We start from the raw sequence: 143,409 nt of genomic DNA on the forward strand, positions 1-143,409 counted from the left end.
GGCTGTGTGGTAGGGCATTATTTTCTAAATGAATATTATGGCTATGAATATTAAAATTGCCACTGTTTCTCCTTTTTTTAATGAGTGGAGAAGTTCACTCAAACCCTTAGTCTAATACTGAGATTGCTGCAGTCGTGTTATTGCATTGTCTGACTCTGGCCCTGCAGGCTGTGCCTGACAGGCTGTGGTAATTCCCCCAGTATTATTTTCCAGTCATAATGCTCAAAACGTGCAAATCACCAGAAGCCATTTCTGGATCTAAATTTAGCACTACTATGGATGAACACTAACCTGAACAAATTATATGCTCAGTCTTTCTTAAATAAGAAAAAAAAAATGTATCGCATTACAATGGACCTTGTTCCACTCAACAGCAAAACCCTCAGAGTAATGTATAAACTAGACAGAGTTCTCTGAGAACTTATCAGTCCCAGCCCTCAGCTGCCTTCTTTTGCATAAACACTGACATTAGTTTACAAAAGTTCTAAAAATAGAGCTGAAATTTGTCAACTGGACCAGCTGGGACTGTGTGTCTACATACAGAGTTGTCATTGTGTGGATATGTGTGTCTTTGTTTTAGTGATGCTGTGAAAAGAATATGAGTTTAGGCGTTGAGCCTAAGTTGTGATTCCCTCTCTGCCCCTGGACATTTGGAAATATTGGTTTTGAAGGAGATACTGAACAGCAGCAGGCAGGAATTGGAACAGCAGGTTCCCTGGGAAGCAGGGGTGGCTGTCCTGGTCGTGTCAGATCTGCTTTATCTCTTCTGCAAAAAAAGCTCAAAGGAGACCTGTTAACATACTCTGCATTCTAAAAGGATAGGACATTCTCAAATTCCTTATGCCTTTTGTCAATACAGAAAGCAAACAGCTTAAGAAGAAGCAGCATATTTTTAAAAGTGAGTTTTCTTAGGAGATACAAGCTGTGCTACGCCATCTCAGGTGAAGAGAGATGATTAATCTTGTTTGAGGTCAGCCAGGTGATGCAGAACACTGGCTCTGTGTTATGTTCCATTTGCAGCCTATTTTACCCCCCCCCTCCCCAAAGACTGTATTTGTTAACCTGGGTGTGCAGAGGGACATTAAACAATCAGATATGTTTGTTAAATCTGGATGTGGGCACCATCTTTATCATATTATCTGCGTGTACCACAGTTGGTACACAGCCCTTTTGATTCTTTAATGCATGCTAATGAAAGTCTCTGCAAATACCTGAATGGTGTTAGTCAGACATTGATTCAGAAAGTCTCTGTGGCTTAGAGAATCACTCCCTTTTACAACTCTCATGGGTAAACACCGTCAGGAGCACAACTGCAAGAAAGCTAGAGATCAGAGTTTAGGAGTACAACAATTTGTTCACCACCTCAAAAGTTCAAATTAAAATAAGCATTGAAAATAAAAAGTAAAAACAAGTACTTTTTTTGAAATTAGATAAAATTTCTTTCTTATTTATTTGGGTTTATTCCTATTATTATTTTTTCGAAAAACTTCAAAAGCACCCACTTCTTGGGACACCCCGATTTTCATGCTGGGTACAACTAGCAGAGGTTCAACTACACTTCTTTTAGCTGAAAACAAAAACAGCAGCAAAATACCAAAATTGTCAGGGGAAATTTTTTATTTCTTTAAAGTTATTTTAGGGTGATATTTTCTTTTTTATCACTTTCAGTGTTGCAGCTTAGGCTTTTGGTGAAGAGTAGAAAGGTAATGAATGCATTTGAGATGTGATAAAGGCTGGCTTCCCATCTTCTTCTCGCATCTGACTCCCACTCATCTGCCTGCTGTGCATTTGGGAGGTGAAAGGAGAAGGAGAAGTGATTTGTTAAAATATATGGATATTGATCTAATACCGATATCCAACTCTGACGGACAAAGACTCTCTAACAGTTTGAAGTTAGAAAGTGTATGTTTATTACGATGCCAGGCAGCGTGTGGGATAGCTCCCAAATACACACACGCAATTTATAGATGATCACAGGGTCTTTTTATGTACAGGAGTATTCAATACCCAAAACACAAATGCATATTCATAACTCTGGTCCATCCCATTCCCCGCTTCGTATGGTAATTAGCCAAAAAGCAATTAAGCATGCGTAGTTTGTTCTTTGAAATGGGTCGGTGGTCCTTCTTATGGGGTGGGGTCTCAAAATGATGAAGTAAGATGGGTCTTGCTCGCTTTGACTTTTTAACCTTTTAGTGTTGGTGACACCTGGATCCTGTTTTCTCAAGACTATCTGATTTATGATCACATTGTGTTCTTGGAGTCTATTGATTAAGTTGACAGGTCTTCTGATTTATCAGTTCCTTAAATCCGGCTTATGTTAAAAAAAGGGAAGTTTACCTCAACAATGTCTAGTTAGTAAAGGGAAGTCTATGTCAGCAATACCTAGTTTAACTAAAGTCCTTTATTCTTCAAAATGTAAAGGGAAGTCTACATATCTAGTTTAACTAAATCCTTAATTCTTCAAAATTAATATCTCACCAGGACAGCCAGGATTCCCATTTGTGGCAGCTTGGATCTGGGAGAAATCCTGATCTGTCTCAAACTGTAGCCGGCAGAAGGCTGTATCCAATACCATGTGCCTGGGACCGAAGAGTGGCCTTTTTCCTTGGGAAACTGAACATCAGGTTCGTGATGTCATTTTGCAGGAGACCTCTGGCACTCGCAGGGCAGCCAGGATTCCCATTTGTGGCGGCTTGGATCCAGGAGAAATCCTGATCCGTCTCAAATTGTAGCCGTCAGAAGGTGGGTTCCAGGCACAGGGCCTTAGATACGACCTTTGGCCCTCCTCCGTGGGAAATTCAACATAGCGCCACGGGCTCCAGCTGCAGTGCCGCTCTGTGCCCACACGGGGGCAGCACTGCCTTGAGCGCAGCCCGGGGCTCCAGCTGCAGTACCGCTCTGTGCCCACACGGTGGCAGCACTGCTTTGAGCGCAGCCGGGGCTGCCAGGGGCTAGAGCTGCAGTACCGCTCTGTGCCCACACGGGGGCAGCACTGCCGCACAGCCCGGGGCTTCAGCTGCAGTACCGCTCTGTGCCCACACGGGGGCAGCACTGCCTTGAGCGCAGCCCGGGGCTCCAGCTGCAGTACCGCTCTGTGCCCACACGGTGGCAGCACTGCCTTGAGCGCAGCCCGGGGCTCCAGCTGCAGTACCGCTCTGTGCCCACACGGGGGCAGCACTGCCGCACAGCCCGGGGCTCCAGCTGCAGTACCGCTCTGTGCCCACACGGGGGCAGCACTGCCTTGAGCGCAGCCCGGGGCTCCAGCTGCAGTACCGCTCTGTGCCCACACGGTGGCAGCACTGCCTTGAGCGCAGCCCGGGGCTCCAGCTGCAGTACCGCTCTGTGCCCACACGGGGGCAGCACTGCCGCACAGCCCGGGGCTCCAGCTGCAGTACCGCTCTGTGCCCACACGGGGGCAGCACTGCCTTGAGCGCAGCCCGGGGCTCCAGCTGCAGTACCGCTCTGTGCCCACACGGTGGCAGCACTGCCTTGAGCGCAGCCCGGGGCTCCAGCTGCAGTACCGCTCTGTGCCCACACGGTGGCAGCACTGCGTTGAGCGCAGCCCGGGGCTCCAGCTGCAGTACCGCTGTCTGCCCACACGGGGGCAGCACCGCCGCACAGCCCGGCCCGGGGCTCCTGTACTCCCCGGGCAGCATCGCACGGCGCCAGGGAAAAAAGCAGGGGCCCAAAATGCCATTCCAACATCCTCTCGAATAAATGGCCCAAAAGACACCCCCCACCACAACTGCAAAACCCGGCCATCAACCAAACAAGCCTTTAGTTTGGGCGATATTTCAATATTTTTTTATTTATAATTTTCCTATTTTATCATTTCCGTCTATCTTTCGTATTCCTATGTGTATCATCTATCATGCATTATAATACACTTCACTTGTAATATGTATTATGTTTACTTATATTATTAATATACTTTTGTATTTTGTATTTCTCTTTGTTTTTGTTACTTATATTTTTCTATCTTTTTACTTATTTTTTAAATTAGTGTTTAAAATATGAAGAAATAATCAATATTTTAAACTTGATGAATTCATGAATCTAACACATCAGAACCACATTAAATTAGAACTAAATGAGCTTGAGTTTTTAAGGGGTCAAGATGTTATTTTTATTTAAATAGTATTGACATACATTATAAATAATTTACATATATTATCAATTGATATATTTTTAAATAATCTCGATTCTATCCAGGCGTCCAGTGGAGGTGCAGGTCAGTTTTCAACTTCTTACTTGCCAAGAACCAAACTTCCATGTCACTAACCAAATTAAAACCAAAAGAGCCTTTATTTTTAGCTATATTTCAATATTTACTTTTTATCACTATCATTTATTTTATATTCATACCTATGTATAATATATATAATACATTACAATATCACTATCATTTATTTTATATTCATACCTATGTATATTATATATAATACATTACAATATATTATAATTACATATGTAACATTTAATATTATATATTTATTTATATTCTTGAAATTATATTTTTACTATTTTATATTTCTTTTGTCTTATATATTTTTAAATTTTTGATTCATTTTTAAATTTGTGTTTGTTTATATTTAAATGAGATTTTAAACTACATGAATTCATTAACCTAACATACCAGAACAACAATTGATTAGAATTAAATTAACCTGATTTTCTCAGAGGTAAACTCCTCCCTTGATCCCAACAGCAGCTCTCCACTCCAAATGCCGCTTGTCACAGACACAAACAAAGCAGAAAACTACTACAAATGTTTGCTTTTAAAGTAAAACTTTTATTACATCTGGCTGTACAACTAGAATAAATACATGTATTGATGGTCACCAGAGGAAATCTTTTCAGAGGAAAGCATACTCATTTTGGTAGCAGAGATCCCATTTTGACAAGACTGCATTCTTTTGGGGTTAGGAATCCTACCTGTATAAGAGGTCTGAAAATTGGTATTTTGCAGTTTGATGTTTTGAAATGGGGACATTCTGATAGTTTGGAACTTGATATTCTGGTATTTTGAAATGGAAGTATTGTGGTGCTTTGGAAGTTGGTATTCTAGTGTTTTGAAGCTGTGTCATTTTGGTATTTCTGAATTTGATGTTCTAGTATTTTGAAACCAGGTTATTTTGATATTTTGCAACTTGAGTTAGGCTAAAATTCCGGTATTTTGAATCTGTGATTTTGAAACCTGTTTTCCTTTGGTATTTTGAATTTTTTTTTTTTTAATTATCTTGAAACTAGGTTATTCTGGTATTTGGAACCCAGCTTTTTGCAGGCTGAGTTTTTGGTATTTTTGTAGGCTGGGTTTGGTATTTTTGTACCTGAGCTTTTTGTATCCTGGGGGTTTGTTACTTGGTAACCTGCGATAGGCAGGGGCTCATCACAGCTGAGTGTCCTGGCTTCATCTGCCTTCTTCCACCACACTCAACCTGGCATGGGAACTGTTAAACTGCGGACTATACAGTGAGACACTTTCTGAAACAGAAATAAATTCCAGCTGCAGCAACAAAACCAAGAAAAGACCATATACAGGAGGTAATTCCATTTTAATAGTTTCCAAATCTCCAACATGTGAAAGGAAAAATAATAGAGTAAGCGTGGTAGTATTATAGCCATTACCAATAGAAGCAGTGTTAGTCAGCTTCTCAACATTGCTTTTTAGTATTTTATGGGAAAAACATTCGGACTAAAACTTCTTATCTGTAAATTGCTGGGGATTATAAGAGATGGAACTTGACACTTAGTAAATTGCATGAGAATCACAGCTTAAAGTTACTCAATGTCTTCTGGCCTCACAGGATGAGGAAGAGGTATAACTGATTTCTTCTCTGTATCTCTGGAAAGAGCTTTTCTCATATCTACAGCAAAGAGAAAAAATGTTATAATACTAATGCAGTCATTGTACAAAGTCATATTAAGTGAATTCTCTACTAAAATAAGGTAATTTTTTACTCAGAAAAATTTCTTAGAATCATACTACTACATCAAGTTGGAAGGGACCCATAAGGATGCAACTCCCTGTTCCACACAGTACCACCTAAAATTATACTGTATGATTAGGAGCATTGTGCTGATATTCCTTGAACTCTGATTGGCTTGGTGTCATGACCTGTTCCCTGGAGAGATTATTGCAGTTACTAACCACCCTCTCCGTGAAGAGCCTTCTAACGTCCAGTCTCAACATCCCGACACAGCTTTTCTCTATCTCCTCGTGTCCTGTCACTGGACACAGGAGATCAACACCCTCCTCTGCTGCCCTGGTTGAGGAAGATACAGACTGTGACGAGGGCATGCCTCAGCTTTCTCTTCTCCAAGTGGAACAAACTCATGGACATCAGCTACTCCTCCTAGATCTTGAACTCGAAACTGTTCATCTTGGTCGCTCTCCTCAGGACACAGAAACATCCTTTAATATTGCTCAATGGCAATGACATCAACTGATATAAAACACTGCATGAAACTCAGCTGAATGGAGAGGAAATTACAGGCTAAAGGGACAAATGTATGATTTAAGTTACATGCAGGAATGGTAGGTGTCTATCCTAGCCCTTGTATTTCACAATACTACATATCAAATAGTGCAAGAACAGAAACAATATACAGCCTGGCCATGTAATCCTTTGAGAGGATAATTAATAAAAGGACCTAGAAAGAGGAAGCACAGGGTAGTTCACTTTTGCTAACATAATTAACATGCTTGAATTTCCATGTTTCTTCCCTTTTAGACTGAAAATGTCACCCAATTCTCTGCCACTGCTGAACACTGACAACAGTTAATTTAGAAGGAGGCATATGAGAAAAACAAAGTTTCAAGTCCCTGTTGTGGGATGAAAGGAAGAAAGCACTGACATTCCTTCTTGTTTATTCCTGTTCTGCGGTTGATTTTGCCGGAGATGCCACAAAATGTGTAAATGGCAAAATTAAGTTTTGTAACTGATATAATCTTAAGTAGGAGAAGTGATCTGAAGGAGCATACAAAAATCCCATTAATCAGCAACTATCTGAAATTGTTTCATATACCCCCCAAAAAAATAGTCTTACAAACAAGCCCAGGAACCCTCAACATAAGAATTGTTCAATTCAATTTGAGACCGAACAAGAACTTACCATAAGCATCTTCATCTGGCTCCCCACTGCTAGCAGAGTAGTACTCTAAGACTGTCCGGTACACACTGTAGCCTAGTTGCTTATACATATTTACAGCAACCTGATTTGATACTCTCACAAAGAGGTCGACAAAAAATCCACCCTTTCTTTAGCAGGGGAGGAAAACAAACAAACAAACAAAACCACATTAAGGAGGAGTAGGTAAATGTATTTCTAAGCAACAATGCATACATTGTAATGAAACCAAAGCAGGTCTGATGTAGTATGCTAATCAAACATCTTTCACAACGTTATAGTAGATACACTCCTTTACCAAGGGAAAATTCAGATATAGACACGGATTTAATTTTATTTTTGTTGCATGGCCCTTCTATACCAGTCAGTGGGTCCAGAAATCTAAACAGAACGGACAAGCTCAACATCCCCATATGTCCAAATCCACATGATATGATTAAAAAAAAAATCCACATTTTATATTGCTTGGATTAGGAGGAGTGGAATAAGTTACAAAATTCAGCTGCCTAACAGAAAATGACAGACCCTTAGTTTCACAAGGCAAATTTTTCAAAACATAGTTCTGTTTTCCAATTTTACCAACCATAGCGGAGTTGCCCTACCAGAATCAGTTAAGGACGTTTCCTGGTAGGTTCCTCTGACACTAGATTAAATTTTGTCAGTAACCAAGCACGGAATGGCAAGTAAGCTAAGATACCCTCTGCAGTACAAAATTTGTTGGGATTGTGCCTGAGGGCATTGTACAAAGCCCACAGTTACTGAACGAGTATGGTACATTGGAGGCCCTACAGGAAAGAGTGCTGACATTTCACAAAGCTCTTCTCCTGTCAAGAAAAGTTCTTTTACAGAGTGTCTCTATTGGAATTCAGGCTATGTCCTCCTCACTCTGGCAAGTTAGCTTTCAGAGAAACCCTGAGATTTTAAACTGCTAAGCAACTGTCATAACTCTTTTTCTCCAACTATGAAGAATTTCAGAAAATCACAACACCATGTAAAGCAAAATTGTGCCATGTACACCAGGGACAGATGGCTGTAGAAATAATTCTTTAAAATATTACTTTAGAACATAAATTTAAAGATAACATACAACTCACTTTTCTGAAATTTCTTCCAGGAGCTCCATCAATTTAGCAGCCAAACCCAGCCGTCGAAATTCTGGTGCAACAGAGAGAGCAGTAACATGTCCATGCCATTCTTCCCTAGCCACAGAGCCTTCGGCTTTGCCCATGACTGTGAACATACAGAGCATCAGTGCAGCAGCACCTCTGGAGTAACGCACTGCCTGCAGCCAGAGAACTTCACAAGAGGAATAAGCCATGGACAAACGTACACTACAACAGTTGTGGTAAAGGCTAAAACAGGAATGTCTACCCTTTTCACTCTATGATTCAGCAGCCATTAAAAATGTCATTTTGCTCAAATATTACAGCAATTTCTTGACTAGTGTAAAAACACACCAAACAAATTTGCAAATTCCTTGCTTGAAGTGACTTCTAAACGCAAATTTTATGTAATTCTCACAAATCTTTCATTGAACCAAAATTTAAGATCTGCCTAAAAATAAAGGAGAAGCAGAGGGCTAGAAGCCCCAAATTACCATCCCAGCAACTATTTGAGACTTTTGGACATTATGGGGGAATAAAGCTTGGGAAGCTTTGCCAGTCTGGCAATAGAAAGCTAAGGCCCTGCAAAAACAATGTGTAAGGGGGGGGGGGGGGGAAAACAAACCAAAAAACCCCACCCCAAACTAAAACAAACAAACAAACAACAACAACAACAACAAAGTGGGGTGGGGATGGTGTTTTGAGGGGGTTTTGTCTATTTCTCTCCTTTTTACACTGGGCCAATCCAATGTTATTTATTAACGAACATTCACACTTCCACCCTGTGGTTTTATAGATATCACAGTCACTGCTGATAAGCAACAAGTGTGGTGGATACAGAGAAATGTTCTCTACAGCAGACATATTTTCAGCTTTAATATGCCAGATACTTTTAATTCCTGGGTCCCTGCAAAAACCATTACTCTGCCTCACCCCACCTCCTGGCAGTTCTCTTTGGCATGATTTCTGAAAAACACAAATATTCCACAGCAAATTACATCCAGGCCAAGAACTTTCCCTTACAGGGCAATGCAAAACGCAAGCCCAGCACTTTTGTTGGCTGTGTGTAGGGAGCGTAGGGGCTTAATTTCATATTACAGAAATACTCATTCACCAAATACGGGCGGATGTTACCGCGGACAAGGGTCCTCGCTGCGCTAGGAACATCCAACTAGAAGCTACGGCCAGAGTCCTACATAATACCTTAAGACATTTAAAAAACGGGAAGATGCAACACAACCTTCCTCTTCTATGTTGGATATTGGGTAAACGCGAAGAGTAAGAAAAGCTCCCGCGTTATAGTCCCCGAAATAGGCAACGAAGGGACACGTTACCGCCGGAACACCCGGCACTCACTGTAACCCATCAGCTCTCCGCCGGGCGCCTCGGCGACGATGAAATACTCGGGCCAGTGGGCGAGGTACTGCAAGTAAAAGGGAATCCCGTACTAGGCGCTCGGTTAAGGAGCAACTGCGGCCCTCACGGCAGCACCGCCCGCGCCCGACCCCGCGCCCCGGTCCCGACAGGAAGGATACGGTCTCGGTCAGCGGGTCCAGATTGCTGTGAGGGAAGAGAGAGCGGCGCTCACCACAGGCCCGGGCCCGCCCGGCCGGCGGAGCGCCCCGAGAGCCCCGCGGGGTGGGGAAGCGTGCAGGGGCTTGGGGGCAGGGAGAGGGGACAGCCGGCGCTCACATGTTGTTGAATCGGAAGAGGTCGTCGCAAGTGAAGGCACGGAGCGTTGTCATGATGATGGTGATCACGACGACGACGACGAGGGCGACGGGGGATGACGCGCCCGAGGGCCACTTCCGCCACGGAAAGGCGGCAGACACGGCGCTCCCGCCCCGCAGCCCCGCAGCCCCGCCCCGCAGAGCGGCTCCGCCCCGGCCCGCGCCTGAGCTCCGCGGCAGCGGGCGGGGCCGTGAGCGGGCGGCGCGGGACCCCGCACCGGGAGCGGCGAGAGGCGGCTGGCCCGGCTGAGCCGGCCCCTAGTGCACTCAGGGGCAGTGGGGCGGGGCCCAGCCGAGCAGCGGGAGCAGCAGTGCTCTGAGCTTGTGCAGCTCCACCACAAGCGCACACAGGTTACGCATAACCACGACGTGATCGTAATATGCAAAGACTACCGTATGCAGAAAAAACAACTCTGCATCTAGAAAGATGCCGCCGGACTAGGCCGGACACAGGCGGGAACTGCCGTGCCCAGCACATGCTCGCCTTGTGGAATGAATCCCACGCCTTCTCTCAGCACCAAAACGTGACTGAACATCCCTCACCACTGCACTGATTTAAGCACCTCGCCCGTCCCACTAGGCAGTCTCTCCACTTTACCCCCTCAGACCACTGGTCCTTCAACTTTGCTTTCAGAGAGCTGTGCGTAACAATCAATCCTTAAGAAGGTCAAGGTCGATTTAACTGGGATGCTGCTGCCATCAGCAGGTAGGTCCCTCTTTCATCATTTACAAAAACACAGGGCTGGAGGTCATAGCAGCCAACACTGACCTCTCCCACAAAAATACTGTCCTCGGTAGCGGACAATACTCCACTCACCTGTTGCACAGCATCTGCTGTGGCACCCAAAAAAACCAAAGGAGATAAGATGTGCACTACACCCATAAGCATTGACCTGCTCCCCAGAGCCTGCTATGCCATTCCTCTCACCTCCATCAGCATAATTCAAATGCTCAGGTATTTCTGAAAAAAGCTACCCCGCAAGGGACCCCAATCACACTAGTTATACTGAAGGAAGGCTTGCGCAGAAGTCTCAGGTCATACCGTGGGATTGATTTTTGTCTTTGAAAATTCTGCACGAGATGCAGTGAATGGAGTCTGGGTACTCGTTTTGGGACAATGAAAGATGCCTTTCTTGACCTGGAATTTGGAACTGGGAGATGACAGCGAGGCTACAACACGCAGAGCGTAGCCTGTTGGAGTTGAGATCCGTCAGATTTCTGATAATCTAAGGGTCAACGTTTTGGCAGGAGAAAGTTGATTCAAGATCTGTAGTTGTGGTGCAACAGTGATTTGCAGAGCCCCTTCAGAGTTCCAGAAGCAGGAAGAGGCTACGCTTGTCAGGATCGTGGTGGAAGGTGTGAGGGAGGATAAAAAACCTGGTAGAGGAATAGACCTTTTTAAGGCTGGTTCTTGGCCCTTTGAGGTTTCAGGAAATGCATAGCTTTGTAGCCCTCTCCTGCTTGAGGCATTCTTTTCCTGCAAAACTACAAAAACGATATAATGACACACCCTTAAGAAGAGAAAAAGCAACTGTTCCTGCCATGACTAAGGCACTCTCTCCAGCCAAACTGGACTTCGGGCTGTTTTGCAGTACTCAAGATAAAGCCTTTACTTCTGAAGTGCTAAAAGGCACTTTTGTTACTGTGACTGAAGTTGGTTCAAAAGCTGTTACTGGCTAGAGTAGTCTTTACTATTATCAAATTAATTTCCAATAGTGTAGCCTAAACTAGTATTTTCTATTCAATGAGCTTGAGTTTTTATTTTAAATGACTACACATCAATATATAGTTCTGCTAGTATGAAAACTGTGCAGGCCAAATCTTGGGTGGCTATCTCTGCTGAGTGGAGTACAGGTGAAACAACTTTAGGCCTTACTGAAGCATAAGTACAGAGATTCTCAGACTTTCTCTCCTTCATAATTACCTTTTCCTTGTGTATTACAAGTGGAATATCATTCAGTCTCAGCTAGGACGTGTGGAATGTAAAATAAGAGGCAATTTTAGCACTTCTATGAAGAGAAATAGGATTTCACCCTTCAGAGAACAAGTACTGTCCACACTAGTTTTATTTTCAATTACACCATAATCGAGTGTTGACAATTCATGTCTCAAAAGCTACAAAAGCAGGATTTCAACTCAGCAACAAATTTAGAATCAACTCTATGTTAATTTTAAGTCACTGACAGAGACTTTCTCTAGAATATTTAATGTTAGCAAGTTTCACTATACATACTCAAGGTATGCTGTATTTCAAGTATCAAGTATGATGTCTAAGAGACTCATCAATAATTGAAGACTTTTATATATTTATAAGAACCATAATTACAGTTTTACTGGTATGAATTACTGTGAGAAGAAGCATCTGTTTCTCAGTGTAGAAAAGTGATGGCAAATGTGATCAGGAAGAATTAAATACGTAAGTGTGCGGGTATTAAGTGCATGGCTTAGGCAGAATTTTATTGGGAGATTTTTGGGTGTTTGTTTTGGTTTTTTTAAAGTGCTTTGCATGATCCACCAGCAGAAAAGGCCTGTAGGAAGACCAGTACTAGCTGGTTGATATTACAGGAATAGAAAAGGTAAGCATTCATGTAGTCAAGCTTTGATTAGAATATTGAAAAAAAAAAAAGAAAAAAGCCAAGGACCATACATTTAAAAACAGAACTGAAATGTTTCTACACATCTTAGAATACAACCAAAAGAACATGTTACACTCAGATTATGAGAACTAGCCTGTTCTGACACAATTTATAAAGTGACAAAGTCCACAGCAAAGCTATTGCTTTACTTCCATAATGTAAACACATCTGAAAGAAATATATGCTGACAGTTTCACAGATCGGATAAGTAAAACCAAAGCAATTGGTCATATAAACCTTTTGTCCCTCCAAGGCTTAGCTTACAAGCTCAGGCTGTACATTTATTCTTCGAAGGACATCTTCTGGCATACAAAAGACAGGATTGACAGCCTTAATTTGTTCTTCTCCTAATAAAGACAGTCCAGCAATACCAAATAAGGTGTGAAATGGATCCACCTGGAAGAAAAAAGAAAGTATGTATCTGTTTACAAAAGTCAATCAGTTTTTCACTTGTATGGAATAAAATTTTTGTTTGCCAGCAAGAGAACTGAACATCTCCATGGCTGGGCTAAACAGTACAACTGAAAAAACTTTCATTTGTGCTGACATGTGTTGACAGGCAAGACAATTTCCATAGCAGGCATTTAGAATACTATGATTTACTCAGGAATGCTTGCCAACTATCTGCTCTTAAGACAATTTTCAACTCTTGAGTTAGACAAAAAGCACTCACATTTGTCTATTAGCATGCAATATCATAGGGTGGTAGGAGCAAAGATAATTAACATTTTAAAAGTAAACTAAATCATCTACGTGTACCACTTCCATGAACGCCCCATTTGTTCTTCAGAAACATCATAACGCTCTTTAATGGTCCCCAAATGCAGAGCTGTGCTGTAAAGCTTCGGGAGGCAAACAGCAACCTATTCTGCTAGAAAACCTCTCAGAACTATAAATAACCCCTCCTTCCAAACCTATACTCCTAAAACCACACAACCACCACCCCCTCTCCCCCCACAAAACAAACAAATGAAAAAACAACCCAAACGCAAAATCCACCTAAAAGACAAGGTCCGTTAGGAATGAGTTTCTGCAGGAACAAAGCAAAAACCTGGGTGCCAACATTTCTACAGGAATGGAAATTTCTGCACTTCAGCAATCAAAGACAGGTAAAAATAATATGAAATGACTGCTAATATAACATAGAAAAATTCTCCCAAAGGTGCTCTCTTTAGATATAGAGAAAAGGTTCTGCAGGGCTGCTCTTCCAAGAAGACACAAATGTTTCAGTACTCAAAGGCAGAAAAACATTTAGACTTCAAGTTCAGAGCTTTTCTTGGAGAATTCTGAAAAGGAAAAAGGTCTTCCTGTAAGTCCCTTAGAAATACAAAAGTCTTCCTATTTTAAGAACACAAAAACACTTCCCAAATGACAGATCGAAGTAACTAGATTTTTTCCCCCAGCTGGGAATAAAGTAGCTAGTTGCAAAAAATCAAAAGGTTACTTTATTTTTTAATGCATTTGTGGAGAAGGAAGCAGACATGGGCAGCTGCAATAAAACAGCTAATACCTTTCTAGACCATTAACAGATAAGCCAACTGTTCGACAGGAACTCCAATGAATTCTCACAAAACTTTTTACTTTATCTGTTCCAGCACTCTTGAAAGATACAAACTTTATTTGCTATTTCACTGGGACAATATCAATTACTTCCACTTGAAACCAGAGAGAACAGACCGGCTAAATCATAACTGCTCTCTCAACAAGCAAAAAATGCATACCACCAGCTTCTTGACAATGTTATCATGAAAGCTTCTTCCTCCCGCAGCTAGATGAATGCCAGCTACAAGATTTATTCAGTGGCTGGGCTAGCAAAGAATGAAAGTTAGCATATAGGGATTCTTAATAAAAAACTCATTATTTATTCAGATCAGACAACACCACCAAGAGAGCTGAAGACTACTTAACCTACAGCAGGCTTTAGCTTGCAGGTCATTTCACAAAACAGTAATAAACCCAAAAAACTCACATGCCCACTAGAAAACCCATCACCAAACTGTTTTTACACAGATCTTCCGAATGGTCTCGTGAAAAATGGTTTGTGTTGGATGTGTTACGAGAACCAAACCAGATTTTGTAAGGCATAGTGACTGACTTCATTGGGGGTTACAAGTGCATTATAAAGAATGCTCCCCAAGTACACCCTCAATGGGAATTCTACCCTCTTCTTTCTTCAGAGTAAACTCCAGCCTCTGCAAAACCCACCTGGACCATGGAGTTGAGATACACTCAAGCAGAAGTGGACATTTTCATGTGTCTTTTATTTAGAAAAAATATTTACTGACCATATCTCCTGGTCTGTCAGCAAATCCTCCGGTCTCCTCATCCTGGCAAGCCAAAATAAAACAGCGCAGTTTCTCTCTGTCAATCCACTGTATCCTACCAATCATCTTCAAAGAAGCAAGCACCCACCACGAATAACATACGTCAGGTAACTGGCAAACAGAGAAGCAGATTAGTATTTGATTTGGTTTTAAACATAATGTTGCAAATTTAACTGGTAATTCTGCACATTACCAGGTGTGCTGTCATAATACTCCTGCAGAGACACAACACTTGAGAGTATCTTTGGAGCAAGAGTTTCTTGACAGAAACTCTTTTCAGCAGGCTTCTGTTTTCAGGAAGGGAAAATAGCTTTTTCAAACTTCAAGAAACAAGACCACAAGAATGTCATTTTTTAAGACTTCACATTCCATGAAAGAGACTGAAAAACCACAGCACTTTTTTCAAGAGGAAATACAAAGAAGTTCATATCAACTATTTGTATTTTGGGAGCAAGGGGGGAAGCAGAGGAACCTGTTGGTTGACTACCTATTTGCCAGAGATTACTCTAGGTTACACAAATTTCTAGTGTGATGTGGAACACTATGACACTCAGGATTTACATCCAGTAACACTGTAATTTTTATACAAATTCTATAGAAAAGATTATTCCCAAAGTCAGAAAGTATTAAAAACCCAGTTCAACAGGATAATGGTTCAAGTGGTCAGCAAGGTATCTTTCAGTATGGGTACCTTTCTATCCTGAGGACTGCATGACAAGTGCTAGTGACAAAAGAATCAGGATGAACGCCTGACTTCTTTGAAAGTTTACTAAATGTTCTGTAGAACTCATGACATTTTGCGGAAGTAGTTCAGCTTCAAAAAAAAAATCTCTACTGAGGTTTGAACAAAGAAAAGAAGCCACACAATACCTTCTCTGGTCGTCCATTGAGACCTCCAGAAGGTAACTGACGTTCGCAAAGCCACCAACCCAGCAAGTCAACATTTACTTGATGCAACTGGTCTGTTATAGCCAGAAATCCTATGCAACAATAGATCTAAAATTACAGACATAAATCTTTTGTGTATTAAAAAACTAAGCATAGTTTAGCAGACTAAATGCAGGAAGATCTCAAAGCAGCGATACAGTCATGTAAATCATGCAAAATAAGCTTGCACGCGTTCCAGCGTTAAGTTTTAACAACTCTTCCTTCAGAAAAGTATGCTATTGTTACAGCTGCTTTTGTAAAAAAGTACCAGTAGCACAATTTAATTACACAGCTGTAGTATTTTACTAATATAAGACACTAATGCAAGGTTTAGAAAATGATCCTAGGAGATGTGAGAGAGCCACGTAATTTTATTTTAAAAACAGATTCTCTAGCCAGAGTGGTCAAACTGACTTCTGCAGGCAAAATTTTTATCAGAACTTTGCATCCAGTCTATAGTTTGCTCTTGTACCTGCCTTTTACCCTAATGCTTGCAGAGAGTAAATGAAAGACCAAATGAATTCCCTAGCAGAAACAGGCAAATCTGGATCATTAACTGCCTTGACAATTTGCTGGATGTTCAGTCATGTCACACTTACTTTCAAAGTGCCATGTACTTATCTGCCTTGATTAATCTCCCTTGAATAATTAATTTAAAAATTAATAACTTTTTTCCTGGGAGATAACATTTATAGTGCAACAGCATACTTTAGTCACATTTCATGTGGTCACTAAGAAAGCAGCAAAGCAAAAAAAGCCAAGAATCATAAAACCATTAAGGCTGGAAAAGACATCTAAAATCAAGTTCAACCTTTAACCTAATACCATCAAATAACACTAAACCATATTACAAAGTGCCACATCTACTCATGTTTTGAACACTTCCAGGGATGGAGACTCCACCACTTTCCTAGGGAGTCTGTTCAAATGCTTAACCACTCCTTTGGTGAAGAAATTCTTCCAAATATCCAACCTGATCCCCCTGCAGTGCAACTTGAGGCCATTTTCCCTTGTCCTGTTATGAAGTGACTGGGAGAAGAGGCCTTGCCACAACCTCCTTTCAGGTAGTTGTAGAACAGTAAAGTCTCTCCTGAACCTTCTTTGCTCAGGACTAAACACTCCAGTACCCCCAGCTGCTCCTCACAGGCCTTATGTTCCAGCCCCTTCCCCAGCTCCATGACCCTTCTCTAGACATGTTCCAGCACCATAATGTCCTTTTGGAAGTGACAGGCCCAAAAGTGCCCTCAGGACTGGAGGTGTCCCAGCTCTGCCAGCACAGGGGACAGCAACGGCCCTGCTTCAGTGATCGATCACGCTGGGACTGGTACAGCCCAGATGCCAACAGCCTTCTTGCCCACCTGTGCACATCTGGGCTGATGTTCAGCTCCTGTCCACCAGCACCCCCGGGTCCCTTCCTGCTGGGCAGCTTTCCAGCCACTCTTCCCCAAACCTGGAGCATTCAACTGGGTTGTTGTGACACAAGTGCAGGACCTGGCACTTGGCCTTGCTGGACATCACGCAGTTAGTTGGCTTTGGCCCAGGGATCCCACCTGTCCAGACCCCTTTGTAGAGCCTTCTGCCATCACATGAATCAAAACTCCCACACAAACTGGTCCTTCCTGTGACCTTACTGAGGATGCACTCGATGCCTTTGTCCAGACCCCTGATGAGGATATCAAGCAGGACTGGCCCCAAAACTGAACCCTGGAGAATCCCATTTGTGACTCTTCGCCAACTGGATTTAACATCATTCCCCACTACTCTCTGGGTCTGGCCACACAGCCTGTTTTTCTCACCCAGCCAAGACTGCACCTGTCCAAGCCATGGGCTGCAGCATCTCCACGAGAATGCTGTAGGAAAGCGTGTCAAAAGCTTTACTCAAGTCTGGGTAGACACAGCCACTGCCTTTCTCTCATCTGCTAGGCAGGTCACCAGGTCATAAAAGGAGATCAGTTTTGGCAACATTCCCAGAAAGTGACTGGACTTCCATGGAGGTGAAAGAGAGAGTTTTTTAAGGAGTATGTGAATAAGTACAACAGATCTAATCCTCACAGGAAATGCCAGCTGCAAACAGAGTGGATTCAGTTTTGAACACTAGAACACAGTCTAACCTTTCACATTATAAGGGTGATGCTACTGTACATGAAACTATAAGGTAAATACATGTAACAGATTTAACTTTTTTTCCTGATTTTAAACAAAGAAGGAGCAGGAAACCCAGCACTTGACAACAAAATGCCTCCAGTATTTTCAATAAGGTGAATCCTGGCTATGGCATTACACACCATAATTATGCAAAATAAACAGGTAACTGCAACAGCATTAAAAGTTGATTTTTTTCACACATTCAGGTTAAGTGCACTAAACTCTTCTATGAAAAGAAATAAAAATATGAAAGACAAATTTAAATTTATTTAAATTATATAAATTTCCTGTTGAAAGAAGTTATTAGATTGTCTTCCTCAGGAGATTCCTTAATTTGTTCTAATTATACCACTTTTTTCTTCTCAAATAGATTTTATTTTACTGAGCTTTTTTCAGAATTCACTGTCACCAGTAACAGTGCGTAACACTAGTGATTCTAGCAGATAAATATTCCTATTACTAAGTTTGGTAAGCCATCTTAAAACTGACTTTCCTCAAAAAATTAAGTCATGCCTGACAGGATTTGTGTCTCATTTTTCTTCAGGTGCATTGGCTGATAAATCTCAAACGTACTGTGTGATTAACCTTTATGTCTCATTATGATCTGTGTCAGAAACAGTTATAAATCTTGTTGACCATCTCCACTGATAGCCATTTCAAATTCTCTAAAAATCCTGATGCTAGCAATTTCAAAATCACTATGCCAAGACTGAAATACAGTCCTAAAAGCTGTTTCATTATGATATTTTTTTCTACCTAGACTAAACTCTCGAGTCTCGACTCACCTTTTCAGACTAGTTTACTTATCTGCTCATTTATTTTAACTAACATACTAGAATCAGGCATTTGGGCAACAAGAGGTACACCAGTTATCATTGATACATGTTGTAAAGAAACATTTATAGGCAATATGTGATGCTTGCTAATTTAAAATATTTCCATATAAAGAGAAACTCACCTGTCCTGCATGTGATTCGGAACCCGGTCTACAACCAAATCCTCCATCAAAGTTCATACAGGACAAAACGAATTCCACTGCTTTTTCCACATCAATAGCATCCAGCTTTCCCTGCAAGTCAGAAAACAACTAATGCACTTGCTATTCTACCAAGCTGATCTTCTGCATAAACTTCAGCAGTACCAAAGAGCAGTACCAATCAATTCTCTACTTGTGCAAGTGATGGTTAAGGACTCACCAGGAGTGCAAGAGTTGCTGCAGCACAGAAAGAGAACCTTGTATCTATTTCTCCTATAATGTGAGGGGTAAGGAATGAAATAAGATTATTTTTTCAACAAACATACATTTAAATCACTACTGAAAATATGCAAGAAAATGTTAAAATTCTATGTTTCATATCAAAAAACAAAAATCAGCTAAAAAAATCCCCCCATAAAATTTAATTTTCCAGCTTATCAATTATTTCCCCAGAATTTAAGTGATCTGTATGTTTTACTATGCACATAAAGTCAACAACTCATTTAGAGCTGGACAGCTATATATCCAAATCAATTCAGTTAGCAGTAATTTACAAACAACTGTTTAATTTTAGAATTCATCTGTAGTGCTCTACAGATAATTGTGGAGCAATGGAAATAATGCAAAAATGATCTGACAACTCTTGCTCTGCCTTAAGTCCAGCCGGAAGCAGAAGCCTTTTCTTGTTTTAGGGGAAATCTAATTAAAGTTACAAGGTTTCTTTTGCATATTTGTACCTAAAGAAAAATCAAAGCCCCTACACCTAGAACAGAAGAAGTGCCTGTCAAGTCCAATATAACTATTGTAGCACAAACTCCAGGCAATTAACACTTGAAGTCACAATTTAAAATTGAACTCAGCTGCAAACACTCAGTTTCTTGGTTGAACTTTTGCAAGACTTCTCTTCATAAGAAACTCACAAGCTGAAACACATAAACCAAACAAACATCTGCTGCTCCGTCCTACATCAGGAATCACACTCCTTCAGCTGAGCCTCTTGGAAATAATCTCAATCCATTGTGCAATTGGTACATTTGTGACAATACTTCAACAAAAAGGATGCAGCAAACTATGAACCAGATTAGTACACAGAATATCATCTACCTTTACAGTAGCCTACATATACTGCTAAGATCTCAGCTGCTGAATTTTACCTGAACAAGAGTGATATGCAATAGATTTTCTTAAATTTAGGCCTTCAATGGTGATAAATACTTTTAGAGTGACTAAATATTTATGCCACAGCTTAAAAATGACATGTTTGTTCATAAAGAATTTATATGCAGGAACAAAATCACTATTAACAGAAGTTCATGAGTATAAACCCTGTTTTTCTCACTCCCACATAGTGAAAAATCATTTCACAGTTGACATGGATATAGATCATTACTAACTACCATCAAACATCAAATAGCAAGTATAAAACATTCGTTATGAAACAGTGTATCTAGTATATCAATGTACTGTTAAAGTTAAAAATGTCCAGAAGTTTTCTTTTCTAAGAACTGGACACTTTATTCTTAATACAAGAATGGAACTGAAGTTGAGAATATTTATTAAAGGAATGAAATATAATTCTGCCCTTCAGAAGCCTTTTTTTTTTAATGACTCAGAAAATAAAAGTGTTCATGTGTAATACATATGCAAAAAGACCATTGAAGGAAATTTAAGTTTACAGACTTACCCAAGTCAACCTAGACACTACATTTAAAAGATCTAAAAATTACCCCATTCATCTCCAGCAAACGATCCATCTTCTTTCTGCAAGCTCTGTATATATTCAACAATTTTATTTACATCAACTATATGGAGACTATCATATAAGATAAGAATCTAGAGGGAAAAAAAAAGACACAGTAACAATCAAAGAGAAGCAAAAATTTAAAAAACTCATTTCTCAGTAACAAAAACAAAAACAACATGGATGTATAAAAGATTTGGTTTAATTAACTCTGAATACTATTTGGTAAGGTATTGGTATTTGGTAAGGTTTATTAAAGTAAACTTTTTTTCCCACTTTAGTAGTTGTGGTGCTATTTAGGAGTGGAGCTGGAGCCTAGATCCCAAAAAGCCTCTCCAGTGGAAAGGCCGCTTGGCGAAACTCAGGCGAAGCATTCAAGCTCAGACATCCACACACGCCACGTGGCTCGCTCAGCCAGGACAGGCAGAAGGCCATGACACCAGATCAGTTCTGGCAGTTTATTTCCAGGAACCGAAGGGAAACCCAGAGTCAAGAGGTCAGGTCCATCTGCTTATCCCTGCTTAAGAATGGGGTTCAACAGCCAGTGACCTTGGGAAAACAACAATACTGTTTCTGAGCCTCATCTGACTTCACGTTTTTACTCATAACTTGTATATCAGGTAAAGAGAATAATTAAGAATTTATTATATATAACAAAATGGAAAAAAAAAACAACCAGCTGAAATTAAGCAATATTATAATACCAATCCTGAAAAACACTGGACACTCTGACTTTAAACCTAGTTAGCTGGTATCTTTCAACTGTTAGATAAAATCTAAGTCTTATGGAAAATTAAAAAAAAAAAAAAAAAAAAAAAAAAAAATGTACAATTCCAACAGGAAATATGTAACTACAGCATGCACCCTAAATGCAAATCTGAACAAATTACTATTAACTGTGATCACAAGAAGATATGGCGTGACCCTTTAAACATCCTGGATACATAGATAGGACCAAACAGTGTTTGTTTGCTGAGACCATGCATACTCATTAAGATGTGCTGGTTAAGTTTACCACAAAAACTTTACATTCGCCTTTGTGAACACTTTTTCAGTTTGCACAGCCACAGCTCAATTTAGTTAACATGAAGATATCTCCTAGTAATATCAAGTCTATATTTAAGAACTAACATCTCTAATATGTAAGGTAACAACCCCAAATTGTATCCCCCCTTATACTGAATGGGAATTTGTGAAATGAGCTGGATTGGACAGCTTGGAAAAGCTCAGGCTGAAGAAATTTAAATGTCCTGGTTCTCACAGTATTCAGAGTAATTCTAGTGCTAAAGTGGTAATAAACATCAACCTTAGAGCATCCTGTCCTACCTAAGGGGTTCAAACCCAGTACCTTAAATACCTTAAACTATGCTGCTTAAATGCAGCATAGTTTCTGCCTAGCAAAGCATGCTGTATTTTTTGTAATGCCATTAAAATACTTCATCCATAGACTGAATGAGATGCACGCTGCAAGCAATCAAGCTAATCATTCAGAAGTGTTTTAGCCTTTTCAGTACTTTTTCACACAATGGTTTGCATGAGCAGAACAAACCAAAACAAAACCAGAACAAAACAAAAGACACAAGCAATAGTGAGAAAGTAAGTCTATAATGGAGATAGTCACAGTGAAAAAATAAGATCGAGAGTTAATTCTTATCAGGGGGAGCATATGCACCAAATAAATAAATTAAGTGCTCAACAGACTAGTACAATTTTTCAATTACATGCCCACAAAAAACTCTTATAAAAATAAAAATTTTACTTTTTCCAGTTATATGTATCTGTTACCTCAGAGTACACAAAGAATAATTTATAAAATCAAAAATTATCTATAAAATGCTTCAGTAAAACCTATAGCTAAGGAGTATTTTAAGATAACTTACACAGTAATTTAATTACTTGACCATTAAAAGTAAAACATTCCCAAATATGACAACGTTGAGAAAGTGTGTTGGGGGTTAGGTTTTGTTCCTTTTTACTCTAAAGAATTTTTTTTCCCATAACTTACCAAGGAGACTAAATGTCGTACTTAATAATATTTAACAAAACAAAGGGATGGTCGAAGCTCGGAGGGGGGTGGGGTTTGGGGGCAGAGAAAAGGACAGAGCTTCAGGTAGCCAGGCTGTCTGGTTTTCGGCGTTCGGGTGCCCTTGCTGGACGATTTCACTGCAGCCCAGTCTTGGGAAATCTATCATCATCTGCTCACCCTGGAATTCTGAGCTCCTCTGCCGCACTGCGAGAGCTGGGCCAGCCCTGCCCTGCCGGGGTAGTTCCATCAGCACTGCTCGTCTGCTACAGCATGACCCTGCACTCCCCTGCCTGCCGGGACATCTCTGCCACTCTGCAGTTACCAGCCCGAGACTCTTTTATCCACTGTTCCCAGCTTGGTGCTCTGAGGATCCTGCGGGGGCACCGAGAGCAAACTGCCCTGGGTTTTTTGTGAAGCAAAGTCCTCGAAGTTCTTGGTACTGTTTTTTGTTATCAATGCTGTAGGTTGTGTTTGTTTGTTTGGTTTGTTATATATTAGTAAAGAACTGCTATTTCTATTTCCAAAATCTTTTGCCTAAAAGCTTTTAACGGAAAAAATTATAATTGGGAAGAAGGGTGGTGGTAGTTTACATTCTCCATACCAAGGGAAGCTCCAGCTTTCCCTGGCAGATACCTGTCTTCCTAAACCAAGACAAAGTGATACAGTTAAATCCTATGATTTTGTCGATCAGGTATTTTTTCCCAATATATAAGATACTGAAATAATTTTTGCAGTGGGCTTCCAACAGTAACTGGTTCATAAATCTGCAGTCATCAAAATCTTAATCACAAACAATTTTTTCTAAAATTACCCTGCTACACTTACCTGGACAGCACTGAGGGTATACAGAAGATGAGGATCATGACCTGTGCTGGCACTTATTCCACCACATTCATGTTGACACGATTTGATGAACGACAGAATTTCTTCTTTGTTCATTCGGTGCAGCTGCCCCATGAGATCCATTGCTGTCAGCCCCCAGTACACACCACTCATCCTCAAATATTCCGACATACAGTATTCCTAAACAGTGCATTATTTTAGGTCTTGATCAGACAGGCACATCATGAATATAGCACAATGAAAATACATTAGTTAACTTTCACAAATAGCTTCTAGTTAGTCAACCATCTTCCATCCATTTAACAACTGCACATCAGCCACTCACAGGTATTCTGTACATCATGCACGTGTATATATACACACTCACACATACTGAAAAATGCATATGTAAATACCAACACATACTACACTCCCTTCCTCCCGATATTTTTCTAGTTCAACGCATCAAGCTCAATATCAAATCAGGCACAAATAGCTGCGTGCCAATTCCGTTCAGATTACTTATCCTGGCATTCAAAGAAGTCCTCAAACTGCCGTCCCATCTAGTTTCAAAAAATAACAAGTCTATTATTTCCAAGTGCCAAAACTTGCACAATTTGAAGTTGCAATAGGAAGTGAAATTTTATACTGACTTCTCTTACATTGATTACATCACCTACACTACATAAATATTTTTACATGCAGTACAATTGAAAGCAATAGTGCTTGGAGTGCTTTTGTGAACAGTAAAGGGAAGTGCAACTTTTCTTCACATAAGCAGTTATTGACAATTTTCACCTGCTGGAAGGGGAATCCCACTTATGACTATAAAACTGATGTAAGTTGTCCCATCAAAAGAGTAATACGCAAATGCAACTCTACTTCATCCATTCTAGTGGATAAGGGTGCTAGTAGCTTATTTCTCAGGTCTCAGAGTGATTACAGAGCTAAAATAATAATCTTCAAATTGACAGTCAGATAATACATGCCAAAACTCATCACAGACCTAGAGAAATTTAAAAAGGCACCTTTTATTAATACTCTGGATTGCGGGGTAAAAACAATTAGCTGGTCAACATGCATCTAACCTTTAACTCTGAGCGAACAAAAAAAGGTAATTACTGCTAACAAAACCACGGTTGTACTGTAACAAACTGATACCTACGTAATCATCTTTCTTTGTTCCATATGAAGCTATATAGTCCGCATGTTTTTCTGAAAGTAACGTGCTTGGGGCATCGGGTTTTATTACAACATCCTTTTGCGGCGTCCCCTGTAAAAAGCGCCAATAAGTCAGTTGCAATGTCAGGTCAGCAACTTGGTATAATATAGCCAACACCGGTGACTGCGACTCTGGGAAAAAAACCATCTCTCTAGCTACGCTGAGCCTAGGTCAGGTTGCGTATCTCACGCCATCACTGTTTAGCCTGGCTAAACCCTTCCCCGGGAAAAGCTGAGAACCAAACCTTGCAATAAAGCTAAAAACTAACACCAGCTCGCCAAGAATAACCCGCAGCGCCGGACGCAGGAGCCCTTCCCCAGCCAGGCCCGGCCGTGCCGCCCCGCGCCCGCCCCCGCGGGGCCCGGCCCAGCCCGCGCGCTCCCGGCGCCGCTCTACAGCCGGAGGAGCGAGCGCCAACCCCCGTCCCCCCGAGCGGACCCAGCGCGACTCGCGTTCCCCCAAGGCCGAGACAGCCGCGCGCCAAAAAACAACGCGTTCCCGCAGGCGAGACGAGCCGCAACTCGAGCCCCGCGACCCACCATGTTCTCCGCACGCCCAGGAAGAAGCGAGGCGGAAGGCGGCGGCCGGTGAGGCCTCTCTGTGCCCGCCCGGGCCCCGCCCGGGCCCCGCCCGCCGGCGCCTGCGCAGAAGCAGGCGGCGCTGCCCCCCGCGGGTCTGCGGCTGTGCCCTGCGCGCTTGGGGGCGGCGGGAGCGGCGGCGGCCTTCTGAGGCCCGCGGGTAGGCTCTTCTGAAACACGTAGTAAATTTAAAGGACGCTAAGTCCAGCTGCTCACTTTCCTGAATCACAGCAAACAGGTCAGCGTTTAGAAATAACTTCGGTTTCCCTTCCTCAGGTCTATGGCAAAGCAAATCCAAGAATTTAGTCACAGGTGAAACGGTTAAAGATAACTGTCCTTTCGCTCAAAACTGTCTCTCTTGCTTCCTAATTTAAACCATCTTGGGTGATTATGTTCGTGATTACCAGCTTTTGATGCTGGTACTGCTCCCCCTGACCTATAGCAGGCAGGATCATCAAACAGGAAGCATTATGTATAATGCTGGGTTGCATAGGACAGTCAAAAATAAGGTCTATTTCTTAAATACGTCAAATATTTACCGAAGGTGTTGCAGTATGAGTCTTGCTGGAGGAAAGTCAGTAATTTATAGAGACTAAACACTTTCTTAAAGAACTGACTTCCCAGATAGCTTACCGAAGCGGTTAAGGGTTGCAGAGCTTATACCTGATGACAGTAATCGTACCATCCTGCACTAAATTCAGATGAGACACAAAAGAGACCAGACAGAGGCAAGGACATTTTGGAGGGAAATTGGAAATGAATTAATAGAATTATTGAGGTTTGAAGATACCTCCTGAAATTATGGAGCATATCCCACCTACACCAAGCAGGCTTAGCTAGAACAGGTTGAGTGACTGAAGTACCTGTTGAGTTTTGAGTGTTAGATAGAGACTCCACCACCTCTGCCAGCATATGACATCCCTCACAATGAAAGAATAAGTTGTCTTCCAGTGGAGTCTCATGTATTTTAATTTGTCCCCATTGCCTCTTGTCCTGTCAGTAGGTACTACCGAGGCTGGCTCCCTCCTCCTAAGTGCATCCCATCAGGTATCTATGCACATAGATGAAATTACCCAAGCTTTCTCTTGTCCAGCTAAAAGGTACCTTCTTCTCATGTGACAGATGCTTCAGGCCCTTAATAATTTAGTGGCCATGTGTTGACTCCCTCTTTTAAGTCCCCATCTTTCTTATACAGGGGAGCCTAGAACTAGATTCAGTGCAGCCTCATGTATACAGTAATTTGTTCCAAGAACTCCAGGGAATGTCCATTCTGCCAGCATTGCCAAGAATGGTCTATCCAAGGTTAAAAAAAAATCTGATTCCTTCTTCTTGGCTGTTCTTGCTGCAAACATACACTTTGCTTGCTGTAAAAAGCACATACATTGATGGAAAGGAATAATAGGTTTATATACAAGAAAGACATTAAGCTATTAGAGAGGCTACTAAGGAGGGCAATGAAGATGGTGAAGGGCCTTGTGGGGAAGCTGTATGAGGAGTGGCAGAGGTCACTTGGTCTGTTCAGCCTGAGAAGTCTGAGGGAAGACTCATCACAGTCTACAACTTCTTTGTGAGGGGAAGAGGGGCAGACACTGATCTCGTCTCTCTGGTGCTATGAGAGAACCTGAAGGAATGGCTGGAGCTGAGTTGGGAGGTTTAGGTTTGATATTATGGGAAGAACCTTCCCCCAGAGGGTGGTCAGGCACTGAACAGGATCCCCAGGGCAGTGCTCATGGCCTCAATGCTGCCAGAGCTCAAGCAGGACTTGGACCATGCTCTCGGGCACAGGGTGGGATTTTTGTGCCGGGCGAGGGGGTTGCACTTGATGGTCCTTGTTGGTCTCTCCCAACTCGGCATACTCTGTGATTCTGTGTTTAAATATACTGCAATTTAAATAAAAACCATACTGTGAGTCATTGTTAAGGGAAAACTACGCATTTTCACTTGAAGCCATTCATCCTCATTTAATATGTACCTGCTTCAGGGTGTAAAGGCCAGATTCTCTCAAGCTGATACTGATACAGCTGGATAGTATATATATCCTCAGCACAGACATATGCAGACAATAGCAATGAAGGCCTTCCTGCTGCTCAACTGGAACAGCTGTTCAGCTGCCTGAGGCAAGAGCACAGAGAAACTGAAATATGGCTATTAACATACTTCAGAAATTGTATTTTGGGTTAGTTTTCCAGTGTAAGTGATATGACAAGCAAAATGAATACAAACCAACCACACTTCTTTTAAAAATATTTTATTAAAATGCAGCATTGACTGTCAAAAATTACATTCTGATTATCTTAGAGTGAGAAGAGAATCAGTGCATAATAATGACAGAATAAAAATATTTTGAAGGCATTTTTTGCTTCATCCCTTTTTAATTCTATTAAGAAACACACTAACATCTTTTTCCATAAGAACACTACAAGGACCACCAGACGCACTTTGGACATTTTTTAAGCCTTAAATTTGCCAACATGTTCACGAGCTATGATCATCCTTTGAATCTGAGCAGTTCCCTCATAAATCTGAAAAGAAGAATTGCAATAATGTTACTGGGTGATTTTTAAAATGTTTAAATAGGTGTACATTTGTAAACATCCATGGCACTAAACCAGAGTGGATTAGGATGCGCAGGAAGACAGAAAAAACAGAAAATTCCAGTGTGACAGAGTAATAACAAGTGGGCTAAATGAAATGTAACTCATACAAGATACTGAGGAAGTCCTGTTCTCTGAGGTGCTCTTATCTAAAATCAGTATGGCTCTCATGAAAACAGACAGGTGACAACATTCCTCTTATTTGAGGAAGAAAATACATTATTTAGATTTCTCAAAGTAGGATCTGAAATCATGGGGAGAAGGGAAGAGATGGCTTGTCTTAAAGATGTTTTCTTTGACTGGCCTTTCAAGGTCATACCATATGTTGTCTCTGACCCATTTGTTTCCATTGCTTCTTGTTAAACTAGAACTCCCTCCCATACAGTGTTGTTTGTTCTTTTCTTTATTCTTGCATTTTCTTCTATAAACAGCCCACATCATCGCTCTGTTCTGTTTCTTTGCTGACAGCAAAGTCAATAATAGACAAAAAAGCACCTATGACGTTCTAATGCCAAAGGAGGACATATGCTCCACAGGCATACTGCACTGTAATGCAAGGGCTGAGGCAACATAGTTTAGAGCTCTTAATGCTGCAGCTCCCAGTTCTGCCAGAACTTGCTTTGGCAAATTGCTGAAAATCATGCACGTTCACTTATTGGAATAATCTTTCCAGGAACCTTAAAGAGCATTTTAAAAATGAGAATGCCTGTGTTCACATTAGTGTTAACCTGTGTTCACATTAGTGTTCTGGTTCAAAACAAGTTGTTGATTCCCAAGGTGAATTCTCTGCTGCTGCTTTTACCCCATGTTGATCTAGTCCACAGAGCAGACGGTGTTTTGTGAATAGTAGGTGCTTTCTGAAACCAATTGAAATGGAAGCTCTGCTTTCTCTCTATACTAAAGATTCACCAATCCCTAGGAAAGCCATAATGGTCCAAGCCTGCACCTGGACGCTAACAATTGGATGCCTATCAGGGACATACATTCCAAGGGACCAAACAGGCTTACTACAACTCAGCCTGCTCAAACTGCTTAGAGCATAGCTGTCAGGGTCTCAGCAGCTGTTCCTGCAATCTACCAAGCCACTCCTATTGCACTCGATTTGCACTTGCTGATGAAGACAGCCATGGAATTCAAGTGTAAAGACGTCACAACTCACAATCATCTTAAGAAATTGCGGGAAAGGTTTTGGTTTATAAGGGGATGGAAATAGTTTCAAGATTCCTTGACAATTAAAGAAGTGGAATTAAAGTGTGGAAGTCATCCAAATTTAAGAGTTTCCAAACCTAAGAGTTTCTACCAAAGTAGCCTAGATTTGTAGCCAGACAAAACTAGGACACAGTAAGGACATGTAAAAATGTTATCAGTAAACACAATAAAAGGATCATGTAATACTAAAAAAGATCACACATACAAAAGACAAGTCGAAAAATCACGTTTTTCTGCATGCAATGTATGGCCAAAAGTATATATCATCTGGAATTGAGGAGTAATACAGCAAAGCACAGTGAGGTGCAAGATATAGTCAAGAGACATGGACAAAATAGTTGCAAGACAAAATCCTTTCCTGAATTCTTTAGGGGATGAAATGGAACTGACAGTCATCAAAAACTTAATACTAAATCTGATTAATTACAAAAACAAGCCTACTTAGCCATGCATTTGGATCACTGTAATGAAAAAAACTAAGCAATTATGGGATTCTGTCAAATCAATCTCAATCAATCTGAGTTTCAACCCTCGCACCATCATTCTCTAAAAAGGCATGCAGTCTGACAGGAAAAAAAATCCCAATCATAAAGTTCAATTAGTTATTCATTTCCTCACTCACAGAAGTAAAGTTTATTATAGGGACCTTTAAATTCCAGCATAGCAGTTGTCTTTCCTTAAACTGAGAAAAATGAGATCTTGGCTGGTGGCAATAATAGTTTGCATTTTGAAATCAGCTGTAAGACAAATATTATCTACCTAGTGTCTTGGGAATGACAGCTGTTTTAGCTAACAATAGGTTATGGTCTGTGTACATTTCTTGATACCATCTATTTTGATATGTCTTATCCAGGCACTGTTAGTGTTAGATGTCAATAAAGATTACTGGTTTTGCTGAATGCAATTAAAATATTCTTGCTGAATGATGAACTGCAGCATAGCATATGCCAATATACTAATTACAACATGACATGGAGTAATTTCTAGATGGTAACACTGCACTAAAAAACCTGGGGATTACAGCAAACTATGGGCTAAACATGAGTACAAAAGGGTCTTGCTGTTAAACAAAATGGATAATCACTCTAGGTTGTGTCAGACTTCTGTTGATACAACACATGCAAGGTAATCATTTTACATGTCATGGTGTCAGCTAGGATTAATATTATATATGATAGGGTTAATATTTTTCCTAGTAGCTGGTCCAGTGCTGTGTTTTGTGAGAATACTGTCGGTAACAAGTTCATGTTTCAGTTCTCGATCTGTAATGCTTATTTCAAATCCAGGACTTTTCAGTTTCCTGTGATCTGCCAGTGAGAAGGTGCACAAAGGGCTGTGAAGGTGCATGGCCAGGAGTGCTGACCTGGAATGGCCAGAGGAGTATTTCATGCCATAGAGAGTCATGCCCAGTATATAAACTTAGGGGGAGTTGACCAGGAGGGTGCTGATTGCTGCAGGTGGATGGGGTGGGCATTGGTCAGCAGGAGGTGAACAACTTTATTATGCATCACTTGTTCTTCTTATGTTCTATTCCTATCTGTCTCTCCCTTTTATTATCATTTGCTTTATTTCTATTATTAAACTGTTCTTATTCTCAACACATGAGCTTTACCTTTTTTTTCAATTCTCTCCACCATCCCTCCAGAGCAGGGAGAAGAACTGAGTGAGCAGCTCTGTAGCAACTTAGTTGCCAACTGGAGTTAAACTACAACATCACAATACTACAGCCACAGCATTCTATGCAGCTTATAATACCAAAGTTTCAAAGAAAGTTTAACAGAAAAGAAAAAAAACAAAAAACAACCAAATAAAAAACATTTCTTCCCTCGTAGATCATTGGGATAAGAAACTGCTTTAGTGTTCAGGCTAAGAAGACAGCTAAACTATAAGCAGACATCAATCCAGGATACAGATAGATGGCCAGAAGATTTGCATCTCTGAAAGTTTTGAAGAATGGCATGACACATAAACCACCTCTACTTACAGAACACCAAAGCAAGCAAAATACCTGGTATTTTCATCAGGATATTTTTCCTAAGAGTTCAAAAACTTCCAAATTGGGAATCCAAGAATTGTAACAAGTTACCACATTAGGGGGGAAAAACCCCCAAATCACACAACGTAACTTATTTCTCTTATGTGGTTTCAGTTTTCATCAAATGCAATGACTTTTGTATGGAAGTAATTTCCTGATTTGAATGACTTTCTTTAAATGGAAGGATTACTGCTTTCATTCTAAAATTATTTTTTTAATATATGTACATATGTACACAAGTATATAGCCATTAGTTTATTCTATATAAAATCTATGCATTATCACATTTTCTTTTACTTACCTGGTAGATTTTAGCATCTCTCATTAGCTTTTCTACAGGATATTCAGTATTAAATCCATTTCCTCCAAAAATCTGTACTGCATCTGCAGCTACTTGGTTTGCAATGTCACCAGCAAATGCCTTTGCAATGGAAGCATAGTAGGTATTCCTGCGACCGGCATCAACTTCCCATGCAGCTCTCTGGTAAGCCATCCTAGCGAGTTCAACTTTCATTGCCATTTCAGCAAGCAAGAAAGACACTGCTTGGTGCTATGACAAAAGAAACTAGGTTAATATTGCCTGTTACAATTCTGTGACATCCAAGAAAGATGTAATCTCCTTAATACAGTGGGGTTTTTTTCAAAAAGCTCAGTAAGTTGTACATGAGAAGTTCTACAGAATATGCATCACATTCTCATATATGTATGTTGAATTATACTCTTAAGTTTTCAATTTCCAAATCCAAATTTAGTCATAGGGATTAAATACTGATTAAACAACAGTTGTTCTTTCCTATTTATGAGATTGGTATTTACCTTGCTGTTTATTCATATTTTTTCAAAGCTGGTAAGCAGCATGGTGGGCAATGTATTCTACTGGCACTAACACTATATGCCTTGTTTCACGTATCTCCGATGTTTTTTTCTTCCCTGAAAATTCCTCCATTAGCACTGAAGAACTTAAATATGCCTTGCTGGTATGCAGTTCTGAGCTTCTGGGAAGAGTTTTCTCTCTGCTTTTACTACTATCATTGATAAATTACAAAAATTCCTGAAATTACCACATAGCCAAGTTTACTTATGGTGCAACCTATACACTTGGAAACCACAAAATGGCAGAGGTATAATATAAAAATTAAGGAAATATAAATATCAAGGAATAACCTTGAAAAATCAGTAGCAGTATATCTGGCATGAAAACACAAGCTTTTATTATATTCTGTCGGCCCCCACACTTACTTCAACAATTGGTTTCCCAAAGGTTTTTCTCTCCAAAGCGTATCTAGTAGCTTCATCAAGGGCTCTTTTTGCTAATCCAACAGCACCAGCTGCTACCTAAATTGAATACAGGCCAGAATAAAAAATCAAAAATTCCTGCTATATTTTATAACCATTCTTTTCTGATACTTACGGGTGGTCTAGTCTTATCAAAAGCTCCCATTGCAATTTTAAAGCCAGCTCCTTCAGCTATCAATACATTTTCTTTTGGGACTCTCACATCTTCAAAGACAATGCCTCTTGTATCTGAGCAGCGTTGACCCATATTCATTTCCTGAAGTGGGAAATTTACAGATGTGCTACTAAATTGGATTATTCAAAGGTACAATATTTTTTCATTCTTTTGTTGACTCAAAGCATATAGTTTTTCTTCCCCAAAACACTTAATCTAAAAATTACCCCATACAAGACAAATACTAATTTTGTACTGGCAGACCAGCACGCCCTTAACTTGTCAAAGCTAGGCAGTTTACTTTCTCCTTGTATGAAATTAGTTTTCTGTCACAGTAATCAGTCCTCTTGTCTTCTTCTAGTTCAGCTATCTTTGAGATGCAAGTGGAAAAAGAAAAGAATCAAATATGCAGGAAGTACAGGTGTACTACAAATGAATAAATAAATGAGCTTTTCAAGTTTTCAGATTTCTTGCCTAATGTTCAACATTCAGTTTTACCTGCTATTAAAAAGAGTACATTTTGTAAAGAGAGAACAAGCATCAGTATCTCTAAGGCCTCTTCTTTGACCACCATGAGCTAAAATTAAAACTTGCTATGTGTGTGTATTAATGGTCAAAATTGTCCAACTTGCTTCTTACTCTTTCAAGGCATACTACTTCTTATATATTGGCACCTGCCAATACAGTAGTTCTCAAAGACTCTTTTGCAGCTGTTCAAAGTAGTTTTCTTACTTTAGACCATTCTGAATAATTCCTTTTATGAATTAATAGCTTTAAAATTATGTTTTATGAATAGTTCCTCTATGCTGTGAAAATGAAAAGATGGTTGTACATAAGCATATGAAATTGTTCAGTTGTGCAAATAGTCTTTTTTCTTTAGTGGTACATTTGTTTCATTATTGGTTTAGAACTGAGCAATAATTCCTGGCTTGTTGAACAAGAAATACAGTCTTCACCTTTCTTCCAATTTGGATCCCTGGGCTATCTGCTTCCACAATGAATCCAGTAAAGGCTTTGCTTGCAGGAGCTTTTGGATCTGGATTGGTACGTGCTAGCAAAAAATACCTAGTGTAAAACAAAGCAGATGGATGCAGTTTATCCTCACAATTAACAAAATATATTTATCTAGCACTTTAAATATTTTATGTGCATTTCTACCATATAATGAATTCTATCTGTTTCTTTCTTGCCCATCTTGATGGAAAATGTCTTCTTCTCAGAAAATTAAAAGTAACACTACAATCTAACAGCATTTCTAGCTTCACTAGGAGTAAGAGGTGTCTCTAGTAGAACCACATTTAATTTTGATAGCCACAAGATTCTTGAGTGTGGAGTCATAATATCACTCATTTTCCTTTTTAGGCTTTGCATAGCACTCGAGACTGCATTTGCATAAACTGGGCAGAGATTAAAATGTAATCTGCTGAAACACAGAGAACATTCAGATTTTTTTCTGAAGGATAGGTCTTTAAAGGATAGGTCTTTAAAGAATTTAACTGAGGTTGGAGGAGTGGGGTAAAGCCACTACATAACAGCACAGAACTGGGACACCAGTTAACATACCAGTTCGCTTTCCCCCCATTTGTGATCCACATCTTCTGGCCGTTAATAACATATTCATCTCCTTTCTTCTCAGCCTTTGTTTTTATACCAGCCACATCAGAGCCTGCTCCAGGCTCTGTTACACAGTAAGCCTAAAATAAATTAAGACGTGAAATCTTGGGGAATAAAAGTTCTATCTTTAGTCAACTGCAAATTAATGCAGATTATGTACATCAAAGTAGTTGTTAAAGGTTTAAGTGAACTGCATGGTAAAATCCAAACACCAAACAAAACCCCCAATCAACCCAACACACAGACCCTTTCCCTCTGGAGAGAACTGTCCAAGTAAGGGTTAATTTTCTTTATAAATACATAATAATACATAAAATTGGCTTTTAATCAAACAGAAACATTCTGTAACCTTTAAGTTATTACTTCCTCAGGCTTCAAAAATTCTGATGTGAAAGCTGAGGATCTTTAAAATCTGAAAACAAGAGCACTGAGTAATGTTTTATGTTTCAGTTCAGGAGGCTTAGTTGTAGATTTAGATACTTTGCACACAAATCTTTGCTTCTTTCTATGCAACAAGTACTATTTTACATAATATTTAAGATCACAAATAGAGTTTCATTCCCATCCAAGTTAAGGGTCTTCTTACATAAACCTTCTATTTTTCTTAAATGTCTACAACTTTTCTTGAAAGGGAAATAAAAATTATTAATTTTGGTAAGTGACTTAGGATGGGGATAATTTTCCAAACAGTATCTTCCATTTACTTACCGGATGTATCTCATTAGGTATTCACTAACTTTCAGTAAATGTCACTGTTTACATACAAATCAAAAAGGGCTAAGTTGTGAGTACATGTAAATGTTCAGGGAGAAAAAAATCACAAAAAAATAGGAAAAAAAAAAAAAAAAGAGTAATACTGTTAATATGGTTTAGAAACATTTTGCAGTATAGCAGTTATACTTACACACATCATTGGTTCCTCTGTCATTCTTCCTAGGTATTTTTTCTGCTGATGCTCATTTCCTGCAATGATAACTGGCATTTGCTGAAAGAAAATATTTAGACCTTAATCTGTCTCTTTTGAGTGCAGAGATTGCAGTTGAAGGGATGTAAGGAAACACGGAACTTACCCCTAGGGAGTTTGCTTCAATGGCAGTTTGAACCCCTGTACATCCATAAGCTAACTCTTCTGTAATAAGGCACGCTTCAAAACTGCCAAGGCCAAGGCCACCTATGGTTGAAGTATTTAAGTTACTCAAGGGGATTTAAATTATAACATATTAATATTAGTGATTTACACAGCATAATTAACAAAAATGTATTTTTCCACACACATGTAATTGTGTACTGCCTAATTAGAATTAGGCATTCTAATGCAAGCATTCTAACTAAATCTTTGTCAGAAGAGTAACAGGTGATTTGAAAATTAGGCATCATGTGTCCAGAGTTACTGTTTGATTAATGTGGGACAACTTGCACAAAGTGGCAAGAATGTACCACTCACATTTTTTTACTACTGTACATTCCAGAATTAAGAGTTCATAGGAAAGACAGAAAGGGCTCCTGAGCCAAAAGCATTTGGGAGCAAAACAGTCTCCAGTATTAGTAGACAACCAGTGCAGTAATCTGTTCCTGACAGAAGCCAACACTGGGGGAAACTGGACAACACAACATACAAATAGAGTAACAGCTACCTCAAAAATATTTTCCTGAATTTTCAAGTGACTTCCTCGGTCAAATAAATAGTTCTCTTTGGTATCTTTGTTATGCCAACCCCTGACAGACACCTGCTACGTGAATTTGTCCAGTCTCTTTTTGAATCTATGTAAAATTTTAGCACCTATATCCTACAGGGCAATAAGTTACAAATTAACTCCACACTGCATGCAGAACCATCTCCTTTCACTTGTTTTGAATCTACCATTTGCTGACAATAATTTGATGCCTTCTTAGTTACATTGAAAGGGACAGTGAACCATCAATCCCTTTTCACACTCTCCCATGACACTGACATTTTTGTAATTTCTCCTACAGAATTTACATCTCACACAGAAGATAAAACTTCTATAATCTTTGTCATCCTCTTAGAAACCTTCTCCATTTCCCTAATACTCTCTTGGGATGGAAGGATCTGACTATATAATTAGTTAAAGAGGCAAATGCAATTTGGTTTCAGGAGGCAGCATAATTAAGCTTTCTGCTTTTGTCTTCATTCCCTTAAGGGTCCCTTGTGACCTTAGATTTTACAGTTTTGACCACTTCTGAGCATTATGCTCATGTTCACAGGACCCAAAGATGTCTTTTCTGAGAGTATCTAGTGCACCGTATACCTTTTCCCTGTGAAGTTCAGATTGCTTCTTTCCCTTCACATGTGCAACACTTTTTCTTTTTGGAATCACATTGGCATTTTAACTTCCACTCTGTTTCATTAACTTTTACTGCAGCTCTTTGAACCAGATCATCTTTTCTATGGTGAATAACTTATTATTATCAGCAAATTCTATGACCTTTGCATTTACGCCCTTTTCCAGTTTGTTTATACACATTCCAAATAAGACCTAGCAAGGCTGTGCTGCTAATTTTGCCAGTATCAAACCTGATGATTTTTAAAACTTATTTTAGAAGTTCAGGCATTCTCGATCAACCAGCAATCCTTTGTTCACACATTTATTAGCTACACCAGAGAACACTAATGATTTTATGAGGTATGAGTTCCTTTCACTAAAACCCTTCTCTAGCATATCATGTTTGTCATGATATCACTCATACATCATATGAACCAGGACTCTGCTGTACTGCACTTAATCTATACTGGAAAATTCTCCTCTTGGGATATACTCCTGAATTGTTCCAGCCTGTATCAGTGACTGGAACAAAAGATGACCTTCTAATTTCTCTGCCTAATCAGCTGACAGTGCACCAGGGGAACATTAAGCAGCTGTAATCACCATAGAAAAATCTGGTCATAAATTACTAAACCATAATCTGTCTAATTTGTCTCCTGATTACATCCCATACCTAGTAACACACTTGTATGTGTCAACTTGCCTACTGATTAAATTTAGATTATTCAAGTATGTGACTATTTATTCCGTACAGAATCCATAATTACACACAGGAATCTCATCTAATGTCTTTTCATTGTTTCATTTTACAGATTAAAAAGAATGTTTACTTACCACAGCTTTCTGGTATGTGTGAATTCATAAGACCAAGCTCCCAAGCCCGCTTTATAAGTGGAACAGGATACTGAAACAGACATGGAAAAATCACCTTCTGATTCACCACAACCAAAACTTCTAATTTTATGCAAGTTAAGATAAAAAATCTGGTTTTTCCAACTTTTCCCTTACACTATGCTAGATTTACCTCTCCAGTTTTGTCATATTGTGCAGCAACAGGAATAATTTCCTCCAGAGCAAATTTACGAGCAGTAGCTTGAAACTCCTTCTGTTCATCAGTAAGTTCTATTTTAAAACAGGAAGAGAAAAAGAACATAAATCCTCTGCTGTCTTTTCTTTTGCCAATTGTCAAGACTACAACAAAAAAGAAAAATGAGCATCTGTCCAGGACAACCCAAACCACCACTATTTGGGGCTCTCCAGGAAGCAAAAAGGCTCAGGTTCCTTTTGCTCCTGGGAGAAAGCCTCCATTGTTCCCTGATCAACCCCTACATGCACTTACTTCCATCTGATAAAATTATCCACAAAATATTGAAAACGAAGTAGAGAGGACTGTGTAAAATAAAATGTATTACCAAAAGAAACAAGAAGAATGCTGTTTTAATTTAATGCATAAAAAGACAGAGGTTGCCCAAAGATCCTGACTCTTCAATTCCAAACATCTAACTCTAATCCTCTAAATTTATTTGTATATATATAATATGCCAAGATGAAGATGAATTTTTTTACATTTCTTGATAACCAAGTCCAACTATAACTACCTTTAGGTTAGTTAAGTACTGTAACATTGAAAACAGCAATATGAGGTAAGTATTCAAAGCTAAGACACTTCGGCAATAAAAGAACCTTTAAGACAGATGTGAGTTGCAAAAAAGAAGAAAGTCTTAAGAACACTACACACATATCTGTCTTGCCTCAGCTGAGGATAAAGTTACTCTGTTTTTCAAACTATTTTTTAAATAGGAACATATTTAGAAGAAACACTTTCATTTTAAAATCGTGGTGAACTTCAATACAGGGTATTATTTCTTTTTAACTAACTTTTTAACCTGCAATTTGCCTGTTATTGTTCTATTTCTTTCAAAAACTGTACTACTCACCAAAGCTAAACCCAGCTCCAGGTTTGCCTACATGTAAGTCTTGTGCAGGTTTACTGGAATAGGACCTCCATCCACGCCCTGCGATGGTTTGAAGAATTTGCTAAAGAAGAAAAGAACATGAGGTATAAAATCTTTACAGCTCAAGCCTTCTAAAGCTAGAAACCTATCTGCAGCACAACTTTAAATGTAGCCTCCCTCTCTAGAAACGGGATCACATCAAGTATAATACAATTACTACAGTGATCAAATAATTACTGGCTATGCTGCATTTTCCTCCTGTGGCACGCAGCACCTACACGAACAGACACCTCTACTAGAAATCTCAGGCTTGAACACGACCAAGGGCAAGTGAACTGCTGTATGCACTTTTAAGTATTGTGCAATTGGGTATTTAAAAATCATTAAGCAGAATTAAAATTTATGTTCACAGAGACACAGCAATATATATTTCTTTCATTTATACACACACTCATCAAACTTCATTTTCTGGCCCTCTAGTGAATATCCTATTAATCAATGTTCACCTACGTGCAGATTTAGCAAGATTTTAAAAACAACCTATTTATTAGCCAATATATCAGAATATTTTCATAACATCCTAGACTAATTTCTGCTTTCTTTTAATAAGCTGCCGCCACTGACACTTGGTGATTATTATTATTATAATTATTATTCTCCAAATAGGAAAGAACACCACAAACCATCTGAAGTTTATTTTTCCTCCTAATACTTATCACAAATTTATTCATTTTCATTGTAAATACTTTCTGTGCTTTTTTTAATTTAGAGCCCCAAATATTGTTGCTACAGCTATTTTCAGAATGTCATAATACTGTGCAAAAACATGTCTGAATTTGTTTTAAGAGGATGGTTTACTCTCTTCAGGAGCTATTAATCTCTGAAATGTTTGGAAATTAGTGAAAAATACGTAATTGGATAACTTTTTAGGATGACTCAAATCAATATTGCAAAAACAAATTTGCCTAAACACTAAGGAAAGGCTTCTTCTTGATCTTCTTCTGTGAAAATGTAAATTGTGATCAGAGCAGTCACTTATTTCCTAGCATTAAAATAACTGAATTATTGATAGTAATGCAAAAAAAGATCACATAAATTTTACTTGGAACTCTAGAAGACAAGGACATTCCAGAAAGTTACATATCTGGGGAGGAAACAAGTATCTTCAAAAATGTTACAGTAGATAAACTGTGCTCTTAAAAATAATAATACTATATGATCGATGGTTATAACATAGCACAAGCATGAAGAATACTGCCAATAATAGGTATCAATACAGTGAAAAAATTCCAGAGGATACTGAAAACATCTATATAATTCAAAGGTGAAGAAATGCAGAAGGACCACTGCTAGAAACAGAAGGGGGATAGGCTATGACATATTTGCATATTGTGCTGGTAATGTCAATTTATTAACTGTTCAGGATTGCATTGTGCAGTAGGTAATGCATTATTAATTTCAAGTTTTTAGAAACAATAGACATTGCAAAACAGTATCTTGCTAAGTTTTCATCTCATATTAAACACTAAAACAATACAACAAAAATCTAGAAAGACCTTGATGCCTCAGAATTATTTACACCTTATTTTATCTGGGAAAAAAGACAAGATGAGGTTGGAAAAAAGACAAGATGAGGCTGGAAAAAAGTCAGATGATTGTAACTTTTTGTTTCTTTTTTTTAAGGATAGACTAATACGTAGCTTTGCCACCAAAAGATTTTACCTACACTTGGAAAAGTACTGGATTCAAACTAATCTTGTAAGTGATACCCTGTATGAAAGAAACTATAAAATTAAAACCAGTGAACTTGTCTATTGTGGTATAGTATGCACACTGAGGGTTACTCTGGAAAAGCTCATAAACATGAATAAATATGGAAAGATGGGATTCACATCTGGAAGCTGCATGACTTATCAGGTGACAAAGGATGAGGGTTTGCTACATGTAGGAGTTTGGACGACAATCTGCCTACTTGTCAACTTTCCTGTTCCTTGACTCTGAGGAACAGTTAGATTCAGTGATCAACTACTGCTAGTGAAGTTCAGATGCAACTCCTACTGCATTTCCTTGCACTACTGTATAAACTCTGTCGCAATTATAAATATGATCATCAGTGCAGCGAGACTAACACTGGAAGAATGTGCTGTCAGGAAAAGGGTATAACAAGGCTACTCACAAAAGGGATGCAATCTCTTTACTACCTTGATGTCAAAAGAACCTGTTCAAAAAAAAGCACATCACAGAAAATGGACAACAATATGCTAAGGGTCACTAACCTTGATTCTCCCTCATGTATCTCAGGGCAAAAATGAATTACCAAGAGCAGTTTGCTGCTGGGGTAGCATGTCAGGAGGCTGAACTTGATATAATAATTTCCTCCCTATGGGCTTCCTTTGCTTCAAGTATTACTTTTGATCCATAAAATACCAGCTTCAGATGGAGACTTCTTCCCTCACTGATTTCCCCCAATCTCACAACACTTAGGACCTGTGGCCAAGCTGCATCAATTTGTGGCAAACCAACACTGTTCCCAGGAGGCTGTGAAGGCCCTTTCAAGTAATTCAGACTCATGACTGCCTCTGGGTATGGGGAATCCAAAAAAAGGCATGTGTAAATGCTAAATGTGTTTTGAATAGTTTTTATTTTCTAGTTTGAAGCTGTGAGGTTATTGGCGGTTCAATACAGTAGAAAGTTTGCACTTCATAAAATCAACTATTATATTTCGCTCGTATTTTTTAAAAATTTAACATAGGTAATACAGCTAAGTATGCTAAAGGAAATGCACTGGCTAAAATACCCTGAACTCTTAACTCCTGTGTTTTGAAGCCGTCCAGCCGTCTCCACCGCTAAATGGGAGGTGCCAGACACAGCCCGACGCGCCCTTTGCCACATAAGGAGCCCCAGGGCTGTGCAGTAAACTCCACTGAAGAACATCAGATGGCAATACCCGTTCGAACCGTTATGATTATGGCCACAAACTCGGGTAACACTGCGAGGCAGGAAAAGCAACACAGCGGGCGGAGTCCAGCCCGGCCAGCTCTCCGCACCAGGGCAGCCCCTACGCCTGCAGCTGTCCGGACCGTCACGGCGGGCGGAAGCTGGGCTGGCCCTGCCTCTTCCGCCCTTCGCCCTCTGCGATCCCACGGCCCTTCCCCACCACCCGGCCTCCCCCGGCCGCCAGCACCGGCAGCGTCTCGGTTCGGTTCGGCTCGGTCCCGTCCCGTCCGGTCCCGTCCCGTCCCGTGCCGTGCCGTGCCGTGCCGTGCCGTGCCGTGCCGTGCCCCTCCCCAGGTCTTGTGTCCTCCGAGCGTTCGCCCGGCCCTGCCGCTCACCCGCGTCGCCCTCAGCGCAGCCATGTCGGCGGGAGTGCCCGGCAGCCGCAGCGGGGCGGTGCTGTGGCGGCCGGGGCGGTGCCACGGCGGCCGCCCCCGGAGCCGAGCGCCGGGGAAAGCCGCGGCTCCGCCTGGCTCTGTGCCTGCGAGGACAGCCTCGGGCGGGGGCCTGCTCTGCGCCCGCTCGTCAGAGGAGTCGTGATAGTTACGTAAAACGTACTTTTAAATGCTCTTCATTCCGGTTGTATTCTAAAGGAAAAGCCATGCTTTTGGAAATTATCTGCGGTGTGTAAAATACGCGCTTTAGAAGATCATTGTTTCACTGTTTCGCAGTAGTGTTATTTAGGGGGTTATTAAAGCAAGGATTTCAAGAAAAATGACAGCCGTTGATTTTTCTGTGAATTCCTTATTTGGTGTGAAATTTTGACAGGATTAACAAAATAAAGTATTTTTCTCGAAGCTGCATTTTGAATAACATTTTATTTTGCATAATAGTACTAAATAATATGCAACAAAAACTTTTCCATCATTATTGCCTTTTTGTGTTTGGCTCTTAATTGCTTGTTTTGTTTCTGACAGTTGAGAGTATAGATTTTGTAGTTAATACCAATGAAACAGTTTGATAGAAAACTAGCTGTATAAAAGTTATTTCCAGACATATTTATCAACTGTCTGAAAGGAGATGATTGTACTGTTTTATAGACTTCATACTGTTGTGATTGAAGGTGATTACCTAAGGGAAGCATGTAGGCACCTTTGATTGAGTGAAAAGCAGCATAGGCTGCTGCTTTTTCACTCTAATATCAGTAGATTTTTTTCCCTGTACTTTTAGGGTAATTGAGAAAAAGACATAAGCATAATTTATAACTGCTCAAGTATTTTTGAAGATTTGGTATGTTCCTGTTTCAAATACATCATACCTTTCAAGTGCAAAGCTGTAGTGAAGCTTTTAAATACCAGCACTCAAAGTCAGCATTTTGTGTTCCATTTTATATAGGCTTCTCTTCCACAGGTCATGTTTCTGAATATAGTGTGGAAAGTTCATTACTGAGCAGTCTATTTTCTGTCCATATATTAATTAACTGTTTGTATGGTTTATGCGTATGCAATATCTTTGTATTCCTCAGTTTATTTATCATTGCAACCCTATGTTGTGATGATATATAAGGAAATACACTAATCTCATTTGAGGGCTTTAAAGTTTTAATTTTTGCTTTGCGGTATGGATTATACTGTGCATATTCTAAGATGGCACACATCAAAATTCTAAGGATGCATAGATGGGTTCAGAGTATGTATGAAAAGCTGATGTCATATTGAATATATCCTGTCCTTTGTAACAAGCAACTTCAGCTGATTGATCATGATTAAACAGCTGTAAGAATGCTATACACTAAGCATATATAGTTGCTAGCTGCAGGAAGTGATTAATATCTCACATTGATCAGAAATGAAACATTATTTCTAGATGCCCTTGAGATTAGGATCCATAGCCCTTTAGTAGTGAATAAGCTTTTTTTTTTTTTTGAGGTGAAGAGACAGCTTTGAATGAGGTTGAGGACATCCCTAAGGCAGGGGGACAGAATAAATCATTACACTGAGGGAATTATGACGTCAGGAAGTAATGCAGAACAATGCATTTGGTTTATATAGTGAAATGTTGTATTTAAGACCTAAAAACCATTTTGGAGAGTTTTTACTTCCAGGTTGACAAAGTGTTCCCTACTAAGCGGTTGGAACACTTTGGGTACACTCCTAGACCATGTCTTCAAGTCAATTTCATCCAAAAATCAATTAATGTGCTTTTAGATCTCTCTGTGAATCAAGTAAGACAGTAAGTGGGGACAATTTGGAGACTCCCCTCAAAACTACGCTCCTCACCTGAACTGAACTGTTCATGTAGACAGAGACTGAGAAGGTTGTTGTCTGAAACTGTCCAATTGAAGAAATTGAGTCAGGAATACACCATAACATTTGGTGTTGTCCAGGTTAGCCTTACACTAGAAACATCTTTGCATGTGAAATTTCCTACTTGCTTCTGGAGACAAATGTCTATACTTTATGGATGCAAGCTTCTGTTGTAAAAAGCTGCTAACCATCTGTGATCTCCTGCAGGGTTGTACACGTTAAAGAACAGAAATCGTTCCAGAAAAAAGAAGGAAGGAATCCGTGGAGCCAAGACAAAGGCATTCCAGGTCATTTCTGCTAAATGACAGGAGCAACTGGGTTAAGGTACTAAAACCAGCTGCTCAGTATGCAGCTTGCACCTATGAAGCTATACCCTTGCTTACCTTCCTTCTCTCCTTCAAATTGTTTTCTTGCTACTTCTCTTCATATCTCCTTGAGTAAATGAATGAGAATTCTTTTGGCAATATGTTGTCAACATAGTTTTTCCAAAGCAAATCTGGAGGAAAAAATTCAAAGCCCAGATGGTCCATGTCTACTGAGTGTTTGAAAATAGAGGGGTATGAAAGATGGCAAGGTTATCTGTCAAAGCCTGAACTACTAGAACTTTGAGGTTCAAACTTATTTACATAAGGAGTGACAATAGATAAAAATTTCCATAAGCTGTACTTAAATTTTTTTTTGCATTTCCTTCTGAAGCAAAAAATACAGCATCTGTCTTTAATTTTTATTTTCTCAAATGCCTTCTACTGTGTCATATTAATTATTATTCCTCTGCTAACTTTTACTACAATAGGAATTGTATAGTGCACAGTGTGTTGCTTTATTAACCTAGAATACTCTCTTGTATATTAATCAGAAGAATGCATGATGCTTATTGCTGAAATTTATAATTTAGCAAGTAAACACAGTAAGATTATTACATTACAAACTACAGCTCACTGTCATGGCTTAGGAATGGTATTCCCCAATTTAGTGCTCATGCTGAGACTCTCCAAACTACCAAGTACCCTGCTGCTCACTCGCTCCTTCTTCCCCTCCTCCTGTGGCAGGCTGGAGAGAAGAATTCAGCATCTGTTTCTTGGCAGGATATTCAGGGCAATAAATCCAACAATAAAACATGGAGGGAGACACATTCGTACAGGAGCAGGCTAAATGGATTATGGGCACAAGATTTGACACTGCTTAGTCATAATCTGAGTTTGGTAGTCAGAATCAAGTCACATGTTACTTCTTCTCCTGGAGGAGATAAATACTGTATTATATAAACTGTATAGTATAGACACAAAATAGACATTGTATATGCCCTGTATTATATACACTTTATATACAATATATAGTATGTGATACCTATATATCTTGTATATTTATTTGTAGAACAGAGCATACCACATGTATTACCTATGTTTTTTATTGTTGAGACTCCAATATTCATTCTTGAAGGCAGGCTGTTGTTTTGGTTTGACACTGGCCCAATGCCAGGCATCCACAAGGCCATGCCAAACCAATACAGCTATATATAGATAAATTCCTCTGCACAAGGAGAACAGAAAAACACTGAGCTGTAGAATAATACTGAAGCTTCCTCAAGCATGATATTTAAGCTCTGACTATCAAATTTGGTCATGCCCCGCTTCCTTTAGGTTGGCATGCCTTATCAGAATAAGCCAGAAGACAAGAATATATTCCTTCTTACAAAGCTGTTCTACGCTGCTTTTCTCATGATTGACTCAGTCTTTGAGACAAGAAGCTCTTTCTTCTGTAGGTGAGATTGTCTGAATTGTTTTCCTAGTCAACATCACTGAGATGAAATAAGAATTTCTTCTTAGATAGCAAAGTATGTCAACCCTTTTCCACATCAGGTATTTGCTTGAGTTCCATTTCCTGGAACATGGGCATCTTGGGTAGCTAGGCTAGGTAAGTGACCTAGACGATAGGGGGATGAAATTAAGAAGGAACTCTCATTAAATTTGTAGACCACAAGCAGTGCACAGAATTATAAACCTCTGCCCAGGTAATACTCTGAAGAAGTGGGATGACTGAAGGAAGCAAGTAGTCATTTGAAAATATAATATTTAAAAGTATAAATTTTAACAATTCAATATATTTGTGTGTGTGGGGAGGGGTGGAGAATTACTACCCCAAGTATTTCCACTACTAGCAGACAAAACTACATGTGAAATTCAGTAATTATTGGAGCAATTGGCCTGAACTGAGACCTCTGGGAGGATGGATAAGGTCATACTTATGCCAGATTTAGTTTTCTTGAAACCAGGCAAGGCAGCTAGCTCTACAAGATCTGATGATGCACGGGCCATGTATGTAAGAGGCATATACCCTCACTAATGCACACATGATTGATTTACATTTCCATACAAGCATAGCAACAACTTCCAGATCTATGGACATTAATTTACTCATAAATAAATGAGCCATGTGCTTTTGAGGTCTTAAGCCAATTTTTGAAAGGGTACCTTTATTTGCAAACCTTGGAAAGCCAGTTTTCCTCTAAAGCTCGTGTCTGAAAATATAACTAATGGCCAACAGGTGCACTTGTCATTTCAAAATGTTTTCCCTTATAATATACTCTGTATGTTGGACTTAGTGACAACAGACTAATAGCATTGTGACATCTGCATATCGTGGCCTTTTGCTGTAGTGATGATTTGTATTTTCACGACTGTAAAAGAATCTCAGCAATCAGACTAATTGCTTGTAAGTGGCCGTTGCCCCATTCAGATAAAACACAGGGAGGAAGATGTCAACTGAAGGAAAGTTTATGACCAGAAATGCTTATTTCTCAGTACTGAGGTTTTTATTTTTTTTTTTACTAAATCGTGAAAATGCCCCAACCCAGAACGAACACGCTTCTCCCCGTCGGGAGCCAGATGCACGGCTGTCTATGAGCACGTAAGAACGCTTCGCCCTCCTCCAGCCCCGGGAGCCCGTGCCGGCTGCCGGGCACGAGGCTGCTGCCCGAGGGCGGCCCGGCCGGCCCGGCGCTCAGCACGGGCGGCACGGACAGCTCCGCCAAACGGAGGTGCTTCCCGGCGGAGCCCCGGCGGGCGGCGAGCCGCTTCGGGGCCGGCCGGCCGGCTTCCACCAGCGGCAACACCTCCGGGCTCTGCGCAAGGCAGAGGCACAGGCGGGCAGCGCACCCGGCTACGACAGCGGCGGTTGGTGCAGGAGGATGGAAACCACCCTGCCAGGTACGGCCTCGCCGAGTCCGGCCCCGCTCTCGCCGGATGCCGAAGTTGCCGCCGGGCCCAAGCGAAGTTGGCGACGCGCGACCCGTCCCGGCTCCCCTCGGCGGCCCTCGGCGCGGCCGCTCCGCCCGCACCCCCCCTCCTCGCGACCCGGGCACCGGCACCGCCCCCGCGGGTCGGCGCAGGCGTCGCCGCGGAGCCGGCGGGACGGGAGGGTGGGCGTGGGGTGCGGGCGGTGCTGCGGGCGGCCGCGGCAGAGCGGAGCGGGAGGCTGCCCGGCCGCCGCCGCCTCTCATGCCTTCACGGCAACAAAGAACGCGCTGAGCGGCGGGCGGAGGCGCCGGGCCCCTGGCTGTGCCCCGGCAGTGTCGGCGCGGAGGGCACCGGGAGACGATGGCGAGGAAGGGCGAAGCCTCCGCACATCTCTACGGTGAGCGCGGGGCACGGCGGGGCGAGCGCCGGTGCTGGGGCGGGGGTGGCTGGCGCCTGTCCTGCCCTCCGGCCTGTTTACAGCGCGGATCTGCCCGGCGGACAGCGACGGCCGGAGGCGGACGGAGTTTGTTTCCCTTGGCGAATGTGAGGGCGCGGTGGTCGTAGGGTGCCCCGTGTCGGAGGTAGACCCCGGGACGCCGGAGTACCTGGCCCGGCCTGGAGCAAGCAGGAGGATCGGTTCAGGCAATGAGCCGGGGGGCGCAGAGATGGGGGCGGGCAGACCTGGAGCTTCCGCCGCCGCGGGAGCAGGTGCGTTGTGGCCGCTTTGTCTGCGTTCTGGGGCAGAGAGGGGCCGGGCGGCAGGTGCGCAGGCCGGGCCGGGCCGGCTCCGCTGTGGAATGGCTGAAGCGTTTTGCGGGCCCGTGGGGTGCCCGGAGCGGTGTGCGGGGGCGGAGCCCGCTGAGCGGCGGTACCTGTGGGCTGCTGGTGCTCGGGGCGCACGCAGCGGGAGCTGCCCGCTGCTCTGCTAACCGGCGGCGCGGGAAGGTCACCGCGGGCAGAACTTCATCTGGGTGTTTGGGCTCTGCTTTAATTGCTCCATGGAAGGCGATGTATTTGCGATGCGGGACACGGGGTTTGCAAAGCTGCTTAGCCTGTTTGAAGGTGTCGCTACCAAGCCGATTTCCTCTTCCAGTGTACGCGAGATTTCCATGGCAAAACAAACGTGCAGAATGAGCAAACCCCTTTAGGACAGGTCTGCTGCTCCAGGAGCCCTGAAGGCCTCCAGCAATGAGCCGAGCTAGGCAAAAGGGTAAACGCGACTTGGTAAAGCAGCCTTTGCCTCCGTACCACAGACATGCTGTGAGACATATTTACACCTTTGAAAAATCTGGTTTTTAATTCACTGCCGTGGTCTGAACCTTGATTTGACTAAAGGAAAATCCATGTCTTGGCTTCCTTTGAAAAAGGGAAATGTAGAAAAAAAAGCCTTTGGGGAAGGAAGACAAACCACAAAGCTAAGGTGAAATAAAAATTGGCGAGTCTGAAATAATTTAACTTCTGACAGAACCTTTTTCCAGTCCTATGGAATTCAAATAGTCCTGCAGGTTACTGCAGAGAGAGTGTAGGCCTAGGATCATAGATACTCAGCACTGATGGCAGAAAGAGTGGAAGTATTATTCTGAAAGAGGAGCAGGAACACAGTACTCAGGAAGGGAAAAACAGCTTTCAAATGCGTTCAGTAGGTGCTGTGTAGGCTTCCTCATTTGCCATTTGTAAGCAAGAACACTCTAGTAAAGTCTTGATGAGTGATGCCAAGTGTTTTACTGTCATAATACAGTAATCTTTTAAACTTCATTTTGAAAACACATTACATGGGTAAGAAAGGGTGAGTCTTTTTATTCACCTTTAGGGAGGAAGGCAGCATTCTGAAGAATCATAGAATTTTTGCAATTTGAGCTGTTTCATCAGTGTGTTTACTTCCTTTTAGTTCATTTACATGTATGGATATTAATAGTGGTAGTGTTTATTGTACTACTACATTGCAGAAATCTTGAGCAATTACTTTATTATTGTGTTGGGCAGCAAGGTTCTTTTCCGTATTAGATCCCATAATGTTAAGGGCTTGTAAAACGGAAAGTGCAGCATTTTCAAATTGAGCTTATGGAATACGATTTTCCTTTTAAATTAGGTTGCTGTAATAGTTATTCTGTTGACTTTGTTGTCTTTGCCAGCAACTGGTTATTTATTATCCTGCAGGTTTATTTTTCAGAAGAAAAAATGTCCTAAACTTCTTTCCTTGGAATCTCAAAAATTCCTCAAAGATTTTTAATTTGTGTCATCAGTTTGATTCTTTAGAAGAAATTAAGCAAGTGCATTTCTTAAAGGGAAGCAGTGCTTTTCTTTCATGTGACTGCAGTATTAACTGCTGTCATGTGACTGTTGAAATTAGTTTTTACTTCATTGTAGAATCAGTGATTGTCCCATAAGCAATTTCCTGTAGCAGTGAGCTGCAGTTCAGTTTTACCTTACAAATGGACACTGAAGGCCAAAGGAATGATGACATCTTTAACAAAAACTTTTATCACTATTTTAAGAAACATTGAGAAGGCCCAATTTATTATTTCCAACTCAAATGGATCTAGCTTTTTTTCTATCTGCATGTTTAAATCTTCTTTAGGAAGAACTATCTACCTTTTTTTTTTTTTTTTTTTGTCGGTAATGGATGCAACCAAAACTTGAGTTTATAATTGTAATTTCCTAGTTACTGCTGTGAAGTGATCACGTTAGGTTTCTCTTAAGAAGAATTCGATTTGGTTATGCTCCCAAGCTGGGGAAGTTCTGTTTCACTTGGGAGAGCTTTTGAGAAACTGTGGCACTTAGTATCAAGATGTCATTCTTGTCACTTTGCCTGCATTTACGATTCCTAATTTCCCCCAGTTATTCATACGTACCATGCAGAAAGGGCATCTTTAAACTGAGGAAAATGGGCTGTTTAGCCACAGCAGTGTCATACAATGTGGGAGCTGTTGCCTGTGACACTACTGCAGATAAAGCTTCCCTAGTTCCTGCTGGTAAATCCTTGTGCATGTGGTATGTAACTCATTTTGCCTTCTGAGGTTCAAATTTTGTACCAGTGGGGTAGGTTCATATCAAAAATGAAACTCAATTTAAAACTTTATTAATATCTTAATATACCCAGAAGTGTTGGAAATAGTGAAATTTACTCTTTGAGCACATCTGGCAAACCTAGTTACAGAGCTTCAGACATACCTGATTTTGCCAGCATTTGAGTTTTACATAAAACAATTTGCTGTGGAACACATTTGGGAGGCTGAGCAGAAAACCAGAGAAAGAATTTGAAACACTTTTTAATATGTTTCCTGTTGTGTTTTACTGCAGACAGGTCTTTTTGAGTGAAAACTAACTTTCTCAGCGTGCTGCTTCATTTTTTGTCTGGTTCTATGGTGATGTCCTCCACAACATCTTTGTCCCAAGAGTTACAGTCAGTGGTTCAGTATCCAAGTGGAACCAGTAATGAGTGGTGTTCGTACTGTAAGCAATGCTATTTAGTATGTACATCAACAAACTAAATTAGGTCAAGTGCACCCCCAGCACAGCTGCAGGTGACACCAAGGTGAGTGGTTCAGTTGATACCCTAAAAGGAAAGGATGCCATTCAGGGGGCCATGACAAGCTTGAGGATCTACAAGCTGCTTGAAGTCAAGCAAGGCCAAGATCTTACACCTTGGTGGGGTGATTCCCATTATCAGCACAAGCTGGGGGATGAATGGTTTGAGAGCAATGCTGTAGAAGAAGGACTTATAATACTGATGGATGAAGAATTGGCTGTGGCCTGGCAATGTGCACCTGCAACCCAAAAGGCCAGTTGTGTCCTGGGCTGCATGAAAAGAAGTGGGACACCAGATTGAGGGAGGTAATTCTGCCCCTCCTCTACTCCACTCTGGTGAGACTCCACCTGAAGGTACTGCATGTGTCTCCAGCATTCCCAACATGAGCAAGACAGGGATCTTGGAGCAGGTCCATAGGAGGGCCACAAAGATGATTAGCAGGCTGGAGCACCTCTCCTATGAAGAAAGGCCAAAAGAACTGAGATAGTTCAGCTTTTTGTTATGTATAAAGAGGGTTTGTAAGAAAGAGGGAGAAATATTTTATTATATATTTTTTAAGCCCTGTCTTTTTTTCCCGTTTTGTTTCCCCCAAGGTTTCTATTGACAGGACAAGGGTCAATGGTTTTTAACTGAAAGAGGATTTTGGTTGGACATAAGGAAGATTTTTTTTTAATCACAAGAGTGATTAGGTGCTGAAACAGGTTGCCCAGAGAAGCTGTGGCTGCACCATCCCTGAAAATGTCTAAGGCCAGGTTGAACGAGACTCTTAAGTAACCTGGTCTAGTGGAAGGTGTCCATGGCCATGGCTTAGGGTTGGAGTGAGATGAGCTTTAAGGTCCGTTCCAACCTGAACCAATTTGTGGTTCTATGAAGGTATGAAAAGTACTGCATACCAGATACGGTTTGGTCAGTAAGTGAATAGGCAATAGGACTGGTAGGATTTAGGTAATACAATTTTTCCTCACCTAGTGGTCTAGCACTTCTTTGTGTTTCTTAAGCCAAATTATTGCTGCATTTTCCATTCCAATTAAGATTCTAGAGTATCTGAAAGCGTCTAGGATAACACTTGTTATCCTTTAGCACTTGCGTGTTGCACATCTTTTAGCTTACTGACTTATTTATGCCGAGCCATTCTTGGTAGTAAGGTATTGGCTCAGCCATGAACAAGGAAATTCAATCAGAACATCTATAAGTAAGGAGATTAATGGAACTGTTATGCATCTATAAGTAAGGAGATTAATGGAACTCAGCTGTTGAGTGGGTTATGTATAACTCTCACTGAATATTATCTAGAAAGAGTTTAATAACCTAGGCTTCTTGTTGACTAATTAAACTTGGTTATATCTTTTAACACGCAGGATACTAATACATAGTTGAGGGGAAATTATCATTACTACCATCCCAGGCCTGTATAGTATATTATCATCCAGTCTTTCATCTCTACTTCTCAAAGTCTCTCCTGTTCTACTAGGCCTGTATTTCTGTACACTGTATCCTTATATTAAAGCCATAAATATCTCATTCTGCACAGGCCAATTAGTTATTACTGTTGCATAATAAGCAAAAATAAAACAAATTTGTCATCATCATATGATCAGAAGAAAAAAATGCTGTTACAGTTTAACACACAGAAATGTGGAGGTGATTTAGTAAATTCAATGACTGATCTTCACTTGGGTATGAGTAATCTATTTGCCTTGCATTCACTCCTGAAGTGTAAAGGCATATCACATTCACAGTTGCGTAACTGTGGCTTTTTGTGTTTCCTGTTGCTAGTATCTGGCTCAGAGGCAGTCAGATTTACAAAATCTGCTGATGTGATTCCTTAGCATCTGGATATTATGTCAGGGAGTTAGTGTGTCATTACTATCTAATAATCTAATAAATAATACAGAAGCATCCAGCAGGATAGTGTAAATTACATTAACTTAGGACTATTCTATTAAAGCAAATACATGTTAAGGGCTTTTGTCTTTCCTTGTTCCTAGCCTCTGTGAGGTCAGGAACAAGGTGTGTTTTATGGAATAATACTCTGATTTGTTTTAATACTGGGAAGATAAATACCCAAATTTGTTAGCAACCTTACTTTATTACAGTGAAGGCTAAGGAAAATGTGATGTCTATGCACTGTACAACATAAGTGAACCTGGACATTTAGATTTCCATATGTGGAACTTATGATTATTTTGGGATTTTGAAGAAGGTGTTTCAGTCAGAGGTTGAGGAAACAGTGAAGAAGTACCCAAGAAATCCTGGAAAAAGGTTATTCTGTTAGTCTTTCAAAGTTCTTTCCAACTTTATTTTCTGTTGGCACTTACTTGGGAGGTGGTGTGATACACAGGACTCAAAGTCCATGAAGATGGTGTGGGAAAGTGGTGACAAGTCTAATAAGTAACTATGGGAAAAATAAGTTTATAATAAAACTGTGTTTTATTTTTGCTAGGATGACAAGAAATAAATGCCTGGCAGATTAGAATTAAGTGGATGTCTTAGGTATCTAAGTATTCTTAGGCAATAGATCCCATCAGTGACCAAGTATAATTTTGGACAAAACACCTGTGCAACTTAAACTTTATGTGTATGTTTCTGCTGGTTTTTTTTTTTTTTTTTTCATATTATTCAGTCTAAATTTGTTGGTACCAAGCCTTTATGATACTGGAATTCCAGTCTCTGGAATAAATAGCTTTATACCTGTCATTCCGAATAATAGAGCTCCAATCCGTATGAAACATCAGGAGTTTTTTCTTATCACATTACTTTGCTGTGGCACTTGGCAGCAGCTGGAATGCTATAAGCATCCAGAAATAAAAGTAGCCAGGAGGGAATCTCTCTTGCTTGTGGGATAATCCCACAGAGTCTACTGCTGATACAGTAATTCAGTGCTGTCTACATGCTCAAACAAATTATGGGCAACTTTTCGTGGGCAGAGATGGGATACATCTGACTGTTCCTTCTAACTAAGGGATATTTGCATTTTTCCAGTCCCCATTCCACATAGATGAAATCATCCTTTCCCTCCTAGGTTGTGGTGAAGAGAGCTGCAGCAAGAGACTGTACTCCTTAAAGGTGCTCTGTTGGGCAGTCACTCTGAAATCAAAGGTCTTCTGTTTTACTAAAACTTGGGACAGTGCCTTTGATTGACCTCTGACATCTGCCAAGAAAAGGAAGTTTTGCTTAAAGCTATCCCCTACCTACTGATTAAGGTTCCCAAAAGATGTTTGGTGGGCTGCTTCTCCAGAAGGAAGTCCCATGCTTGTTCCTACTTTTAACCAGTAGATATCTGTAAAAATATATGGTTTAGTGTGTGCTTCCAATGTTATAGGGGTGGGAACCCATTTGTACTTAACGATTATGTTTCACCAGAAAGAAGAGCTCTAACATGAGTGGACTGGGATACCACATAATTTTCTCTTCTGCACAGCTGATCTTATATAGAAGAATGTATCTATTGCATGCAGATCATCTAGACTTGTACAAGCTGATGTGCTGTGAAATTTGGTAGCTGAATTAGTGCCCTTTATAATCAGTGTACTTAGAATCAGTGTACAAATAATTATGCAAAATAATACCTCTGGTATTTTTATATACGATTATAGTGGATATTACATTAAAATTAACTGCTTCTTTCATCATTGATATTTTTCTATAAGAGTTATAATTTCTTGGATATGAGCTGGTTGCTAAAAAACAGCTAAGTGTAGCAAAATACAGTATTTCTATTTAGATCCCCTCCCAACAGAATGACAAATAACTCTTATACTGTTGCTTTATTCTGTCAGACAAAAGGCAATAAGCTGTATCTGTGAATACGCCTTTTTGTTGGTTTCAGTACAATGCAACGTCTGTGCTAACATCTAGGCAACTGCTATAAACAGGGAAATGATGTGCCCTGTGACCAATACTCTTGAACTCTTATAATATTTACCTCCATAAGTAATTTAAAGGTTTGTGTAGGATTTGTGAGATAATACAGTTCTTTTATACTTATATATATATGTGTGTGTATTTAGGTAAATATGTATATAATATGTACATATATGTTGCTAACAATTATTTTAATTAGGAATACATAATTTCATTTGGAAAGTAACATAATGTTACATTATATTGTATTTCTAGTTATGCAGTTTATGCAGAGTAGATCCTTGCTAATTTATGCTGATAGGCTCTTCACGAATGACTAAGTGTTGTTGCAAGAGCCATGTAACACCAGCCCACAAGCTTGAGGTTAACCACCATTTTGGTCTCCAGTCCAAGGAGAAACAACCATATTGGCAGCTGCCTGGAAGCGTATTTTGGAATTGTAGAGAAGATAATAAAGAGAGCTCAACTACTGAAACTTGGCTTTTTCTTCTAATCCTTTTATAATGAAAGGTTTTCCTTTCAACTGAGGGAATTAAACATCTGTAGGTAGTGAATCAGTGGCTTCAGATATGGACAAACAGAATAGGAAGAGAAATCAGTGAAAGTTTCTTTAAAAAGTGAGAGTAACCCGAAATCAAGTGAATCTGTAAGTGGAGATGATAAACAAATAAATAAGCACACTAGAATTCTGAGCCAGTGGCTACCAATGAAGTTCTGTAGTACACCTGGAAATGTGGTTCTGCAAACAGAAAAAAATAACCCCCCCAACAGCCAAGAGCTTTTTGCCCAGTCTTCCCTGTTATGTACACTATAACCACTGCCAGAATATTATATATGAGAAAACCTACAAATGTTGTTTATTTATGCTCTGTCTCGCTCAAAAGTATAAGAAAAATATAGTAAGAAAGGATGGCGTGGTAAAGGATCAGTGTGGGGAAGTGTTTCTTTTTTTCCACACAGAGTGACTCCTGGGAGATGTGGATGGTCAATTAATGTAGTTTTGGTCACCTGTTTTTTGACTTGTTTTAAGCTGTTGGGTCAGTTCAATTAGTGGAGTGAGTTAATTATAATATTACATGCAATGTAGAAATTAAAGTTCATTAGATTTGACTAGTCCTAATGGGCTTGCGCTAAACTGTGTTGTCTCTAACCATTTTCTGTCATACTTTAAGGCAAAGTATGATAATTTTATGTCTGTACCAGAGATTATCTTTAAAAAACATCCTGCAGTGAATTTGCTTTTAAGTATTGAATTTGCCTGTATTGATTTTGCCATTAAAATAGTAAGTTGCAGTTTGCCCGGCCAAACAAGGGCAACTGCATGACAGTGGTCCTTAATACAGACTGCTGTACGCTTGGGAAGATTCTCTTGTTTATGGGTAACATTCTGCTTGTTGCCTGCATAATTAATTAAACTGAAAGAGGAAGTGGATTCTGTTCTCACTGTGATCCTAAGAGCCTTTCTGGAGAACTTGTGGAAGGGTAGGACTGTAGTCTGTATAGCTGTGCTTTTTTTTGACCTTTCAAATATGCTTGTGCTGTCTTGGCCTATCTGCTCATCCTCTCATGCAGTCCTGATGAGCACTTGCAAACTATTGGATAGCTGGACACTATCTTAAAACATGTCTTCCTGATGTTAGAGGGCATTTTAACTTTGGTATGAGTCATGATTAGTGTAATACAGGGCAAAGCCATATGTGTCTGCTTTCCGTTGCTATGGTCTTGTACAGGATTTCCACTTACAGCTGGGATTCGTTTACGCTTCACCCATGTCCTTACCTTTTCTTTTTCAAAGACAGATGAAAGCTAAATATTTGATTAGAAGATGAAATTATGTACTTATATTTTTGTGGGCTTTGTTTACATTTGATGACAGCTACATATTATATTGTCTTTCTCTGCTGCTTTGGCTGCACTACAAAAGCTGTGGTAAGTTATGTTGTGGTTACTCACAGCTTTCTCATGACCATTTGGAGCAATCCCTCAAACAAATGCTGCTATTGTTACTAAGGTAGATGCTTCTAAATAACTGTGAGGTCGCATCCCTGCAAGGATAAAGAAAGTTTATGCAAATTATTAGTACATACGTCAAGTTCTTGTACTATAGCTGTTGTCATTACAGGCATCTATCTTGACATCATCTATGCATCTGGCATCTGGAGTATCTGCTTTGTCTTTCATTATTGTCTGTTTGTCTCTCTCTGTTCTGTCAATCTGTCTTTTTGTTACAAAATACAGTTTTAGTTTATCACATGCTTCTTCATTGTTGTCCTATTTTTTAGAAGAATTGTATGATTTTTCCTTCCTATTCTCACTCTATTGGTTTCAATTCTGCAAATCTGACCTACATCAAAATAAAAATGAGCAACAAGCAAGGAATCTGAAGCTTTATTCTGCGTTACATTTGCAGTGTATTTCACCATCAGAACTTTTTTTTTTAAGATTATTACAGATTGCCAAAATATAATTGTATTTAGAACACAAAATTTCTCTCAGGAGGAGTTTGTACTTGACTTCCAGCTGTGAATCCTCTGTAATGCATGATAGACTCCTGTAGGCAACCTGCCATTTTCTTTGGCAAAACCTCAGTAGTGATAAATGTTGATCAAAAAGTTGTTGGAGGTGATTTTGTTCATATGTTTTTCAGCTTTCGTAGAACTAGGTAGAAAGCATTTTGCAGCAGATTTTCTATACAGCTGAAAGTTGTTTGCAAATTTTTTCCGTATCTTGTGCTGAGTAAACGTGCTGAATCTGCAATAAAATAAATATTTTGGCCATGAGAAAATCTTCCTCTGGAAGTACTGAGTAAGAAGAATGTTGCCACATTCTATCATATTAGAAAAAGGTGAGGAAATGTTTATTTGGTAAAGGAAGCCTCTTGTTTGTTAGGTTTTCATGATGTGTGTGTTGCTCAAGATGGGAGATTTGCAGAATGTATGAGAAGTTGTTCATGCTTCAGGACCGTTTCCCAGCAGCATTTAAAGCAATTGTAAATGTAATTGTATTGATACTGTGACAAAATGTCAGAGTATCCCAGAAATAATAGGTCTTAATACCTTAATGCAAGCTCTGGTTGGCTTGATGTATATATTCCTGGTGTTGCACTGACCCAAACGATTGAAACACTTCTATTCTGGGAGTACCAGTAGGATGGAATGTGAGCTGTGAGACAGTTTTTTGCTTGAATTCTGTAGTGGGTGGGAAGTATTTAAAGCACGAGGGGCCAATCCACTGCCATTTTTTTTTCCTTTAGTCTGAATGGTGGTTTTTGTATCTTCTGTGGAGACACATAGTTGCTTCCAGCACGAGTTGCTTAAAAAAGTAGGGCTTAGCAGAGTAGGTATCCAAATCACAGTGAGGGAAAGAGGGACTATGTCTTGGCATAAAATAATCAGCAAACCCATAGTTAGAAGTGTTTTGCAAGACTAGAGAGTCAAGCTGATTTAATTTTCCTATTTTCAGATTTTTTGGACGGTAATTCACAACCGAAGCAATTTTTTACTTTTTTTCCTAGCCTGTAGTGAAGCAGGAAGAGAGACTGAGGATAATTATTGGTATGTCAAAAAAAGCTCGAGATTGAAAAGTAATGGCTTGCATCCTTAGAATAGAATAGTAGTTTGGAGCAGCCTTCTGGAACGTGAGACTAGAAAGTCAGTCTTCTGTGTCGTAGTATTCCCAACTTGTCCCATTTAATCTGTATTAATCCTTTCAGTTTTATAGAAGCTTTGGTTAGGTTTAGTGATTGAGATCTCTCACAAAAGGTACTCTAAAAAGAAAACCATTTGTTAGCCTTCATTTTGTCTATTAGTAATAGAAAAATACATGGTTGTATTTCAGGTGATTTTCCTTCAGTCAGGTTCCTTATTGCATTTTCTAAAACATTCAGGATGTATATATACTGTAACCTCATTCTGCATTTTACCAGTACATGCTCATTATCTTTAGGGTTCTGTCTTTGTTGTTAGCATTCAGGAATAATTTCATTACTGTATTATCCAGAAATCAAAATCAAGTAATAACATATTGTGACTATCAAATACTCATTTATGCAGTTTGCTACAGTTATAGTTTGACTTAAATGGATTCAAGTTGATGGGAGCGTACTGTTCATTAGAACATGTTTAAGTGCATTAAAAGAAATTATTGCTGATGGTTAACAGTCAAGAAACAACTCTTTGTAAGTCATAATATGAATTGTATCTTCATAACATGCTAGGATTTGAACTTCTTTCAGTTCATACTGTTCTTAATTACAAGATTGCTGTGCTTTAGATTTGAAATTTTGATTCAGAAATTGATTTTTTGAATAGTTTATTCATTTTGCAGTTGTCAGGATAACTGAACTCCAGTTTTAACTTAATGCCTTTAGATTGCTCACTAAATACAACTCGTTGTGGACTTGACTTCAGTGAAGGACATATGGATAATTTGCTGCTATTTTTGAACACCTGATCAGTCTTATAATCTCTCCTACACTTATGCTACAGTTTGTTCTTCAATTTACCCTTCTGCATCATCTTGTTCCTGTTTCCCTTGCTTACTGGATTGGTTTCCATTTCCACTTGCTTTCCCCTCTATTTTTTTCATTCCTTCCTTATTTTCCTTCAAGAAATTTTTTTTATTCCACTTAATCGTTAATCAAGCCCCATTAATCACAGTTTAGATGGATATCTGGTATTGTGTCGTTCAAGCTGAAGAAGAAATATTGCTACTGCAGCACTGACAGGGAAAGAAGTCTGGGAAGCTGAAAACATTAGCATTCTAAAACATCTGATCAGTCCTATTTTAATACCTGACCAAACAAAAAACCAGCACCAAGCAAACAATAACAACAACAAAAAAACCGCACAGTCCTGCCATCCTGGAAGCAGCGCTCATTAAAAAAAAGGAAACACTGCTATTGCACAGGCCACGTATTTTCTTAGCAATAACTTAGGTCTTGTTTAGGTAGCTAGGGCATCTGAATAGGCAGACATTCAGAAGAGCTCTACTGCTCTAAAAAATCTCAACAGAGTGGTTCCTGTATGAGGATGCTCTCATTAAGAGGCCAAGGAAAGTCTTGAATGAGAAGGGGGTCTTCATGTGGGTGTGTTTTTGTGGGTTTTGGGGGGTGGCGTTGGTTGGTGGTTTTTTTTCTTTTTTTAAATATTTTTTGTGGGAGGTTTTGGGGGATTTTTTTTTTGTGTTTGGCTTTTTGTTTTGGTTAGTTTGTTTGTTTTGTGGTGTGGTTTGGTTTTTTTTTTCTGAGAGTTCTAACATAAAATCATTACTCTGAGATTGGCAAGTGTATCTGTCAATCAGTCCTGTTTTCCTCTTGGCTTACTGACAGTGATCTCACCTTTTAAATTACTGTCCATGTGGTCTGCTTGTAACAGGATCCCATAAGTCTACTTCTTTACTTTTTTTACACCCCTAGTTCAGTTTATAGATCTGTATCTTCATCTTAGGTGAGCTCAAACTGGCTTTCCTGAGTAGAGAAAATCTTCCAGGAAATAGTAAAAGGGCAGTCAGAAACTACTGATGCTTATCTTTGGCATCAGTTTCTCTAGCATAAGGTCTGCTGCTTAAAACATGAGAGAAATTGAAGATCTCTTGCTATTTTCAGTGCATATGTTTGCAGCTCTTCTTGGAATTTCTGTAGTAATTGTCACACAAATTTAGGTTCCACTTTAAGACCTCCATCTGTCTTATATAAAACAAATGAGAAGATACAATTTAGGAGCAGTAAAGAAAGATGAAGTTTCTGAACCATTTTAGATTAGTTCAAGTCTCATTTGACTTACAAGAAAGACTTAACGTGGCCCTTTCCTGTGGAACCCCTTGAGATACCTATCTCTTTAATTGAGCAAGTTAAAAAAGATTAGCAAGGTTTAGAATCTCAACTTTAAAATTCACAATGCTGAATTATACCAGGAAGGGAATGTATATCAAAATATTTTTCTTCTTGTAACATAAACATTCCTTTTTTTGACATTTCCTTTTATTAATATCTCTGTCAATACAGGGTTGTTTCTACAAAATATCTCTCTTTTTTCACATTAGCTTCTGGTTATCTTACATAATTTACAATATTGTTGGAATGTTGATTTCATTCTTTGCAGTTTATTTTCTGTGATGGGCTTCCAAACAGATTGACTCTTGAGTGGCAAAATATTTTAGGGGACACAAAGAGCTGATTTTGTTTTAATGGGCAATGGTGTAGTATAAATGACACAAATTCAGAGGAGACTAAACAAATGCTACTGCTCACTGAGATATTTAATTAGTGCTATGCATTCTAAGGTATAGAAAGCAGATTGAGTATACAGTAATCCCTTTATATGATTGGTCTTTACATACCTTCTTAAGTAGCCTTTTGATTTTGGACCAGCTCTCCACATCAAAAGTCTATAAGACATTTTTATATCTAAGGGTGAACAGAATGGAAACCTGTCATTCAGGAACAGTCCCATTTCATATATGTCAGCAGAATGGTAATAAAAATGTGGTTGGAAGAGAAGGGAGAATAATTTGAGATTCAGGATGGAGAATTACTTAAGGATGTGAACTAGGAAATGAGGGTTGAAGGACACTGACAGAACAGAAGGAAGCAGATTACAGGACCTGGAACATTGGAGGTCACAGATAATGGAAATAGTACTTATGAATCCTTGAACATGTTCTACTTATTTTTTAGCCAGAAGTATTCCATGAAGATCTCCCTATCATAAAGGATTGCTCTCTTAGCAGAACAGTCACTTCTGCTCAACTAGAAAAGAAGTACATAGCCTTCTAGCCAAATACAGGTGACAAAAAGTGTTGTTATGCAATAATATGTGGACACATGTCACCCCGGAGTGTTAAAATCTTGTATTTTAGAGTCACAGTGAAGAAAATCCTTCCAATTAAAATTTAAAATTTATACAGGTGTATGCTCACAGACCACACATGGAAACAAACAGTAGGTAAAATACAATTATTGCAAAATTGCTAGTTAATCATTTGGGGTGTTTTAGTTTCTCCAGAGATTTGGAATATTTAGTGAGTGCTGATAATAAATTCACATGTTTTGCATTTATACATAATGTAGTACAGATATAATGTCTTTCTCCTCACTTTCCATTCTTTAAAGAGATGAGTGGATTAACAGAATGTAAGAAAAAGTAGGGTACAAGCATGCACTGTGGAATCTTCCCTCTACACACTGACGCTTCAGTTTTGCAATACCATTTGTTTGCATCAGCCAGAGGTTCATCTGAATGAGTATGTTGTGGTGGCTCACTGGAGAAGGCAAATTTGGACTGCACACCATAACATTTCTGTTGATGTGCAATTCCCTCAAGGTCTCAAGAGATGAGATTAGGTGTCTTGTGGTAATGCCTTCTGCAAGCTTAGTCATAGTTTAAGCACAGTATCTGAAAGCCATAAAAAGAGTGCTGTGACCTGCACTGGCTCCAAGTACATGTGTCCTGGGGGCATTTGCTTAGAATACCATTGGGAAAAACAGTAGAATTCTTCATGGCACCTATAGCAGAGTTACTACCCACAGAAACTTTAGTGTTATAAATTCCATGTAGCAAAGCATGTTAGCAGCACCTTCATAGCTAAACGTTAAGTTTATGTGCTTTCAGTCCACCTCTTTAGTATCTCTGTACTAGCAACTGGCTTCATACATTGCAGAGAAAAGTCTAAGTAACTTGGGTGTTAATGTGTACCACTTTAAAAAATGCAGTTTTTAAAGGGGACATGTAACAACAACAACAGCAATAACAACAATGTATTAGTTGTTTATGTGTAGTATAATATTTCTTGACTATGCTTTTCAGTGCCAGATAACTAAAAAAAAAAAAAAAAAGAACAGTTGATTCAGCAATAAAACTCTAATGCTAAAGGCTCAGTTTTCAAAATTTACTTTGCTTCCAGTTCCTAGGATTTCACAGTTTTCACAGGATATTCCGACCTTGTCACATACAAGAGCAGAAACTCATTTCCAGTTATAATTTACGTGATTGTTAATATTTACCGAATATAAGACATCCGTTTCTAGGAATGAGTTGAAGATTAAACCAGAGATTAACTTTTAGGCATCTGGGCCTAATATTAAGCATTTTTAGCTGAGAATATAGCACCAGAACTTCCAGTCAGCAAGTACTTATATACATTATGATTTTATTGCTTACTGTTATTCTCAAAATGTTAAGGTACATCTGCAGTGCTTAAAAATAAAGCTGAGTCTAGGATTGTAAAGTGCTCAGGTTTTGTAACTCTTTGTAAGAAGGTGAGACTTGTTCTGCTTCTGAGACTAGGAAGGAATTTTCTGATCTTTCATCAAAATAAACCAAATTCTTATTCATACGGCTTCCATCTTCTCATATTTTTTCACAACCCTCTTAAAAACTTCCTTGGTGTTAAGATTAGTACGTGTTCTGAGAATCTCCCCAAGTCCCCCAAATCATATTTTGCCTCCTATTTTGGTCTCGTTTTGGTTTGTCTTTGAGAGGTTTCTTCTACACAAGTTACTTGTCAGTCTGTAAAATATTCACGTGTTAAACAGTCACATTAAATGTTCACATCCACAATGGGCTGTGATTCTCATTCCTTCCTCCCTCTCCCTCCAGCAGCTGGAGTACATTTTACATGTCGTTTATGTATAATGAGTGTGTCGTATTCTGGAGCTGCTGCAAAGTCTGTAAGAATATCTCCTCCCTCTTAGAAAACAGTGAGGATCTGATCCAGCACCTGTATTTAACCAAATGCCCAGCCTTTGGATCCTGAACACTTGTTAAGATGGCCTATGGCCCATTCCTGTAATGAAGCAGATATTTTGCTGAGTTATCACTGAGTACCCTTTCCTCTGAACAACAAGAAGCATTGTAGAAAAGTTCCAAGAGGATTTTATCTTTAATGATCACGTCTTCATTAATTCCACATACAGCTGATACACATCTAATGATTCATATATATGAGTTTTAGTCCTATAATAATTTCAGTCTAGAGGGACATTTGGGGCTGTTATTTATGCCACTGTGTCTGTGGATTTACATCTAGGATTATACTTTTCAGTTGTTTTGTTGTTAATTGATACACCAACAGCAATAAATAAAAGACAAATTCCAAATTAGAATTAGGTTTCCCATCATAAACTGGAAAATCTTTAATTATAACAAACCTGGTCCTATACAATGACCATATAGTGTATTTTTCTGTTGAAATGGAGAGGGAATCTGAGACAGTTCTGTGCTTTAGACACTAACTTGACAGCTGCTTCTGCAGAAACAGTTTGTTTCCTAGAAAGACTTTTCTCATAATGCACAATGCTTGGTATAGTAGCATTGCAAGTCAGTCTGTGTACAGATTTAGGGGTTGCTGTGTATCAGTTTTTACAGATATCTAGCTAACGTGAAATTTTCCAGACTTAGTCCTCTTACATCCCAAATTATTCCATTTTCAGATCACCATTCAAATAAAAATTTCTTTGTTGTAACACCTAATAAGGAAATGTATGGAGACCTTGTTTTCTGCATTAGTATGTAACAATCTCTCGTTAATTATGTATGTTGGAAATGCCAACAAGTTCCTTTGAGGAATAAAACCCTGTAACTAATACTGGATTATTTATTTGCTAACAGTCCAAGGAATCAAACCTGGCTCAAAGGATGCAAACCAACTTAGCATGATATGTTGTTCCTTTAGAAGCCTATAGAAACAGAAAACAGAAAATTAGTAGTCACAGTCCTCTTCTTTTGTCTAAGAACACATTCAGCTTTGTGTAAAGTAAGCTTCTAGTTCCAGAGTATTTTCTTTTATGAAGACAAAACAGAGAATACAGTGGAAGTCTTTTTTTATTAATAAATGAAAAAAACTTGGAATAAAAGGTGACTTCTGACCCATTCTAAGGAACTGTGTTTGCTCAAATAAATTCTTAAATCTGCCTGTATGATAATTTTGAGAATATATTCACTGTTCTAGACACAGAGCCATTGTTAACACTGCTAAGGCTACAGAGCACATCCTACAGTCTCAGAAATGAAGGCAAAATAAATGAAAATGTGCCTGCCTGTTAAAATACTGGATCTAATTAACATAGCCTTACAAACTCTTAATTGTCATTGCATATCTAATGGTTCAGAAACAGCCAGGGAGAGCTAGTGCTTTGTTCATTATACCAAACAGTATACTGTACAGAGACTGTCCAGAAAGATAGGCATTCATAATAATTCATTTTACATACAATGTTAAATAAGCATAAATTTTAATCTCTGTTAAAGCAGCAATACTTCATGACTCACCAAATCCCCGTCTGAATGGTTTTATTTTTGTATTCTACTATCATACTGAATACTAGTAACCAAGTGCAACAGTTGGTCACGCATTTGGGCAGCAGGACTTTCAGTGAAATTGTGGGTGCTTGGTTCAAACAACGCACTTTGTAAAGGCAAAATTAGATATTTTTCTAGCATTAGAAATGCCTTGAACAATCAACACGTCATGTTAAATTGTCCAGCTTTATGTAGTGTAATTTACCAGACATTGCTCTGCAGACATGGTCTATTGGCATTCAGCAATGTTTGGGTGAAACAACCCTTTGGCTGTTGCGGAGGGTATTCTTTTGAGAGTCAATGTTTTACTAATGTTAAATACGCTTGAAGTTCTGTCACGTTGTTCTTTAATAAAAATTAGTCACTCTACGTAACCGTCCTGCTGCCAGGTGCGGGTTTGCCCTGGAAGCTGAGCCACGAGTGCCGGGGTCGGGCTGGCGGGCAGGGCCCGTTGGATGGCGCTCATGGAGACCAGAGGGGCCGAGCGGCCTGGGGCAGCGGCAGCATATGGCCGGGAAGCAGAGCTGGCGCTGGGCCGGGGCCGCGGGCAGGGCACGGCACAGGCCGCATGGGCTGAGTAGGGTGGGCCGCCGCCGTGACTCGGGCAGAAGAGCGAAAGCGGCCGGGCTGTGCCTGGCGAGGGCGAGGCTCCCCGAAAGGGAGCGGCCCTGGCTGAGGCCTCCCCGCAGCGCGGCTCCGGAGCCGCCCCACAGACGGCTGAGGGAGGGCGTCCCGTGGCCGTGCTGCACCCTGGCCTGGGGCAGAGCAGAGAGCGCGCAGGGCTTGGCGTTAGCACTTCTCTCACTCAGGTGTGCACCAAAAGGGGATGCCTGAGGCAGAGACCTGAATTAGGGCAGAAAATGTCTTGTTCTGCTTCCAGTTTTTCAATCTCTCTAAGTAAAAGGTTTTATTTCAGATACGAGATGCAAAGAGAATGGTGACAACACCCACAGAAAACGCGTTGCAACCACTTGTCATGCAATAATGACATCCAAGGACTTGTTAAAGAAATTGATTAAAATATTACTACTTCTCTAAGCTGTGCAGGGATAGGAGATTCTGGATGGTTTTCTGTCTTCTCTAGTAGTCAGCCATCATAGCTGGGTGTGCTTCCCGTGGCAGATTCTCACAGACTGTAGGGCTAAGAGTTTCTGAAAGCTGTGCATTTAATTACTAGAGACAATTTTTCCAGAGAATTTGTGCTATTTTTGAAGACCGTACTTCATAGATCTGTGTCTCCTTTTCCCTCAGAATAAAGGGCTGTGGGAGCGGATATTTGTATATTCTATTGAAAAACAAAGGGTGAGAGACAGTAGTTTGTCTTGAGTGCATCAGGATGTCTGGCTCACAAATTAAAAAAAAATTATGATTTTTTAACGTTATTTTTAAAAGCAGAACTTTATGTGTATACTTCTTTTACAGAATACTCTCATGTAATTTCTCTGGTTTTGAACTGACCTATGCTACAAAGTTCTTATTCAAATTCTTCTACTTCAATAGAAGGAAAAACATAATTTTAATGCCACTTCCAGTAGTCTATTTGTGTCTAAAAGAAATTTTAAATTTGCTACCTAAGTACTAAATGGAAGCTTCTAAATAGGTTGTAACAGCTTTTTTCTAGTGGATAAATTGTTAGAATAAAAATTAATAGGAAATAAAAGACAAAATAAAATTATTATTTGTTTTTAGTTCTTAATGGCAAATTATGACAAATCTGTGAATTGTCTATATTTTGGAGTAATTAATCATATAGGACCAAGAGTCCATCTTACAGAAAATTATACTAATTACCAAAGGTCAGAGTCCACGAGATGTAAATATTTTGTGGAATTTGAACCTTGTGCTAAAAGTTGAGTGATATAACTTTTTGCTAGTCCCAAAAATGATTTGTGAAAGGCTATTAATAATTTGCTTTCTCCTAAACAATAAATCATAACTTGTTCTAGAGCTAAAGGTTATCTTATTTATTTTACACCTTCCAGTTGATTTTGGTATCAGACTAATTTAATTTTGTCATAGTAGTGATGGGGGTTTGTTGTTGTTGAATGAAAAACCAGAAGACAAGCTAGAGGACTGGGCAATCACAAACCATAGGAAGTTTGACAGGGGCAAGTGCCAGATTCTGCATCTGGGATGAGCAACCTTGATGCATGGACAGACTGAGAAATGAAATGCTGAAAAGCAGTGCTGTGGAAAGTGTCCTGGGATCCTGGTTGGCAGAAAATTGGAGTCAGCAGTGCCCTGGAGCCAGGCAGGCCAACTGTGCCTGGAGCACATCAGACCCAGGCATCACCAGCTGGGCAAGGGATTGTACCACTCTGCTCTGCACCAGGTCAGCCCCACCTTGAGTATTGCGTGTTTTGGTCACCACAATATGAGAAAGATACTAAGCTCTTATAGAGCATCCAAAGACAGGCATCAGAGATGGTAAAGGGCCTTGATGGGAAGCTGTATGAAGGGCCACTGAGGTCCCTTGGTCTGTTCAGCCTGGAGAAGAAGAGACAGAAGAGACTTCACTGTAGTCTACAGCGTCCTTGTGACAGGAAGAGAATGGGCAGACACTGATCTCTTCTCTGGTGCCCAGTGACAGGACCTGAGGGAATCGCCTGAAGTTGTCTTAGGGGAGGTTTAGGAGGGGTATTAGGAAAAGGTTCTTCCCAGAGGGTGGTTGAGTGCTGGTACAGGCTCCACAGGAAACTGGTCACAGCACCAAGCCTGACAGAGTTCAAGAAACAGTTGGACAGTACTCTCGGGCACATGATGTGACTCTTGGGGATGATGCTGTGCAGGGCTGGATGTTGGACTCGATGGGTCTTTGAGAGTCCCTTCCAACTCAGTAATTACATTCTGTAATTGTGTAAAGATTGTGTTCAAATTCCTGTGTTTACCTGAAGGAATACAGTTCCTCTTAAAAGTGGGGTCCTAACTGTAAAAGTGAACTCTCCAGTTTCTCAATGTGCTCAGCAGGCACTTCCTGCTGAAGGGGAAATGTCATACATGTCTACTACATCAGGAACAGGGTAGTGCACACCAGGCATAGAGTCTCTGAGACATGAAGAACCATAATGGGAGATAAAACAGAGGTAATTATCTTTAAAATTTGGATGCCTGATTCATTGTCTTCAAGACATAGGTTCCATTTTCAAATGATTAAAAAGGCCATGCAGGGAAAAGGGAAAAGAAAGGATAGGACCTTATCTTAGTATTCTGAGAATTGCCTAAGTAGTACTGACTGAAAAACTTTGGAATTATGGAACTTGAGACGTGCTAGCTATGCTCATTTTATATTGGACATTGTACCAACATGTTACATTAGGATTTTTGATGTCTAGCTTTCAAAAAAAAGTCAACTCATTAAACAAATACAGGCAACCATTGGTTTAATACACAGCTATTAGAAAATGCCTGGTATACAGAGAAAGACAGATCTTCAAAATTGTGCGTTGCAATCAAGGCTCTGATTACTGCAGTTTCAACATGGCTTTTGAGAATTAGACACTAGATTATTCATAAGTTTGTGAGTCTGACTGTTCTCTTGCTTCCAAAGTAACTGACTGCATTTGTACAAATAAAATAGTGGCAGATAGATGATGTATACAAAGTCCAGAATAGTCCAGCTCTTGTTTCATCCACCTGGCATTTTTATATCTAAAAAAATATGTATAGTTGCACTTTTTTTCCCAGTAGCAACAGTGCTGTGTTGTGATTATTAATGGTAGATGCTGAAGATTACACCCTCCCTCTGAGATTATGAAAGTGCTATTTTAATGATTTATAGGAAAGGTCTTGGTATGGTATCTGCATGCAGCATTTTACTGCATAAGAATAACTAGAAAAGGTTGCGATGATATGTAATGGTATAAAGCTTTGGGGTTGGAGACTCTGCTAAGAGAAAAAATCATTATCTGCCATCTGTCATTCTAGATCAGCTAGAGTAAAGCAGCCTAGAAACAGAAAACTATCATTTTCTGACCCTGGTTAGGAAACATCTGATTATTTAAAAAATTCCTTTTTCAGGGTAAAGCAAAGCAGTGTCAAAGCTGTATTTTAGGTGTTGTTTTTTCTAAAGCATGAGAGTGTATTCCAAAACCAAGAGCCCTTTCTAGGTGGATTAATGCATCAATGTATTTTGAAAAGGAAGTATTTAACGAAGCAGTTACATCAAGCACAACCAACAAACAGAACTTGTTTTGTTCTAGAGTTCACCCAGTCTCCCAAGCCCAACCTCACTCAGAAAAAACTGTCTTGCAGAATAGCAGAGTTTGCCTAGAAGTTCTCTTCCCACACATCATACCATTTCAGAAGTATCTTGGTAGCTGTGTCTTTGCTTGGATATTCCATGAAACTTGTTGATGCATTAGTCCCAGAGCAAGAATAAGAAATGAAAGCTGGGAAAAAAAAAATCAAAACCCACAGACAATTTCAGCTCCAAAGAAGAATTTAGGGGAACAGCTAATAAGCACATTGAAATGGAAACCGTAATGAAGCTCTGTATGTGACCCAAACTACTGGGAACATTTTGTTTGTTCTTCAGAGAACTGTAAAACTTCCACTAGGTATTGGTGTTTTTGGTCACATGGCAGAATTGCAGTTCAGTGATAATTTGCTTGTAATACATCAACTGTATGCATTTTCACTCCCCTTTCTGAGGGTAATTGTTTGACAACTGGTATATTTCAATACTCACCTAATAGCCTGTGCTGTCACTAATATTAGGATAATGTTAGATGTGGAGCTTTGATGTTTGATTATACCATGCTGGTGATGTTCTGTCTAATATTAAGTGAACATGGACAGCATGTTAATTGTACAGTCACCATCAGGAAAACATATTGCATAATCTTTGGACTGATAGTCATCTGGGGGCATGATGTGTTGTTTTTCACTTTGTCTTGTGGCTATGATATGGAATACATCATACTTTGTCAGCTACATGACTAATTAGGTGACTGCAATGATAATAATTTCATTGTCGTAGTTTCATTTACTGCTTGGTTTTTTAACCACAGTAGAAAAACAGTCAGCCTTCTCTACTGAACTGTCATTACTGACCTCAGGATTCCTAGGCAATTCTCTTTATGTGGTGTGAATGCCCTGGACTTCTTGGGAAGCAAAGGAGTCTGAATGATGGGTAAAATTAAATAGTACATAGTAGTTTGGTCTGCTTGAAACCTTAAAACCTTGCCTTTCACTGTGTTGTGTTTTCTATCCCCTCTTCCTTTATTCTGTCCTTTGGTAAGACTTGCAGCAGCGACACTTGGTTTGTGAGCAGTGCGGAATGCCCTCAGCTTCACTGTAAGTCAGCAACAGTCACTTTTGAAACTTGGACTAAGTCTGGGTGGAAACTAACTTGCGTGTTGAGATCTCTATCTTTGCAGCTTTGTGAAGAAAAGGACACTAAAGTGATGAGGTGACTTGTTTGTCTCATCTACCACTCCTCTCCCTTCTTCACCCTTCCATTTTTCCAAGTCATGAGCCAGTATGAATAGTATAATGGCAGTCCAGAAACTTATGCTGGCATAGAAAAGATATTTTAAAGGCAGCTACTACTTAGTATGATTTATGACACATGAGAGGAATCATAAATGTGTTTTTATTATAATTGCAATTTATGTGTGCATGACTTTATAAAAACTAAGCAACACAGAGTCCCCAGGCAGGTGCAAAGGAAAGCCGCTTTATGGCAAATACCAAGCCTATTGAAGCAGTTAGCCCATTATCAGTTACATAGTTTTAAAATGTAACAAACATAATCCAACCAGCCGCTATAAACCAGGACGTGAACTTGTAATGGTTGTATAACTCATTTTTCTACCTCAAATTCAGCTGGGTTGCTTTCCCATGGTCCTTTTCTGCTTAGCTGAAGTAGCAGGCCTGAGCCATGATTTTACAAGAGTGACAAGACCCTTATTTTATAAGGTTTTACCTGTATGCAACACATGATCTTAAAAATTACTAGTATCTGAATCTTTCAAAGAGGGGAAAAAAAACCCAGTATGCTGGTAAACTACATACAAGACTTAGAGAAAGAATTGGTTTTATATTAATGTCAACCTTTTGAGTTAATAGACTGTTTCAACACATGTGTATCTTACAGTAATAATGTATTATTGTACATTACTAGGATAATTAGGCTGTCTCTGCATAAGGAATATTGCATGTGGTTTAAAATGTACCTGAAGTTAGCCTAAAAATCTTCTAAGTAAAATTAGACTACTACTACACAGCCATGCATTTCAAACATTTATTTGAATTCTTTGCAAAATTGAGACAGTAAACCTTGAAAAGTTAAGGGTTTTGTATATGTTTAAGAAGTTTCTGCTTCTGAAAGGGATAGATCAGTTGTGCAGGAACTTGTGTTGCAATTTTTTATAATCCTGCTGAGAACAGTTGGGCAGAAACATCGAAATCTTAATATGATTTTTTTACAGAAACATAACTGGGATGAACCTCTTTCAATCCTTATACACCCTGTGCATTTGTTAGCAACCTAATTCATTATCATGTGAATCTTGGGTCTTTGAGCATTCAATTAGCAGCTTGAGTACACGGAGGCCTTATTGTTGCTGAGGCCTTCTCTAGCAATACTTTGAATTACTTGAACTGACTGATGTGCACCAGTAGATGGGAGCAGTGCCTATACATGAAGGTCCAACGGCTTGCTAATAAAAACACTATTTCCTTAAAAAGCTGTACATATTCTAGTCACTGGCATGTGTAATTGTTGACCAAAGACCAGGAAAGAAACATGAAGAAACTAATGGTTATAAAACTAGAAATAGCATTTTATTGGAGTTGAGTAATATATTGCTGACCAAATGCATGTTAGTTAGTGTGCATTTTTGCTTAGCACTGTCTGTTCAGTGCCTTCTGTTCCTTTACTGTTTTGAGATTTAGTGTAGCAGCCTTTCACAGAGGTGCAAACTTGAGTGGGAGCACAGTAAAATCAGTCATTTTGCCTCACTGCATTTCTTTTTTATTTCTATCTGCCAAAGAATGACAGGAGCTCTTGGGAGGTAGTTAAGTATGAGGGTTCAGTCAACAGTTAGTATTTGCAGGAGATCTGTCTGCATCTTCAACATGTTACTTTTACCTTGATTGCCTGATACTGGTTATACTAAATATCTAATTCGGTAAATGTTAGAACATTGCTGCTAAGTTCTGTAGTAACAAAATGGGCTTTGCCTTCATATCACAGGCATCATTGGTTAAATGTCATATGAGATTATTCTTCTTTGTCATTGTGTACTATGCAGTGACAGGGCTGACTTAAAAATGTTGGTTTTGTCCATCCAGCATGTAGTTCAGCCTTGTCTTGTACATTATTGTAGGAGTGCATATGCTAGTGTACACGTTTCTCATTGCAGAATTCTATAATTGGTGTTTTTTAATTATATTCCACAGAGAATGGAAATTTCATTCTGATCAGGATTACCATATGTAGATTCTGTTCCTTTGTGGCTTCAAAGGAGAGATTGCCTCAGGCTTTCAGATTCACATATTGATTATAAAGCCTTGTACTTTGTTTCACTATAAAAACATTACAGTATCAATGTAACAATGCTGAGACCTTCTAGCGTTGCCTCTTCTGTTCTGCACTTTGGTGCTGTGGAGAAATACAAAAAGCATGTTCTAGTAAGAAAGTAATTTAGTAAATTATGACTGCTTCTATGCATAGATTTCCACTTATCAGATTGGAAATTTGATACACAACAAACAGTTTACATTTTAGACTTACATGACTTGAACTTTGGGGTGCTTGTCATATGTATAGAGGAGGAAAGATGTGGCCACCTACTGCATGTAAAGACTATTTACTGTCACAATAGCACAGGCTACAGAAAAGTGGCCAACAGTGTTATACCTTATTTTCAGTTAGAAAATCATCAGGTGGTTGGTTTTTGGTTTTTTTTGGTTATATTGACTTCTGTATGTTTATTTCACAAACAGTATTTAGGTGCAGCCATTTCCTTCTTCGTGTACAGTGTAGGTTAGTACCAGCTGATAAGAGTCATTCCTCTTTGTACAGACTGGCTTGGGTAGGTGAGCAAGGCATTGAGTGATAACTTTCTATTCACAGAAAGGCCTGCCTACTTTGTGAATTTCTCTTCTGGTTGGAGAAGTCCCTGACAATCAGCTTATTTTTAAATCTATTTAAATAGCATTTTTGTGTATCTCTGCTTGGTGGGAAGTGTGCTATTTAGCATCACTGAAGTACACAGTCAGTATCTCACACAGACAGCTTGTTCAACTGATCCAGGTGCAGTAACATGGATAGAGATGAAGAAAACTACTATGGAAAACATGGTAATTTACTTGCTTTCTTAGAACTATTCATAAAACCTGATCTAAATCTCACTTATTTCAACTGTGTTGCTTTAATTGACTTAAACGGGCTTGGATCCAGACTCAAATGGTTTTCTGTAACTTCTTCAATTATTGGCAGTATTGTAATTTTTTCCTGCATGTCATTTGCTAGTTTATTTAAATTAAACATGGAATGTAAATTTTGTATGTGTATATAGTCAATTTTTATATTAAGTAAGTAATTTAGAGTTGTTTTTTAAAATTATTACAGTGGTAAAGTGTAACAATTAACTTCATATGCTGTTTGGGGTCAAAATTCATAAATATCTTGTGAGTTATTTCTTAAATGATATTTTACTTCAACATACACAAGCTACATACTGTAAGGCAGCCTGTAAAACAAATCTGTCTCATCTGCAAAGAGTGAATATAATCCCAGTTTTCCATTTTAGTGAAAGGTGTCAGTTCCCCCTCACCACTGCTTTCTTCCTTATGCCTACCAAACTCCTAAATCTTGGATTTTGATTTCTAAATACATTTGGGCTTTTGTAGCTGGGGAAGTGGTTTGCTTTTATGAGGAACTACGTAGATACTAGAAATAGAAATAATTCCCACCTCACCCCTCAAAAAATCTTCTGAATTTTTAGGGAATAGTAGCAATTAAGTAGGGAATTTGAATTTAATTTAGAATTAAGTTAATAAAATTAGATTAAACAAATAGTATTTTTCTTTTTTCTGTTCTTTTTTCTGTTAATGCATGATTAACTTGTAGTACTCTGTGATGTAGGGCATTGCAGATTGTATAAGCAATGAGCAGAGGGGTTCGACTTCAGTGTGCCTTAAGACCAGAACTTGTCTATAGGGAGTGATGGTATGTACGGTTTTGTTCTGGCAGTAAATTATTTTGTAGTAGAAATACTTATTTGGTAGAAATTTCTGTTCAAAAAGTTTCATTCAATATACAAGTGTTGGCCCAGCATTAGGTATTGTGTATGGTATGTTTTCTTTCCTGACCGTGTATCATAGCATAGCTTCTTCCAATCTGCAGTACTGCTGTCATACATCACTTCTCCAAAGTTTAATTTTTTGATCTATCTGTATTAAGATATTTTGTTGCTGGAGCTTGCTGAGGTGGATCTGAATACCTCAGATGAAGAGTAAATAGGATTTTACTTCTGTGTTTATTGTACTGGTCTGTGTGTATTTTGATAAGGTTTTTCTGATACAAACCAAGGACAAAGTCTGGCATTTAATAAGCAAATTCTGCTTTTAAGAAGTTGCTGAATTGTTCTCTAATTGACAAAATAAGTATTTTTCTTTGGGGCCCAGGGGAGGAAATTTAGGCTAGTAGCACCATGTAATACCAGGAATATTCAGAAGAGGAGATCCTTAAGAAAGCAGTGAAAAAGCACTTTTAAGAAGTAATTTGTATTGTAGCTTTGAATGAAGAAGTAATCTTTCATTGCACAGAGTTTTGTTCAGCAGATCTTCGTAATTACTGAACTTTGTAAAGAAAATGTCCCATAAAGCTGGATAGCTAGATTCAAAATGAAAAATCCAAATTCTGATCTGCTGAATAGAAAACTGCTTGTTCCTCTTTGTACAGTGCCTCAAAATGTGAAAATTTTAATTTGACCATCATTTTTTGTTGCTCTTTACCAAGTGAGATCATACTTTAATTTCTCTTATTCAGGTTCACGTTGGAATCTCAGGTTGGTGGGTTAGTATTTGGTAGGTTTTTAGTATAGCTTTTTTATGTGTAAAGTAAATCAGTTGGAACTGTGCTAACTAGGATAGCCACATGAAGAACAGATTGCCCATGGAGGCTGTGGATGCCCCAACCCTTGCAGTGTTCAAGGCCAGGTTGGATGGGGCTCTGAGCAACCTGGTCTAGGAGGAGGTGTCCCTCCCATGGCAGGAGGTGTTGGGACTAGATTATATTTATGGTCCCTTATAAGCCTTTAACATTCTATGATTCTAGAGAAAAATCAGAAGCTCACAGCCTGTAACTGTAGAGGTAGGTTCATTTACTCGCTGTCAGGCACATTTAGCCTGTTATGGGAAGACATAATCCTTGTTTCTCGAATATGTTCTGAACCTGTGCATTGGTGTCATAGGATGTACATTAAAGGTAATTTATCATGTGGTAAATGTGAGGCCCTCAATGTTTTTAAGTTAGAAGTAAAAAAAAGCTTTAATCTCATATTCAAAACCTAGGTAATGTTATTGATGGATTACTGGTATTGCCTGTATGAAATGATTTTAACAAAACTGATTAAGTAGGGATATATGGAAGATGCTCTTCAAAGGCTGGTGTTAACACCTCCCTCTGGACAAATTTGATTTTAAATAAGGACATGTTTTTATACTGTTTTATTTTAAATGCAGGTGAACCAAGGAAATTTGACCCGAAGTTCAGAGGACCTATTCATAACAGGTAAGTATCATAATTCATTCTGTTAAATTCTTTTGGCGAACAGGGGTTAAAATTTTTTGTTAGCAAAACTTGTGAATTTGATTCTGTAAGTCTTCTAAATCCATACCACCATCTTTACTACCCTTGAGGATGGATGATTACTGGGGAGTATTAAGCTGTGTTCTCTTCAGTCCTTTTATTTTGAATGCAAATTCTGTGTGCCTTGCTTTGACTAATATCTACTGTCTAACATGTGCAGTTGTTCTGATATACCTCTTTGTGACAGAGCCTCCTACCAGAACAATCTGGCTTAACTTCACTTTGTTTTATGAAGTGCAGATGAAAGCATGTTACCACTTAGAAGGTTCATTAGTTAACAAGCAGGATGAAATTCCACAGAAAGTATATAAGGAAATCATAGAATCATTAGGGTTAAAAAATACCTCTAAGATCATAAAGTCCAACTTTTAATCATGGGCAATTTTTTAGTGTTTTTCTAGATGTAGAGAGCTAAGTTCTCAACTAGCGTTTACTGTCCATACTGAGAAGAATTAATTAGAGAACCACAAGTTATTTCAGTTTTACCATTCTTGGGAGAAAATTTATGACATAGAAGAACACTGCTGACTTTGTCATATTATCATTTGAACACACACACTATTCTTGTCTATGCAGGATGCATTTCTTCCTTTCTGAAAGCTAATAATTTTAGAAATAAATAGAAATACTTGTTTAGGGAGTTCATCCTAATTTGTGAAATATCTTTATGATACTGCCAGTGTATCAAGCCAAGCTTGAGCAGTGTCAGAACTGCTTACTTCTTACTAGAGGCTGGGAAAATGAGAAGCATTGTTTTAGCATTGTTTTCTCAATTTTGAGCAGTTGTCCTATCTTAGGTTATTGTCATATTGACCCTGGATCCTGTACCACCTTAGGCTCACCAAAAGTTTATTTCAGTGAGATGATAAAGCTGTTCCTCTCTGGAGAAGTGTTCACACTTGGAAACACACTTCAAGTTCTCCAGCTGTTCGAAAGAATCTGCTCTCTTTATCTCTTTTATGTTAAAAATGTTTCTCCATAAGAGGAAACATAGACTGGAAAACAGAAAGACTGGCAGAGGCTAAAAATGAATTCTGAGGCAGATGTCCTGAAGTATGTCTTGCCACTTATATAATCACTTATATGATAAGCGATCTCATGGATTCTGTGTTGTAAGGTATTGTTTCAACAATATTTAAATCTGTTCCTCAATATGTTCTCATCTACAGTGAAAAAGCATACACATTTATTTGCTGGTCTTGCTGCAAAAACAGGACCTTACACCTCAAACATGAGTTTGTGAATAAAACTTCTGCAAAGTGCTGCTGCGAATATCTTATTCGGATGTCAAAACACCCTATGACAATTAGTGATTTTGAAGGGTCATATTAAACACATTTTTTAAAAAAGCATTTCTTCTTGCCCCTAGGCACTGCACAGACATTATTTGCTGCGTGATCTTCATAGTTGTCATTTTGGGTTACATTGCATTAGGAGTTGTGGGTAAGTAAACAAAGATATAGTAATGCCTTTTCATATAGAGAGGAAGCAGCTTTGTGAATGTTAGAATTTTTAATTGAAATCTCTCTTTTGCTTGTATTTGTGCAAAGCTTTCCAATCAATAAGTAATGCCTTTAAACAATGAATTAGCATTCAGTATCTATTGTAATTCACAGAATCACAGACTGGGTAAGGCTGGAAGGGGCCACAGTGGGTCATCTGGTCCAACATCCTTGCTCAGAAGGGTCATCTCAGAGCCTACAGCACAGGATTGTGTCCAGATGGTTCTGAAATATCCGCTGTGGAGAGACTCCACGCCCTCTTCTGGGCAATCTGTTCAAGTGGGCGTTCACTGCACAGGGAAGTTCTTCCTCATGTTCGGATGGAACTTCCTGGGCTCAGTCCTTTCCCATTCCTCTGGTGCCACTGCTGGGCCCACGGAGCAAAGCCTGATTCATGGTCTGCCCCCTCATTGCAGACACTGACAGGCTGAGGGCCTGAGACAGACAGGGGCTGAGGGCCCCTCTCAGCTGGGGCTCCTCTCCAGGCTGAACAGCCTCAGCCTTTCTTGGGCATGGAGATGCTCCAGGCTCTTCCTCAGCTCTGCAGTCTCTGCTGGCTCCACTCCAGGAGCTCCATGTTCCTCTTGTCCTGATGAGCCCAGAGCAGGACACAGCACTCCAGATGTGCTTCACAGGACTGAGCAGAGGGGCAGGATCACATCCCTGACCTGCTGGAAATGCTCTTCCTGAAGTACCCCAGGATCCCACTGGCCTCTTGGCCCCCAGGACAAACTGCTGGCTCAGGGAAAGCTTGTCCCCCAGGACCCCAAGGTCTTTCTCTGAAGAGCTGCTTTCCTTCAAGTAATTAGGGAGAAGTTCAAAGCCATGTGTTTACTGATTAAAAAATCCTCAAAAAAAATGACACGGTTTGATAAGTTTGCAATCATAAAGTAACTGTGATAGAAAATTTCAGGCAACGGAAGCTAGAGAAAAGCAATTTGGATTGAGAGCAGCCCTGAGGAGAAGGAATAGGCAATGCTGATTGATTAGGTTTGGGCATGAGCCACCCATGTACACTTCCAACCCAGAGAGCCAAACGTGTCCTGGGCTATGTTGAAGGAAGTGTGGTCAGCAGGTCGAAGGAGGGGATTCTGCCCCTCTGCTCTGCTCTTGTCAGACCCCATCTGCACTCCTGCATCCAGCTCTGAGGTGCACCAAGCACAGGAAGGACACTGACATGTTGGAGTGAGTCCAGAGAAGAAATGCTCTGAGGACTGAGGTACCTCTGCTATGGAGGCAGGGTGACAAGTTGGGGTTGTTCAGTGTGCAGAAGGGAAGACTCTGGGGAGACCTTAGGACCCCTTCCAGTGCCTAAATGGTCTCTAAAAGAACTGGAGAGGGATTTTGCACAAGGACCTGGAGTGAGAGGAGAGGAGGAGATGGCTTCTAAACTGACAAAGGGCAGAGTTAGGTTGAAGATTAGGAAGAAATTCTTGCCTGTTGAGGGTGGGGAGGCCCTGGCACAGGCTGCCCAGAGAAGCTGTGGCTGTCCCTGGATCCATGGGAGTGTTCAAGGTCAGGCTGGAGGGGGCTTAGAGTATTGGATTTCTTTCTTACAGATTAACCTGTATCTTAGTACAGTTTACTGTGCTTTGCATTTAGTTTTTCATTAGGAAGTCTACTAATCTGTACTCTTCGGTGTTGATCAACAAAGTATAAAATGTTACTTTAGAAGTTATACATTTTCATGCTAGCTAGTTTTAATTATTAACTGTGAACACTTGACTAAAATCTTAAGAGAAGTTGTATATTTTGCAGCTTGGGTGCACGGGGACCCCAGGAAAGTGATTTATCCAACTGACAGCTATGGGCAGTTCTGTGGTCAGAGAGATACCCTCAATGAGTGAGTACTAAATCCATTCACATACCTTTATTACTCGTGCACTGTGAATAAGATGTGAGATTTCAAATCTCTCTGTCAAATAGACAATGACACTCTTACTGTATTTATTCCAAATAAAGCTCTGAAATATATTAGTTTCCCATTGCATATCCAGATCCAAATTATTACTGTAATGCAGTTGTTTGTGTCATTTAGAGAATATTTTTTGTAAGGTATCAATATAACTTAAAGATTGTGTCAGCAGTTGCGTAGAAATTGACTAGCTGGCACAGCTTCTAGCTGCCAAAGTTTGGGTCATTCATAACCTGTGGAGTAATTCTTCATCTATCTTGGGATAAGAGTAGTCTTAAGGCATTGTAGCCTGGTGAATAGTTTTGTTCAACATGCACCAAATAACAGGAAAGTCTGTAGTGAAAGGGCTCTTTTTTTTTTTTTTTTTTTTTTTTCTGGTGCTTGTGTAACCACATCCTCCTTGGATAAACAAGAGGTAAATAGAGCCAAATGGCTCTGTTTACTTATCTCTGTTTTTCAGTCATTTTAGATTTTGAATCTTAAGAGTTAAATTAGTTAGTTGATACCAACAGAGTGCTTACACATGAAAATAGCTGCCCAGGGAAGAAAGATGTTGCATCAATGTTTTCTCTGAACATCTTGTTCAAACCCTCATTCATGGCCAGGAACACCTTCCAGTAGACCAGGTTGCCTTGTTCAACCTTGCCTTGAACACTTCCGGGGACGGCGCAGCCACAGCTGCTCTGGGCAACCTGTGCCTAACCACCCTCACAGCCAAGAATTTCTTCCCAATATCCCATCTAAACCTGCTCTGTCAGTGGGAAGCCATTCCCTGTTGTCCTATCAGTCCAGGCCCTTGTAAATAGCATATTTTCATATTTTCATAGCATAATCTCCATATTTTTTGTAGGCTTCCTTCAGGTACTGGAAAGCCACAGTTGAGCCACCCCTGATGCCATCTCTTCTCCAGGCTGAACAGTCCCAATTCTCTCAGCCATTTTTCATGGGAGAGATGCTCCATCTCTTTGATCAACTTGGTGGTCCTTCATAGTCCATAGGGGAGCATATGCACCATTTCATACAGGGACATTGCATAATCCTGACTAGCTGGCTTTGCAGTCCTGTTTAAAAAGGGCAGGTCTACTGCCGTATTGTCTTCACTAGAGCTGTCTGATAATCTTCTGACATAGTGAAGACTAACAGCACATTTTGCTGTCTTCAAAACACAAGTCTTTAAATCAAGAGATCTTGGGGTCCTCAGTTTCCAACTAATCCAGATTTAAGTGACAGCAATCACAAGGCTCCAAGTTCCAGTGGATGTCAAATATGTGGGACTGACAGATTGACTCTTATTTATATCAAGGGGGATCTTGTCAGTGTTATTAGTGGATGCTATTATATTCTGTTTTCTGGACAGCTGCTTTTGGTTTCCAACCATAAAAAGCTTATGATTGATTTTGGTGCCACCTTCTGATCAACAAAAATTAGGCAGCTTTTACAGTGAGGCATTTGCTGATGGTGAGTTTGCATGCAGTGCATACACAGGATGTTGGTTGCATAGAGACTGTGGTGTTTTTGCAGGGTTATTTTACAGACCTCACCTCTCGAGGCAGGGCTACAGATACATGGAGTGTTTCAGATTCAAATCTTGCTGCAGAGAAAAGCTTATCTTTAGAGCAAATACTTCAGGTATCATAGATGTCTTGATGCGAAACTTTCGGGGTCTGCTTGGGATTTTTTTTTTGTCTTGTGTTTGCAATATGGATGTTTGCAGTAATAGAATTTAAATATCAATGCATTTCAGAATACAAGGATGTATAAGCACCTATATGTGTGGTTATAATTATATATCCATTTCTGTAGGAACAAGACCATTTTGTTTTACTTCAACATCCTGAAATGTGCCAGCCCCGTAGTATTAATCAACCTACAGTGCCCTACAACACAGGTGAGTGAAAATGTAGAGATAAAATATTTTCCCTGCATCTTAGTCATGGTGCTTAAAAATGTGAGATGAATTTGTTTGGATTTAAGAATTGACATTCATGTCCTTCAAAATATAACATGATTGCTTTATAAATGACTTGTAGCACACACTCTCTGTAGCATGTGACAAAAAAAATGAAATGGAAATGCACAAGATTGTGCATTTTGGCTAAGAGTAGGCAAAAAAAGTCTGACTTGAATATGGCAATTTATTATTTATGACTTTATCACAGGCAACTGTCCAGTAATATTCAGTGCATGCAGAAAAAATTGATTTATACTTAAGGTTTTTAAAGCTAGACATGTTCAAGAAATTGTGCATGATGCCAGTGACAGGAGTATCTGGGTGTGGTTAGAGCCTACGGCTCTTTAAAAAGTGAAGATTTTGAAAGCTTGTTCTTGCCTTGTGCCACAATTTGCACTCTGTTTGTTGTGCTGTGACTCCTCATGAAGTTGGGAAATAAACCTAGTCACATCATTTGTGTGGGTTAAGATTAACCTCCTAATCTTTCTTACAAGACCATTTTCCTGACCATAAAACATGGAAATCTCCAAAAAGAAAGAGCAAGAACCTTAACACTGGCTAGTTGCTGTCAGAAAGAAAACTTGCTCCATCAGCTGCGGATTTGCTTCAGGAATCCCCATCTGTCCACATGCAGACACTGACACTGTTACCCTACAGCCTTTAGACTCTTTTACTAGAACAGTTCAGTCATAAATATGAGGTCATTGTATGGGATTTGACTGGTGCTGTTGGCAATGGCCATGAATCAAATAGAGTGGAATACTTGTTGAAGGAGTGGTTTTTGTAGCAGAGTAGTTATTTTGTTCATTTTCAAATATGCAACAACTTCAAAACTAAGAATGCTGGTTTTGAATGCTGTTTGTTACTGTGGATGGTTAAATTACTGGTCTTTTTGGAAAATGCTGAAGAACATTTTTTTTGATCATTCCTCTTTGGAACTGCAAACAGGGTCCTTCATTCCTTGCCTATACATATAAATAGCAGGAGGATAAAACCCCAAGAACTAACGTGAGAAGAGTTTCAGTTCTTGAATAAGACTGGTTTTGAAAGCTGTTCTTAGAGTCCATTGGCTCCATAGACAGCACATTTCACTGCCTGTTTCACAGATGACAGTTGATAGCAAAGTGTGTACTTGTTAGTCACCTGTTGCCCCAGCAAGGACAAAACTCTTCTTTGTTCCTCGGCCTGTGCATAGTCCATAGGACTGAAGTATTCATCTAGAAGGACCCTCTTGCAGTATCTGCCATGCTCTAAGGATTAGTGCAAGACCTTTTCCCAAAATTCTTTATTTGAATTACTTATGATGGAATGCCCTTGACATGAAATACAGTTTTTGTGCATAATGTCTCTCTGGTACTTGGACAGCAGAACTTTGCAAAGGGTGGATAGCACAGCTTTGGAAACAAACTGCCTTCTAGGAAAGGCTGAAACTTGCTGTAAAGATGGAATTCAAACCACCTCACAGTCTTAACACTGAGTCAGAATGTTTGTCTACTTGTGTAATTCCAGAGACCAGCAGAACCTTCAGAGTCTGTTTACCAGGGCAGCCACTTCTTCATATCCTAAATATAAATCACAACTTCTTAGTGGATGCATTCAATAAACCCCAATCCTCACCTGATTTCTCACATGGATCCAGCTTATAATGTCTGTACCTTGAGTCATGTGAACTTCATTCTTGACATGTGCACCCCCTGGCGTTCTAAGTAGGGAAGATCCATTCTTAGTTCTCAGTTAAAATTCACTTTTGAGTGATTTACACCTAACTTGACAATATTTGTAGAGCTATAACTGATTGAAGAAGTTATGTAGAAACAACATTATCTTAGACTTTTGATTTTAGTGAGACTTTCTTTAAATAAAGTTCTCCTTATACATGTAGTAGAAAGAAATTGCATTTATCCTGTGAAAGTAGTGTCACACCACCTTGCTCATATATACTGCTGCTGATAGATGTAGAGGAGGACCTGACAGATTTTTTCTTGCTGTCCAAAAAAAATAAATAATACTCTTTTCAACAGACTGGAAGCTCTTCTTACCTATCAGAGTATGTAGAACCTAAGAAGATATAGAGTGAGGCTTGGTATGCCAGATATGAGGAGAGCACACTTTGGAAGTGTTTTCTATCAAAGACTTCTAGAAGTATTCATTTAGGGAATCAAAAGGACAACATATCCTTTCTAAATCCTGCAGTAAATGTTACTGAGGGCAGTGATATTTTTCTTGCTTTTTCATTACACCAGCTTTCCTTACCCTTCTCTACCCAGAGTGTATCTTTACCTACTTTTTCTTTTCTTGCAGCTTTGTGTCTCAAAGTGCCCAGACAGGTTTGCAACCTACATTGATGTTCAAGCTTCCTACAGATATAGACCAGATCAGTGGAATTACTTCAGGCAGTTCTGCAAACCTGGTTTTAACAATCCTCGCAAGGTGTGTATGTATCTGTAGATGATAAAGTACATTTTTCTTTAAGAAGTATGTAATATACATGATTTTACTGAGCTGCATCGAAGATTTGAATAATTCTGATTTTAGCATATAAAGAGATGTCCCATTTATGTGAGTTGACAATTATTTAATCCAGGCTGAAGGTCTTGAATGGATGCTAAATCCCCCACTCTCCAAATGATTGCAGTTTGCTTAAAAGACCATCTGCAGCTACTCATGTAGTTGCAGTACTGTGGCAAGCAGTGTCTTTTAGTACTTAGGTATCCCATGGCAGTAGAGTGGAGTGTCTCAAACCAATTCTTAAGGCTCCTAAGTCATCTATAACTACTTGGAAAGTAGTTAAGAAAATTAATCTATCCTTCATGTAACTGATTTTGCACTCAAATGTACTATGTTACTTCTCCCATCTTTAATACATCTTGCAATTCAGCTACATTAATTGGGTTAAATTCTTACTTTTCTTCAAGGGAAAAGATAAAGGGTATGCAAGAAACGATTGCCCATTCAGTTCTGGCTTAGATGCTGATCCAAAGGTCTTTTATGTCACTGGAAAAGAAAATAATAGTATTTTTTCAGATCACAATTTGGATTCTCAGATGTAGATGTATCTTGCAACTCCACCAGTGAGATTTGGGGAGGAGGCTGCAAAGCTGCAGACTGGGTGAGAAACAACTCTAGTAATACTGCTATGTATTCAGCATTCCTATTTTTCCCCTTTTTAGTCTGTTGCTCAAGTCTTACGTGATGAAGATTGTCCTTCGATGATCATTCCAAGCAGGCCTTGTGAGTGGTTCTACTTCTTATACGCATCTTAGCAAATTGTGAGAATTCATATTAAAGCAGAACTCCAGTCTGAAATGTGTTTTGTGGCAACATCACTAGGAGCTGTATGTTATTTGACATTGACATCCATTCAGTATAAATCAATTAAATTGGAAAATATAAATATTTATTAATATTTTTTCTAAGTCATCTTGGAACATTGAGCATGTGATCAAGTCAAGCTGAGCTCTTGCTCTTATATCATCACTGATAACAAAAGCTCTTCAACTCAAATTGTGCCTTCCAAAACAAGACCAAGCAATGCCATTGGCATAAAGAAAATGGTATGAATCTTGGAAAGATTATATGGCCAGCTGTTGAAGTTCAAATAATACTTCAACGCAGTTGCAATGCAACTCTCTTTTGAGTGTAATGCTGGCTACACAGGGCATACAGAGGAATTAAGGGGCAAAAAATGTCAGCAAGTGTTTCTGAATAGATAACCACTGATCTCAGAGCTCATCTCAGCTGCACAACTGTAGTACTGACCCCGACTCTTAGGTAAATAAGAAATTGCTGATTATTTTTGCCATACTTTAAAATAGGGATCACATAAACCAGGAACAGGTGATTAAAAGGAGGAAATATGGATTAATGTTTTAAAACATAGTATGAATTTGTATGAAAACTGAAGTACCAACCCAAAAGACATGAAATAATTTGCAAAGAAGCTCTTATATTCTTTTAGATTACATCAAGAGGTAAAGATTACAGAAAGAGAAAAAGATATGTTAAGATATGTTACTGAATCATTTAGTCAGAGTAATTGCTGGGAGAAATACACCAGACTGAATATTGAGCCCTGGCATGGGTATTTGTTGGAATCTGGTAAGGAAAGCACTGAATGGTTACATGAAGTACAGCTCTGGAGGACTCACCTGCTCTTCTCTTTGGAATGAAACCAAGGACATTTTGCAGCAAAGAACAGGGCAGTGTAAATGAGTATGCAAACATCTCTCATTTTCTCACTTTTTTATTATCTCCTCTTCCCTCTCTCTAACCAGTTGTTTTTGTCTTTTTTCCATTGCTTCATCTCCAAGAATATCTAGTGATAGTGGCTGGTACTGGAGCTCATCTGGCATATAAGGAAACTGACACTTGCTATTATATATTGTTTTGGGGGCTAATATGATTCGTGACCAGTCAAGTTGAATCTGTCCCTGGGGGCTGGTCTGATTATTACCATAAAATAGCATATTTGAGAAGCTGCAGATTTTATAAGCTGACCAGATACTGACAGAGACTAGGTTCCACATTTATTACAAATTCTTAAACTCCTATGTGTAGTTCTGTTGTTACTTGGTAAGAACTAGATTCTCCAGCTGAAATCTATGATCCCACCCTGCCTGAGCTTAGACAAAAAAACCCAGAGAATAAAAATCATAATCTTGAATGTAATGGCTCTTCCTTAAGATTTGTCAAAGTCAACATATTGTTAGATAATCAACTGAAAAAAATTGACTGTGAATCTGAAATCAGTTAAATATGTTACAAGACACACATTGATAAAAGTGGAGCTCATCATGAAATGTAATATGCAGGCTTTGTTTTGATATTTTGAATAGTTCTGAAGAGATGCTTCCCAGACTTCTCCACGAAGAATGGTGTGTTGACCGTGGCAAATCAGACTACATTCAAAGATGGAAGAGGGAAAACAAGAAATGTAACTGATCTCAGGGAAGCTGCAAAGTAGGTTTTACTCTTCTTCAGTGTTTGTTGGATTCTGAGACTGTGCAATAATTTAGTAATGGAAAAAATCAGAATCTGTTGCAGCAAATGACTGAGGATACCCAATCAAGAGTTGGTAGTAAATGGTCTTTCTGTGGCTGAGCACTTCCAAAGTTCCATTAAGGAAATCCAGCACTGTGGTGTGCAGAATGGAGCAAAAACAGCAAAAAGTTTTAGTCTGATGGTCTCAGTCATTTGTTGAAATAATTCTTGTTTTTCCTAGCAAAAATAAGTTTTGCAAAGAAAGTTAAATGAGGTTCGAAATGCAATTCTCATGCTGCAGGACTCAGGCCAGCCAGAATGGCCTTGGCTATCCTGTTCTGTGCTGACCTTTCCACTACCATGGGCTGGCCTTGTACTTCGGGCATCTCACCTCATTAGAGTGCTCCTGCATCTGGTAAAAAGTAATGTATTGGGCTATTCTTCAGAAAACAATTTTATGGGCAAACATTCTGCAGGGTAGAAGAACCGGTCCATGAAGTTGCTTCACTGCCATGTTTTCTGGTTCTATACTATTAGCAGTTCTAGGGTCACAACTGTTTTTCACTTGGTGCATTGCAGATATTCATAGTATACACTTGTCTTGTGACAAAATAAGCAGTTCTGACAATAAAGCCTTTTTAAAGAATTTTTTTCCACACTTGCAGAGAATCACTGCCAAAGATATTTCAAATTCTTTCACTGATCCTATTTGTTGTTTAAATAAATTCTCTTTTGCTGCCTGAAGCAACCTTTTCTTTGATTTTTCTTTTCTCAGTGGCATCAATAATGTCCTGGATGCAAGATCAGTTGGAATGAAGATTTTTGAAGACTATGCCATTTCTTGGTATTGGATTTTAATGTAAGGTGGTTTTGGTTTTTTTTGTATTTTCACTGTTTCCAAACTAATTTTGGAGTGTGCAGGGAATAAAAAATTAGATCATCTATGTATTTGCTACAAATCCTACTTTAAAACATAAGGAGCAATTAATTTCCTTTCATCACACATGATAATAAGATTGTTATGGGTCTCTGCATGAGGTAAGGATAGTACAGCATACATACACAGCATATCAGTGTATCTGGAATAGCTTTTTAATGTCCTGCCAGACAGAAAATCAGGAGGTGCAATGTTCTGTTCTAGCACCTGAGTATGTGGCAATTCCAAAACCGAAAAATCATAATTAAGTGACTTTCAAGCCAGTTGCTGTTGCCAAGTGTCACTAGTACATATATAAAACAGATAGTTTCTAAATTCATACAAGCAATATACAGTTAAATCCATTATAATCCCTAAATTCAATATAAATCCATAAACCAAATGCAGCAGGCGATGTCAAGAACAAAAATTATTTAACGGTATTAACTTTATCTTACAATTAATATTCATTAATCACTAATTAATTAAAATGCAGCTCTGAAACAAGAGAAGTAGCTACTTTGCTGAAGCAGGTAGGTATTTGTGAATTCCTAGCCCATTAGTATTGATTTTGATGGACCAGAGTGTTGATCTGTTTAAACATGAACAGAAGTTGTCGCCAAGTGAAAACCTGTAACATGTGCAAGTTAAGCATACATTAGTCAATCCTGAATGCAAATCCACGACAATTAATACATACTTTAGATAATAATACAGAGATTTTGTCAGTTCAGAAACATGAGCTGTCAGCTCTTAAAGGTGTTCAGTCACTGGTGTGAAGACAACTTTCTCACAGTCTGATACTCACCCACAATATTTAGTAGCAGGAAGCTCACTGATATTCAGCAAGCTTGGGTCTCTATCTCTTACTGAAATCAGGCTTATGGGACAGATTCTTGCAAAGGAGATATTACTGGACATGCAACTGAACATTTTTTTGAACAGAAATTGTAAGTATTGAAGCAAGTTTCCACATTTCAAATATGGTATTTTTTTTGTGAGGAAGTGTTGTCACTGTAAAGTAGTTGGGTTGAGTTTTTTTCACAGTTTTCACCAAATGATAGCATAGATCAAATGATTTCTGGACAAATATACTTAAGTGCCAGAGTTTGGGTGATCACAGTGAAGACTTGACAGTGAAGGGAGGCTGAATTAAAATTTAAACGTCCTATTGCTGTAGTCTTTTTTAGCATATCCCAAAAGAACTACTGATTTAAGCCTCAGTTTAAGGGAACTAGTCTGCCAAAGACTAGTTCTAGTTGCTACTGTGTACTCAGTTTGGTGTTACTAGGACTCATGTATAGCTAAAGATAACTTTAGGTAAAGGTAATTTACGGCTCTCAAGATGTAGCTCCAAAACTACAACTTTTCTTTAGGAATACATTCTGAATTTCAGTAAGTCATTCAGAAAAGGAAAGTACATCAGGAAGCCTTTAAAGCAGTAGGACTTAAGACAAGCTTACAAAGATTTGATTAAATAAGCTGATGTCTTTTTTTATGATCAGGCTGCCCCATTTTTCAGCTTTGGTTATTGGCTGAATAAGCTGGGAACATTCAGAAGAAAAGTTACTGAACACAGGCAAAAAGGGGGTTTAATTTTTTTGAGTCTGTACTAATAAAAAATTCTGATGTAACAACTACTAAAAATAAGAGGACACTAAATGTTCTTTGAAGCACCGGACGTGGATATTTGTTTGATGGGCTTAATATTAATATTGCTTTCTTCATAATAGTTTAGAAAGCCTCATGGAGTAAAAAAGTCTTTTGCAATAATTTTTCCTTTCTGACTTGCTTTCTAAGAGTGAGATAAAACCAAATACTATTGTATAGTGTAGTGTTTATATTATATTGTATTATATTATATTACATCACATCACATTACATTGCATTACATTACATTATATTGTATTTACTATAATCTTGATGAAGAGAAGGCACTGTAGACCTCTTTCCTAGGGGCTCCATAGAAAGGCTCTTAACAGTTTCTTTCTGTGCATCATAGTGCCCTGATCGTTTCCACTTCTGATTAATAGAAGTGATGACGAGTAGAAATTATGTCCTCCTAACCTCTTGAATCCTCCTAAATTTAATTTGGTTTTTTTACCTAGGTGTTGCAGAGAGCGAGGACATGATTTATTGGGGGATGAGCAATTCCAGCCTTAGCCCTTTGCCCTGCAGGACCTGTGAGCCTCTGGAGCCCACTGGGCCTGCAGGCCTCTGGGTATGGTGCAGCAGAAATTCACATTTCACATTAAGGTGGCCCAGGGAATAGTGGGTTTCTAAATGTAGTATTGTAGCACTGAAAACGTAGCCACCTTAAGACTAAGGTAAATTAGGCTTGCTTGCATTCTTTGTGTACCCTGTAATTTTAAACTATGTCGTGGATCTATATAACTCGCTGTCCAGAAACAATGAAGGGGAGAAGGACATGGGAGCCACATTGGTTGAGATGTGTTGTTTGCTCTGTCCAGTCTCCCACTAATCAGGGTCCCTTGCAACACCTAGGAAGCTCCTAGAATGTTGTTTAGTAACATCGTTTTTTGCAAGCAGGGATTTTCTGTGGAGGACATAAACCAGCAACTTCCTCACTCATAGGTATTCCTCCAATTTAACTTTCTGTACTGTAGATTAGACTGCACTGAAAAAGGCAGTGAGTTTTTCAGCTGGTATAAGTGACAAAAAAGGCATTATATTAATCCCATTCAACCAGCCTGAGAACCTAGTGCACGTTTCAAGGTTCTGCCCTGTGAGATCATCATCTTTAAGCTGTTTGTAATTGCTGATAATAGCCATGAGAATGTATTTCATAGCAAAGATTTTGAAATACATTTTTACAAATCATGCTATTTATTATGTGAGATGAAGTGGCTCTCATTTGGAGTAACAGGAATGCAAGAAAGTGAGTAGATTCTCACACTCATTTTCCCTATGTTTCTGTTTCTTCACTTTCTAGTGGGCTGTTCATTGCAATGATGCTGAGTCTGCTCTTCCTTGTGTTGTTGAGATTCACAGCTGGAGTTCTCTTCTGGATTTTCATCTTTGGTGTGATTGGAATTATAGGTTATGGTAGGTGTAATTTTCTAGCCTCTGAGACTATTTTTTCTTACTGCTGAAGTCTGAGCCAGGAAAATCAGTAGTTACTTCAATTAAATAGTACAAATGGGTGAATTAATGCCTAGTTTTAGACGCAATTAAGTGAAAAGGACATAAATGGCAGTAAAATGTAGTAAGACTCCAACTGTGCTGATACTTAGCAGCAGATGTAGTAACCTGCATTACCTATGCACAGTACGCTTAATCTGTAATCACTTGTATTGATATTTCTTTCCCATATATATGATATCATAATTGGCTAGTCTCATACTGATACATTTTTGCGTTTTGCTTACCTAGCTTATACAAATGGAAAACATTTGGCTTGTAAGATTTTTTTTAATTTGTCTTTGCACTCTTCAGACACACTCCTATTATATTGATTGTTTTTTAAAAGGCATCTGGCATTGTTACTGGGAGTATGATCATCTTAAAGGAATACCTGGATCTGACCTCACTGTTTATGATATTGGATTCCAGACAGACTTCAAAGTTTACCTGCAACTGAGGCAAACATGGTTAGCATTTAGTAAGTGCCCTTTAAATTTGGTATCTGTTAATGGATATTCAGGAAAATCAATCAGTATCTTGATACGCTTTCTGCCTTGTTAAATCTCCTCCTCTGCTCGTGTTGCTCAGAGAATTCCCTTTCTCTGTATTGTGTAAAGATGTGCTTTTTTCCAAAGAGACTGGTATATTTGTAAGGGGAGAGGTCACACTAGTGATAAAAGTGAAAAAGAATTTTGTTATTAGCATTCTACTTCCTGTAGGACGTTTCCTGTGTGTTCAGTCTTCATCATGGGGAAAGCAGAAGGCAACAATTTAGTTTGTCATAATGATGTTGCATAAGGAGGGGTACTTTTCTCTCTCAGATTCTTTTTTCTCCCTCTTTGAGAGCCCTGGAAATGGGATTAATAAGTCACATTAATAACTACACTTCTTTGTGTCTTAGAATCATATAATATGCCGAGTTGGAAGGGGGTCCATCAAGATCATCAAATCCAGCTCCTGGCCCTGCACAGGACACTCCAACAATCCCACCCTGTGCCTGAGAGTATTGTTCAAATGTTCCTTGATGCTCTGGGAACCTTGGGGTCATGACCACTGCCCTGGGGAGCCTGTTCAGTGCCTAACTCTGGGGGAAGAACTTTTTCCTGATTTCCCGCCTAAATCCCCCTGACCCAGCTCCAGCTGTTCCCTTGAGTCCTGTCACTGGTCATGAGAATGAAGAGATTGGTCCCTGCCCTTCTCCTTGCCCTTGTGAGGATGTTGAAGACCACAATGAGGTCTCCTGTCAGTTTACACTTGTGTTACTGAATTTTCTTGGAGTCTGATCTAAGATTTTGGGATAAACTATTTTGAACAAAATCCTGCTGGAACAAGATAACTGTGCTGTTTTTGCACAGAAGTGATTTTTCCAAGAAAGTTATAGCAAAACCAATCAGTGACTAGGTTTGAATATTGACTGTTTTTGTCTTTTGGGAAGTTTCCATGGCAGATCAAAAGAGACTTCTCTCTCTAAATGAACTGATGAAAGACTATTTTATAGGTGGTAAACTGACCTAGAGGTCAAAATTTTGTCTCTATATGTTGTGTGTGAGATGTGAAAGGAAAGTTGTGGGGAAAGGAGAAGGGTTTTGAAGGTTTTATTCTGTTTCTCATTATTTTTTTTCTCTCTCTTGTAGTATTGTTAATAAACCTGTCTTTATACCCTTTTAAGTTTTGAGCCTGCTTTGCTTTTCTCCTAATCCTACCTCACAGCAGAACAAGAGTAAATAATTTTAGTAGGCACTCAAACCACTATACAAAATTCAGGAAACAGAAATTGATGAACCTGAAACCACTACACAAATTGATGTTTCCGCCCGGTTTTGACCTGAAACCGTCAGAACAATCTGCAGCATACACATTCCTCCCCAGGAAAGGAGGGGCAGAAAAGAGAAGAAATAACTGTCAAATATTACTTGCCCTCCTGTTACTGCTCTATTAGAAGACAAACAGACTTTTAGTTAATGATGAATGGGTCATAATCAAAAACACCGCCTCTCGCTATTGGTAGCTAAATTAATATAATAGTAGCGTACTGCTTAAATCCTTTCTCTTGTTTATGTTGTCATTTACTTCTGTGCTGGATCATCGAGCTTATAAGGCATCTTCTATATATATTGTTGAGGCAGAACTTTTTAGTGTGCTCTCCCTAAAGAATATTAGGACTTTATTGTGCGTTCTTTTCTTGTAACTCTTCAAACTCTTCCCCTGCCTGATTCTTAGCAGTCAGTATATAGTTTATTTAGAGTATAGTGTCGCTTTCACAAGAGTAAATTGAGGTACTCAGGAATTAAATTGCCTTTCCAAAATCACCCAGCAAGTAAATAGTTACATATCCTTGAAGAAAACATAGAGTCCTAGTCTAGAACTCATCATGTACTGACATTACTTGCCTTTTCCACAATGTTTTGAACAAGTGAATTCATCTAACACAGCCAAATTGGAATGAGACCAGCTTTAAAGAAACCTGTTACATATTCCTTCATGGGAAAATGGTACTGAAATGTATTTAACAAAATCTTTGTTCTGAACAAGGTCTATGGCTCTGAGCACCACTGCAATCACTTGCCACTTGCAGTTCTGTTGCCAGGGATATTATTTGGGATTGCAATTCAACAGCATCTGTGACTATTGGGTCTGATATTCCGAGACTATGTCTAAGCTGTGGGACCTAAAGCCAAACCTCGTCTTCCTTTGGAAACCTTCAAGTTTTGAAATTTTGCTTTGCAAACCTTCAAACTTACAAGTTTTGGGATACTTAAGGGTACTGTCCCTTCTTTATTCTGTCCCTCCACGGAACTTCTTGGTTTCAGCTGGAGGACACAGATCCTGCTACATAGAACAACCTGCCCCTACTGGGCTGGTTTAAGTGTTGTCTAACAATCTGAAGCACCAAAAATAAATGGATATGTCTCAAGAGTCAGAGGATGAGTGCTTCAGGCATTAAAGACTCAGTATTCTCTAGGTGAAGGTCACAGAATTTTCTTACTTTCTACTGCAAAAGTAGGTTTTGAACCAACACAAATGGAAATCAGACAGAAGTAGACTCTTCTGAAATCAGAGTTATGATTCAAATACTGCTTATAACTAAGAGCTCTCAGCTCTCTAATATCAAAACATGATTCCAGTAACACAACTGGAAGATGAAAGTAATTTGTCCAGAATGGTCCTATCTTAGTCTCTTCCTTTTTTTTTTTTTTTTTCTTAAACGCAGGTGAAAGGAGCTCATGCCAGGTTAATACTCAAACAAGCCTATTGATTTTAGCACATTTACATTTTAGAACAACATACATCAGAAAAATGCACGCTCCATGAAAAACTTGACTCTTCATCTCCTATTTTTAATTATCTAAATACTGAAAATGACCAGCAGCATTGTATGAACAAATGCTTGTATTATGAGCAAAATTCTAGTTTATGGAAAGTAGAATTTGTAAAGGATGAACTTTATCTAAGGCTAGATACTGCAGTGACATTGAAGTAAATTTTTATCTTTTCTTGACAACTATATGTTCCATTTTTCTGTCAAAAATATAAATATCAGGGTCATGCACATTCTGACTAACTCTCTGCATATAGAATTTTTTGAGAATGGGACTTAGAAACCTATGAAATGGGATTGAAGTTTGGCATGTGCAGTTGGACAAAACTGGTCAAACAGAGAATTTTACAGAGTTCATGGACAATAGTTCAAATTACAAGGAAAAAATTACAGAGGCAGCATATTGGTTTGGTTGTTGATAAATCTGACTTCTTTATTTGCTTGTTTACAGTGATAATACTTTGTGGTGTTGAGGTCATAATCATACTGATGCTGATCTTCCTAAGAAATCGAATCCGGATTGCTATTGCACTCTTGAAAGAAGGTAGTAGGTATGTTTCTCATTTTAATATATATTGAATTTTATTAAATGATCTCTAGACTATACTCTTCTTGAACTCAGTCTTGCACCACCAAGGGCAGAAAATTTGGGTTTAAAATACAGCACTGCATTTGTTGAACCAGACACATTCAACAAGGAATTCAAGGAATGCCAGTTACCTTTTAATGAGGTTGTACTTAATAGACCTTTCTCTTTTAAAGTAAGGCATTTCTTATCACTCCACTTCCTGCCTTAAGAATACATACACTGTTGATGCTACCACATTATCCTTAGTGCAAAGAAGGTGTCTCAACAGAAAAGCCAAGTGTGGTATACTGTTCATAGGAGACTGGGACCTACTTTGCTCTGTCATTGGATTGTCTCTGGAGTCATATACTAGTGGTAGAGGAGTGATGCTGTTTTGGCTGTGGCTTCTATTTAGGACAGACTAGGAGATTCTACTGGCTCTGATCAAACTTCTGTGTGGACAGACATAAATCTGCAGAGAGAAAAGGAGACTTCTGTGACCAGACATTACAAAAGGGTGCAGTCTAAGATACTTCTTTTTAGCTCTGAGTAAAGAAGAGAGCAGAGCAGGATATGAGAGTTTTGGAACCAAGGGACCTCTTCATTGTGTGTTTCCTAAAATCTGCGTTAGACTTTGTTCACAGTAGTTCCTGTTTTACACAGTGCAAACACTTAGTGGTGGTATTTTGCTTGTTTGGTTGGTATTTTTGGTTGATTGAGGGTTTTTGTTTGTTTGTTTTGGTTGGTTGGTTTGTTTTGTTTTTTAATGGGAATGTTACAAAGGATAAATGGACTTAAAACTGACTAACTTAAAACATCAGACCCTTGGGTTTCATTGCACATAGGTTCTGGTCTCATAGGCCCTGAACACAAGGCTGTGTTCTCAGAGCACATAGTTAGCTCCAAGTTCATCTATATGCACTTGCTTGTGGTTTTCTGCCATCTCTATTGCACCGTGGTTCTCCGGAATCAGGACTTGGGATTTTTGTCATGGGACTAAGGTATACCGAAGTTCTGCATTTAGCCAGGTATCTGTTTTCTGTCTTATGCTGTGCAATTAGAGCATAGCAATTATTTTAGACAGCACTAAATTATACTCTTAAATTCCTGTTCATTAAAATCCAGGAACACTTTTTAACATTCTTCAAAACCTTTGTTCACAACCTTGATGGTGGAAGGATTTTAGAAAGTTCATAAACTTCTTGCTGATTTGTAATAACATTCTGTAGTTTTCCAGCAGCATAGAAAGGTCACTTGAAGGTGAACTTTTTGCTCTCATGCATAATGGATGAGATGAAACACTGTATGTGTAATTACTGTAAATGTAACAGACCATGTCCTGTATTTAGGAAGATAAAATGTGAAGTGCTAATGACTGGAAATCAAATTATATTTTTCAATACCTTTTAGCTACATTTTCAAAAATATTACAGTTATAATGCAAATAATTGACTTGAAATCCATAATTAGAAACAACAGTAGTTAATCAGTGTTTTGGAACAATAGGCCATGGTCTTAATGGTAACTAAGAGGCCTACCAATAACTGCTGAACACAGCTAATTCGTTGTGATTATTTCTCAGACAGTATAAGGCTGTGTCCTCCAGTATGATTCGTAATGGACTTTTTTGTCTCTGGGCTCAAAAATTGATGTTTTGCTCATAACCTCTGGATTGCACAGTTTCCTTGCATTCCCCCCAGCATTTAGTACTTTACCTTTAGAAACTGAGTAAATTTTTCTCTTTTTGCATTCTGGAAACTGCATCCTATAAAACAAATAAAACAAATAGCATCAGAAGTGCCCTAAGTCTTAGGAGAAATACTTTAGGAAATAATACTCGACAAAAAGGCTTATGATGAACAGAGTCAACCTGTAAGTTTCAGTGAACAAAGCACATGCTTTCCGAGTTGATGTCCAGTGAGATATCCAGCTGGAGGTGTTCATTTCTAGGATGGCAGCAGGTTTACTGAGAGGGCTAGTATCAACTCCCACTTACAGAGAATGAGCCCCCTGCAGGGTAGGGACTAGAATGCTCAAGTTCCTGCTCACTAGCCACATTCTAGCCACAGCAATTAGCAGTAGAATATCAGTCTATGTATGCCTTGGTATTAAAAGAAGCTCTCTAAGCTGTCAACAGGAAAAGGCAATTATTCATTTTGCCTTCCAGTAGTCATAGGTGAGCACAACTTACCAACAGCCTGTGCAAGGAAAGTCACATAGTCACAGGAAGGTGTCAGTCTGTCCTGGCATTGCAAAGGCAAGTTGACTGTCTCTGCCCCTGAATAGCTAGCACTTAACACAGGGAAGTTGCTGGGAACAGAGTTGTCAAATACAAAACAGAGCAAGGTCATTTCAGGTCTGTAAGAGTGAAAGAAGAACATAGGATGAGCAGAGTGGGATAAGGACATAAAGGGTAATGTCTGCAGCAGTCGGCAAGAAGATGGCATGGGAAATCAGTTAATGGCCTAGAAAGAGATGGATCTCTGAAGCAGTTATGAAGAAGGAAAAAGTAGAAGACATGCTGGAACATGTCAATTTGATAAAGTTCACTGTAGTACCATTGATAGAAGTGGAGTGGTAGAAATGACAAAGTCAAGGTTTGAAGACATAAGAAAAAAATTCCTGCAGTACTCTGAGATCCCAGTACTAGATTATGCTATGAGTGTCAGCAAGGTTCTCAAAGTAAAATTGCTAGAAGAGGACTGATAAAAAGCTTGTTTCTGGAATTGTTGTAGCTTATTGATATATTTTGTTTCTTTTATAGGGCAATTGGCTATATAATGTCTACACTATTCTACCCAATCGTCACCTTCTTACTCATTGCAATTTGTATTTCCTACTGGGCTGTGACAGCTGTGTATCCTTCTGTCTGTGTCTGGGGCAAGTCTTCTGGTCTGCAGGACTAGATAATTTTCTGCTATTTCATGATAATTAAACCAATATTAAGAGGGCTGTTTGATCACTTAGCACTTATTCTTCTGGTGTGGTCTTCTGCATGGCACATCTACATATGATGTACAAATCAGACAGTGATTTTATTTGAATTTAAAAATATTGGACTAAAATTCAGCCCAAGGCAAGGGGATCATACAAAGCCTTGTGTGCTGCATAAGGTTGACTCTAGAGGTGAAAAGGGCCCTCAGTGAGGAGTGAATATGGTCTTTATTGTGCTGTGTGCTCCATAGGCCCGGTGTTAATGGCTTCTTAGTTATCTGGAGATGGAGTGGGTTCTCTGTGTGTTTTGTTCAGAAAAATATGAGAAAGGAGTGAGAGAATATACAGTGCACTGTCTGCTCTGAATTGCCTAACAGCAACCACTGTTTGTTCCTGAATAGCAAGGGTTTGATAAGGATTAAAAAAGGGGAAAACTGAAAATTAAAATCCAGCTGTTATTTCATATGCAGAGAGGGTGAGTTGTTGCTATTAAGGGAGTATTAATTCATCCTTATGCCCTGTATCTACTTCTGCCAAAATACAAGAACTACTGCATAGTCTGCCTTGTCAAAGATAGACGTGGAGGAGAGATGGGGGCAATTTTCAAGGTTATGCCCCGCCTGCCCATTCTGGTCAGGGGTTTTATTACAGCTCCAGGTATGAGTTTGCCTTAGTTCTCTCAGTAATAAAAGTACTTGGTCTTGTCTGTCAACCCTTCAGACCTCTGCAGGGCAAGAGCAGTTTTTCTGGTATCTACAGAAGTTCTTTAGAGCTAGTGGTTACCCACTGCTGAACCCGAAGTTGCTCAAAAGCCACAGTTCTGTGATTCCTCCTTAAAATATTTCATTCAGTTTTCTGGCCACATCAGGAGAACCTGTGTATAAAGTAATGGCTAATCAAACACTGTGCAAGTATGCAAACCTAACTTGTGACCCGGAGGTAAGTGTAACAAATATTTACCTATAGTGAGAGCTATACTAATTGCATTTCTTAATCACTATTAAATGCACTGCTAGTAAAAAATGTGCATATTTTAAGTAGTGAGTCCCTATGTTAAATCTGAAAATATTAGCTAATGTTCAGGTAACCGTTTTTTGTTTTACAGACATAAACTAGGTTTTCTACTAAACTGTCCTGTAAATGTTAACATTCTAATTTACACAGTGAGAAAGGAAAAGGTAGAAATAAAATTTTATTGGGAAGATGTTCTTGAATTTGTGAGGAGTCTAATTTTTGGTCTTCCAAAGGCAGTGGTAACCTTTGAAAGCTGCACCTCAAACTTGCTCAGGGACTAGCCATGATTTGAAGCAGAGGCTTAGCTTCTTCTGGCGCAGTAATTACCTTTATGAAGCTCCAAAAATTTTTGCCCTGTTTTTTTTTTTTTAATTTTGCCTTCAGTCAAATGTTTTTACTTGTCTGTGGATTTGTGTCTGAGAGTTCTTTAAAAACTAGAAATGTTTATCAAATGTTATGCACCAGGGGAAAAATAACCCTATGCACCAGTGCAGGCTGCAGGTGACCTCCTGGAGGACAACTCCGAGGAGAAGGACCTGGGGATCCTAGGGGACAGCAAGCTGTCCCAGAGCCAGCAGTTTGTGCTGGAGGCCAAGAGGTGCTTCAAGAAGAGCATTTCCAGCAGGTCAGGGATGTGATCCTGCCCCTCTGCTCAGTCCTGTGAAGCACATCTGGAGTGCTGTGTCCTGCTCTGGGCTCATCAGGACAAGAGGAACATGGAGCTCCTGGAGTGGAGCCAGCAGAGACTGCAGAGCTGAGGAAGAGCCTGGAGCGTCTCCATGCCCAAGAAAGGCTGAGGCTGTTCAGCCTGGAGAGGAGCCCCAGCTGAGAGGGGCCCTCAGCCCTGGGTGTCCCTGTCTGCGGGAAGGGAGCAGAGCATGAACCAGGCTCTGCTCCAGGGGCCCAGCAGTGGGACAAGAGAAAATGAGCAGAAAGTGATGCATTAAATTTCACTGTATTGCAGTGGTGATGCACACCATGCTCATGTCTAAACACTACAAAAGAAAGGAATTAGAATTTTTCTGGTTTAGTTTCATGTCCAAACCAAGCAAATACATGAACACTAGAAATAGGGAAAAGTAATTTGATGTAAAGATTACTCCTTTTTTAATGGTCTGAGATACATAAGCTAAGTTGTGACCACATCCACAGTATCTATTAAATGGTATCACTTAGTTTTTCATTTTAACCATGGTGATTTACCTGAACATCTGATTTGGCCCCTAGTTTTCAAGTTTTTTTTTTTTTAATTCAGCAGATTTTCTTTAAGAAAGCATTTATCTAGTATCTTAAAACTAGATTCCTGAAAGTCAATTACACTTATTCAAGTTTCAGGGATGTGGTGAACAATGTTTGACAATATGTAGTTCAAAGTTAAGTCTTGTAGTTCAAAGTTAAGTCTTTGCATAAGACTGTGTAAGTCCTAGATATGAATCCTCAAATATTGAAACAGGTTACATAGTGTTGCAGTTTTGAATGAGCTAATTAAACATCAAGCAGAGTTATGTTATTTGTATTAACCTTCTAAACTTCAGAGGCTATGTACATCGAACTCATTGCTTATGATTGTGTTGTTTATTTTTCTTTCTATTTAGACTTTTAACACAACCAATGTGACTAAATTGTGCCCAGGTGCTCAGTGTACTTTTGCTTTTTATGGAGGAGAAAGCCTGTACCATAAGTACATCTTCATCTTCCAGTTAGTCAATGCCTTTGTCTTTCTCTGGCTGGTGAACTTTGCAATTGCACTGGGTCAATGTACCCTTGCTGGTGCCTTTGCCTCTTACTATTGGGCCTATCGAAAACCAGCTGATATTCCACTGTGGCCACTCTTCTCTTCGTTTGGACGAGCAATACGGTAAGACTGTGGAGCTGGAAGTGAGCCTTGCCATGTATCTGACAAGTGCTCTTTTTACATCTAGGGAAGCCAGTCCTAGAATATCATAAGAAAATGATTAGTCAGCATTGTGGTTTAATGTTGTTGGCAGTCAAGCCCCCCACAGCCACCTGCTTGCTCCCCAACAGTGGGATGGAGGAGAGAATCTGAAGGGTGAAAATGTGAAAGCACATTGGCTGAGTTGAAGACCATTTAATAGGTGAAAGAAAGCTGCATGCACAAACAAAGCAAAGCAAAGCAAGGAATTCATTCCCCACTTCCCACAGGCAGGCATATGTTCAGGCATCCTCAGTACAGCTTCTTTATGTATCACAGTGTCTGGGAAAGACAAACTCCATAACTCCAAATGCTCCCCTCTTAGCCCTCCTTCCACCAGCTGTTACTGCTGAGCACAACACAGTATGGTGTGAGGTATCCCTGGGGACGTTTGACATCAGCTATCCTGGCAATGTCCCCTCCCCGCTCCTCATGCACCCCCAACCTGCTTACCAGTGGGGCAGGGTGAGGAGCAGAGCAGTCCTTGGTGCTGTGCAAGTGCTTTCAACAGTGGCTAAAACATGGGTGAGCTATTGTAACTGTCCTGGTCAAAAATCCAAAACATAGCACAGCACAAGCTACTATGAAAGAAGCTAACTGTAGTCCGTCCAACCAGCACAACTGGGAAGATGTAGTTACTAGGGGAAGGCTGAATCCTGTACCCCTACAACACCAAGGCTGCTGTGGCTCCCCACCCCTAGGTCCAACCAACTGTAATGCTAAGTGGGTACTCCCAGTAGACACACACACGAAATACATGTATACAACACATGTACACAGATTGAGAGACGGATGCAGCACTCACACATACACCAGTGCACCAATGGCTTCATCCTGTTCCTCTGTGGTAGATTGGGATGAAGGTTCATTAGTCTTATGTAATTCCCATTAATAGACCTTCTTTCCTTCACTTCTGACTTTGTTTATACATACACATATGCATACATATATCCATGCACACAGTCACATGTGATGTAACAGTAAAATATTTTGTTTTTAGATACCATACAGGTTCGCTGGCATTTGGAGCCTTAATTCTTGCAATTGTCCAGCTTATTAGAGTAATACTGGAGTACTTGGATCACAAACTGAAAGGTGAGATAAATAAATCTGCCCTAAGTTGTTAAGACCTTCCTTGCTAAATTACTTCCTCACTTTCCCAAGCTTTCTTTAGCAAGGAAAAGAGACTAATTCCGTATTATCCATTGTAGTTTCTTTTGAAGCCAGTAAATTTGTGTTCATTTACTCAAACTGAGTCTATGTTCTTGGGAACCTAATGCAAAGTTCAGATTGGATATGAGTTAAAGTTATGGATATAAGCTAATGAGTTAAATTTGGTTGAGAGAGAGAGCCCATACCTAGAAATAAAGAAATAATGTCACAATTTAAGATCTTCTGAATGGTTTTCTACATTCTGAAGACTGTTCATGTGTTCTGTGTATGATGTACTCTCTCCTGCTCTTTTCAGGTACTCAGAACTCCTTCACTAGATTCCTACTCTGCTGCCTCAAGTGCTGTTTCTGGTGTTTGGAAAAATTCTTAAAATTTATAAACAGAAATGCCTACATCATGGTATGTGACATGTCTGATGTGGTTTCCCCTATCTAGGACACTAAAATATCCTAGACACTACTAGTTGATCAGAAGCCAGCAGTACTCGGATCTGCTGAATAAATAATGGGATTTATGGGAGTTTTCAGTACATGCATGTGGTTCTACTGTCAAAAAATTAAGATTTTTTTTTTCCTTCTAATTTCAGCCTCTTTTTTTCTCCTGTTTTTGTCCATCACCCTCACCCCAAAAATAAGTGGGAAGGGATGGAATTACTGGTTAACTCCCCCTGTAATTCAATAATTGATATCCTGATTTCAACAGGAATATTAGCTTGCTTCATATTGCATGTTGATGACATTTCTGTTTGGAGGCAATATTTGAATAAGAAGGTCAGAAGGCATGTGATAATTGTATTTCCACCTGGAAGTTAAAAGCACAAATTCTACTAGCAGCAGCAGTGATACTTCTCTCAAATAAGCATTTGTAGCTTCCAGATAAGAGAAGTTTGAAATCCTCACTAATAAAGTAACATACACAGATTTTAGCCTAGGATGTTCTGGCTTGGAACAATTTCAGTTTGTTCAATTTGAATGGTACAGTTGCAGACTTCTTTTCTCAAAGGAGATGGCTCTAGTGGGGCCATTACAAACTGTATTGATGCAATTGATGTGTCAAATTATTGCCGTCTTGAAGAGGAAGTGTTGTTTTCGACAATCTTCTTTACAGGTCATAAACTGAGCTGAGAGCTGTTCTAGTATATCTTACCCTGGTGGAGACTATTCCAGGAAGAAGTGGTTTTGTTCCTGAATAACTTTAGCTGCTTTACTTTATGCTGATTTCTTCTTCAGGGAAAGCAGCATCAGGTCCAAGGAGATAACTACAGAGATCAGCTCTACAAGTGCCTATTCTTTTCCACTGACTATAAATCTAGTGTAGGTAACTAGCAAAGGGAGAAGAATCCGTCAACTAGTACCTTTTTTGCTTTGCTTGGCAAACTAAGTACTGAGTCTACTACCTATGAGATCACAAGAGGTGGCATGCTCATCACCAGGTGATTTGAAGGGGAGTAGTATTCTGTCCCAGCCTGATGGGAAGCATTGAGAAGTAGCAGGGGACTGAGGAAAGTGTTTTATGTTCATCTGAGTTTCAAGGCCACATATTAGGGAGAACTATGCATTACATGCAGATAGATCCTTGCATACGAGGAGATATCCTCATAATTTAAAATACTTAACAGCTATTATTATTTTGCAGATTGCCATATATGGTAAGAACTTCTGCACCTCGGCAAAGGAAGCATTCTTTTTGCTCATGCGCAATGTGGTGAGGTAAGGGACTATCTCCCAGTCCTTGGAAATGTCAGGAGTTCCTGCTATTACACTCTGTGGGCACAATTCTTTCCTCTTCCATATCTCCAAATACTGAGTGCTGCTTCTGTCCTCATACCTGTTACACTCAATGTGTAACAGCAGGCTGTTACAGTACAGTAATCTATGCAGAGTTGATGTAATCTCATGGTTTTGTTGTGATTGGTCCTTTAAATTCCTAAGTATCCAGTACATTGTAACAATGCCTCCAAGAAACAAGTGGAGTTGGTGAGAGGAGACCTGCAGATACATGAGAATGGGGTGCTCATAATCTGCCATGTTTGTTTTTTGAGCTTTGGTCCACTTGGTCTGAGAAAGGGAAAGCAGAAAAACCTAAGTTTTCAGATTAATTCAGAAATCTTATGAGGTATTGGAGAGTGGAAGTAAAGAAGACAGGATACTTTCTTTTCGAAAAGAGTACTTTCTGTCTTTAACAACCAGATCTCCTCTGATGCTTGGAAATTTCCTGGCTGTTTTCTTCACTACCAAGCATGTTGCCAGACTCCCTATTCTCATCATTACTTTCCTTCATTGCTCCTGGCTCCTCCTTTGCTACTGTAAGATCAGAAAATAATGGGAGAATAACTTAGGAGCAGGCCATATTGATGCAATAGCACACAATCTAATTACCAAGCAAGAGACACGGTAAAACTGGTTAGGTGGTTTAAAGCATTAAGTGAAGGACTGGGAGGAGGAGAGAAATGGAGGGGAAGGCTGAAAGAAGAAAGTGGAAAGTGGAAATGATGCTTAAGAAAGAAGAGGAAAGGATTGGAGTTGGGAGATGGAATACTTTTACTGTGTTACCCTGCCATAATATCAGGACAGTGATGTCCATACTGAGTAATGCCTGTGCAATAGAAAAGAGAAGCTGCCTTTATTTCCTTACGGAATATCACCTCTCTGCCCTTTATGATTTTGCTCTCAATCAGTAAGAACAATAGACATATAATTCTGTTGTTTCAAATAAAGATGTTTTTCTCTTGTGTATTTTGCTAAATCTGAATTCTGAGAGTTTAATGATGATTTGTCTCTTTAGTAGTTCTTAACGTTTATTTTTTTGCAGCAGTCAGTACTGAATATTACCATATCCATAATGGTACTATGACCCTCAGTGCTGTCAAGAGGTTGATGATACAAAGTTCGTTTTTCATTCCATTATATGTCTGCAGTTTCTGATTGGACAGACTGGCAGAACATTGAGCAGAAACTCCCTGTGCTTTGGTGTCAGCTTTTCTGTCTACCTTCTTTCATCTGTGATTATCTTCCTGCTTTGAGATCTCCTGCCTTTGGAGTTGTACCATGATATCTTAAAATAGTAGATTTGGGGTCATGAAAGATGGCCAGATAGGACCAAGTGAAAAGGAAGCCTACCAGCAATCTACATAAATACTGCTTTTTGTTTTGATGTGTACTTCCCCTATTCTGGCCTGGCTTATCTGTGCCCATAGAAGTAAGGCTGAAATAAAAATATTTTGAAGTTTTGGTTGGTTGATTTTTTTTTTAAACCAACTTGAGCAATAAACAGTCTTCATGTCAGTCCTGTACAGCTTCTGGTCATGTTTTGCATTTATCCATAGATTTAAGGAGAAAGAATACAAATGTCTGGTTTGTGATGATTATGTATCATTTGTCCTTTGCTAAACAGGGTTGCAGTTCTGGACAAAGTTACAGACTTCCTTCTATTTCTGGGGAAAATCCTTGTTGCTGGTGGTGTAGGTAAGCTGGTTGTGTTTTTTTCTAAATTGTATTCTCTATTTTCTGGTACCCACAAGCATGCCTGCCATATTGATAAATGCTTAGTTAGCAGCTGGAGGTTCTCATTGGTCAGACCATTTGGAAATCTGCTTCTGTTTTTCTAGGATTTGCTAGACTGAACGAAAACCTTTTTTCTCCCCCTTTCCCCCTCCCCCCTGCTGAGCACCTGGTTTGCTTTGACAGTGTCTTTTCCATAATTGCTTTTACAGCTCTCATGTGTGGCTGGAGCAAGGACTTCTGCAGCCACAGCATCATAGTTGAATCAAACAAAATTCGCGTCCAATAAGTCAGCCACAGTCAGTTCTCCTTTTGTAAGAACTGAACGAAACTTCAAATGAGATTCACCTGGTAACAGACAACTGCCTACAAGATGTGGTGGTACAGGTCTGCAGGAATGGATCTGAAGCTCTGCTGTATTCAGCCCATTATAGCTATAAACTATAGTAAAAGAAATAGAGTATTTCTAGCATCCTTATAGGATTTTCTTTGTTATCAGTAAACATCAAGTAGATTATTCATGATTTTATGTGACAGAAAAGTGTTTTTCTATTTTTTTAATGAAGCACTTTCAGAAATTCAGGTTGGCAGTGTTCTGTTGTGGTTTTTCCAAATTGTCACAGCAGTTTCAAAAGCTATTTTACAAGTAACCATATTTTGCATTCTGTATACTTTCAAAGTTAACTAATTAATTATATTTTAATCAAAAGTAAAGCAAATACCAATAGCTGATGTAAAATCACTGTGGAATTACAGTATTTATTAATGTTGCTGTTAAACTCAGTAGAATGGTGAAACAAAACAACTCACTAAAGTCTTTCTGGATCCATTAATATCTTTATGGTAATTGATTAATTTACGTATCTCTTCTGTTAGATAATTAGTATTGAAGAATGTATTGTTTACAAACTTTTTTTGAAACCAGCTTTGGATCTGTTGTCCGTCTTATCCATTCTTTAGATCCTGGGAAATCAGAGCTAGCATGGGAATCACTAATTGCCTGTGCTTCTTGCAGGTGTTCTTGCATTCTTTTTCTTCACACAGAGAATACCAGTCTTTGCACAGGAAGTGCCAATGCTAAATTACTACTGGGTACCATTGTTGGTAAGGCAACCATTTAATCTCCTGAATGCTTGGGGCAGTGTGAGGTGCTCAGACTACTCAGGCCATGGTCTGGAAACAGCTTCTTTGGTCAGCATCTCAGTGGCATAGTATCCACCCAAGTGAGGACTGGGCTGCTGCACTCCAGTCCTTGGGATCCTTTAGGCAGAAGTGGAACTGCAGTGGTTCTGAATCTTCAGAAAAATTAGGTTTCACATCTCCTCAGATTTCCTAGACAGTGAGACAATACTGATGACAGTATGGCTTCTAATGGAAGGGACTTGCAATACATCTCTTTCTCCTTTTGTAGGCTCCCCACTTAAACTTCAGAACATCGCTAGGCTGAGCGGTTCTTGAAGGAGTTCAGAATATTCTTGGCATATATTCTCCTCAGAGGTTGAAATACTTCCTGCTTGGAACTATTTCCAGCTGGAAAACTAGAAGCTACGACATGTTAGAGTGCAGTGTCTTGAACCTGCAATCCCTGTCCACAGAAGTACTAGCCTTTGGTAGGAATACAGAACTGACATGAAATTCTTCTAAATTTGCTTAGCAGATTAGGCTTCTGACTTGTGTTAACACTACCACAGTGGTTCCAAAAGAAATTTGGGGGTTTATTGTGGTTTGTTTTTTTGTAGACGGTCATCATTGGCTCCTACCTAGTTGCACACGGGTTCTTCAGCGTCTATGCAATGTGTGTTGACACGCTTTTCCTCTGCTTTTGTAAGTACTATGTTTCCTTTTAGTAATACCTGCAAGTCATGGAAAGAGGAGTAGAAAATCACCTTATCCATTCCTTACAGAGGTCTGGTGACATACTAGCAAAATGTATGAAAAATTAGCAGCATCTTCTTTTCATATGGGCTCTGTGATACATTCTTCCATGTTCTAGTATTCAAATTTAATTACTTTAAGAAGTGTAAGGTAGCTTAATGGTTTATGGAAATATCTGACTTTTGTTTTTCAGATGTTCCTTAAATTTCATTAAGTTTGCTTCTGGGTGCTTTGTGAAGAGCCCTGTACAGTACTGATTTGCTTAAGCATCTTGACAATAACGAACATATTCTTTGGTATATAGGTGGTACTTTGTTTTCGGTTTAATAACCCTGGACAAAGTATTATGCTGAATTACCTCAAAGATTCTGTGAAATACCACTTAAAACTAGCTGTTCCTTGGACTCCCGATAGCAAATAATCATGGGCCCTGTCAAAGGCTGTCCAGTCAGAGAGTACTAAAATCACAAAAGAAATCTGTTGGTCATGAATTGGGATATGATTATAAGAAGCAGACATCCTTAGCATGTAGTACCTTCCATGTGCTGTATTTTTCTATAATGAAATCCATTGTGGTAGGTCCAAGTAGAATTTAGTTACATAGTATTGATTGTTCTTGCAATTTGCAAATTATTTTATAATACTAAGGGAAATAGTCATAGGCTTGATCTTTCCTAAATATGCACTATGGATTACTGAAGTGAGGTAAACATGGTAATACTGAATCTTTAAACACTCACTTTAACTTTGCTTGCCTAGAAACTAGGTTAGCAGGGATTCTGAAAAACTGCATTTCCAAAGAGTGACAGGAACAAGATCAGTTAGAAAACTCAAAATTGGTATCTAGTTGAGAACTACATTCTATTTCTCTCATGTTATGAACTTTGAACACCGGCAGACATAGCACTAATAGCACTCAAAAATATAAGCTGAACCACAACTAACTAAATAAATTACTACTGTTATTTATTTATTTGGTTATTTAGAATGAAATGGATTATAGCAAGTTTGTTGGTGCACTCAAAAACTAAAAGATTCTCTTTTTAGCTTATTCCAGAGACACATGGTATATATTGACGTGGAGATGTATTAAGATTTGCCTCCTCTAGCTTCTTTGGTCATTCCTTACAACTCAGACTCCTGTTTTGGCTCTGCAGATCCAACTGTCTGCCTCTGCAGGGTTGCAGTCACAGTGACTGTGCTCCAGTGACGCTCCCTCCCATTGCCCATTGGTGTGTAATTGTTCACTACTCTGTCACTGCTGCATGGCATCAACTGAGCTGAACCCTGACCAGTGATTTAATCATGACCTTCTGTAGGATAAAAAGTAATGTCTGCCTTGTTGTTTTAAATTCGTATTCTGTTCTGCTTTCCATGCTCCTATTAAGTAATGAACAATAGATCAAATAGAATACTATTTATTCACAGCAACAAATTTTCAAATGAACTTTATCTCAGGCAGTGAAAAATGGTCCAGTTTTAGAAAGTGCTTAACTCCATGGCTGTCTTTGTGACACATTTTCTAAAAAGAGATTTTCAAAAATGCTAGGGTTCGGTGAAAAAATAAGAGTTTCTGAAAATTTCTACCTATACTGCCAAAACAAAGATCTGGAGAATAAAAAGGATATATCGCTATCATTTAAAAATGGCAAGATGTTTGTGTCTCTGCATCATGTAAAACCTCTTTTGGTCTAAGAAAACAGAAATTTTATAATGTCCTCCATCAACTTAATAATAAAGCTAAATTACTTTGATTGAGTTTCTTTTAATGTTGGGTCTTTTGCTCTCTCCTTGTTTCAATTCTGTTTGTGTCTCTGTGTGTGGTTGTACTGCTGCTTCCTTTTTTGACTGGTTTTGCTGTGTAAATTCAGGTGAAGACCTGGAAAGAAATGATGGATCTACAGCAAAACCCTACTTCATGTCAGCTAGCCTCCACCGAATTCTAGGGAAGAAGAAACTAAGCCCTAAGAAGGCAGTGGGACAATGAACACTAAACCTCAACATCAGAAAGTGTCACTTTTAAGCAAAACATGTATAAAGTAGGCAAAAGTAAAAACTGTAAATGATGCTTCTGGTTAATGGGTGATTCTTTTTTCCTTTTGCTTATATATAAAAAAAGAGCAAAATTGGTAACATTTAACTACTTTAAATGCTTAAACTAACAGCTGTGAAAACAAGGCCACATTTTAGTTTATAGAGTGCCTATGAAAAGTAAAATGTAAATTTGAAACTTTTATAAGGGTATGATGATGTTTTAATAACTTTTGTAATACAAGTTGCTGCCTTAGATGACAGCAGTTTTGATAATGTTTCTTCTTATAAGTGTATATTTGTAAAAGAAATTCAGGCAATTTTTTGAAAGCACTAACATATAACCTAATTAGCCATAAAAAAGATAGTTTGAGATTCTAGTTAACGAGGAGATGGTACTAAATTTGTAAATATGGTGCTATGATTGTATTTTTTTGTAAAAGCTGGTTCACAGCTATTTAAACTGTGATTATACATGCATTAATGATTCCCTACACTGAAAAATGTAGTGATATTTTAATCACATCCACAACTGCATCTTTTAAGACATGATGGTACCCTGCAGGTCCCAAAGAAGGTAGTTAGAAAAGACTTTAGTTGATAGTGCTTAAAGTGAAATTTTCTGGGAGTTGTGCTTAAAAGATGATATAACTGAGAGAAAGTTCCACTGCAGCTGAAGTGATTTGTGGTTCACACAAATGAGGTTCCATCTGGTACAAGATGGTGAATGTATAACTTTTAGCTGATGTCTAAGAGAGATGCACATGTGTTAATATCCCCCTATCCTTGACAAGTCTCTGATTGTGTTCTGTGTTACAAGGAGGTTGAGCTTCACTGAACGGAAAGCTAAATGCATTCTTTTTTTTTTTTTTTTTTTTTTCTTATTTGAAAGAAGGTCTTTGCTCTCTGTGTGTGCACAAGGAGTTCCATTGCCTCTGCCTAGCTTAGAAGGGCTCCTACCAAGCCATTGGAATGACTGTGTGGGTGCAGAGGGCCAGGGCTGCACTTCCTGCATGTGTCCATGCTCCCAGTGGCTCACACTGTAAGGTATACTAGGACACTGAATTCAAGTCTTCTCATGGTACAGGATGAATGATTCAACTACTGTGAGATGCTCTGAAAGATTTCGTTTGCTTTTTGATTCTTAAATTTGCCCAGTCATTAGTACAAAGTCATTAATACACCTATTGGTAGAAAGCACATTAACATTTGGTGTGGTTTATGACCTTCGCAGTAGTGGAACTGTCACTGGCATTAAGTAATAGCTGTGCTGATGGGAAGTCTTAACACTGGAGAGTTTCTCAAGTCTGTTAGTGCCAAGAATGAGCTAAAAAGATTTTAATTTATTAGTCTCCTGGAGGAGCCAAGGACCCAGCCATACTGAGGCCTGTCCCTAGTTTTCATGAATTCCAGTGTACTGAAGTTATTCCAGTACTGTCCACTTTCCAGGAGTAGCATGTGCTATACATTTGCCAGTTCTGTGACAGGAGTTTAACACTTAGAAATACTTCTCTAACCTTAGAAGTCTGTTTGTGTCACAAAAAGAAATGCAAATTCTCTTCCAGATTATTTGAAGGCAAGTTTCTGGGGAAAATTTACTGACCATCCACATCACAATGGGATTTTGCTCTCTAACTTACAGCTCTGGTTTGTGATGACTGTGATCACTGCAAAGGCAGTAATACTGTCCTTCTTGCTGTGGGTGTGAGGTTGTGTTGATGCACAAGTGACCACCATCCACATGCTTGCAGTCGTGGACATGGTAAAATCTTGAAATTCAGTGACCTGAGGTGCAGGTGGGAGTGTCCTTGTAAGCTTTCTCTGTGGTCCAGTGGATTCTGGAGCCCTTTTCTCTGAAGCAAAAATGAGGGGTTTAGTGTAGGACTCAAATAATATATAATAAAGGCATATGGTTTCAAATGTAGCTATTGATTATAGGCACCTTTAGATTTTGGTAAATCCTCCTGAGATACCCTAGAGTAAACTTGACTTTCAGATAGGACTGAATCCTTTGGGGAAAAAAAAGGACTCCTGAGGGATGAAGTTTTTCATTACCATCATCATCATTATCATCACCATCATCATTCCTTTCTCATTAGGTGCATGACATGGATTACACAACTCCCTCAACCCTCCCCCCCATGATTCTAATACTTTCTGAGAATTAAGTCAGTAACTTTTGGGGGTATGTGTAACCATTCTGTGATTAAAGAAGCTGTTGGTCTCATTTAGAGCAATCCATGTTCTAAAGACTTTTTTTTTTTATTTTTATTTTTTTTTTTTATTATACTGATTAATTTTCAGCTAAAGAACCTGCATTACATAAACTATATTTCTACTGGACTTGAGTGTCTTACTGGGAGCTCAACTGAAAAAGCATATTTCTGAATATAGCTGGCTTTTTTATCATATGAATGTAATCACAGAGTTTACCAGGAATAAAACATAGTAGAAATAGTATACAGTTATTTGATCATAAAACTTTTGTAACAAACCTATGCATTTACTAAAGGAATTTCTAAAAGTGAAAGTTTTAAATTGTATTATTATTTATATACAGGAAAAAATGTATAAATTTGCTCCTCTCACTATTTTGTGAAAGTATTTAGAATGTAACTGATCATCATTTCTGAGAAGAAAATTTAAAAGCCATTTTCTTATGATGTGATTATGAGAACTGTGAAAATACAAAGCAATACCATGTAGATTTTGTAATCAATAAATCCAGTAAGTAGTATTTAATATTAAAATTGGCTTTCTAAAAATAAATTACTAATAATTACTAAGTCAAAATTAATGTAGATATTTGATTGGAAAAGATTCACCTAAGATATTTCAAGACCATCTTATTATAATGGTTCCTAATTAATCCTGTGGGCCAGAGTCTGCACATGTGCGCCACAGAGGAGGTACTAATAATGACATTTATGGATTTGGACTTTTACTTCATTGCTTGGTTTAGTATGAAATTCAAAATTCCATTTTTTACTTTAGAGAGTTGAACACGGTAAAATATCCATGTGCTTTGCTGCTGAGCCCCCTGGGCTGGTGACACAGTGCCCACGGTGCCGCCAGCTGCGCTGGTTCTGTGCCTGTGGCGCCGATGGACGGAGGGCGTGGGACAGCTCCTGAGCTGCGTGCCAGGGGCAAGTCAGGGTCAGGCCAGGCTCCTTCTCTCTGGGAGGAGCTGTGGAAAAGCAGGTGGATCTGAAGAAAGACCCTTTTACATGAGTAGAAAAAAAAGAACATTCTTAAGATTACAAACAAGCAGAATGTAGAAACCAAGACAGTAGAAAACACCTGCTATCACATCCATGTAATCACGTTTGTTTAGCTTGGTTTGGATTCATTGTATCTCCCTAGAGGATATTACTGAATGGCTTTCATTTACATGTTTTATACCAAAGTTTTAATAGCAAGCCTTCAAATTTTGTAAAAACAACAAACAAACAAAAAACACCAAAAAAACCCAACCAAACGAAAAACCATGGAAACAAAACACAGAAATAAGAAGATAGGCTCATTTCTTTTGCTGAGGTTTTGGGGTTTTTTCCAAACGGTATTCAGCAGATGATTCTTGGGTGATCCAAGGGTGCTGAATATTCTTTTAAATGTTAGTATTTAATGAAATATTTTACGATTGCATGTTCTGCTGTAGAACAGGAAAGAATATTGTGGTGGATGCAGTGTCAGGCTGATTCTGGAATAGTCAGTAAGTGTTCTTCCACAAATGGGCTGTCAGAGAAATGATTATGAAGAATCAACTGACTGTTTTTGAGTAACCCAGAATGTCTCCCTTTGACCAGTTGCTCAGCCTGGACAGCTGTGTCCTTGCCGACAAAGTGCCTTACTGGCTGTTACTTCACCTGGCTTACATTTTGAAATTCATCTATACCATGTAGACTACAGAACAGAAAAGGCTAGAGAGGAAAACCAACGCTTTATTTCAAATTGACTAACAAAAAATGAACTGTAGTAAGGATGTCAGAGGTGTTTGCACTGTGTGATGCAGCACCCATCATTTCCCTGTTGCTGTTGGCAGATTATGAAAGTTGATGGTATAGTCCGGAAGAAAACATGACAGTAGTGTTGCAAATAAATGAAAACAATGCAAGACTGTTCCATTTTTATACAGTAGATTTTTAAAATAGCTTTAATTTGTGGTATAGTGGACTTCTGAGTAGGGCCTGTTCTGCTTTCTGTTTACAATGGTCACGCGTGTTGTACCTGTGTAACTGTGGGTAGAACTGGGCTCTTGCTACTTACAACAGAAGGAGTAAAACTAAAAAGTACATATATATTACTGTAATACATCTATTTGCGTGTTTATAGGCATAAAGTTCCTTCTTCATTTCAAGACTGATAATTTCCTATTCTGGAACCGTTTTATAAATTGTTCTAAATTTTTAAACTTTTGATACAGGCAATGATTTTTGGGGTAATATGTAATTTGTACTGCGCTGTAAACAGTTAGAAATAGAGTGTTTCTTCATGTTCAAGTAACACTAGTGCTACTAATATTAAAATTGTCTGTTATTCTATGCTACAAAATGTCCACATGTATTTGTCCCAAATAACGAATTTTACAACCATAAAAATGGCTCTTTGATGTTTAAGAAATGAAAGGTAGGTTACTGTTCCATTAATATGAATCTTAAGATTGTATTGTTTTGCCAAAACCGAATTAACACGAGCACGATGATATGAGCTCTAAATCCTGTTGCTTCTGCTATGCAGAAATAGAGTCCTATTGTTTAAATATCTTTGATAACGGAAGTGCTTAATTTTGATGTTACTTCACGGTTTTACAGTTCTTGGGGATTGTCCTAATAAAGATTTCGATATAAGCCGGAGTGCGTCTGCACCGCGCCGGGCTGTTCGCGGGGCTGTGCGGGGCGGGAGCGGGGACGGCCGCGGTTGCGGGGGCGGCTCCGGCTGTGCTGGGGCGGTTCGGTGCGGCGGGGTGCGGTTCGGTGTCGGCGGGGCGCGGTTCGGTGTCGGCGGGGCGCGGTTCGGTGCCGCGGGGCCCGGTTCGGTGCCGGCGGGGCGCGGTTCGGTGCCGCGGGGCGCGGTTCGGTGTCGGCGGGGCCCGGTTCGGTGTCGGCGGGGCCCGGTTCGGTGCCGCGGGGCCCGGTTCGGTGTCGGCGGGGCGCGGTTCGGTGCCGGCGGGGCGCGGTTCGGTGCCGGCGGGGCGCGGTTCGGTGTCGGCGGGGCCCGGTTCGGTGCCGGCGGGGCCCGGTTCGGTGCCGCGGGGCCCGGTTCGGTGCCGCGGGGCCCGGTTCGGTGCCGCGGGGCGCGGTTCGGTGTCGGCGGGGCGCGGTTCGGTGTCGGCGGGGCGCGGTTCGATGCCGGCGGGGCGCGGTTCGGTGCCGCGGGGCGCGGTTCGGTGTCGGCGGGGCCCGGTTCGGTGTCGGCGGGGCGCGGTTCGATGCCGGCGGGGCGCGGTTCGGTGTCGGCGGGGCGCGGTTCGGTGCCGCGGGGCCCGGTTCGGTGTCGGCGGGGCCCGGTTCGGTGTCGGCGGGGCGCGGTTCGGTGCCGCGGGGCCCGGTTCGGTGTCGGCGGGGCCCGGTTCCGTGCCGCGGGGCGCGGTTCGGTGTCGGCGGGGCGCGGGGGGCGAGGCGCAGTTCGGAGCTGGGCGTGCGGGCCGACCGCTGCCGCGTAGGAGCGGAGCAGAGGAGGCGCCGCTGCCGCTGCTTGTGGTTGGAGAGGAGTTCTGGGGTTTATTTATAAACAATGGAGGATTGTTTGTTACATTTTTTTAATTTCAATTTAAATTTTTCGACCCCTGTAATAATAAACCATACTGGTTTTTATCTCAACCAGAATTGAGATCTTATATAAAGTAAGGTGTATGGCTGAAATGATACCATAGAACTCAGTAGAAATCTTCTTGGGAGTTTAGGAGGCTCACAGTCATATTTCCCCCTGTCCTTGTGAGAAGTGAAACCTTTATGTACGCCGTGAGTTGGCAGAGCATCACAGGCAGATAACTCTGTTGCATACGTTTTTTTCTGGAGGACAAGAAAGGAAAAAAGGCTACCACCAAACCGCGTGAAAAAGTTTTCAGGGATGGGAATGGATTTCAGCAGAGGTAGCAGTGGAGCAATTATTTGGATTCGGGACAAAGGAAGAATTTGGACGCAGTGTTAAGGTATGCCTTGTAAGTCATTCCATATGTGGGGAGTCTTGTCTGAAGTTCCTTCTGGCATTCAGCATTCACTGCAAGGGGACCTTGAATTAGCAAAGCAAGTTTTTGAATTAGCAAAGGATCCTGGTATGGCTATGTATTTGGGATTCAGTGGCTGAAAAGCAAATAGATGCAGACACAGAATCTGTGTACGTATAGTTGCAGTATGTATCATTTAAGGGAAAATGAGTGTATATGAGACTTATAGCATAGGATGCTATTTTTTAGCAAGGGTTAGATGCTATCGGTGTTGGTGAGGAGACTGGTTGGTTTATGCTATCCAGTCACACACTGATAGCACAGTTTGTGAGTAGAAGTACTTGTGCCACCAGCGGTGGCAGGCAGCTGCTGGAAAAGGGAACTTGTGATGAAGTTTGATCCCTGTATGGGGCTCTTCAATTAAGAATTGGACTCGATGATCTTTGAAGATCCCTTCCAACTCTGAATAATCTGTCATTCTGTGAAAGCAAATGCTTATGGAGAGGAGAATGACACAGCCTGGGAGGTTTAGATATGGGCCAGTTCAGTCCAAACTAGACAGTGTAAGGTGAACAAGCAAAAGTAATCTTCAGAATATTGGTATTCTCTGACCCCAGGTTAGCAGCTAGACTGACCAAGGCCGTGCCACATGGAAAGAGGTACATTACAGTTGTTTGGAAGAGATAAAAGACCCTACTGTTCTATGGTAAATCTCCATGAGTGCAGATTTACTTTTGTTTCTGTTTTATTTGTTTGGGGTTTTTTTCTTTTTAACATTTAATGAGATGCAAATTTGGCAAACAAAACCTGCATGATTTTTGTTCTGTAAAGCGTTGTTGTAAAATTCAATTTTGACCATGCCAGAAAGTAACAATAGCGGTAAAACATTGTGTAGGTTAAAGAACTTTACATGAGTTCAAGTGATCATGTATAGCCTTGCAAAATCTAACACAGTTAGATTTAGTTAGTTATTTTAATTTTAATGGGATTCTGGAGCATAGAGGACCTTTACTGTGTGTCTCATATTATGTTGTTATTTTGATTAAAATCTGGATATTTTTAATTTTTAAACTAACTTCAGTATTGCCTGTTAACACATGCCTGTTGGCACTGACTGCAGCTATTAGTTATGTTGTTCTCCTTCAAAAAATGTCAGGTTTACTAACAAAATTTTCTTGTCTCTTTTAAAATTTGTTTTCAGACTGATGGGTTATCTCATGTGGTTTTCTTGCTATTCACCTTACATTTAAATCTAATGTTGGCTGCATGCCATAGGAAGTTTAATCCACATCCAAATGAATTCAAAACCTGCCTGGCCTTTTTCTTATGCTCTCCAGTCTTTTCTAGGGATCCTACTTTCGCACAGTTTGTTCTTTTTGGCTCACCGAGAGGAATGCACGAGTCTCCCCAGCAGTCCTGGAATGTGGACCAGTGACCCATGTCGCCACTTGATGGCCCCTCATTTTCAGTCAGTAGGATTGTTTTGGGAAGCACCTATGTTCTGATGAGCACCTTGTTCAGGGAGGTGCCCTCTCTGGCGTTGGTGCCAGCTGCTGAGGGAGAGGGGAAGAGAGGCTGCCTCACTCTGCGCTGGCACCACGAGTTGCCATTGTGCTGAAGTTGTTCTGGGCCACGGGAACAGTGCAGCAGTGGGGTGGGCTGACTGAAATTTCTGCTAAAGAAGAAAATGGTAATGTAACTGACCTGGTAGAGTCAAACAGACCCAGGTCATAAATATGAGATCAAAATATTTCTGGTTTTGTCTCAGCCAGTGTCTGACGTGTACCATCTTTGTGGTTTGACTTTGCAGACAAGTGTTGCTTTTGGTGCATTTTCTGCAAAATCCTGGCATGTTCCTTTGCAAATCCACACATCTGCAGATGGCTTGGAGAAGGAAAGGATTGTTTTATACGAAGCTTCATAATGTAGTTTCAGGTGCCATCATTTTCAACACATCTGACCAACTCAATTTCCTGTCTTGAATCAACCTTCATTTCATTAAGTCCCAGGTTCTCATTTCTGTTGGTTTGGCTGGGCTCTGCCGGCAATCTGTTTTGATTTTAGAGTCTGAAAGAGGCTGAGTTTGGAAAAGAATCCAGGTCCTCCCAGGAGAATGGTCTGTACTTATTTTGCTCCAAATGATAATGTCAAAAGGGTTTTGTACTTTTTATTTTACTTTTTGTAAACTAAAATAAACAAAGTTCCACTTTCTTAGAGAAATACTGATAATTTGAACAGTCATGACATTGGTATGTTTAATCTCACAAGTGGGTTGCGTTTTTGAGGACACTAACAATGGCCCAAAACAGATTAACAAATCATAATATAGCGGTCAGCTGCAGTGGTTCTGGGTCACCAGAGCTTAAAATAAATTGTTGTTAAACTCCTTACAAGTTTTATATTAGTGGCTCTTGTATTGCAGTGGCACCTCTTTCTGAACTGATGTTGTGATAAACCTGCATATTTGAATGTATCAGTGGAGCGTGTCTGAGCATCCCAGTCACCTGTACAAATTCCTGCAAAGACACTGAAGATCAAAGTGCATGTTGAAAGGTAATATTTGTATGCATTTAACTATGCACAACACAGTTACACACTTCTTTGATCTTAAAATCATATTTTGGCTAAATGCCTGTATCCCTATTATAGGTGTGCTTGTATTTCTGTTGTTTGTTTCTGAAAATAGTAAAAAAAAGTGGCTGCTAGTGATTCTGCATTCAGCATATTACCGTTTACATAGTATTTATGTATCTAACTGATGACTTGCTAACTTAAATTAACAAAAGTCAAATGCTTCCCAGTGTGATTTTTTAAATTGAGTGGCTATCTTAAAAATGCAATGGCCTAATTTTAAAATAAGAAAGTACATTATTTTTTTATACACTAGTATACTGTTACTTATCCTAAGTTGCCCCTGTTTTGGTAATAGTCTTTGTTTTTGGGAGGCTTGGAGCAGGAGACACCTTTCTCCCATGAGATTAACTTCGGAAATAAGATTGGTGCAGCTGCATCACATGGCAGCTGTTACATCATTCAGGAAAGGGATTCGTTTCTGTTGCAGTGTGGCAGTGTTTTAAAAAAAAACTCTCTCAGCCTAAGGCCAGCTACTGACAGCTCTGGCACAGGAAGGCTCAAAGCCCAGATTCTCTGCTGAAGTCTCATATTTTCAATGCAGTTTTCATGTTTCTAGCTCCACCCACAACTAGCTGCTCATGCACTCAACAATAGCAAAAGATGAATACTTATGCTTCCTTTTTTCATAGGAAAATTGCTCCCCATATACTTTAATCCTGTTCTGGCTTTGGAACCGAACAGAAAGAGGTGTCTCATAAATAAGCTTAAGCTTGATTTTGTTTCAGGCAACCTGAAGCTAATTCAAATAAGAGTAAATAATTACTTTTCTTTAAAGGGGCTCAGTACAAGCCAAGTTGCATTATAAATTACCAATTTATGTTAACATCTATATTAACATTATTTAGCATTTAACTGATAAAACTACACATATCATGTGAAATGTGTATTTCACAAAATGAACACAGTGAAACAAATGAACAAATACAAGTTTGTCTACTGCTCCACGTTCATTGTGGTAGCATGCAGATATATGAAACTAGCTTAGGTACTGAAAATGGCATCTAGAATTCAGTATTCTACCAAGGACATTTAACTTAGAAATTCTGTACACTCAAATAAAATGTAAGTCCAGTCAAGTTCCACTACAGCCCCCATCTTTGTGTTTGTGGAAAAAAAAGGCAAAAAAAGGCAGGATAATAAAAGCCTTGACAAATCACTATGCCAGTGCAAGGAGATTGCTGTGGCTGCTCAGATCAGCTCAGACATCTATGAGCAGCACTTAAAAGAGTGCCAGAATTTTATTAAATCAGAGCTTGCCGTCAAAGTTCTGCTCACAAAAGTCATCAGAGAACATTGTCTTTCCCAAATCGAAATGATTTGACCAACACTGTTAAGGATTTTCACAGAGTAGACACTAATGCATAGTTGGGAGAGAAAAAAAAAGGGATATGGGCACACACACCCTTCCAGAGTATGGTTTCCTTCTGATGCAAATAAAGTTTAAGTGAGCAACGGGGATCTGTCTTAATTAATTGAAGGAAACTAGTCTTTCAAGACAAAAATCAGTTGAATTTATAAAAAATTTGTGCATCAAATGAATCAAAATATGCTCTAATCATAAGTCTTAGCACATTAACAGCACTAAACACAATAGACTGTAGTGCATTTGACTGAATTCCAGTCATTGTTCATATGCAGTTTGCTATTGGTCAGTTAAAATGCCAAACTCAATTTTACTTTTAAAAAGCAGACTGTTTAAGTATTGCTTCTTATATATCACCCTGCTTAACAAAATCACAAGATAAAAACATGGAAGAACACAAAAGCTGAAGTAAGAAAGATTCAAAATGTTAAACCAGATGTGACTTCAGGTTCTCCGCTTGCCAAGTCACAGTTTAGAATCTGTCCTACACATCCCCAATTTCCTTCCCTCCAGGTGGGCACCCTCAGGAACAGCATTGCTTTGCCAGCACTCACTTGTATAGCACAGATTTGGAGTGTCAAGACCCATCTAAGTCCATTAAATGATTTTTACTATCAATGGAAATAGATATGAGCCCTCCTGAAGGACTTCAGTGTAATGTTCCTCAGTATATCAGGGAGTTTCTCTTAAAATTGGAAACTCAAGTTAAGCACTTGACAAACGATCAGAGTTCGGTCATAGACACAGCAACATTTTTGCTTGGCATGCTGCAGCAGAAACTTTATTCAGTTCTTTTTGAAAATATTTGCAACCAAAGTTTATTTTTGTAAACTGACAGAAATCAGCTTTAACATATAGACTGTATACAACTCAAATACAGGTAATACTTTTAGCAATAACTTACAGATACAAACTAACGATAAACTACAATTTCACAAAGAATTGTAAACATTTTGCACAACTGTCAGTTTTTTCTTTTAGGCAAAGTGCTCTTTTGATGACAAATAAATTAACACACACATAACTAGAGTGGACTACTTCCAGACAATACAAAAAGGTGTTTAATAAGGCTTGTAAACAATGTAATAGTTACTTATGGAGAATCCATAAAAGTGTCTTGCAGGCTAAATAGACATATATACCTGGACAAAAATTATCTCAAAAATGCTTTGAGTGTTAAATAAAAAGTTAACATTAATATCTTTCCAATGATATTTTCAATACACTATGACTTAAGGTTACATCTTTAATAGTTTAGATCCCTGATGAAAAGGAATTAGGTGTGACTTAGTGGCAGTTGTGTCATTGAATGGGGTAGCAAAGGCTGAAGTCCAAGAGCTGTCGGTGAATGAGCTATAAAAACAAATATGTACCAGTCAACTTCACTGAAAGTAGCAAAAGACTAAGTCAGTAAATCCCACTGGGTAGTGACAGTTCACTGTCCCAACTGTGCAGCATGTTCTGGTTTTTAACACAGCATCTGCACTCCTCCTCCCAAGCCAACCTTAACACTACTGCTCTGGAGGAAAACCAAAGGCTTTCCTCTGGCTCAGGCCACACATGCAGCTCAGCCTGGTTCTCCCAAAACCTTCACAGTCCCTCCTAATAACAAATAAGAGCCAAAGTTGTTGACTTGCTGGGTCATAAGACAAAGACTGAAGCACCAGGCTCTCCCCCTCCCTCCCCATTGCACATTACTTCAAGGGAAGCTGAAGCTCTCAGAATTTGCTGGATTGTGCATACTCACAGTCCATGGGATAAAAAACAAGGAGCAAGTGGCAAACAATTTTCATTAAAATTATGTATTATTAAAATATGTGAAGTAGATGTTTAAATAATTATTTAATTTCTTATTCTTGTTTTAATAGTCTAGGAGAAGCACAAATCCTTGTCTTCATACTCAGATCTTCAGCCATGCTACTCCAATTAAGGGCTACTGCTTTCTTAATGAGGTGTAGGTAGTAAGTACAGTATTGATATATCCATTAGGTTTCTTTAACCAGAACTTTGTAAACTGTTCTTGCTATAGCTGATAATGTTTTTATAAGGATAAAAACAGCAAAGCTTTTATACCTACCATCCATGTAGCTGTGCAGAGCAGTGAGCATAGTCCCATCCTGCGGTACATATGCAGAGTATGCCATTTCTTCTAACATGGGTGGAGACAACCTGGAGGGCTGAACTGCTGTGACAGGAGCAGTAGATGAATGATTAGGACTAACATGTTTCTTATGGCGTGCTCTGCAATTCTGAAACCACACCTGAAAAGGAGGGAAATACACATCACGTTGGTAGATTGCATTCAATACTAGCGCAACAGCCTTGGAGTTTATCTTAAGCTGAGTTTACATAGTTAATTGGGCCTTTGACACAGTGCTGACAGTTCAAATGAAGAAATACCCATTCTAAACCTACAAGTGTGGTCAAGTGAGGAATGTGTCTTCAGTACCCAGCAGCTCACCAAGAACAGGGACAGGCACAGTGGGGGTCTGGGCATCTCCTGGGGCCAGTGTCCCCCAGGCCAAGCAACATCACCCACTCTGCTTGAACTGCACATCCCAGACACAGCCTTCTCCCTGCCTGGAACTACTGACAGCAAAACATATTTTTCATATGGAAACCCACTTGTCTTTTCACATGGAAAAGCATGCAAGATGCTTTTCTTTTTATTGTTATTAATTACAGCAGCCAGATACCTCATTTCTACAGAAATACTGTCAGTCTTCCAGGCTAGAATGAGCCAAGGTAACTCAAAATTTATTTTTATTGATATTAATACATAAATATATAATTTGTATTATATTTTAAAATCATGTTTAGATATAACAATGCATCCATATGTTTGCTGAGAAACATCTTCAAGCAAAAATTCCAAGTTTGTGTTTCAGTTTTGGTTGACATGGGTATATATTTAAACTCTGTTCTCTAGAACAAATTACTAGATACTCACTTGCTCCTAATGTCATACCATAAGACACTTTCAAAAAGAGTGCAGGTCTTAAAAACAGAATACTACAGTCAGAAATATGTATTTAGAATAACTTTCTATGCTTTTTAGGCTGAGAAGTTTCTTCCTAGAAGACTTAATCCTCCACACAAAGTGAGGAGAGAAACACAGCAAGTTTTCCAAATTATGATGCTTATTTTAGACCTATTCCTGACTAAGCATGTTGTCTAAAGTTAAATCAGATTAGGATTTTTTTCCATGTTAGAATAAGCTCAGAGAAAATTGTGACTGAGCATTTCCAGTGGATGAGTACCAGATTGTGAGTCAAGTAACTTCACAATGTTACCTGTATAACACGCCTGCTCAAGCCTGTTCTTTCTGCCAGTTTCTGAAGTGTCTGTGCATCTGGATTGTTGTCCTGAGCAAACTGTGCTTGCATAACCTGAAAAGGCAAGATATAAGATTGCAGGAGCATTTGTGTCAAAAGCTACATTAGACAGTCTTTTCAGGCTATCGTACTACTCCTTGCCTGTCTTCAGGAGCCTGGGGTTTTTTTGTGATCACTAGTCTCTAGACAGTATCCAACACATTAAAAAAAAAAAAAAAAAAAAAAAAAATCCACCGAAGTATACAACTCCTTGCTATGCTTGACTGAGCTGTGACATTTCCCAGAAATTATAGAAATGGATTCTGCTTGGAAGCAGTAAAGACTGGAAGAGATCCTTTGTAAAATTGCATTAAAAGAACTGTAGGAGAAAATTAATTGCTTTGCAACTCAAATATGCTCAATAAAAACCTATAGCAGCAGCTCACAGCATAAAAAGAGGCATGAGCCATGATCACCACCCTGAACTTGTCAATCATTATCTGCATCCTATGTTATATGGAGTAATTGATCTTTGCATCTCTGTGGAGGATGCAGGAACACACTGTTTCCTTTACTGTTCACCAGCCCAAGAAACAAAGGCTCCACCTTGGCTGACATGACTTTTTTGATGGTTTGGTTACTCATCTCTCGACAAAAAATTGAAGTCAGCACTTGTCTTAAGGATCTAAGTTACACCTTTTGTTTTTAGGAAGTAAATGCCAATTTACTTCATCCTGAAGACTTTTACAGGCTTTAAGGATTTGCTCTATTTATGAAAGTAGGCCTTCATGGATTTCTGCAGGGTATCTTCAGCAATTTCCAAGCATTATTTTCTCTTCTTTGGATTTTTGATCTGTTATACTTTGCCTGGCTTCATCTTTGAAGATTCAGGCTACTACTTTCCACATTCAGAAACTATTGGCTTTTGTAATTTTTCATAGAGTCACAGACTGATTTGGGTTGGAAGGGACCTTAAAAGCTCACCTTGTTCCAACCCTATGCCATGGGCAGGGATCCCTTTCACTATCCAGGGTACTCCAAGCCCTGTCCAGCCTGGCCTTGGACACTGCCAGGGATCCAGGAGCAGCTACAGCTACAGCTGCTCTGGGCACCCTGTGCCAGGGCCTCACCAGCCTCAAAGGGAAGAATTTGTTCCCAATATCCCATTTGTCCCTGCCCTCTGGCAGTAGGAAACCATTCCCTCTTGTCCTGTCACTCCAGGCCCTTATCCAAACTGCCTCTCCAGCTCTCCTGGAGCCCCTTTAGGTCCTGGAAAATGCTACTGAACAAAAACATCAAAAAAGCGTGGACATTGTTTTGTACAAGTACTTTGTGAGGTGAGTAATTACATACTGCTGCTCTGACAGTACACTTATTCCTACAATGTTTCTCTTCATTGGAAGTCAAATCTTACAGCAGTCTCCAGGATAGGAACAGAGGTGCAACAAGCAGATAGAAAGTATCACAAAATACCAAAAGACCTCAAACACAGTAGATTGTGACATTTTTTAACAGTCGATTGTAAAATATGTTACAGTTTGCTTTAAAATGTTTCAATCTACTTTAAACACAAAAAGAAGGGAACATGGAAGTTTCAGTGACAGCCCTGGGAACAAGCCCTGAAAACAGTTGCATCCTGATGGCTGGTCCTACCTCCCTTTCAGCTTTTGCAGGGGAAAAAAGTTCCCTTTTGCTGAAGTTCAAGCTCAGCAAGTCCAGAGCCCTTGCCCTGTGCACCTGGTTGGATTATTGTTTATGTACTTGTTTTGTGTTAACACCATCTTCTGTCTCCAGTCATGACTATAAAAATAGGAGCCCAAGCTTTGAACAACCCCATGCTCTTTTATATAGCACTACTTTAACACCTTACATGTTATAACTCCTCAAGATGAGTTTCTCAACTGCTTTCACTATGAATAAGAGCACACGCCAACAAAACAGAACTCACACTGTGACCAGAAATTCAAAAGGTCTGCTAAACCAAAGACAAGGATGTACAACCAGGATTAGGTAGAAAGTCACAGCTTCCTTTTCACTACAGGTAAAAACCTCTAAATCTTGTCTTACCATCCGCTCTTACTGGCCACATCTTAGTGTTTTTCCCTAGAAAGCTAATTTAAATAAAGCAGTTATCTAGAGTTTGAAATAACGCTGGACTGTCTCAATAGGAGTAAACTCTTGTCAAGGCAACAAAAAGACAAGAAGCCTGGAAAGCAGAGGAGATGCAAGCATGACAATTCAACTTCCATCCTATTAATGTCTTGAAGTCACATACAGTACACGCATCTTTAGTACAACTTTTCACATTACATAATCTAAAAAATATTTTCTTTATTATGTTTAGCGATGTAAACGGCTGATTAAATAGATTTCATCAAGCAATCAAAATAGAACCACCTTTTTGTTTCCACTCTTCAGAATTACAATCTGCCCCCAGGGAAATAAAGAGCTTGAAGAGTACTATTTCATGTTAAACTTCCAGAAACATGCTGTGTCTTGATAGCTCATGAAATAGTTTAAAGCCTTCAAGCTTTTCTTTTCCCAGTATGCATAAAACTTTGTATTGATCCAGCGCACATAACCTGAGCTATACAAGTTTTTAGCACTGTTACTACCTGGAGTTGATCTGCTGTGAAGCTGGTCCGAGCTCTTTTTGCTGGTTTTGGATGATTAACATCTTGTTCTGTTAGTAATGCTCCTTCCACACTAATCCCATTACCTGAAATATTAAAAAGAAAAAAACCCAAAAACCCACTGCCTTCTAAACATTCATAACCATGTTATAAGTCAGACTTCTCCAACAGTAACCAAGAGCAGCTGGTCAGCTGAATTTCAGCTTTAAAAACCCCGTGTTCTATTCAAAATTAAATTGATCTAGCACCATAACATATTATGCCCTAAACAGCTCCCTTGCAAGTGAGGGAAGAAATAAATACAACATGATGTTTTCAACAGGATATGCTGTTGCTTTCTTTTCCTTAGGATACAAAACAAGTTCTACAGACTAAACCCAGAAACAACAAAACCAAAACAAATAAATAAAATCCCCCAAATGTAAAATCATTTAGCATTATTTTGATTCAAAAACCTGTGCTTCCAGTCTCAGTAAAACTCGTCAGTTATCGCTCAGTATGGAAAATGAAGTAAACCCCAACAATTCAATTAAATCTGAACCACAAACATAGCACTCTCTTAACACAAGCACTGTGTTACCGTTCTCAACTTCTCTTTTCAGATTGTCCAACATGCAGTCGTAATGTACTCTGCAGAGGACTTTCTCCTCAACCAAAGCGAACTCCTCCCCGGTTGAGAGCTGTCTTTTGCAGGAGAAGCAGGCGAAGCACGCCAGGTGGTACACGTTCCCTTTGGCCCTCCGGACCCAGTCTGTGGAGTGGATGTGCCGGCCGCAGCGGGAGCAGCGAGTGCCGTACCGCCTGCAATGAGAACGGCAAACACCAGGGGCTTGGACACCGTCTGGGGCAAAGCCAAGCTCCGGGGGGATTAGGGATCACCGCGGTGTGGCAGCGCAGCTGAAACCCATGACACCACTGCCTTGGCATTGCAAAAAGAAAAAAAAAGGTCAGCAGGTTTCTATATGATAGCTTAAGGCAAGACACTACTGAAGTACAGAGGGGTTAGTAGTATTTTCAGAAGGCAAAGAGCAATGCTGAAGCATTTTAACTGCTGCATGAATTCATAGCTCCTCATCATTCCTTTTATAAAGATAATCACTCTGAAAAGCTGAAAGATGGAAACAGCAGACTGTCCAAAATTCTTCCAATTTTCCAAATGTATTTCACACTACTGTAGTGGTAGCCTGAACTAATATATTCAGCTACATTACCCTTTTACTAATCTTTCAGCATCCTCAGCAGAAGGGGAGAAAACTGTATCTTCATAGCTATTTCCTCAATCCACATTACATCATGATTTTTAAATAAACTAAAAAATCTGCATTTACAGTATTACACGAGAAAATTTCTCTTTGAAGAGGAAACTAGCCACTAAAATATGTTTATTACTTAGATAAGGATTTGTCCTGAAGGTCTCTGCAGACCAAAGTTTTCTCGAGTCCCACAAAATTTAGTTTTTTCAGAAATTTATAGCACTCAGCTTGCCCCCTCCCACTCAGCATCAAATTTAATTAGCTGGATGCAATCTATTCACTGCACAGCTGAGAATTCCAGAAATAGTTTGGTCTAAAAATCAAACTAGAGAAGTACTAGCAATCACATCAAAATTAACAGCAACAATTTTTGCTGCTTTCTGGATCCAAGACTTTGCATCCTGAATACTACACTGCCAACACAAATAACATTCTTCCTTGTGAGATTTGCCTGTAATTTTGAAAGAATCACATTCTAAATCAAACTGATCACAGAAAGGTATAACTTCTGAAAGCTTCTTTAAAGTATCTAGGGATTTATTCTGGGTTGATTTTGCAGCTCCTTGTAATGCCTTAAGCCCCACACCAGTGAAGCACTGTTCCAAACAGACATCTCAATTTTACATTGCATTCTCAGCCAGCATTACCCAAGGACAATTCTTTGCACATATGATAGCAGGGACTATCATAGCACAATAACCACACTGTGACAGGGACTCTGACTTTTTTTCCCCTCGGTGCGTACACAAGTAAACGATGGTATAAACACAACAGCTTTGCACAACAGGGGAAGGGCAGATGGGAAATTTAGCAGGCAATCACATTACACAGTCTTAGGGTTCCCCAAGCCCCTCCTCAAGAAAAGTCAGAGTTCAAACTGCTGGAAATAAATCTAGCAAATGGAAAAGAAAGAGTCTCAAGTGAATTTTGAGTTGTGGTTGAAGTGAAAAGTAACAAGCAATAATAACAAAATATCTGATAAATTATATTCCTGGATTATATACCTGAAATAATCAAGTTTGCAGAAGATATCTTTATCTTTGATGTAGCAGCTGGTGTGCCTTCCCAGGGATGTTCTGCAAACGCTGCATGAGAGGCAGCGCACATGCCAGCAGAGGTCATTTACCTGCAAAAACCCATCAGAAAAATACCCCTCAATAACTTGTACTACCAACATTGTATTTTGTATTTACAAACCCTGCTTTTTTCCAGAAATGGTCCAAAGTTTTATGCACTACGATTCACAGAAAAATTATCTTGAATGCAAAACATTTTCTCTATAGAACTGCATGCATATTAAAGGTTAACCAAGTTGATTCAGGTCTTCAGAATAAGCTTTCATGGGTTTGTAACTAAAACGGTAGAAGAGGAAGCAAGAGATACAAGTTGCATACTGTTATTTCGTGCCCAGTTCTGTTCTCACAGCCTTAGAGTAAGAAAGCAAGTCTAGGCCTTATGTGACCTTGGGAAGGCAACTAACTTACACACTTCTGTTTCCTAGTCTGCATAAATTCCTGCCTAACAAAAAAACCCCACACCTTGCAAAGTTATTTAAAATTCTAAAACATGAGTATTGTTTTAAACTGAAAGGAAAATTTAAAGGAAACTGGAAAAAAAAAGTCTGTCAGATATACACCATGAACCACTCCGTTTGCCACATTTCTCTTAAAGCAAAATTGGTGAATGGCATCTGAGTTTTGAAACAGCAGCAAGTCTTTTAATAACAAACTTGATATTTCTTTAATATCAAATCTTTGCTATATGTCCATAGCAAAACTAAACACCATAATGAAATACCATCGAAGTCAGTGTTTTTGAAAATGTACATAATTTTGGAGCATATGAAATAAATAAAATGAGAGAAATTATTTTAATTTCTGCTTTTCTATAAAAGGAACTCTTAATTGTGCCAACACTGCGCATCACCTAAATAAATCACTTGACAAGTCAAGACTCCCAGTGACCACAGAAATTAAGTAGTAACCCTCTGGATAATCCCATACTGTATAGGAGGCATTCTGAAAACAGAACAATGACTAAGGTCTTTTTTCCCGCTGAGCCAATTTCTCATCTCACACCAAACAGCCCATATATTACCTATGAGAAAGCAGATTTGAGCAAATCGAGGATATGCCTTTCATCAGAGCATGGCCAGACAAACGACAGAGAAGGCAAGGCATGGACTCCAACATTCATCAGTTTCAGTCAGTCTTCAGGCAGTAATATTGCAGTTTGCCCAAAGCTTTCCTAACCCTTATCCTTGTTGGCAACCACCTTCCCAAATGCTGACAAGTAACACCACAATATATGAAACTGTTGACAGCAGTTGATAGCTGTCGCCAAACTCACCCTCCCAACCATCTCTCAGAAAGGCCGCAGAGCAGAGGGCAGCGCTGAGCCAAACGGAGCCAGCCCCGCAGCCAGTCCTGCCGTGCCGAGGCTCCTCGGGCTGCCCCAGGTCAGCGCCGAGCCCTGGCACACAGCTCTGCACAACGTGAGCTGACATCCCAGCCACTCAGACCCCGCTGCCCCTTCTTCAGAGACCAACGCTCTTCCCAAGAGCAGGACCAGCAGCTTCTGTAGTTGTCCCGTTTGGTGTCATTTGTCTGTGCTCCTACTTGTCACTTGACAGGGCTGAAGTTGGAAGGTGTGCTGCTGCTCAACAGAAGCATACCAGCATCGATTCCTCTGCCTACACAAGAAGCAGTAACAGCTAATTTAAACTCAAGGCTAAATAACTAAGAGGTCTTTTGCTCCAAGTCCTGCTATCCTGGTTGTTCAGACACGAGATAACAGTGATCAGTAAACTACAAATGAGTTGCCAAAATGTCATGGGAGTTAACAGAACTGAAACTGAGTTCAAGTCAGTTCTGTTCCTTGTCCACCCATCCGTTCTGTGCCAGCCTAGGCTACTGCTAGGGAGACTGGGTCAACCGAACCAGGGATGTGTGGCAGCTCCTGCACCAACCCCGTTTTAATTGAATACTGGCCGCCAAGGGCATTGTCCTTGGACCTCCTCACCTCAATCAAGACCTAAGCGGATGGTTAGTAACAGCGCAGATAGACTTCCAGGGGCGTCACCCACTATCACTTTGCAAGTATACATCAACTTTGTTTAAGGCTGATGAAATCAACGGACTTCTGCCACGATCATTACTCTCACTTTTGAGAGGAAAGACGGCAAAAATCTAACCCAGAATAATTTTAACGGCTGTAATAGAAAAGGCAAATAAACTCTCCCGTCGCCCTCCCCCCCCCTCAGTAACACTTCATGTTTAAAGCCACCTGGGTTTGTTTGTTACTTTTTAAATTCTCTTACTCGGTTGCTAAGACAAGAGAAATACTCCGCACGCAGATAATTTCCTTCAAATATGTTTGTTGACCACCTTTTGCATGAATAATATATTTCCACATTTCTCAAGAGGCACTTTTACTCACGTCGTTCCCCCAGACCCACTTCAATACAATGTAGGTTGTGTCTGACGGAGAGCGCGCGGGAGTCACCGCGGTCGGGACCGCCCGTTCCCGTTCCCTTCCCCGCTTCTCCGGTCGCGTCAGGAACACGCAGCCCAGAGCAAGGAGCGGCACCCAAAACTCCGACCGCAGCTAGGGCTCTCTCTCTGGCCCGAACACCGCGAACAAACGCGCCGGGACTCTGCACTCCCGAGTCCGCGGCAGCTCCGCGTGGCCCGGGGAGGGGAGGGCTGAGCCGTAGCGGAGACCTAGAGGGCTGTACCCTCGGATCCCACCGGGCCCGGTTCCTCGAGGCTCCCCGGGCACTGCCGGCGGCCCGGGTAGGCCCTCCCCAAGCGGGCCGCCCTCCGGCCTCTGCGGTGGGGGAATTCCTCAGACGAAGGGGGCTCCGGGTCGGGCGCCGTTACCTTGAGCAGGTACTTGTCCACAATCTCCAGGCCGCAGCTGCTGCAAACGCACTTGCCGGGGGCGCAGCCCGAGCCTGAGGCCATGGACCGCGGCGATGAGGAGGGCGACAGGGCAGCGGAGGAAGAGCAGGAGTCCTCGTCAGCTGCTGCGGGGCTGGCCTGCGGGAGCGCGGGGAGACCACGGTCAGCTCCCGGCCACGCCCAGGAGCCCCGCGCCGGCCCGGTCTGGCCCACCGACACCTGTGGGTCCCGCCGGGCCCCTGGCGGCGGCCGCGGTGCCCGCGGGACCCGGCGGGAGCGCCACGGCCGGGGCCCCAGACTCTCCGAGCTGCAGCAGGCGCCCGAGCCGCGCCGCCCCCCGCCCGCGCACCTTCTCCGCCGGGCCGCCAAGCGCGGGCAGGTCCTTGTCCTCCAGCCTGCAGACGAACATCGGGTCACTCTTCCAATACATGACCCTACCCTACCACATACCAGCCCCCGGCGGGCGGCGAGCCGACTCCGGGGACCTCGCGCCGGTCTCTGCTCTCAGCGCCTGCAGGAAAAAAGTTTTGTTTTCAAGTGGGTGGACCTGCCCCTCTGGCCTCACCTCCTGCACAGAACCCGCCTTCCAGCGCAGCGGGGCCGTTATCTCCACTAGCGAGCCCGTGCGGGTCTAATGAGGGGAGGAGGCACAGAACCCCCCCAACGTCAACAACAACAGCAAAAAAGCAACCCTCCTCCTCGCCAGAACTCCCTCGCTTGTATTTATCTTTTGCTACAGCTTTCCCCCACCACCCCAGTCTAAGTACACGTTCCAGTTACATCCCCCTGTGAGCGAAGGAAACAAACACGGAGGAAAGCGAGAGCCCATGTGACGGGAACGATTTTCCCACATTTCTGAATTCTGAATCCCGAATCCCAAAGCCCGAGCGAATCCTGTAGCTCAAACTCACAGCTCCCGCACTCAGCTCACGACTTCACCTCCCACTTGCACCTCCGAAATCCCGTAATAACCCTTTCTCATTTAGTTAAAATAGAAGGGCCTGAGCTGCGGAAGCGTTCCTCCGGCTCTGCGCTCCCACAGGTGCTGCCGATTAACACCGCGATGGCGCGGAGGCTGGCTGCCTCTCACTACCTGCAGGACCAGCCGGAGTCCCTCCGAGGAGAGCTTGTAGATTACAGACACCCTTTCTTCACGATCATAAATCTTGTCCGCAGAGTTCTCTTGCACCAAACACTGATGGTGCTCTCGAGACACTAGAGGAGAAGAAAGCAGTAGTTTATTCTTCGCAGGTGAGGTAAATAACCGGGTATCTACTTCTAGACACGTGTTTAACTAGCCAGCTGCTTTCAATTAAACTTATCGTTTAGTTTCTATCTTTTCCCTCACCTGTGAGGTCCAGCCTCACCTCACCATTATGCAAAACGTGGTTGAGCCTCAGTAATCTGAGAGAATTGTCAGATTCTGCAGTCTGAGCGATCTGAGAGAATTGTCCCGACACTTAAAAACCATGATGGATTTGATAAAAGGAAATTTTGATAAAAGCGTTTGAGGAGCTGTATGAAAGAAGCCGCCCCCTATTCTTCCTCTAAAAAAGATGATAATTTTTTTTTTTTTTCAAATCCCAGGACCCGGTCTTAGGGAACTAAAACTCGGCTGTGCCGAACCCCGGTGAAGCCGGAATGTCCCGTCAATTACTCGTTTGTCCAACGTTCTGTCCAACCGATCTAAACGTGGGCAGAATCTCACTGACATCCAGTCTGGGTGCCCCCGACACCGCTGCCTCAGCGAGGCAAGCAGGGTTTGGGGCTTGCCGCGGCCGTGACGCGGCTCGGGCGCAGCGCTATCGACGTCCGGCCCGGAGTCCAGAGCTCCGAGCAGCGGCACGGACACGGACAACGCCGGCCCCTGGGAGCCCCGGCCCAGCCCCGGCCAGCACCTGTGTCGACCCCGAGCCGGCTTTCTGGCGTCTCTCCTGAGGGCCCGGCGTGTGCTTGCGCCACCTCCCACCCAAATGCGGGCCCCGATCCGGCCTGAGCACCCGCCCCACAGGCGACGGGCTGCGGCCCCACAGAGCGGCCGGTCACCGCTCCTCGGCCCCGCAGCGCGGGGCTCTGCTCCCTGTCCCTCTGCCCGAGGTTCCCCCCTGGGCTCTGTTTTCTGCCCGCCGCGGAGCAAGTCAGGGCGGCAGGGGCCGAGTGCTCGGAGCAGCACCAGCGCGGACCCTGCCGAGCCCCCATCCTGCCCCTCACGCGGGTCTCCCCATCCGTGACTGACAGAGGCACTACTGTCGTCTGTCGCAGGTAGCACGACAGAAAATGAGCACCTGGCGGGGGGCTCCGAGGGATGCGTTGCAGCGGGGCCGGGCCACCGTGATGAAAGCCCGTGGCGAGCCCGGGCGCGTCGGATCGGGCACGGCCGCAGCGTCGGGGCTGTGGATCGTCGGTGCTTTTCCTGCGCCTTCAACGAGATAATTAATGAGGTTGGTGCGCGCTCCGAGGAAGGCTGCGGGTTAGATTTCTATGAAATTACCCCCTTCCTATGCACCTTTTCCCTCTGGAAATACAGCGGTAGGAGTCAACAAAGTTAATCTGCGCGTTGTTTCCCGCTGCGATCCTGAGCTTACGAGCAGCGGTAATTCATACTGCGGTGTTCGAGGAAAACCAGCATGCGGGATATCTCCGCGTTTCGTACCGTGTCCGGAGGCGGCTCCGCCAGCTGACGAGCGGGCCGGGCTGCGCTGGCTGCCCCGGTCTCTCCGCCCGCTCCCAGCCTTCGGAGCGACCCCGCGCAGAGCGAGGGTCTCAGCGGAGGCGGGGCAGGGGCCGCGCCGCGGGGTGCGGTGCTTGGCGGGGCCCACCCAGGGCCTCTGCGATGGCTGCGCGGAGCCGCAGGCTGGGTCGGCTGCCCCGGGGGGCGAGAGGTTCCGGGAGTCAGGAGGAAAACGCGCCCAGAGAACAGTCCGTCAGCAGATCCGGGTTATTGTTATGGCCGAAGGGGCTTCGCAAGAGGTGAGCGGTTTTGCCGAGCTAATTGAAGAGAGGCGTTATTTATTTCTGAGAAGCGGTGGGAAACGCGATAACGTGTACAGGGTGGACGTGGGAAGTATTTGGGCTTGGTTATCCGGCATACACCTTGGCCCGTGCACCTTTATCACCCATCTCTCCGCAGTCCAGTCTAAACTTCATCGCTTAAATTTCATGCCCACGATATTTTAATAAATATTCCCTGCGTCGTTTTCTGAAGAGATGGAAACAGGCAGACACGCAGGCTCTAGAGAATTCCCGACTCTTGCGCACCCTGCTCTTCCACTGCCGTCTCTGCGCACATCAGAAGGATGTGTCCCCTTTTGGGGGGCCGGGTAGGACCCCGCGGCGGGTCGTCGCGGTCTCGGCTGAGACGGGAGGGAAGGGGAACCTGCCGTGTGGCGGACAGGGTGGCTCTGGCCTGATCTTGCTGAGGCTGAGAGCGGAGAAGAACAGGGGACTCCGACGGGGACTGTATCTGGTCCTGATTCCTCTCTCTCAGGACTTATACCTGGATGTATGTAGGTGCGAGCGCTGACCAGTTCCACACAGAAGAGATCTCTTAAATATTTGACGAATACGATACAGCACGAAGAACATACTGAACGCGGAGAATTGGGGCTGTTTAAACGAGAGGGTGTTGGCATACGCTCTCCTTCATCAGAGACTGCACCGCGCTGCAAGGCCGTGCGGCTGAGTGCTTCTCTCTAGAGCCTTCTTCAGCGACACCGGTTCTGCCGTTAAAACAACTTCTGCAAGAAATTAATACTGCCACTGTGGTCACCTTACGAAAAACGGGCACCGAGACCAGGTGAACCGGGTGCCCACCCCCGACTGGTCCCGCTGGGCAAGGGGCTGTCGGTGCCCGAACGGCACATCCCAGCGCCCGCCCGGCGGGTCCCTCCGCGCTGCCGGCGGGACGGGCGCGTCGCAGGGCTGGGAAGACCGCGGGGACACGCCGTGCCCTCAGCGGAACGCCACCCCATCTCCCCCCAGCAGCTGCTGCCACTCGCCCCGGAGAGGCGGGACGGCACAGAGACACCTGTGCGGGACAAGGTTCACTTCCCCGGACGCTCCCTTCTCTTGTCTCAACCATCTCTTTGCACTACTCGGGTGTTTGCACACCTGCAAGTATCCAGAGGTTTTTCATCAGTAGAGTGCCGTGTCTTGGGCTGTGGAACCTCTGTGGGCTGTGGAAGAAAGAACCGAGCCAGCGCCCTCAGTCTTGCTCTCTCTGCGTTTGCACCCCCACTGATCCTAGCCAGCGGTAAAAGATGCAGGGTTTGGACTAGCCCTGAATAATTGACTCTGGGCTGATTTAACGGGAAAGAAACGAATCCAGACTCTTAACAATTACTCGTTTTCCAAATCAGTGCAATGCACTTTCATTGGGTCAGGCGGTCTGTCCTCGGTTTGCGGGTCTAGGATCTTCCAGGGCTGCAAATGTAGCTTTTTTTCACAGCTCTTCCAGTAGAGCTCTCTGATGCTTAGTTTTGAGTGGCAAGATCAGTCGAAGGGAAAAATTCCTACTTCCTAACTGAATTCCTGAGCCTGTAGTTCCCCTACCAAGACCAAGAATTCGATGCAATTTGCTTTTTAATTTTTTTTTTTTAGCATTTTTAACATTTTTAGCATTTTTTCCTTCCCTTCAAGAGGGCGCTGGGGCGCAGAGGCAGATGGCAAGAAGGGAGCCAGTGAGATGCAGCCCCGCATGTTTTTAGAGCGCTGGCCCTTGCACTGCAAGCAGAAGTGCAGGGAGTAATTTCGACATCCCGGTGTGGAACTTACTTCATTTATTTCAACTCTTGGTCACTGCATCTGAAACCACTATCTGGATGAAAGTCGTGCATGTTCAAACCAAGTGTTGCATCCCTGCGTTCCTGAAATCGCGGTGAACACTTGATGCAGAAGTTGACTTTTTAAGCACCTATGCTAATTGTGTCACTCTGTCACTCAGGGAAAGTGCTGGGGACAGAGGGAATTAGAGTAGCCATCAGATTATGTAAAAGAGCATTTTGCCCCTATCGTAATAGAAGGCAACATGGCGGGCTGTTCATAAATACAGAGGCACAACGTTGTAAGGATGTCCTGGTTTCGGTGAGCACGGTAAATCCGTGTCGGAGGGCCCGAAAGACATCGGGTCTGCCCGCTCGTTTCCTTTCGCTTCTGTTCCTGCGATGAATAACCACTCTCTGGCAGGAGACCCGGCCCGTCAGGAGGGATGGCCCGTACGGGGGAGGCGGGGGGCCGGCGGCCGCAGTAGGCTCCGAAACTTTTCGGCTCCTTCGGCCGTCGTCCCTGCGGACGGGGCACAGCCGGAAGCCCCTCCCTGGACGGGCGTTGGGAAACACCCGAGGGGTGCGGCAGTAGGAGAGCTTCCCTAGGAGTTATCTCTGCCCACCGCAGGCTGCCCAGCTGCTCCGAGGCCCCGGCTGGGGTCGGTGCCACCGACGGCCGCTCGCACCGGCCGCTCGTCCCGCAGCTTGCCCTGCAGGACACCGCGCGGCCGGGGAAAGCGGGGAGGCTGCGCCGGGACCCGCGCAGGTATTGTGGACACCCGGTGCTCTCCCAGCTCCCCCGCGGAACCCTTTCCCGACAGGACCGGGGTCGCCCCCTACGGTCAGCGCGTCCAGCTGAGCGCGATCCCGCTTCGTGCGGTGTGCCGGCACCGGGAGCAGCCGCCACGGGCTCGCAGGGCCCCGGCCCGCGCCACCCGCGCCCCGGGCTTCGCACAAGCCCTCTCCGGCCCGTGGGCCGCGATCGCCGTCGGGGCTGCGGCGGTGGAAGGACAGAGGCGACGGGGACGTGTGGAGAGGGCGCGGCCGAGCGAGGGTCGACAGCCGGCCGCGGGTGGGTCGGGCCGGGCCGGGACCCGCCGCGGTTGCGGGAGCGGCTCGACGGGCGCCTGGGCTGTCCCGGGCAGAGCGGGCGGGCAGCCGCCAGGCCCCAGTGGCCGAACCGGACCGCAGTCTGCTCCGGGCCGCGACTGTCCCCGAGAGGAAGGACTCGAGCCGGGCCGGGATTTGGCAAAGACGAAAGGTAGCTGGGCGGCGCCGCCGGCCGCAAGTCCCCGAGGAGGGCTGCAGGCTTGGCGGCGGCGTGGGCTCCAGGGCGTCCGGCTGGGTGTCAGCCCCCGCCCAGGGGGCACACAGGCCGTCACCGTTGTGAGCAACGACAGCTCCCTTCCCCACAGAATAGCAAATGCTTTTCAGAGAAAAACCAGAGTTTTAGCGCAGATGCATCTTTCAAATTCCTCCCCAGCCAATTTATGACTGCGTCCTTATACCGTATGTATCAAAGTGAAAATATCTGTTAAAGATTGAGCACATTCGAGACTAGAGCTAGAGATGTTTTGTCTAGTAAGCTGACAAATTGGGAAGGGAGCTCATGAAAGAAAGGCGATTCATTTATACCAGGTCTGAAAAACACTGAGAACCTCCATAAACGAGATCCTGGTTTGCTACCCACAGGTTACAATTGACAAAATGTTTGCATCTGTCTAGGAGTAAATCAAGATTTACAGTTTTGTAACTGTGTTTACAAAGTGCTACTGTTATGCTCTGAAATAAAATACATTTCTTTGGAAAGTGCAGAGGCTGCAGATTTTAAGTAGCAAGAAGCGCTGTGTTCTAAGTAGAAATGAGAAATCTTATTTTTCTTGGTGCTTACAATTTCTAAACTGATATGGCAACATTAACTCTTGACTGACACAGAACTGAGTGGGGAAATTTTGGCTGGTGCCAGAGTGCTGTTGATCTGGAGGATAATGAAGTGCCTGAACAGTGTATGTTTTTGCTCAGACATCCTTTATTGAGTTTAGTGCCTGAAAGCAGTCCAGCACTTTTGGGCAGGCAACAAATTGGGGGAGATATCATGTTAAGTTTAACACAACTCCCTTTGTTTACCTGTTTGGTTTGAGATGTTTTCTGAGTTTAACTAACCTGTTCACACAGGAAAAGACACTGGTCAGGTTTTGAAATACATCTTTTATCTGTGAGTACATGGTGGCTCTAGGAAAAATCATTGTTCTGTGGTACCATGATTATAATTATGGAAATCTGAATCCAGTCCTAGTCGTGCTGCAGTCAGCAGTGCCACAGATATTGTGTCTTTGCTTTTGAAGGACAGCAAGGATGGGCTTCACTGAGCATATATAAAAAAGAAAAAGTAACTGAAGAGGTTGATTACTTAAGCAGCATGTTAACAACACAGTCTTGTTCACCCCACTGCTCCACACAAAACTACTCATACCATTTTTGGGGCCCAGGAGATGCTGTGCTCTCATTATGCACTCTTTATATTCCACAATACAAGTAGTCAGAAAATTTAAAATTTAAAATTAAAAGTCAGAAAATTGAACTTCTTTACTGGTCATCAAGATAAGCTTCTGTTTGTTGCTTCAGCTTGAGATTGCAGAAGGACAAGAGAGTGACAGAAGGAACCACTAAATTTAAAAGCAACTGTTCCCTTTAATGTGCATAAGGAAACACTCAGAGATGAGTCAGCTCTGGCTGATTACCTGAAAAAAGGTTTACATACAACAGCACTTCATTGTTTAATGTTTTGCTGTTCCTTGGTACCAATCTGAACGTTGGTGCTTGAGCAGGAGAAAAATTATTAAACCAACTCTCAGGGAAAGGTTTGATGGATGAAATAAAACTTAGAATTTAGTGAAACGCTGACTTATCATCAGAGTTATGCAGACTATAATACTGTTGTGATTCTAATGCTCTATTATAAATATCCCAACACTTACACCCCCTTCAATCAACCCCTGGTGACGCTGAGAAGCAAATTAACAAAACAAAGAAAGCAATGGGCCCATGCTCAGTGTTTTGTGGCTCAGAGTGTCGCAGAAGTAAAGCGCTTGCACTGCCATGCTCCTGCCCACTGGAAGTCTCCCAGTGTGTGAAGTCCAGTCGGGCTGGAGTCCGGGATCTTGGCAAAGTGGAAAGACAAATCTGTAAATGCCGGCTGGCTTTGTGCCTGTCACAGCAGCAGATGTGAGGTCATCATGGTCTGTCTGGTTTTGCCTCCTAGGTGGCTGCAAACAGTGGGAGATATGGCCCCTCTCTGCCTTGTTTACTGGTTGTATTCTGCAATGTTTTTGCAGATATTTCTACTGTTACTGTGGAAAATCTGCACTTTCTGGTGAGACAAAATCACAGAGAGTTCAGAAATGGAAACTACATTTTATCCCATCTTCACTGCAGTTCATACCAGTGTTTTGGGTTTTTTTCATATGATGTTTTATTGTTCCCCCTGTTCTCATGATACTGCTTTATGTCTGAATGTTGGTGTAGAGTGGGATATGCATGATCCGAAGTATTTCAGACAGCTAAATCTCTGCAGGGGTACAAGAGGAGAACATATGGATTCTATTCAGTGCTAGAGGCTATGAATGTGCTATTCAGCTATGATATGTATGACTAGATGATATATACAAAAAGAATGGAGTCCAACCAGACAGCTATTACATTTAAAGACCAAAGAAGGTGTTGGTATAATGAAGAACTCCTTCCCATACTGAATGAGTAGTGAATGTAGATTAACAATGTTGATTGGTACAGCAGAAAAATGAAAATGTCAAACATGCAATGTCTGTCTAACCACAAATACATCTTCTGGAGCAGACAGAGGCAGCAGTTAGGACTCACCCCTGCAGTAAGAGAATGACTGGTGTGGTCTGTGATGACACTCCTTGAGGGGACTTGTTTTGGCATATGTTTTGGCAAGCATATCAGTTTACTGATATGTTTGCCAAACTGACAGATGAGGTACCTTTCTCATTGCCTGCTGCCCTGGGAAGAGTTAAGAGCTTTCTCTGCAATGTTTAATTTATGCTGTTTTCTGCCATGTGGAGAATTTGTGGTTAGCATCAGTTGTCTCTTTGTGCATTTTAGAGGAACAACTCTTTCTCTCTGGTGCTCAGGCTGCCTGAAAATAAACAGTTATGGTGATTCCCTTTCTTGAACTTCTCATTTATGCTGCGCAAAGGAGAAGCTCTGGCTTTCATCAGGCACTAGGAGCAGCCCAACAGTGCAGGGTCACATTTGCCATCTTCAGGGGAGAGATTTGTCCACCCGCGTAGGGGGAAAGTCTGGGCACCATTTGGAGAAAAATGAGATGAGAAGGGGGACCCATAAACTGCATCAAGGTGGTGGGAGAGCAGCTGGACCATCCAACAAAACTCATCAGCTTCATGTTATATTTATTTTCTTTGTGGAAGAGTTACCAACTTCTATGCCAGGAGTTACCTCATGAGTGTCAATGGACACCGGTGGGACATGTGTACGTCTGTGGGCAGGTAGTTGGTGTCTCTGTGTGTGCACAGGTGGACTAATTTAGAACACCCAAAAAGGGTCAATAACACTTGGACCTCTACTGGTCACATGCACGTGATATGGCATGTGGGATGGGAAAGAATGTGCGGCTCTGTCCTCTGGTGCTGCACATTGCCAGCAGCCCAGGTGTCAGCAGCCCAGGTGTCAGCGTTGCACTGGGGACATGCACACCTTTCCCACAGGCAGAGACTGTGCCAGCACAGCCAGCACCCCTTCCTGTGGCAGTGCTGGCACCGTGCCCCAGCCCCACTGTACAGCCTCTGCTCTGCTCACATCAGCACCCACATCTCTCTGTGCCTAGTGTCAGCTGGGTGACTGCTTTGGCCCTCAAAGGAGGTCTGTGTGCCATGTGTCTGATCGTTACCTGGGTGTGTGCAATGCCTTAGCTAGAGACAGAAGTCTGGCTTCTATCTGGGTGCTTAAAGAAGGCTGCCTGGGGGTGAGGTGCATGCAGAAATGTCAGTACACAACATTAGGGGGGTATCAGTGCAAGTCAACAAGCCATTTCTGTTTTTCTCTATTTTAGCAAGTGTCAGACCTTCCCCATCCTCAGGCTAATGTCTGTCTGTATATTGTACACCGTAGTTAAAGCTTCCTTGTACTAATTATTCCAAATAGAAGATTCTGTGTAATCATCTTTGCACAGTCCTGAAATTGTTGAGCAACTTTTTGGCCAGAAATCCTAAGAAGCAGTGGAAGTGTTTATCTTGGAGTCAGTGGAGACTGTGCACTTTACACACTTTTAGCTCATAACAAATTAAAAGCTTTGTTTTGGTTTCGCTTTATCTGGATGTGGCAATTTCTGATTAGGATTTAAGGAAAGGACTTCAAATTACTTAATTGTGTTTTGTGTACCTCTTATTTAACACTGCAAGCAAAATAAATCAGAATGGGATTAATTCATTTTAATTCGTTGTTGTTACCAATTATATAATTAAGACCTCAAATAGAAAAACACTTTCATTTGAGTAGGAAGAAAAATGTTTTAAAATAAGTATGTAAGAGAAATAGAATGTATTTTCAGGGTCAGTCTTAATAAATCATATTATGTATATTCCTGGATCCTGCTTTCTCTGCTTTCATATCACTAAAGAGTTCTGCTTGGTGCAGCTGAAGCATGCCCTCTTTCTAGCTCTGCTGTCTTTCAGGGCTTGTAGAAACTGTGGTTTTACTGTAAGAGAAAATCAAGAACCAAATATGTTTTCACCAGTTTGATTTGGCGAATGAACTTACTTTTACCCACTGTGTAAAGCACCAGTTGCATTTTGATACCAAGAGTAGTTAAGATAGGGCAGACTTCTCTCCAAGTGCATCGGTGTGGTTTCATTGGCCACTACATCTCTCATTTTCTCACAGGGGAAACAAGAGACTCCTTCAGCCTCGCTTTCAGAGAACAGTTAAACACCTTCTGGCAATAAAAAGGTCATAATTTTGAAGCTCAGTTGAGATCATCTGCTCCCACAAAATGTGTTCTTCAGGGTTTGTGTCAGCCTTTAGCCAGGTGCACATCATTGTGTGCCAGGAGGCTCCTTCCAGCTTGGTCCAGCAGAGAGAACAGCTCTCACCTCCTTCAGGGTCACCTGGAGAACTGTCCTCCTATGCTGAGTGCCCATGGGTCACACTGGTGCAGGATTTGCCTGTTTGCAACCCTCTTTCTCTTGTTTTATGTGTGAGTGAGGTAATATCTGGGTGAAAGCACAAGCTCGTGGATCTGATGCAAAAGACTTTAAAGTCCATGGTCAGGAATGAAAAAGGAAACAGGATTAGACCAGCTCAGTGCATAGAAGTGATGATTTAAATATATTCTGCACTACATGTATATGCCTCCTTCCATTTAAGGTGCCAAATAAAACCAGTTATTTTAGGAAAGCATTGGAAGAATGATGGATGCAGTTAATGATGTAATATCTTCTTCTTCAAATGGGATACTGGAGGAAGCTTAACATTCTATAAAAGTGACATATTGTTTCCCTAAATAGTTTCACTTGTGATATGCTGATTTTTAAAGTACTTGTCCATCAGAAATTTTCCGACTGGTGCTGCTGTAAAGTCACAACTTTTTATTGTGCTGAGATTAAGCCAGTTCTCTAACCAGTTAACTGAATTTTGCCCATGTCAAGTCCCATGTTTCTCAAGAGGTGTGGAAACCAGCTGTGCTGTGGAGGAAGGGGTGGGATGGGTGTGCTGGTGCAGGAGAGGATTGTGACCTGGACACTGTCCCCAGGCAGGTGACCTGGTCAGAGCTGCACACCAGCTTGGCTGTTCCTGCACTGCCACAGCCCAGACACACTGAACACATCTTATCAGATACTTTCAAGGTAATTGCTCCTAGAAGGATTATCAGATTAAGTGCCAGTCATCCTAGCTTTAGCTAACTTCATCTGTTACACTTCAAAATATTTTCCTATAAAAGATCAGGGATCAGGCTGCCTTGCTTCTGAAATCAAGGGCATTTTTCTGTTGAGCTGTCCCATTGTGCTTTTCAGAAGTGAAGGAACTTCACATTTTCTCAAATGTGCAGGGCAACACCTCAAGAGAGCAGGTGTGGGCCAAAATGTGGAACAGCCAGTGTGTGCAGTTTATTGGAGTCAAAGCAGCTGGTGGTTGCAGGGCTGCCAGGGCTGCCCATAGGGTGGGTGCCCTGTGAGCACCAGCTGCTCACCCCATGGGCAGCCAGCCCTGTGTCGTGGTGTCCCCCTCCTTCCTGTGCCATGAGGGACTGGCTCCTGATCATGCACACAGGAGGGGACAGCTAGGGGCTAAATCCTGTGTGTACCTCCAGTGCCTTGTGAGGATAACAGTACTTGGTTTTGGCAGATGATGCTGCCCTTCAGCAGCTCAAGGCATTATCAGTCTCGATTCAAAGCCTTAATGGCCTCTGGAACAAGCACTTATGGTACTGTAGTGTCTTATTCATTTACTTGATAGAAGAATGCAAATGAATGACAGTTGTTCAGATGCCTCTAAATTAAAGCTCTTGAGCATCAATCTACCATCACCCTTTGGTATTTTTGTTTTCCTTTGGAGGGGCTGCATTTTGGAAGGAGGGGTGAGTTTTGACTTCGCAGTCAAAACTTGGACTTTAAGGCTGACATACACCAAAGAAAGGTATTTGAAATCCTTGAGAGCTTTCCAACCATACACCACAAGAGATGCTCTCCCACTCAGACAAACCCAGCCTACAGTCCTTCTTGCAGAAAAAGGCCCTCACAGTGTTCCCCTCAGGCCTTAATGAGTTTAGTCTGCAGGATTTCCTATTCCGGTGACATTATCAGGAGAAATTACCCTGTTCCATTACCTGTGGCCAATGAAGGCTGACAGGCCTCTCCCAGACTGTGTCTGACGCCCTCAGGACAGGAAAGTATTGTCTGGACTTAACCCTTTGAGGCTGCTCTCACCTCCACTTTCCAGCTTGCTGCAGTGGCAGTGCTGGGGCTCCTGTCCTGTGCTCCCTGGGGGTTGTGAGTGCTGCCGTGCTTTTTACAGAGCCCCGGGGAGAGGCTGCAGGGAATTCGTGTTGTGTGACATTCAGGTACACAGCATTATAGCCAAACACCACTTTTTTTATTGAGTCTTTTCCTTCCCCTCTGATGTTACTTTGCAGCATTCATTGCATGGATATATCATCCATTATGACAATCTGGGAAGGGTGCACCTTGGGAGGGCTCAGGACTCTGATGGCTCCACTTTACATCTTTTGGCTATGTCCACACCCAGGTGCTGTCCAGCCTGTGCTATGTGACTCAGAACAGTGTTGGTTTACATCCACTGTATCATTCTGTATCTACTACAAAATTACTACACACAGAGATTCAGGCTTTTCTGTCGATACTCCTGGAGTAAGCAATGATCCTCTCTACAGGACCTGCAAGGGTACTGTGAGTGCTAAACCCTAGACTAAAACATCTACCAAGCAAAAGATAGGGAGACATTTTTGCAAGGTGGCTTTCCTCAGCACTTGTCTGATAATTTTGGGTAACAAAAAGCGACGTCCTGTGGTGTCAGCCTGGGAAGGATGAAACAAGGTTCAGGAAAGCATTCATATTCCCCGCCTTGTGGCTTCAGTGCTGGGTTTATAAGACTCTGCAGGGAGGACTCCTGGGAAAAAGGAGTGCTGGCCTGCTTGGAGGGTACCCAGGAGAAACACCCTCCTTCCCAATCCTAACTCCACCCCACTCTGCTGACCCTCTGTAGGGACACAGTCCGCAGGGAAGGATTTGTTGTGGATTTTAGCAGCAGTAATTCCGTCTAGTGTCACCCTGCTCTCTGGCTCAAATGCTGGATTTCTGGGGAGATTTCTGCCCCCATGTCAGCTCAGTGCTGAGCTGCTCTGCAGGGAGCACACCTGGCACAGCACCAGAGCTGTAACTTGGACATGGAGGATGGAAGGGGGACTAATGCTTCTTGTGGATAATTTTGGTTTGTGACTGCCTTCTTTCCTGGGGAACAGAGGGCCTTTCCTGCTCCTATGAGGCAGCAAATGTTAAACCATGACTGGGGGGCCCCGCTAAAGGTTTGCATTTCTATCTCTGCTTCTTCAGATTTTCAGAGGCTTCATTAGCCCA

The 143,409-nt window shown here is 40.8% G+C and overlaps 5 protein-coding genes, 1 long non-coding RNA gene and 1 other non-coding gene across 9 annotated transcripts; 1 reads left to right on the forward strand and 6 right to left on the reverse strand.

Annotated features, from left to right (window-relative positions):
* Nucleotides 1-5,539: 5,539 nt before the first annotated feature.
* NAA20 (N-alpha-acetyltransferase 20, NatB catalytic subunit) lies at nt 5,540-10,087 on the reverse strand. 2 transcript variants are annotated; one of them, XM_066325291.1, is made up of 6 exons: nt 9,930-10,086; nt 9,773-9,797; nt 9,594-9,684; nt 8,229-8,364; nt 7,120-7,265; nt 5,540-5,870 (listed from the first exon to the last, which is right to left on the reverse strand). In XM_066325291.1, exons 1-6 carry the CDS (start codon nt 9,980-9,982, stop codon nt 5,785-5,787), a joined length of 537 nt encoding a protein of 178 aa, XP_066181388.1. In that variant the 5' UTR covers nt 9,983-10,086; the 3' UTR covers nt 5,540-5,784. The 2 variants fall into 2 exon arrangements, with proteins under 2 accessions (XP_066181388.1, XP_066181389.1); XM_066325292.1 differs by lacking the exon at nt 5,540-5,870 and adding an exon at nt 5,877-6,477 and having other exon boundaries at nt 9,930-10,087.
* On the reverse strand, nt 8,545-9,565 carry LOC136365031 (uncharacterized). The gene is made up of 2 exons (XR_010744260.1): nt 9,352-9,565; nt 8,545-9,203 (listed from the first exon to the last, which is right to left on the reverse strand). It is a non-coding gene; the product is annotated as an uncharacterized lncRNA (long non-coding RNA).
* Nucleotides 10,088-12,611: 2,524 nt separating the features above from the next.
* RABGGTB (Rab geranylgeranyltransferase subunit beta) lies at nt 12,612-25,412 on the reverse strand. 2 transcript variants are annotated; one of them, XM_066325303.1, is made up of 9 exons: nt 25,326-25,412; nt 24,730-24,837; nt 23,568-23,765; nt 20,703-20,808; nt 19,196-19,248; nt 18,958-19,068; nt 15,798-15,923; nt 14,889-15,038; nt 12,612-12,999 (listed from the first exon to the last, which is right to left on the reverse strand). In XM_066325303.1, the coding sequence occupies exons 1-9, from the start codon at nt 25,326-25,328 to the stop codon at nt 12,859-12,861; spliced, it is 996 nt and encodes a 331-aa protein (XP_066181400.1). In that variant the 5' UTR covers nt 25,329-25,412; the 3' UTR covers nt 12,612-12,858. The 2 variants fall into 2 exon arrangements, with proteins under 2 accessions (XP_066181400.1, XP_066181401.1); XM_066325304.1 differs by having other exon boundaries at nt 23,568-23,710; nt 25,326-25,350.
* On the reverse strand, nt 24,489-24,571 carry LOC136365268 (small nucleolar RNA SNORD45). The gene has a single exon (XR_010744323.1). It is a non-coding gene; the product is annotated as a small nucleolar RNA SNORD45 (small nucleolar RNA).
* Nucleotides 25,413-27,596: 2,184 nt separating the features above from the next.
* ACADM (acyl-CoA dehydrogenase medium chain) lies at nt 27,597-41,886 on the reverse strand. Its single transcript, XM_066325300.1, has 12 exons — nt 41,839-41,886; nt 38,489-38,588; nt 37,576-37,673; nt 37,386-37,455; nt 35,337-35,437; nt 35,171-35,251; nt 34,216-34,346; nt 33,609-33,717; nt 32,614-32,754; nt 32,442-32,537; nt 31,504-31,752; nt 27,597-27,886 (listed from the first exon to the last, which is right to left on the reverse strand). Exons 1-12 carry the CDS (start codon nt 41,860-41,862, stop codon nt 27,815-27,817), a joined length of 1,272 nt encoding a protein of 423 aa, XP_066181397.1. The 5' UTR covers nt 41,863-41,886; the 3' UTR covers nt 27,597-27,814.
* A 5,295-nt stretch (nt 41,887-47,181) lies between these two features.
* Nucleotides 47,182-108,287, forward strand: SLC44A5 (solute carrier family 44 member 5). The gene is made up of 22 exons (XM_066325293.1): nt 47,182-47,379; nt 75,369-75,417; nt 76,865-76,938; nt 78,756-78,840; nt 80,716-80,800; nt 83,165-83,293; nt 84,034-84,094; nt 85,699-85,822; nt 86,619-86,702; nt 89,713-89,825; nt 90,250-90,381; nt 93,674-93,773; nt 96,555-96,647; nt 97,576-97,663; nt 99,334-99,596; nt 100,672-100,766; nt 101,140-101,243; nt 102,480-102,553; nt 104,238-104,308; nt 105,360-105,448; nt 106,084-106,168; nt 108,091-108,287. Exons 1-22 carry the CDS (start codon nt 47,343-47,345, stop codon nt 108,204-108,206), a joined length of 2,151 nt encoding a protein of 716 aa, XP_066181390.1. The 5' UTR covers nt 47,182-47,342; the 3' UTR covers nt 108,207-108,287.
* Nucleotides 108,288-119,178: 10,891 nt separating this feature from the next.
* LHX8 (LIM homeobox 8) lies at nt 119,179-130,694 on the reverse strand. Its single transcript, XM_066325294.1, has 9 exons — nt 130,609-130,694; nt 129,865-130,026; nt 129,495-129,653; nt 126,618-126,739; nt 124,941-125,161; nt 124,343-124,446; nt 121,707-121,802; nt 120,491-120,674; nt 119,179-119,766 (listed from the first exon to the last, which is right to left on the reverse strand). The coding sequence occupies exons 2-9, from the start codon at nt 129,943-129,945 to the stop codon at nt 119,690-119,692; spliced, it is 1,044 nt and encodes a 347-aa protein (XP_066181391.1). The 5' UTR covers nt 129,946-130,026; nt 130,609-130,694; the 3' UTR covers nt 119,179-119,689.
* Between the last annotated feature and the right edge of the window lie 12,715 nt (nt 130,695-143,409).

The sequence above is a fragment of the Sylvia atricapilla genome, chromosome 9 (genome assembly GCF_009819655.1).
Source record: "Sylvia atricapilla isolate bSylAtr1 chromosome 9, bSylAtr1.pri, whole genome shotgun sequence".
NCBI classification, from domain to species: Eukaryota; Metazoa; Chordata; class Aves; order Passeriformes; family Sylviidae; genus Sylvia; species Sylvia atricapilla.

What these genes read in the sequence shown, in the direction of transcription:
- LHX8 (XM_066325294.1), bottom strand. Translation starts at nt 129,945, where the DNA reads ATGTATTGGAAGAGTGACCCGATGTTCGTCTGCAGGCTGGAGGACAAG. An exon ending in TGGACAAGTACCTGCTCAAG is followed by an intron (nt 126,740 to 129,494) that starts GTAACGGCGCCC and finishes GGGTTTTTGCAG; the next exon opens with GTAAATGACCTCTGCTGGCA. An exon ending in TCACAGCAGATCAACTCCAG is followed by an intron (nt 121,803 to 124,342) that starts GTAGTAACAGTG and finishes TTGCCTTTTCAG; the next exon opens with GTTATGCAAGCACAGTTTGC.
- NAA20 (XM_066325291.1), bottom strand. Translation starts at nt 9,982, where the DNA reads ATGACAACGCTCCGTGCCTTCACTTGCGACGACCTCTTCCGATTCAAC. An exon ending in CTCTTCCGATTCAACAACAT is followed by an intron (nt 9,798 to 9,929) that starts GTGAGCGCCGGC and finishes CTTCCCTCACAG; the next exon opens with CAATCTGGACCCGCTGACCG. An exon ending in CGGAGAGCTGATGGGTTACA is followed by an intron (nt 8,365 to 9,593) that starts GTGAGTGCCGGG and finishes GTATGTTCACAG; the next exon opens with TCATGGGCAAAGCCGAAGGC.
- RABGGTB (XM_066325303.1), bottom strand. An exon ending in GAACAAAGAAAGATGATTAC is followed by an intron (nt 23,766 to 24,729) that starts GTAGGTATCAGT and finishes TGCACTGTTTAG; the next exon opens with GAATACTGTATGTCGGAATA. An exon ending in CAGCAACTCTTGCACTCCTG is followed by an intron (nt 19,069 to 19,195) that starts GTGAGTCCTTAA and finishes TCTGACTTGCAG; the next exon opens with GGAAAGCTGGATGCTATTGA.
- ACADM (XM_066325300.1), bottom strand. Translation starts at nt 41,862, where the DNA reads ATGGCTGCGCTGAGGGCGACGCGG. An exon ending in CAGAGGAACCAATGATGTGT is followed by an intron (nt 34,347 to 35,170) that starts GTAAGTATAACT and finishes AATTTATTTTAG; the next exon opens with GCTTACTGTGTAACAGAGCC. An exon ending in GGATCCAAATTGGAAGAAAG is followed by an intron (nt 32,755 to 33,608) that starts GTGAAGACTGTA and finishes TTCCCACTTCAG; the next exon opens with GAAATGAATATGGGTCAACG.
- SLC44A5 (XM_066325293.1), top strand. Translation starts at nt 47,343, where the DNA reads ATGGCGAGGAAGGGCGAAGCCTCCGCACATCTCTACG. An exon ending in TACAGTGCCCTACAACACAG is followed by an intron (nt 80,801 to 83,164) that starts GTGAGTGAAAAT and finishes CTTTTCTTGCAG; the next exon opens with CTTTGTGTCTCAAAGTGCCC. An exon ending in CTCTTGAAAGAAGGTAGTAG is followed by an intron (nt 93,774 to 96,554) that starts GTATGTTTCTCA and finishes TTTCTTTTATAG; the next exon opens with GGCAATTGGCTATATAATGT.